The sequence below is a fragment of the Arvicola amphibius genome, chromosome 9 (genome assembly GCF_903992535.2).
Source record: "Arvicola amphibius chromosome 9, mArvAmp1.2, whole genome shotgun sequence".
Classification (NCBI taxonomy): domain Eukaryota; kingdom Metazoa; phylum Chordata; class Mammalia; order Rodentia; family Cricetidae; genus Arvicola; species Arvicola amphibius.
Genome location: NC_052055.2, coordinates 118,826,683 through 118,941,786, shown reverse-complemented (window position 1 = coordinate 118,941,786; position 115,104 = coordinate 118,826,683). Strand labels below are relative to the sequence as shown.

Here is a 115,104-nt window from a genome sequence, read left to right as displayed (position 1 = left end):
CTGGAAGAGGATCTTACTAAGTAAGCACCCAGAGGCCCTCGGAATGCTTAAGCAGGGCCACGGGAGAGGGGCCTGACAGGCAGGACTGGGGACCTTCCATGAGAGAGCTGAGTTCCTTACACACGAGGGATGCCAAATTCCCTTGGTTCAAATAAGAGCGCTCAGAAAGCAGAGTGGAAACTGTAGGGCAGCTGGGAGAAAGAGGGGACAAGGCTCGCGGAGGCTGAGCCACACAGGGCATAGCCCACCAGTTCTAGTGGCTCCAGATTCCTGCCAACCCCTGATGAGCATTCACACACGGAGAAGCAAGATGAGCTCTGCCCAGCTGTTTGTGATCATGGGAGTGGGAGACGGAAAGAGGAGAGGGGGCTCATAGATGCTCATTAACAAAAGAAAGGGAAAGGGGGTGTCACTTCTCTACGTGTGGTATGTGTTGGGGGCCTTACACAAGAGGGAAATGAATAGACAACCAGGAGACGCTGGGAACACAGCTTAATGAAAAGAGCCCACTAAGACTGGGTGTTCATACACGTCAAACGCTGGCCACACTAGATCCACACCCAAACCAAATGCTGCGGCATCGTGGCACACAGGAGGAGGAGGACATGGAGACATGAGCGGGAAGCCTTCCATGCTTCTGCCAGGCTGTGTTTTGCCAAAGAAAATATTCAGGTTGAACCCCAATATCTGTCTCTGGGATTTTATTATTCATGCTACGAGGAAATTCTTCAGAGACCAGTGCAAGCTAGTCCCCCGGTGGGGCTGCCCAGAGAGTCATCTCTGCATGGGTAACTGGCTCCTGCTTTACAAGTCTATCTTCTTTTGAGAAGCTGGAGAGGGGTCCCTGAGCTTCTGTGTTTTCCCTGAGTGACTGAAGCTAATCTTGCAGGGACAGCAGGCATGTGCTCCATTCCTCCATAGTAGTGTCACCTCCATGTCCCTTCCAATGGAAGACGATAGCAGACTTACTGAGTAAAAACCCTGCTTTTAATACGGCTCTGGGACATGGAGGAGAGTGCAGGACTGATCACCCATGGTCAGGGAATCTGCGCCAATATCTCACCAGCTCTGGGGCTGAGTTTTCCTATCTGTAAAATACAGTGGTCAGGCCCCAAGACTCTCATGCGTTGCTGGTAGAGATGTAGCCCACCATTGCCAGTACAAAAATACCATGAAAGGAAGCTCAAGACCCCGGAAATACAATCAACCACCCACTTTGAGGTGTGTGTCCAAAGGAACGTATGTGAAGAGACACCGCACGCTGTGTCCTTCACAGCTCTGGGTGCTCATGGGTGCAGTCAAGCAACCGTCAGCTGATGAGTGGGTAAGGGATGGACAGCACACAGGTACGATGGGCTATCACTCTGCCATAGAGAAGAGCCTGTGACGACCCTTATTCACTCTGGTCCAGCCACTAAAGACATCAGTCAGTACAGGGACCAGAGACATGGCTTAGTGGTTAAGATCATTTGCTGCTTTTCCAGAGGACCTGAGTTCAGTTCCCAGCACCCACCTACCTGTAACTCCAGCTCCAAGGGATCCAGTGCCCTCTTATAGTCTCTGAAAGCACCATGCACACACATGGTGCACAGACATATGTGTAAACAAAGCACGCATACACACAAAAAAAAATTTTTAAAATTTTAAAAATCAGTGTGGAATTTCCTCAAAACACTAAAGACAGAAGCAGCATATGGCCTAGCTGTTCTACTCCTGCATGGGCACCCAAGTGACCTGAAGTCACGTCACAGAGACACCAACACATCTGCATTTAGTGAAGCACTAGAAATAGCCACATCCCAGGATCAACCATGGTGTCTAGCAACAGACAAGTATATGAAAACTTAATGTCACATGCTCAATAGGATTTATGTAGCCATAAAAAAGAATGATCTTTGTCACCTGCACGAAAATAAAGGAGACTTGAGATCAATGTGAGCAAGACGCCAGGCTCAGGAGATTCATGTGTTTCTCCTATTTGCTAGATTTTATGCATATATGTCAAATCACATATATGTGATAGGTAATATGTATATAAAACATGTAACATTGGGGGAAGAAGGAACTCGGGTAGAAGAGGAAAAGAGGGGTGAACCCAGACTAATACAGCACACAGCTGCATTAGAACGTCTGTGGAACCATAATTATTTAACTATAAATAAATACGCGCCAACTCAAAAATGTCTCCTATCATCTGTGGAATGGGTATGAAGTAGGAGGACACTATGTTCATAGAATGAGCCGGGCACAGACGGACAAACACTGCAGGCTCTCGTTCACATGTAGAAGCTGAACGGTTGATCTCACTGTGGCAACTACAGGCACAGGGGCTGGCTGGGGTGTCAGGAGGGAGGGTTGGGGAGGGTGAGTGAAGGGCATGGGGCGCAGTTAGAGGGTAGATCCATTGCTAGTGTTCTTAGACACACACAGTAGGATAGCCGTGGCCGATAACAGTTGAGTGGACTCTAGTGTTGCTGGCATAGAAAGATAATGGTGTCGGGGGTCAGATATGCCAGTGGCCTCCATCTCTTCATCCCGCACGGCTCCCGTACTGAAACATCACACTGCACCCTGTAAACATGTAAAATTACCTTGTCAATTTAAAACAAAGCTAGGTGCCAGGGGTGAGGGCCCGGTTGGTAGAGTATACACTGCGTAAACATAAGGACCTGGGTTTGGTTCTCCAGCACCTATATAAGCAGCCAAGTGCGGCAGAGCATGCCGGTAACCCCACCACCAGGAAGCTGGAGATAGGTGGACCCCAGGCCGTTCTGGCAGCCAACTTAGCTTAATTAGCAAGCTCCAGGTTCTATGAGATCCTGACTGAAAAAATAAGGCAGAGAAAGAGACCTGATGTTGACCTCTGGCCTGACACACCTGCATAGACGAGAACACCCACCCCATACCTACACATAAATACACGAACAAAATAAAATTTAAAAACAAACAAAAAAAGCCCTCTGCTGCCGGGCCCTGTGCCACAGCAGGTCTGCTTGCTCTGCAAGCTGGGAGATCTTGCTGCCTGTGGGAGCAACTCCCCTGTGGCTTCCACATAACTCAGCTGGATTGATGGTGTCCCTGCCCCGGAGGTGCTCCGGGCCCTCTCCTGGATAGGCACCTGGGATGGGGGTGCCAGTTCCTTCCATGCGTCCTGGTATCTCCACTCAATTGCACCTAGCATTGTGCACACCCAGGCCCAGCCTTCCGCTTGCCCTGGCTGCTTGCATGGCTCTGGCAGGAGAGGGGCGGGAGGAAGTGAGTTCAGAGTACTTCTGTCTTCACCACCATGGTATCTGGGTGGATCCAACCTTCTGAGGACTACATCCCTGGGCAGGCCATCCTGACTTTTCTGAGTTGCCAGGCTTAGGAGCCCAAAGGGACTTGCTGGGTCTTCCTTCCTCCTCACAGGAATGGGGAGGCTGTCTCATGTCCTATCAGGCCTCAGGATAACAGAGAAATTGCCAGTGAAAATGAGCCTCCCCCACACACCGCATACACACATCGAGGTGCTGGGGAATCTGAGGGACCAAGCAGCCCCTAGTCAGGGATGCTGAGAACCTGCTGAACTTAGCACAGAGCTTCAGAATCTTCCTCCAGCCAAACCGGGAATGAATGAGCAGTAAAGTGGGAGAGGGGTGCCAAGAACAGCTGGTTTCTGGCAACAAAAGGATGACAAGGACTGGGGTCCACTGGCTTCTTCTGAGAGACTTCTGCAAGCTTCCTGGAAGAAGGAAGAAACAGCTCCAAGAAGGTCCCCAAGAACAAGGCAAATCGTCGGCAAGGGGTCACAGGCAGGACAGCCATGGGCAGGCAGACTGGGGCCGGGGAGGCTGCAGGCCACTGGCTGCCTGAGCTACACACCATGAATATACATCATATCCAGTTCACTCGGCCCAAGGTCTCAACTTTGGTGAGGAGGACGTGAAACTGGGAGTCACAGGATGGGGTGTTAGAGCCTAAGCTTAGGTTCACACCCTGGAAACCCCCCTGCCCCAGCCTGAAGTGGAGCAGCCTTCATCTATGGAAGTCTCCAGATGACACCATGAAGCAGTCTTGTTGTGCTCCATGAAATGAGTCAGGTGAGGACAGACACACAGACACTGCACGCTCTCACAGATCCCCGAAATATCACAGATCCTTGGAGTGGCCAAAGGCTGGACTCTGGAGCACAGTGTAGAATGGTGGTTCTGAGGGCCGGGAGGGCGTGCGGAATTGAGGCCGTGCTGGTCAAAGCAGGAGAACCCTAAGCTGAAGAGATCGTTGGAGCAGTGCCAATGATAAAATTAGCATGGGAAATTCTGAGAGTGGATTTTGACTATTCTTACATCAAAACCTAAGTCCGTCTGCCGATACGTATGTTCAATGACTTGGCGTGGGCCAGTGGGATGGTTCCAGTGGGTAGAGGGGTCTGCCACCAAGCCCGAGGACCTCAGCTTCAGCTCCGGAACCCACATGCTAGAAGGAGAGAAATGACTCCGGCAAGTTGTCTTCCGACCTCACACGGGCACCATGGCGCACGAGCAGCCCGGCAAAAATATAAATACATGTATAAAAGAGCAATTTGGCTTACTTGTCTGATAGGGTACACGTTTGTTTTGTGTGTGTTTGAGGTAGCAGTGTGGAGGGCACGAGGTTTTTGTGTGCACAGGCGAGTGCTAGGGAAGCCAGGAATGTTAAACAGGCAGGCTTGTCTCTTCAGCAGAAGGGATAATGTACTGTTTTCCAGCTGGAGAGCCGGCATTGGATGTAGTTAAAAGCCTGGTGACCCTGTGTTATCTGTAGCGCCAGGCCTCACCTGATTCCCAAGAACTATTATGTTGTTGATCCCTGACTCTTCCTGCCCAGGCCTTTATCCTGAGCATTGCCTCTCCATCAGTAGAAGGTCCTCCATATGGAAGAGGTCAAATATACTTTGCCAAAGACTTATCCTGTGCAAGGAGTTTTGATGTAGTCAAAGCCTTACATTTTATTATGGCAATTGTTCCTGGGAAAGCTTCAAAGTTATACTGTGTTTAAATATGTCAAAAATAAACTCTCCAGGGTCAGACTCTAAACCTTTGAAACAACACCAGCTAACTAATTCGGACAGAACTGGATTGTCTTCTTGCCTCACAGGGACCATTCATTACTCTGCTGGCTCCGGGGTTTGCCGAGACCCACACACAGCAGGGCCTGCGCGTGGAGCCACACTGACCTTGAACTTGTGGTCCTTGTGACTTGTTCTCCCTGGTGCTGGGATGACTGCCAGGTCTAGCTGTACACAGGTATTTTGAAATATTGTATTAGATATCATAAATGTATATAATTTTAATTCCTGTATTTTAAAATTAGTAAACAAACTAAGATTTATCTATTTAAAAAGAAATGACTTAGGAAGGGGCCCATGACGGCTTTCTGAAGTCTTGAGGCTCCAGGCAGATTTGATGTGGGGTCCCAAGTTCATCAGCTAGAATGGGGGCTGGGTTCCTGAGAAAGAACCCTAGAGCAGTGGTTCTCATCCTGTGGGTCGTGACCCCCTTTGAGGGTCAAGCGAGCCCCTCACAGAGGTTGACTAAGACCATCCCAAAACAAAGATATTAATATTATGATTCATAACAGTAGCAAAATTGCACTTATGAAGTAGCAACAAAAATAATGTTATGGTTGGGGGTCAGCACAACATGAGGAACTGTAAGGTTGAGAACCACTGCCCTAGAGGGAGGCTGCCGGCCATTTGCTGGCGTCTGCGCTATGCTGAAGCCTTAACCACCAGCAGCTGACACAACACCCTCATTTGAAAACAGGTCTTTACAGGTAATGGAGTTCAGGTGGAGGCATAGGTGACTCTGAATGTTTCCCCATAAAACAAGAAACCTGGACACAGACCCATCCTGGGACTTTGTGGCGGAAGCCCAAAACCAGTGTGATCTGGATCCTAGTGAAGAAAATCGTGCCGCCCTTCTGAGACCACCAGCGTTCCATCCAGAACTCTCCCCCCAACCCCCCAGAGCGGCTGTGGACCGGAGCTGACCCTGGTCTCCCCGTGCGGGCAGTGAGGTCCCGTGCCCTCCTGCATTGGAACCCTCACTTGCAGATCTTGGAGGATTATCATCATACATGGAGACTCATCATACTACTGTGTTACATCCAAAGGAACTAACAGGTCACTGAGGTTTAAAACAACCCGAGAGGAAAGGAGAAGACTCAGCACAGGTGTTAGCCGTCAGGATGAGAGAAGGAAGGTCTATGGCCCTCTCTGGATTCCGCTTCCCTAGTAGCTGGAAGTGAATGATTGACTGTGGTGGCAGAAAAGGCAGTATTTTATAATGAAATTCAACAATTTGCTCTCCCCAAATCAAAAGGAGAGAAGCTACCTTCCTCTCCTGGCAGCTGAGTCAGAAGGTAAGATACAGGGCTAGTGTTTGACTTTGGGGGGTTCCTTGGGCCCACACCCCGCTGATGTGCTTGCATGGCAGCCATTTCCGCACACCTTCCCTGAAGTCAAACACAGGCCTGAGGTGAGTGGTGAGCTCCTGTAATCTTTCAGATATCAAGTGCGGGCGAGTAGAGCCACCCAGTCCTGCCCCGTGAGTCCTCCTTGCCCCACCCCATAAATCCCAGAGCCTCACTCCACCTGGACCAATGAGGGGACAGAAGATATCTAGGCCTACCAGCCGTAAAATGGGGACCTCTAAACCAGATTCAATGACAGCGCTTGTCTTTAGGGAATGGGGAAGAGAGGGACAGAAAAAGACACTTGACATCAATTCCTAGAAAGGAAAAAAGATGGCCACCCTGTTGAACTCTGCCTAGAGCCAGCCCATGTTTTGGGGAAGACCAAGTCTTTTCCCAGAGCAGAGGTTCTCAGCCTTCCTAATGCTGCGACCCTCATCAGTTCCTCATGCTGTGGTGATTCCCCAACCAAAAAATTATTTTTGTTGCTACTTTATAACTAATTTTGCTACCATTATGAACTGTAGTATAAATATCTGACATGCACAGGGGTCACAACCCACAGGTCAAGAACCACTACTCTGTTACAAAAGTAACAGCTCCGTGGTTCTCAACCTATGGTCCACTGCCCTGGAGGAAGGTGAAGTCAGTCAGGACCTGGGATCCCAGGTGTCTCTCATGACTTTGAATGGGTAGCAAAATGTCAAAGTGTCTGGTTCCCTGTTGCTTTCATTGCTGCTGGTATGATGAGCCATTCTGAGGCCACACATTGCTGGACCAATGTGTGGTCATGGGAAAGTGCTTCTGCTCTCGGACCCTAGACTCCCCCCTAGACTCCCCGTCACAGAAGAGGGATCCCAGTGGTCCTGTCGTTTAGTATCCCTGGATGAACATCTGGGCATCTCACTTGAGAGCCAATATTTGGGAGACAAGAGCTGGTGGGATGCAATCAGGTTTACTCAAGGATCACCACCGCAACAAACAGATAAAGTTATCCTCAGAGGTCTGCTTTGGTGAAGACAGGGATGTAGCTGATGTTTAAAAGGAGAAGGAGAGAAGCAGAAAGGCTGCCTCCCAATGCGGTCTTGGCATCAACTGTTTCCTTCTGGCCTGAGCACTGCAGTGGAGTTCATGCTCCTGGGAGGAGTCCTGCGCTCCCTTCTGAAGGACAGGGTGCTATTCTGTGAGCCAAACCTCACAGAAATTCTCAAGCTTCTTGTGAAAGATTATGGAAAGCTATATGAAGACGGCTAGATGGTCTAGATTCTGTACATCTAAAGAAATATGATTTAGCAGTTACCATATTGATCCTTTAGGCAGGTTTCTTCTTTAGAACTTTGAGTGCCAGGCAAAAGGGAAGGGACCTAAGGCTTGAAGGAGGTTGGGGGAGGGGGGAAAGCAGGCCTTGCAGTGGGGCAGGTTTGGGGAGGGAAGCAGGCCTGGAGAGGGGCAAGAGGAGGGAAGCAAAGGTGACTCTGCCGAGAATGGCTCCCAGGGAGCAGCCAGATGTCACAGTAGAAATCCAGTGACAAAAGGTAAGCACATTGAAACACGCAGGGCGTGAGCCAGACACCCAGTCTGTGCTGGTCAGCTGGGTGCTGTCTTACTATCCAGGACCAGAGTCTGTAAGCACCGAAGGATGAGGTCACAGCAGGCTGGAAACGTTCTTCCGCCAACCTCACAGTCCAGACGGCTCAAGTGAGGTGGCCACTTAGGAAAACTCCTCATTCCACGGCTTGAATATGTCACGTGGAAACTGGCAGCATTCTTGAAGAGAATTTGGCAAAACCCACCCAAAATGAAAACGTCCTCAGCACTTACCTAAGGTTTCTCTTCCCAGAGTTTCAGTTACAAGTCAATTGTTTGTAACCCAAAGATATTAAATGAAAAAATTCCAGAAATAAACTCCTGGTAAGTCTTTGGTTACACACTGTTCTGAGGAGTATGAGGAGGTCTCGTGCCTTTCCACTCTATCCCCCCCTCCCCCAGGACATAAATCACGCCTTGGCCCAGTGTGTCCACACCGTATACGCTACCCACCCACTCGTCAGTCTGTAGTTACTTCGTTTATTGGGTGGAGTCTTGGTAGAGCAATGCTTATATTCAAATGTCCCTTCCTTTACTTCATAACTGTTACAGGTATAAAAAAAAAGACAGTACAAGATTGCTCCTGGGAGCTGAGGCAAATTACCCTTCTGAGGAGGCTTGCTAAGATAGTCAAGGCAGGGTTCTGAAGGGACAGGGCCTCCAGTTTCAGAGATCAGAGGGAGTTTCTGGCTCCTAAAGGTTGCAGGGGGCAGGGTTTCATACCACCCTGGTGACCTAGCCCGAGTTTAGGAATCCGGCAAGAAGTTTTTAGGTGGGAGGGTGAGGTTGTAGCATGGGAAGCCTGTGGCTGCCTCTGGCTGCAAGGAGGAGAGAGAGACGCAAGTAGACCTCACCTGTCTGCTCTCTACCTGGAGGGAAAGGCTGTAAAGGACATGGCTTGACCTACCCATGGTTGCGTTGTCTGCTTTCTTTATTATCCTGGCTAGTTAATGTCAACCTGACACAAGCCAGAGTCATCAGAGAGGACGGAGCCTCAACTGAGAAAATGCCTCCATAAGATCTGGCTGTAAGGGATTTTCTTAATGAGTGGTTGATTGGGGTGGACTCAGCTCATTGTGGGTGGTGCCACTCCTGGGTTCATGTTCCTGGGTTCTATAAGAGAGCAGGCTGAGCAAGCCATGAGGAGCAAGCCAGGAAACAGTGTGCTAACTCTCCTACCCCACCTATCTCATGGCCTCTGCATCAGCTCCTGCCTTCAGGTTCCTACCCTGCTTGAGTTCTTGCCTTCACTGCCTTTGATAATGAACTTTTATATGGAACGGCGAATGAAATAAACCCTCCCCAAGATGCTTTTGGCCATGGTGTTCCACCCAGCAATAGTATCCCTAAATAAGACGTCTATTTTTTAAGATCTATTTTATGTTTATTTATGTGTATGTATGTATGTCTCTGTAAGTATGTATATGCACATGTGTGTCTTGAAGGGCAAAAGAGGGTGTCAAGTACCCTGGAACTGAAGTTCTAGGCAGTTGTGAGCTGGGAACAGCACTCGGTCCCCTGCAAGAGTAGCCAGTGCTGCTCTTAACTGCTGAGCCGTCTATGCAGCCCCGACATCTGGTTTGTTGGAGCCACAGCACGTAAGGGCTGCCATTGATGATAAAGACCTCCAAATACAAAACACAGTATGGTGTCGTCTACAGCTGGGGCAAAGCAGAGGAAAGCCCCCATACCACCTCACTGAAGAGTGGTGGGATATTCAGGAGGCAGGAAGTCACTTGCACTCAGTATTGATCGCCATACGTTTTTATGACTGCTGTGATGTATTATTAGCTATGATTGTTCATCTCTTCCCGTGACTGATAAGTCAACTACACTACAGGGGTGTGTGCACAGGGAAAAAAGCATCAGTATAGGGCTTAGAGTTACCCGAAGACCCCAGGCACTCACAGTAGGTCTTGGGGTATTTATTCTATTCACGGAAATCTGAGTAGTGGCTCTGATCTAGACAGGGTTAAGTCCAAGCACAAGGGCTGTGTGGCAGTTTGTTTCGGTGATGCCCCCCCAGCACACCCCCACTCACTCTCTCTCTCTCTCTCTCTCTCTCTTTCTCTCTCTCTCTCTCTCTCTCACACACACACACACACACACACACATACACACACACACATACACACAGCACATTTATTTTCTGTTGCAGCCACAAAGCAACTGATTCATATTCTTCTGAAGACTTAATCTATGATAAGCTCAAATGACCAATGGCTACTTGCCATGTAACTCTCTCTGTTAACTAGGTAATATGGGGGCCATTGGATTGTGGGCCACGCAGGAGAGGCCCAGACGCTGTCAACTATGGTACATTAGCAGAGTGTGTGGAGGGATGGGGCAGCCCCAATGACTTAGGACCTTCTATTCGAATTGCTTTTGGTGTCCTCTGGTCTTGTCTTCTCCCAGACCTGTGTCACTTACTCTATGGTGCGATAAGGGATCCTTCTAATGTACTGAGAAACCTGTTCTAACAGGAAAATGCAAACTCCTGACACGTGCAGGGTGGGCTTTCGACGTGAGCCCATGATTTCGATTTCTGTGAGCCGTCACAACTCATTCACTCAAAGCCCAAGGACAAGTCGTGCTGAGAGAAGGGGCACCTTCCAGAAGCAAGGGCTGGTAACTCATCAAGCACCAAACACTGTAAGAAAATAGTGGGGCAAACACGTAGGCTGAGTCATTCACAAGCTAAGTTGCCCACCTCCTAAAACGGGCTGTTGGGTTGAGAACTGGCGCCCAGGGATAGAACCAATAGGTGACTCCATCTGCAACAATCTGCACCAGCGGTTCCTGACCTCATATCTGCACCAACTGGTGTCAATGGTTTTGCATAAGAGGTTGTTTGTGTTGGCAGCAGCTCCGAGGGGGAAATCTAGGAGGATGGCGGGGAAAGGCGCTGCTAACGTTCAAGAATGGGGGTGCTTTTGTCGCTGTGAAGCACAGAAAGTTCTAAGGTCATTTCATCCCACACCCCAAGGGCCAGAGGCTTTAGCAACAGGCAGCTCCGGGTATCAAGGGTAGGAAGGATGCTCTTCCTGCTGCCTCTGCCTCCGTGCAGTGGGCAGAGCACTAAATGCTGGTACTCGCATCCACCATGCCCACACAGGAGTCCAGGGAAGGCTTGGGCTGCGTCCACCCTCGGGAGCTCAGGTGCTGGTTTGTTCCCCATTCTTCAAGTCTTCAGGTCTCTCTGAAAGTAAAAACAGAAGTCACCATTTTCCCCCCTGCAAGCCATGCCTTGGATGCTGTGACTCCGTGGGCACCTAAATTTTCCATTAAATGTTATCAATGGTCACTGGGGGGCAGGGGGACTGGGTCTCTGAGGGAGGACGCTGCTGGCTCTGGATGGTTCCCATCTCTGCCTAAGATAGTCCCCAAACTGTTAGGAGATTGTCCCCAGACTGCTAGGTCTCAGCTGCATGCTCCTAAAGCCTAACATAAAACAGAACAATTTTGTTTTGCCCTTACTGGATAGGGAAACGTGAAGGGTTGAACGAAGATGATGGAGTGGGGACTTCTAGGGCCGACAGGTGGGACAGTGTGCAGGGGTGGGAGGACTCCTGGGAGAGCCTCCAGGGAGACAAATCAAACCTGGAAATCCTCCTGCAGAAGGGAGGGGCTTCTGGCTCTTCCTTGAGCCATTTAGAAAGAGATTGAAAAATAGGTGTGTCTGCAGGTCCTCAGTGGTCAGAGGCAGCTGATGGTTAAGATGCCCCGAGCAACCCTCAGAAACCCTAGCCAGCCACCATAGCGAAACCCCTCTGAGAACAGACCCTTCCAGAAACTGCCAGGCCCTTTTCTGATTGCCAGGGACTCTTGGTATAACAGCCTTCCTAAAATGATGTTCAAAACATGAAGATCACCTGGTTCCCTACCCCAGATCCCCAGCGAGACTGACTGGGAGAGGGTCCCGGGGGTCTTCAGTTTTAGCAAACAGCCAAGGAAGTTTACTCTCTGTTTGTCCCTCTGGGCAGAGTCAGGCCGAGGTCCTGGTCTGCATTTGACTGCATTCCTAGGCAGCGTCCTTACTAACTTGGGAGCCCTCACTTGTCCAAGATTCCCACCTATCATGAGGAAGATTGTAGGACCCATCACAATGCAGAGAGCATACTGGCTAGGACCGCATCCCTGCCATGGCTTCCCAGTCTGAGCCCCTGGCTGCCCCACCTTCCTCAACAATGTGAAGCGCCAGGGAAGCAGCTTCTTTGTACCCTCTGGTGGTTTAGACTTCCAGGAGAGGCTCGGTCGCATGGAACCTGTGTTCCAGGAGCAGCCGCAGGAAGGCACACTTGCTTTCTGAGGTTCCTCCATCGCTTGCCACCCCTCCCATGTATACATGGCCCGTCCTAGTCTCGTCCCACGGTATCAGTGGCCTCTGCGCCAAAATCGGCTACACAAATGCCCATTTCCATAGCTAGCGAAGGGAAGAGACGTGTTGGCTATGCTCTCTACTGAATAAGCAGAGCCTGTGGTACTAACTGGGCAGTGCCAGCAGACTGTAGGCTGGTGGATTCCTGCTGGCCTGTGACCAGCAAGCCAGGCCTGCACTGGGCCAGCCCCATGGGCTCCATCATGCACAGAAGATGGAAGTGAGGCTGCGGGAATGACGAATGATGCTGAGACCTGAACAAGACCAGGCCACACCTGCCACGATCTCACCCCACCCACGGGACCCGTACTCAGTGTCCTGCCTCATTTAAGGCTGAAATTCGAATGCAGAAGCAGAGGGCTGGGGTATAACTCAATGGTAGAGACCCACTTAGTGCACACAAGACCTGGAGTTCAGTTCTCAGTACTGAAAAGAAAAAGAAAGTCAGGTGGTGGAGTCGCACACCTTTAGTCCCAGCACTCAGGAGGCAGAGGCAGGTGGATCTCTGTGAGTTCAAGGCCAGCCTGGTCTACAAAATGAATTCCAGGACAGCTAGGGCTACACAGAAAAACCTTGTCTCAAAAACCAAAAAGGAAAAAAAAAAAGAAGAAAGAAAGGAATGAGGGAGAGAGAGAGAACCTTGAGTTAAACCAATAATAAAGAAATAGTAATTAGGGCTGGAGAGGTTAAGAGCACTGGCTGCTCTTGTAGAGGACCTGGCTTTGATTTGCAGCACCCACATCGGCAGTTTGCAACAGTTCCAGGGGAATCTGACTTCCTCTTCTGACTTTTGAAGTCACTGTACTCAGATACACAAACACAAACACAAACACACACACACAGATACACCATCAAAAAAATTAAATAAGATCTTTAGTTAAGTAAATAATAATCTTTGTAACGTCTGTAGTGCAGCTCAGTGGTAGAGTACCTACCTAACATGCATGAGGCCCTGGGGTTTGAATCCCAGAATCCCATTTAACCAAGTATGTTGGTACACGCCTGATATTCCAACATTTGGGAGGTAGAGGCAGGAGAACCAGAAATTCAAGGTCATCCTCAGCTACACAATGATTTAGAGGCCAATCTGGGTTTCATGAGACCCTGTGTCAAATACCACCCACACACACACACACACACACACACACACACACACACACACCACAGTACAACCTTTATAAAGGTTTTGGAAGCCCACAGCTGAGTGCTGGAGACCAGAGGGCAGGAAGGGACTTGGCTTTCCCTTGGGATGATAGGAAGGTCTTGGGAACTGAACAGATTTGGTGGCTGCACATATTAGTGCGTCAAATGCCATGGGAGTGTTGTCTTTTGAAAGTTTGTCTGTTACATCATTTCACCCCTATTAAGTCAGGAGAAAAATGTCTTTGACACTGGGATGGGGATGGCGTGAGGAATCTGTGATCAAGTTATTAAATATTTGCTTAGTGTTTGGTCCCTAGCTGGGCCTAGCCTTCCTGCAGCCCTTTCCCACTCGGAGGAAGAGGGGCTGTGGACATCTGGGGCTCATCACAGCAAGGCCTGTGTCTATCATGGTGGACATCTCATTGCCTGGTGCCCAGCAGCCTCAGTTCCCTAGCGGCTCAGGGTTCCCCTGTCTTCCTCTTGCTGACCAGGATCCCCTGTAGGCCTGTCCTGCTTCCCTCTCCCTGAAGCAAAGCTACTCAGACCCCTCTTGCTTGAGAACTCTGTTCCATAGCCAGGTGGTGGTAGCACACACCTTTAGTCCCAGCAGCTGGGAGGCAGAGGCAGGCGGATCTCTGTGAGTTCGAGACCAGCCTGGTCTACAGAGTGAGTTCCAGGACAGGCTCCAAAGCTACAGAGGAAAAACCAAAAGAAAGAAAAGGAACTCTGTTCCACTCTGGCTCTCAGCAAAGCATCAATTCCACCGGGACAATTGGAGAGGGGGCTTACCTTGTCTAGATGCAACCCACCTATGCTCTCCTCCCTGCACACATAGCACCCTAAACATACCCCCATTCCAAGGGGACACCTCATCCACTGGTCAGTTTCTCCCCTTCTGAGTCAAGCAGGTTCATGCTTCCTGTCCCTCCCCTGTGTGCCTGGATAACACCCATGGGATTAGCTGTGCTCTAGGACTGATACCCAGAGTCACTGCATCAATGCAGAATCAACATCCTTTCCATCCCCCTCCCTGGCTCCCCGTGGCAGAGCTGTGGTTACACTGGGTGCAGGGAACACGTGACCTGGAGAGTCACTCCACCCACCTCCCTCTGGGGCACCACACCCACCTCCAGCTGCTCATGAATCCAATCCAGGAAGGCAGTGATGCGGGTGTAGACCCCAGGCTTGTTCACCTCAGCACACCCAATGCCAAAGCTTGTGGCACCCACCAGCTTCCACAGTCTCCTCTCCTGGCACACCAGGGGGCCCCCACTGTCTCCCTGGAGAGCAGAAGGAGGCAAAAGGCTAGGCGACTGAGCAGCTATGCTGTGCTGGTGACAGACTTCCCTTTCCAATTGCCAGTGGGTGACACCATGTGCACACCTCTCCCCGAACACTTCTAGAATGGATTCTGCTATTCTCAAGAGGTGGCTCCTTGCCTGTGTGGGAAGGTGTCCCTCCAGTTGTGTCTCCCTCCGGGTCCCAAACACTAAACTGGGAAGGTCAAGCGTGGCCTGTGTAGCTCACAGAGCTGGAAGAGGAAAGGTCTGGATGAGAGGGAACTAAAATTCTGTGGCCACGGGTGGCACTGAGTCTCACCCCCTATGGCTTTTGGAAACCCGGACCCATCAGCTCACACCGGCTTGCTGCTCTGGTTGGCCCCCTACACCCTGAGTCTGGAGAGGATTAGGGAAGACAACACCCCATTCCCTGGAAGACTGGGAGCCTGGGTAAACACAGGCCGGGCCACCAGGAAAGTCACGGGTATCTTAAGCAAATCTCTTCCTTGTGCCATGTAAATTTGATTTTTGTCCAGTCACAGGGAAGCTGGCAGTGGCCTGTCCCATGGGCTGGGTCACTATACTGGGCCCCTGCCCGCTGTCCCAGCCCCCGGGGTAACTGGCAGTCCTTTACCTGGCAGCTGTCCACACCGCCCTTCAGGTAGCCTGCACAGAGCATGGTCGGGGAGATGATGCCGCCGTACACGTCCCTGTGGTTGCAGATCTTGTTGGAAATTAACGGGACAGCCGCGTGGTTCAGGACAGGGGAGGCGTCACCTGCCTCAAAGCAGTGAAGAAACGTGTAGTGAAGACTCCGACTTAGAAAGCAGGGAGACAGAGACAGGAGAAGGTAGCGGGGACAAGGGACATGCCACCTGACAGTCTGTAGCTGAACAGTGGACTGTCGTGGAGCAGATGGGGCCCGGAGATCCCCTACTGAGTGGGCTGTGTATTCTCACCTCCGTGTCAGGGCTCCTTACTCCCCTAAGAGACTCAAAGTGGAAGAAGTAGAGAGACGTTTCTTCCCATAGCCAGCCAAGCCCTTGACCCACCCTCGCCAATCCCCATTACAAAAGGGAAACTGAGGCTCCTGAAGGCCACACATATCCGGACAGAGATGTATGTGGTCAGCAGAAATGCGCCCCTCCAAATATAGGTATGAGCCCTGGACCTGTAGACATGCCATTAGCCAGGGAGGCGTTCAAGGTTGTGAGACAGCCTTGGTGATGTGGGCAGACTCCTAAGAACTACAGGGCTTAGCAGAGACTCAGAGAGGGCAACACCAGAGGAGCAGGGCATAGCAACAGATCAGTGTAATGGCCTTGAAGCTGAGGATGAGGCCACCAGCCCAGAAGTGTAGAAGCAGAAGTCAGGGGGCAGCTGTCATCAGAGCCACCTGAGGAACCAGCCTGCCAGCCCCAGCGACCCCTGAGGCTGGTTGGTAACGTCAGAGCTGTAACTGGAAGGTCACAAACACAAGCTGAGCACTGAATCCCAGAGTTTGAGAGGCTGAGGTAGGAGGGTAGCTGTGAAGCCCATGGCTAGCCTGGGCTACATAGTGAGTTCCTGGACAGCCTGGGCTGCAGTGAGACCCTGAATGAAAATGTCTCCCAGGGGAAACACTGACTTCCTGCATGGGTTAATTACAACCCTCTTCTTATTTGTCTGACTATAACCAAGACACATGACCCTCTTTGGACCAGCCTCTGCAGAGGCTGCTGAAGTACAATCTTGAGACTAGGTCAGCTCGCATGTAGGGCAGGCTCTAAATCCAACAACTGATGTCATGGAGACAGGGATCAAGGAACTGATGAAATGGGTCAGTCAATAAAGTGATTGGTTCAATACCCAGAACCAGAACCCACACTGGGGAGGGGGAGAAAACTCAGCCATCTAAACATTGGAACTGAAGGGACACATCAGCCAGCCAAGGAACCTGAGAATGGCTAGAGCCACCAGCCGCTGGGGAGATGCCGGGACTGACCCCACCTCGGGCCTGCGGACACCTCCATCTCAGGCTTTAGAACTGAGAGGACTTGCCTCTGCACTTTTGAGCTTTTGGAGTCATCCAGGTCACGGTAGTTTGCTACAGTTTCTAGTGAAAGCAGGCTGGCCTGAGCCTAGAAAATGCACGAAGGAAAGCCCTTGCTGGGAACCCTGAGCCTTGAGACCAAGTCTGCACTGTCTCCTGACGCAAGGGACACAGACTTCTCTGCTAGGTCTGTACCACGGCTGACAGTACTACCATTACCAGTGCCGTCGAGGCTCCTGGGTAGCAGCTTCTATTCCGTGCTCCCAGGAGAGAACAGCTCACCCTGCCCTGCCAGCTCTCACAGACATCAGTTCTTTACCCTGCTCCCCACATGCTGGATAAAGCTTGGGGGTCATCAAGGTCTACTTCATACACTTGCTTTGCAGCTTAAAAGGAGGCAAGAAGGGGGGTGGCTGGAGGCCTCTCTGTGGACCAGTATCCACACTTTCCCCTCACAACCCGTTTCTCTCCAGAGAAGCCCCACAGCGTCACGCCGTCCGAAGATAGGCAACACCACAGTGGCCCACGGTTACCCAGTAGACTGTTGTTGTGAACACTTGGTCTGCGCTAACCCTGGGCTGGGACCTCCAAGCATCCTGAGGGGACATCACAGCAGGACACTGGAGGGTCCCTACCAGCCTCTGGCTCCAGACCACTGACCTCCATCCTCCGTGGCCCCCCATCCTGACGTCCAGCACAGTTTCCCATCAGGAAAGTTCTCTTCCGAGTTAGGCAGACAGACAGGCTGGATGGTCTCTGTTAGAATGGGAACAATGATGTGAAGTTGTTGAAGCCACCGTCCCAGAATTCAGCTGACTTTGGGTTCAGGTCTCCTAACCCTTGGCCATTGAGGAAAGCTGGCTGAGAGCTGAGGCCCCACCTACTCATCCCCCAGAGTCTATAAAACTCGAGTGTAGTGCTAGACTGTGGTGTGAGCCCAGAGCCCAACCGCAAACGCTGGCTGTAAAAACCCAGACAGTAGATGGTTCAGGCTTATGGGCTATGTGATCACATGTCATCACTGTTGCTGGAACCATAGGAGATGTAAACAAAGGGGCTGGTGGATTTATGACAAGATTTTACTGCTCAAATGTGCATTGAATCACACTTGGCCTTTGGCTCTAGTTGGCCACTCCTGGTCCAGACTTTGAATGTATATATAGAACATCACTCTGGGGATCTTCCTGCTGCCCCTGGTGTTTGTAGTGACAGCAGGCTGGCCTATACCTAGGCTGTGCCACTGAGGCCCTAGCAAAGCCAAGTGACTACATGTGCCCAGGGCTTTCATGTGAGCAGCCCTTGAGATGCCCCTCCCCCAGCCCACATGGTGATAACAGAAAAGTGGGGAGGGGATGGGCGGTGGTGGCGCACGCCTTTCATCCCAGCACTTGGGAGGCAGAGGCAGACGGATATCTGTGAGTTTGAGGACAGTCTGGTCTACAGAGTGAGTTCCAGGACAGACAGCCAGGACTACTACACAAAGAAAGAGAAACCCTGTCTTGAAAATCAAAAGAACAAAAAGGAAGGAAGGAAAGGGAAGGGGAGCCTAGAACCTTCCAGATGCTGGAGGAAGAGGTAGACTCCTGCCACACCTTCAAGCTTCCCCAGGCTGGGACCCAGCAAGCTCTTTCCACTGGAGGTGCCCTACAAGAGATTCCATGTAGCAAACAGCAGGACAGGAACAGGAATGTGCTGTCTGCTTGCTCTGGTCCCTAAGGGCAGGTGACTCTCTTCCACCACCTAGAGGCACCAGCTGGCCTGGCCTGGAGAAGCTCTTACAAAGGGGGCACCAGACCCAGAGACCAGAGTAGAATCAGGAAGGCTATCAAGGCACAAAACTTGGACTGGGAAGACGGCTCAGTTGACAAAGTGCTTGCCTTGAAGGCCTGAGTTTGATCTCTGAAACCCATGTGTAAAGCCAGATGTAAAGACATTGAGCCTGTTACCCAGTGCTAGGGAGGCAGAGACAGAAAGGTCCCTGGGGCTCATGGGCCAGTCAGCCTCCTAGGTGACTCTAGACCAGTGAGAGACCTTACTCCCCCCACTCCCCTTCAAAAGCAAGATGGAAGATTCCTGAGGAACAGCAGTCAGGTCATTGTTAGTGTTTGCCTATGGCCTTCATGTGCATGCACACACATGTTCACACATGCATACACACACACACACACACACACACACACACACACACACACATACACAACTCCAATGAGCAAAGACAATGCACTGATGTCAGCACCCAGCTGAATCAAACATTGGGATTTTCTGGCAAGGATAGTAAAGCAGCCATTGTAATGATGCTTCAACAAGCGTCAACCAATTCTATCGAAACAAATGAAAAGCAAGCGTCTGGCATGGAAGCCAAGACATACCACAGAAGCCTAGACATACCACAGAAGCCTAGACATACCACAGAAGCCTAGACATACCACAGAAGCCTAGACATACCACAGAAGCCTAGACATACCACAGAAGCCTAGACATACCACAGAAGCCTAGACATACCACAGAAGCCTAGACATACCACAGAAGCCTAGACATACCACAGAAGCCTAGACATACCACAGAAGCCTAGACATACCACAGAAGCCTAGACATACCACAGAAGCCTAGACATACCACAGAAGCCTAGACATACCACAGAAGCCTAGACATACCACAGAAGCCTAGACATACCAGAGAAGCCTAGGCATACCACAGAAGCCTAGACATACCATAGAAGCCTAGATATATCATAGAAGCCTAGACATACCATAGAAGCCTAGACATGCCTCAGAAGCCTAGACATGCCTCAGAAGCCTAGACATGCCTCAGAAGCCTAGACATACCATAGAAGCCCAGACATACCATAGAAGCCCAGACATACCATAGAAGCCCAGACATACCATAGAAGCCCAGACATACCATAGAAGCCCAGACATACCGTAGAAGCCCAGACATACCGCAGAAGCCCAGACATACCGCAGAAGCCCAGACATACCATCACATGTGAGAGGCTCAGCCAGTTTCATGAGGGCGATGTCATTGCCTAGCCGTTTCGGCTTGTATTTGCTGTGGTAGATGATCTTCTCCACCAGATGGGAGGGCACGGGGCTATCCGTCAGGGACACAAGACCCACCTGGACGGTCCAGGACTTGGGGTGGTACAGGCTGAAATGCACAAACCGAGAGGTGGAGCTCAGGGCACACCCAGTCATGCTGAGCTCTAGTGTCCCAAGAGCCCAGGGAGATGGCGAGAGATGTCACCAGGTGGGAGATGGCCCAGTATCCTGTACATCTATGCCCCACATTGGCCACATTCCCAAGTCCTGCAGGAGCCCGGAACACACCCCATGTACACCCCAGACAAGCCATTCTCTCCACACCACCCAAGAGATATGCATTTGAGAGCTGGGCTCAGCTTTGCTCCCGGCAGAGGCTATCCTGGCCTTTCTCCACTGTCCAGTAACCAAAACAGGAGATAAAAATAATAGAGAATCAGTCACCGGGTCTGGGATGCTTTCTGTGACTTCCTTGCCATCTGAACACCTGCCAGACCCAGCGCAGTGTTCTCTGGGTGCCCTGCACTTCCACCCCATGGTACCCTGCTGTGCCATTAACACAGATGACAATAATGAGCTACAGGAAGGCCTGGGAGGCTTAAGGTTTCTTTGTGCCCCATCTTCCTCCTTTTCTACCCAGCTCATGTCACTCCCACAGAGAGAGGTCCACTGTGAGGACTGGCATTCACGCCAATATGTGGCTCTATGGTGTCTGGCTTCTTGCTTTTCTGTCTGCCTTCAGGCCCAGACCACCCCATCTCTATCTGACCCAAGACTAGATAAGGCCCTGGGAAGAGCAGAACCCACAATAGCAGGCCCAAGCACTCACTCGTAAACACAGTGTGCAGCGGTGACGATCCACAGAGGGGTGATGACGGAGCCCCCACACAGGTGGTACCCCTGGAACTGGAGGCTGACCTGCCAGGGCCACTGGGCAAGCGAGGACATGTTTCCACCCACAATGCGAGGGCTGTAGCCGGTTCTCAGGCCACAGGCTACAGAAGGAGAACAAGGGCTCATGGGTAATGCCGTCAGCACCCTGAACCCCCTACCTGGCACTATTCCAATTCCCTGCCCTCCAGAAGGTCAGGCACACATGGGGTCAGGCACACAAAGGACTCAGAGGTATGTAGGGTTTGTGGGAGGCCTTGGGAAGGGCTGTTGCAGAGAGCAGGCGTGCTCACCCTGCCCATCAATGACCTCTGGGTGCCCAGCCCCACACTGGCATCTAGGGGATGGGGTCTTGAGTTGTCCCCGAAGGGAGGCCATGACTCCACAAAGCCAGGCTTCCATGTGGCTCCCCACCTATTTAGACACTTACCTGAGCACTTCAAGGTGACCACGCGTCCCGAGGCACAGCCTTCCCTGCAGTGGAAAGAACAGTTCGTGGACAGCAAACAAGTGGCTGTTGGCAGAGCAGGGGTCACACCTGCCAGACTAGGGGCCTGGGTGTCCAGAGGAAAGCCTGGCTGAAGGGCACCTGCCACATTTTCTCCCTGTGTCAGCCTGGGCTCCAGTTGAGATGTCTCAGGTCTGGGTACCTGACTGTTGCTAAGGGAACCTGGTTTTTTATCAGAGTTTTGGGGTTATAGGGTTATGGGGTGGCGGGGAGGGGGGTAACTGGTAAATGTGAAAGCACTTCTTCTTCCCTTCCCTGCTTGCTTACATACATGCACACACATGTGCACACACAAACACAGGCACACACACACAAATATACACACACGCACATGCATGTACACACAAACATATACGCACACACAAGCACACATGTGCACACACATACATGAACACACATACACACATGCACACACACAAACACATGCACACACATGTGCACACACATGCATATACACATTCCCCGCTGTGAGGCAGGCCCAGAACTGGCCTGATGACATGCCTGCCTGTCACTGGGCATCACTGTTGCTTTTACTGCACTTCTTCCCCCCCCCACCACACACACAGAACCTTGCTTTCCAGGGTTGGGGGTTCACCCCTGCACTCCAGCTTATGCACCACCATTCTAACCATAGCAGTGAGCTCCACCCTTCCCCTCATGGAGCGCTGCGACTCAGCACCCATGCACGCAGCTGTAGCAGCTACCTCACCGCTTACCTCATGTACACAGAGTGGTGCAACGTGGTCACCTTGTCATCTGGCAAGAGGTGATTGATGGACACGAAGTCACCCTGGAACTGCTCCTCAAGTGCGTCCACTCTGAGGTGGTCCGAGCTTACATAGCTGCAGGCACATCGGAAACCCAGACCCTGTAGTCACGGCGACTCCAAAATATCAGTCACCCCACACACGCTCACACGGTTACCAGCATCACACTTGGGAGACCTTACTTGGTTACCCCCAAAACCATCAAAGGCTGCATGTTGCTGAGGAAATGCATACACCTTAGCCCAACATTCCAGGCTGGCTGTGGCCTGGGGGCTAGCTTGCTGTCCCACAGCCCACCAGCCTGGCTGGCCCACCCACCCAGCTCCAGTCACAAAGAAAGACCACTTCCTGCCACGGTTAGGAAGTCCCCACCCACCCCTCTCTGGTGCACTTGGTTTGGCTGGAGTCAAGGCTCAGGGGAGGCAGCTAGATGTCTAGCTCCTGGGGACCAGGAGTTAGGGGAGTATGAGCGCCTGTCCCACCTTGTCTAGCCCTGTCGTGGAAGGCAGTGACTGGAGGGCCCTGGGAGCAGCAAATGGGCTCAGTGTCAGGAGACAGGCGTATATGCATCCATGGTGCAGAAGAGAAATATGAGGAGACCAGAACAGGGTAGAATAGCTCAGCATATACCCAGAAATAGAAAAGGAAAAAAAAGCAGCATTGGAGGAGTCCCCAAGGAAGGTGGGGGGGACAAAGCATTCTGCAGGTGGCTGACTCCTCACTAACCCGGCAGTTTGTCACACAGGATGCCGCTCAATTGCTGTTAAGTGCCTCAGCCACTCGTGTAAGTACAGTGCAATGTTCAGCCAAGCATGGGTTTGAAGAAAAATGCCGTCAAGATGTTTTCCAGGCATTGCCTCTCAGGGGAGGCTGCAGCAGGCCGCCTTGGTGTGAAAGAGCCGGCTTTTGCTGGGATGTCAGGTGATGGGGAAGGTGGGCGGGGTGATGAGCGGGGTCTTGTGAAATGCAGAAGGTACCTAAGTGTCACAGGTGGAGCCTACAGATCGCCTCAGAGCAACAGTCACCCCCATCACAGCCATGATCACTCCTACTCCCTAGTGACCGCTGAGCTCCCTCAGCCTTTTAAGGCGGGTGCTGACATTGTTCATTCTTAGGGAGGAGACTGGGCAAATTTCATAAGACTGCCTGGAATCAGCACCAATCTTCTAGCCAACTAGCTTGACTGTCTGATTTTGGTTTGGGTTTGTTGGTTTGTTGGTTTTCATATCTGGTTGCTATTCCAGATATGAGAGACAGATGTAGCAGAAGAGAGGGAGCTGCTAAGGAGAGAGGAGGGAGGAATAAGCAAGAGTGTAGAATAGTCGGAGAGGCCGGGGCAAGGGGCTGGTGCTGCTCTCATGGTCTGGGAGAAAGGGTACGGGGACAACTTGAGTCCTACCATACTCTCAGGGGAGAAATGGAGGCTAGGGCGGGATTTAGAACCAGGAGCTGTTTGCCCTGTCAAGTGGCTCCTTCATGCTTGAAGACCTGAAGTTCCTATCCAGGGCCCACAAGGGGCAGAGAGGACTTGAGCAGGGTGTGTCCAGGCACTATGGCAAAGACCTGGGATTGGGGAAGGGAAAATATTCCTGAGAGAAGAAAGGGACTGAGAAAGAGGAAAACAGAGATACCTGATGGGGAAACTGGGGCTGTTTGGTGGTGTGTGTGTGTGTGTGTGTGTGTGTGTGTATCTCTGTGTGTGTGTGGCATATGTGTGTGCATGTTTTGTTTGGCTGTTTTTTGTTTGTTTGATTGATTGATTGATTCATTCATTCATTGGTTTTGTTGTTGCTGTTGTTGATGTTGGACAGAAGCTTACTATTCAGCTCAAGCCAGTCCCAAACTCTCCATGTAGCCCAGGCTTGCCTAGAATGCACATCGTTCCTGCCTCTGCCTCCCCAGTTGCAGGGATTGCATGTGTGCCACCGTGCCTGGTTGTTGCGTGCTGGAACGGAACCCATGGCTTTGTTTATACTAAGTCACGCACTCTACCAGCTGAGCCCAGGCCCAAGGAAGTCCATTGCTTTTGCATCTAAACTCCTGGCCTAACCCTGAGAAGTCCTTCACACACATTGTTCTGTGTGACTCGGAGTCACCTGGCTGCTCGGGCTTTGGTCTTGCTCCCTGTGAGGAAGACAGGGCCAAGTGCCACAAGGTTACCATAAGAGTTAAGTGTGGCGTGTGAAGCCTCTAGAGAGTGCTTGACTGTCCAGTAGCAGTCCTGTCCTCAATCTGTCCTCCTTGCCCTTTGACCTTGACTCACCTGGGAAACCCCAGCTGGGCACAGGCAACCTTGGCGTAGTGGTTTTTTCCAGTCATCAGAGCACATGGTCCCTCCAGGCAGCGGCCGTGAACACCTGGAGCGCGGCTCTCTGGCCACTCACCCGCACTGGCCAGAACATGGGGAGATGGCAGTGAGGACCAGGCAGCGGCTGAGGCCGGGCAGAGACTGATGACAGCCCCACGTACCCCACGCACCCCCCTCTTCCAATCTGACTGGCTCCTCCCAGATCCTCCCCTGACAAGATGCTGCAGTTCCCACGGCCTGCCACCCTGAGACAGAACCTGTTCTAGTCCCCAAGTGAGTGCAAACACACAGAGTAGTCCTCCCGGGACCTAGCTAGGCACATCCCAGCTGAGGAGGGGCAGGGCAATGGCTACACCTTGGATCCATCTCAGAGACGGGAAGGCCAAGCTGGTCTGTGGTCACTCTCTGTGACTTCCATCAGTGATCCGGCGCAACTCACCGCATCGGTACTTCATCCTCCCCGTCCTGCAGTCAGGGACCCCGTTCGCACCCGAGCTGTCAGTTCGATGCACTTGAAAGACGAATGGCACCTGTACTTCCCAGAGCAATCGAAGTGGACCTGGGGAGAAAGGAAAGTGTGACCACTAACAAGCGGCCCCTTGGCATGCGGCACTGATATCTGGGCACCTGCCACGTGGCCTTGAGCTTGCCTGTCAGTAGTGAGACCTGCATTGAAACTGCAGCCCTGTTTCCTTCAGCCTGTTTTCTGGCCTGAACTCCGAGGGGTGGGACTGTTGCATCATGGTATTACTACACTCCAGGAAGCACAAATCAGGTGCTTTCAGACTCTAAGGGTTCAAAGTCAGGAGCGAAACTGCATGGCGGTGGCCACACACACGGAGCCAGCCCAGCAAGAGCCCCAGCTGACACATTTCAAGCACCTCTGCTTCTTTCACTCTGAGCCTGAAGCCAATCAACTGTGGAACACACGGCTGAGCAGGAGGCAGTTTATGCTGCCCTGCGCTGCCGTTACTTGAAGGAGAAAATGAGAAACTATATACTCAAAGAGAGCCCCTTCCCTCCCTATGACCCACTTTTTTCAAAAGCCCCGCATACCTCCTTACAAAAAATAGCCAAGGACCGTGGTATGACTTGAATGGAAGTCTTTGTCCGTTCCACCCCCATGCTCCCCCTTCCCATCCCAGAGTCCTGTTTTCTCATCAGCTCCTTTGAGTAATTCTAACTGTGCAGGTACCCTAGTGGCAGAGCCCAGAGCACAGCCAGCAGCCCTTCCTGTCCCCACACTGGCTTGACATTCACGCAGGCAGACCAATCCCATAGCCATCAAATCAAAAGGACATCAGCCACCAGTAATTAAGGCCGGGCAACAGCAAGTCCAGACCTGGGGGGGGGGGGGGGGGTGGCGGGACTCATGCAAGTTTAAATGCCAGAGCGGGTATTCGAGCGCCTACTAAATAATGGACGGTACTCACTGCCCAGGCCGATGGCCAGCGCCAGTATCAAGGCAATGATCCCAATGACAATGATCGGAAAAAAACTTCAAGGGCATGCAGGGAACAAGATCTGCGCAGCCCACCGCGTCTTGCATCTGAACGAGAGGAGTTGGAGAGGTGGGAGCCGAGGAGCGCCGACTTTGAGTGGCATAGAACTTAGAGCTAGCCATGTGTCCCCTGTCCCCTCTGTGCAGAGAAAGTGCCAGCCCAAAGACAGCTCTTCATTAGATGAACGGCCATGTTGTCTAGGTCAGTCTCACCCTCCCAGCTACGGCCTAGCTCTCCGTTCCAGCTTAGGAGACATTGTTGTGGGTTGAAAGGTATCCTCCAAAGGAGCCTAATCCCCGCCAGCCAAGAATGGGAGCTTACTTGGCGGTCACAGAGGGCATAAGTGAAGATGAAGTCCTTAGAACAGGCACTAATCTTCTACGAGTGGTGTCCTCGGGAAGGGGGAAATTCCAGCACAAATATGGACATACATAGAAGAGAGACGACAAGAAGAGATGAGGAACAGGTGTCCACGTGAAGATGAAGGCCGAGGATAGAGTGACATATGTCCACAATTCAAGGAGCCCCAAAGGCTGTTGGCCAAAGGTCACTATCTACACAAGGCCTGGAGGGTCCTGTCTACATCCATGGGAACAAGGCCTTACTGACATGGGGGTTTTCATGCTTCCAGCCCCTACAAAGGAGGCAAGGAGACTCTGTTGACTGAGCCACCTAGTTGTGACATTTTGTCCCAACAACCCTAGGAGGATAGTTGAAGGAAGTCTCAGGTCCCGAGGATGTGTCCAGAGAGGGTAGTGTGACTTGTAGATTTTACACCATATGCTTGAAGCAAGAAGGGCACTGGGCTCTCTTAAATTATCCCAAGCTGGCCTTTTCCCGGAAATAAACAAAAAATAAACCTGAATTCATCCTGACATCACAATGGCTTTGCTGGTACCGCACCCATGGGTGCTCACAGTGGAAGGGGCCACAGGCTTCTCACACGGTCCAGGGGTGGAACACATCCACTTCACAATTATATGAGATGGGACCTGTATCTACACAGCTTAAAAAAGACGTAGTTTTTGACCCAATAATGTCACTTCTAGGAATGTATCCTAAATGCTGTCATGGTGTATGCAGATGTCTGTCTCCACACACCCTGTGGACGGTGCCGTTCCTGAAGCTGGCAAACAGGAAGCAGCCTGAGCAGCCGATGAAGGGCAGCAGGAAATCCACAGCCTCGCTGTGGTACATGTGAGATGGACCTCCTAGGGGTCTTTTCCAATTTCACAAACCCACTCCTCCCTCCCTGCCCTTCATACTCTATAATCATTCAGATGGCTTAAAGGAATCCTTAGGGGCTCCTGGATGCCAGTTGTTCAGAGCTACAGCCAGAACTGTCCTTCCCTCCCCCTGCCCCAGCCCCAGGGATCGTCACCCTCCTTCCTCCTGAGCTGGACTCTCCAGACCAGCAAGCCACAGAAGGCTCTCAGCACAAAGACCACCATAGAAACAGGCATCAGGGGGGAAAATGCCTTACCTAGTAGGCATGTGATTTGAGGAACCAATGTTCCTTCTTTGGTGGCTACAGCACTCATTTTAACCAGGGCACTTAACTGTTGGTGACGTATACCTTGCCTGAGTTGTCTGCAGGGCTGTGGCCACTGTTTCTAAGGACTTCCTGGAGGGCTAGAGTTTTCCTAGCCAGCATTTGCCCTCCTCTGAATGACTCAGAGCCAATGTAAAGCTTGGGTCTTTGAAAACCTCCAAGAAGGGAAAAAAAAAACAAAACAAACAAACAACAAAAAAACACTGTCTCCAGGGACTTAGCAAGCGCCGGGTTAACAAAGGGGCTCCTCCTGAGTGCCCTCCAGTTCTTGTGGTTTTGCAAGATCAGGAGTGTTGGGCTCCTAACGCGAAAATACCCAGGGCAGGTGGGAGACAGCAAAGTCACAGAGTGCAGCCCATCTAGTGTGTGTAAGACCTGGTTCAACCTCCAGTACATAAGAGAGAGAAGGAGAAGGGAAGAGGAAAAAGACCAGAGAGGGAGGTGGGAGAGAGAGAAAGAAAGAGTGAGAGAGTGTACAAGGAGCTTCCCGCTCTCCCCACTCCCCCTCAACACACACACAGGCACACAGGGACCCTTGACCACATACACCACTTCTGCACAAGGCCCGCATTGCCAAGCCACCTACCTGGTGCCACGGGACTTATTTTCAAGTCATCCAAGCCAAAGAGCGATCTGAAGGAGAAGGGGGCTTCGGCGGCCGGAGGATCATTCTCCCCCATGGTGACTATCTCAGGGCCTCTGGTGCTGGCTTCCGGCTCCACCTCCACCTGCTTAGCCAGGGGTAAGCGAGATTGGTCCCTGGAGGAAGTGTGGGCACCACGGGTGCCTCTGTCCCATTTGAAATCCTTTCAGTCAGACACGAAGCCCACTCCCTGGGGCTTTGACCCAAACACTGGTCTACTGAGAACACAACTTTCCCTGGGCTGCGGTCAATAGCAGAGTGGCTTCTAGAGTTGATAAAAGGGCGGATTTTGATTCCTCTCCAGTAACAACGATGGCGCCCTCTGCGTAGCCAGTCTTAAACCAATCAAGTGACACTTTTAAGATAAGCCCCTTGGCCAGACAGAAGCACTCGGTCATTCTTCTTAGAAGACCGTAACTATCCGAGCAATTTCTAAGGCCGTTCTCCTCTGTTCTCTAACATTTTGATTTTCTTTCTAGCCATAGGATTTACCTGTCATAGACAAGATGGTCAGAGACTCAATTGTGTAGGTAACACGAGAGGAAAGGGCACGATCGCACTGTGAATAGCTTCCCACAAACACAAATTCCTCTCCTGGCTCATGCAGGCATGACCTGATTGAAAACGAAGTATCCGAGCCCTGGGGACTTGGGCCCACCCAGCCAAGCAAGGAGTGGCTGGGAGCCTCTGCCTCAGGCCAAACCCACACAGGGCTCTGGTTCCTACAGTAGAGACTTTTCCAGAGAGGGTTGAACAAGCACAGATATGTAGGGTGGCCCAGGTGAGTCCCCGGCCCAGTCCTCCTGAGTGCACAGCCAGGGTTGTGTAGGAATCTGCTTCCATCAAGGCTGAGGTCGACAGAAGCCCCGGGAAGGCTGGGGAGCTCCAATAAGGAATCTATGTCATCACCTTCCTGGCTAACCTGTTGTGTTTGTCCGTATCCCAATGGAGCTCCACAGCATTAAAAACTAACCTTGTTTCTCACAACATTTGTAAACTCTAAGCTTTCTGGAAAATCGGCCCTGGGGGTGCATCCCCTCCCAAGCAGGCCTTGGTTGGAAGGTCCCACATAGGAAAGCTGAGAAGTAGCTCAGAGCACATCCTGGAAGTGTCCTCTCCCCTGGGCCCCCTCACTTACTATTTCTGGAGCCGCCATCATTTGAAGCAGTAATAATTTCCTTTCTCATTATATAACATGAGCAGGAAGGTAAGCAGCTGACAGAGGGGAGTCCAGCAGGAAAATATTCCCACCGAGTCACTCAGCCTTGTCGACTCTGTCGTGGAGGCCAGCGGCATCTCCGTGGCGCCTCTGTAACTCGATCTGGAGGTGGCGATCAGGTAGCCCTGGTGGTATGGCCCACAGGGATGGAGAGAACAGCTTGCAACTGAGCAGAGCCAGAACTACAGGGGTGTTGCAGAAGAACGGAGGGCCAAGGACACTCCTCTTGTTAAGATGACCAAGGGGCCACTCCCCAGTGCCAAGCAGACAGCCCCATGGAAGGGCAGGTCAGCACTCAGCTGGGCAGTGCCACCCACCCAGGTGACTGAGCCTCAGGTGTAGTCCTCAGTGTTCTGAGGACAAATGACCAGAGACTAAACCATTTGCCTGTAAATTTCTTGATGTCATTGTTTTTAACAGCGAGTAATATCCCACTGGTAAACGTACCACAATTTCCTTTATTCATTTTTCCAGTGAGAGACATCTCGGTTGTTTCCAGTTCTGGCTATTATGAAATAAAGACAGCTATGATAAACCATGTTTGGTTGATATCCATGGGAGGCCTGCCCTCCCTCTGAATAGAAATGGAGGAGGGGTGGTGATGGGGGTTGGTGCAAGGAGAGGATGGGGGGGATCTGAGTGAGAGGAAGTGGGGGAAACAGTGGTCAGTTTGTAAAATAAGTAAATAAAGGATGAATAACTAAAAAAGACAGGGACTGCTGATGTGGCGGCACATGTTTTTAGTCCCAACATGCAGGAGGTAGGAAACGGGGATCTCTGTGAGTTTGAGGCCAGCCTGGTGCAGAGTGAGTTCCAGGACAGCCAGGGCTACAAGAGAAAACCTGTCTTGAAAAACCAAAAAAAGAAAGAAAGAATGCGAGAAAGAAAGATTAGATAGGTAGAAAGAAGAAAGAAAGAAAGAAAGAAAGAAGAAAGAAGAAAAGAAAGAAAGAAAAGAAAAAGAAAGAAAGAGAAGAAAGAAAAAAGAAAGAAGAAAGAATAAAGAAAAGAGAAGAAAGAAAGAAGAAAGAAAGAAAAAGAAAGAAAGAAAGAAAGAAAGAAAGAAAAGAAAGAAGAAAGAAAGGAAGAGGAAGGAAGGAAGAAAGCAAGGAAGGAAGGAAGGAAGCAAGCAATAAAAGAAAAGAAAGAAAAGTCAGAGACTAAAGTCCTCCATGCTTTCGGGTCCTTCCTTACCTCAGACTACATTTCTGATATCCATTATTGAGATGATGACAGGAGACTTGGCTCTTAAAGCTTTCTTTCTTTCTCCTAATGAGCATCTCTAGACAGTTTTCTAGCACGTTCTGTCATAACCCCCACAGTGACAGGGTCATGAAGGGCTGATTGTGAACCTAAATGGTTGGACAGGGCCAGAGCAGACCACAGATAATCAAAAGCCAACAGGCGGCAGGCAGAGGTCAAACCGGTCTCCCGGCATCTCAGCACCGCTCACACCAAGCGAGTGAGATCTCTTTTGGCCAAGTGTTGGAGAACTATCCTCAGGAGGGCTTCCTCCCTCGTCTGGCTGACTGAAAGACAAATTTTTAAGGTATATGAGGAAAGCGATTAAGCAAGCTAGAGGATTTCCCTGGCTGACAAGAATGAGCTTCCTCCTCCCTCTTCTCCTCTCCTTCCTCTCTTTCTTCCTCCCTCCTCCCTCTCTCCCCTCCTTCCTTTGTTTTGTTCTTGTTTGCTTGATCCTTTTGTTTTCCAAGTCAAGGTCTCATTGTGTAGCCCAGGTAGCCTCGAATTCTGCTGCCCTAGCCTCAAGTTCTGGGATTACAGAGAAATGCGTAGGAACATTACATAGTTTAATATATTATAGATAAAAGATAATTGCTAAAAATTATTATTTGGAGAGGAAAAAATCATATTTGAATAGGGTCTATTATCAGACCCCTGTTTACTTTTTTTTCTCCCTCTGAGTAATGTGGAATGAAGCCCTGGCACACAACACCACACAAAGCCTCACCGTGTTGACGATTTTATAGACTGACTAGAAACCTTATGGGGTGCGGTTGGTGTGTGCGTGCGTACATGTGTGTGTGTGTGTGTGTGTATGTGTGTCTGTGTGTCTGCGTGGTCTATGTTGGAATGTTTGCAGGTCTAAACCCAAATTGTCTGAGCTATCTTCTAATCCCGTATGGTACATTTATCACACACCTCTTTGTTGGACCTGAAGTTCTTCAGGCTAACAAATAAAGCCCTTTGGAGTGTATCCGCTTAGCAGACCACTGGCTTCTACCAACCCTAAAGCTAATGAACGCCCGTAGCTAGCATCTGAGACATAGGGTGGAGCAATGTGTCCGCTTCCTGTTATCCCATCGTCTGCTGTCCCTGGCGAGGTGTTGTCTGGAAAATGCCTTCCTTTAGACTGCCTTTTGTTCTGTAACTATAAAAGTTCGTGGAATGTTCCACAGTGAAGCGTTGCCATTCAGGGCAACTCGAACTCACGAACCCACGAGACTCCCCGATAAATCACAATTGAACTATCTCTTAGTTCCCCTTTGGAGCCAGAGGTGAGCTCGGCCTTGATGGCAGCAAACTTTGTCTATTCTAACCCCCAAATTAAGATAAGGAAATCGATTGAGAAATTCCTCTTGAGTCCCTCAGGGGAAAAGAATGAGTGGAGGCCTGGAGGTCTCTGTGGCAAAGGAAACAGGACAGGGGAGATGTGGGGTATGCAAAGGAAAGAATGTAGCAGAGAACAAAATGGTGGTTGTGGGGTCAGGGTGGAGTGAGAAGAAGTGCACAGATGTAAATCGAAACATGGAGATTTAGATATGTAGAACGGGCCAGAGTCGGGTGTGACCTAACAGAGACAGTGTAGCACTGAATGCTGGGAAATCTGGAAATTGATTTCAAATGGCACTTGCTGCTCCTGCAGAGGATGGAGTTTGGTTCCCAGCACCCATGCTGGAAGGCTCATAACTACCTGTAACGCCAGCTCCAGGGCATCCCCAACACCTTCTGGTACATTCACACATATATACACACAAATAAGATTTTCAAATTTTTAAATTTATTTATATTTTTATGTATGAGTGCTCTGTATGTGCACGGGCATGACAGAAGAGGGCATCAGATCCTTTTAGAGATGGTTGTGAGCTACCATGTAGTTGCTGGGAATTGAACTCAGGACCTCTGGAAGAATGTCCAGGGCTCTTAACTGCTGAGCCCTCTCCCAAGCCCCCAAATAAAAATTTTTAATTAAAAATAAAGAATGAGACTATTTAAGAAGTCATACATATAATAAATATACACATATATATGTGTGTCAATATATGTATATATAGAGAGAGAAATTTCTAATTAAATAAAAGTTTATAGATATAGAAAAATAGAATAAACTCATTTTTTGTTTGTTTGTTTGTTTTTCGAGACAGGGTTTCTCTGTAACTTTGGAGCCTGTCCTGGAACTCGCTCTTGTACACCAGGCTGGCCTGGAACTCACAGAGATCCACCTGTCTCTGCCTCCTAAGTGCTGGGATTAAAGGCATGCACCACCACTGCCCAGCTTAAACTCACATTTTTAAGGAGAAACATTGAAGTCTCTCCTCTTCAGCAGAGAGTGCTATGGAGGTGTTATCACATAGATTTAGCATCTTGTTTGGGGTTTGACATAGTATAATGTTAGGTAGAGAGACAGAGGAAGAAGAAGATTGGAAAGGAAGGGGATAGATGAGATAAAAGGAAGGAAAGATAAAAAGAAACCTTGTAAGAACCGGTGAGCAATAAGGACACGAAGCTGAGTGTGGTGGCACACGCCTTTAATCCCAGTGCTCAAGAGGCAGAGACTCCATGAGTTCAAGGCCGCCTGAATTACACAGCAAGTTCCGGGCTAGGGAGAGCTACGTGGTGAGACCATATCTCAAAATAAAATAAGAATTTTAAAATAATAAAATATCATCATCACTCCCAGATGATATCTAGAATTCTAAAGATAAATTATTAGAATCAATAAATAAATCTAGCAAACTTTTGAATATAAAGCCCATAGGAAACAGTACAAATGTGGTAACAATTTACCATCAACAAAGCATGGCCATGGATATCTTAAAAAGATATAATTTATAGGGGCACCAAGGTTTGCCCATTACCTAAGGATAGTGCAATATATACCGCATACCTCTATCCAGAAACACTTGCAGCAGAAGTGGAAAGAGATAAAGACTAGCAAGCCTGTGTCAGGAAAGTTATTAAATTAAAGTTATCAAAAAATTTTTGAGAAACAATTTAAAAAAATAGGTTAAATAAATTAATCCATACATTAAAACTTGCCAACAAAGAAACTTCAAGGCCCAGGACATTTCACTGATGAATCTGTACAATTTATTTTAAAATTTATTTATGTATGCAGTGTTCTGCCTGCATGTCTACCTGCAGGCCAGAAGAGGGCACCAAATCTCATTACAGATGGTTGTGAGCTACCATGCCGTTGCTGGGAATTGAACTCTGGTGCTCTTAACACCTGAGCCATTTTTCCAGCCCTCATACAAATATTTTTTAAAAGAAATTATATGGTGATTAGAAAAAATCAGATAACTGAGAGAAAGGGTGATACCTCTTAGCACGTTCTTTATGCTATGCCGAAGATTGGTCCTGATCTGCAGGGGTGCAGACTTTCAAAACTTACACCTGGTAGACCACCAGGTGTGGATCACCTGATGCAGAGAAAAGTAAGCCAGATGCTGGCGGCGCACGCCTTTAATCCCAGCACTCAGGAGGCAAAGACAGTGGATCTTGTGAGTTGGAGGCCGACCTGGTCAACAGAGTGAGTTCCAGGACAGCCAAAACTGTTACAAAGAGAAGCCCTGGTCTGGTTTCAGGCCTCTGGTTTCTACTATGCCATCAATGCTGGGCCCTCATTGAGACTCTTTTTGGATATCCTGCTGTTGCCCTGTGCTGTGAGATCCTGCAGCTTGGGGTCTTTGCAACAATCACAGGCAAGTAAAGGGATTTACTGCGTGACTTACTGGGTCATGCGGCAACTTCCATGACGAGATTTTTAATTTTTTTTCCTCTTAAATTTTGTTTTATTTGAGGGGTGGTTGCGGGTAGCAGGGGCAGCGGGTGGATGGGAAGGGACAGAGAAATGAACGGGACCAAGATGCATGATGTGAAAGACACATTGACTAAATAAAAAGAAGGGGAGAAAAAGAGAACCCCTGTCTTGGAAAAAAAAGTATCTAGTCAAGCCAGTTCACAAACACTGATACAGAGTCCCTTAATCGAGTGTTAGCACTCTGAATCCACCAATAGTAAAATGCATAAATGCACATGTGCATATAGTATCTATGTTTATAGAAAAGTGTGTTAGGACCCGAAGATGAACCTTAGGAAACAAGATTGACTTAGCCCTGAGAAGCCTATTTTTGCCTTCACTGGAAATAATATGTCAGATTAAGGTATAGTATAATCATATACAGCCCGATTATCAGAACAATTCGAAAGGAAGAGGAAAGCCGCTGGTATTTGGAGATCAGGTCATACTATGTCCGTAGAAAATGCAGAAGGATCTCTGGGGTTCTAGGAGCGATAAGTAAACTCAGCAAGATCTTTGAATGTGGGTTCCTCATACAAAAACCAGTTGTGCCTCTCTACCGCTGCCATACATAATGTTTTAAAGTATCATTTACAGGGGGCTGGAGAGACGGCTCTGTGGTTAAGAGCACTGCCTGTTCTTCCAGAGGACCCCGGTTCAGTTCCCAAAACCCTACATTATCATGGCAGCTCACAACTGATTGTTATTCCACTTTCAGGGGATCTGATGCCCTCTTCTGGCCTCCATGGACACCAGACATGCATACGGTGCACATACATACATGCAGGCAAAAATAACCATACATATAAAGATTATATATTTACCATTTATGTATCATTTAAAACCAGTCACAGTGGTACACTCCTAAACTCCACAAATTTGGGAGGTAGAAGGAGAAGGATCAGGAGTTCAAGGTCACGCTTAACTGTATAATGAGTTTAATGCCAACCTGAGCTATATAAAAGCCTATATCAAATATACACCTATATAGGCTATATAGATAATTTATAATAGCATCAAAAACATAAATGAAGGGGCCAGGAGATGGCTCGGTGGGTAAAGTACTTGTCACTTGACCCTTATAACCTGACTCTGATCTCCAGAACCTACACAAAGATGGAGAGGAAGAAGCAACTCTACCACATGTCTGGCCTCCACACAAAGCCATGGCATGCGCGCACTCACAGGTAGACAACAGACATGTCCACACACAAAAAAAATTATGAAATATTTTAATTAAGAAAAGAAACTGAAAATTACGAACACTACTGGGAGAAATTAAGTAGAGAGATATACTCTATTCGGGGAATCGGAGACATAATGCTATGGAAAAGTCAGTTCTCTCTCAAATGATCTGCAGATTCGATCTAACCTCAAAGATTGTTTCTGGCAAGAAAAAAAAATAATGCATTTGTTTTTGTTGTCTTTAGCATTCCTTTCATTTATTTATTTTTCTTAAAATCAGTTTTATTGAAATATACCCATTCTAAATACCGGATTTTGTAGTCCTGCAAAAAACGACACTTGTACAGATACGGCTCAGTCAGGTCTCTCAGGCCATAACTCACCCCCACCCTACCTCAGGCAACCACTAATCGCTCTCTGAAACTGTAGCTATCGTATCTCGCCTAAAATGGCATCTAAATAGACCCAGGCAGGCAGTGTGATGGTGCCTGCCTCTGGCACTCGCCACAGTGGGCTCCTCTGTGTCGGTTAGGTTGTGATGCAGGAAGCAGGGCTGTGGTTCTTCCTGCGGATGAGCACCGCTCCCTGAACTCACACCTCCGCACGTCTGTTCTCGGATGGATCTCGCTTGGACTATTTGGATCTTTTCCCTTTAGGGACTATGATGAATAAAGCCACCAAGGACATTTAAAGATGGGTTTTTGTGTGGACACACATTTTCACTTTTCCCTGGTAAAATCTCAGATCAGAAAAGGTCACGCAGTCAATGTAAGCTGGTTGGCCTTTATAAGACACTGTGTCAACGTGTTTTCCGAAGGGGCTGGACAAATCACGACCTCAGTAGCGGGCTGTTTTAAGAGTTCCCTTGCCTTGTTGAAGGTTGACCTTGTTGGTCCTTTTGACATGAGCTCCAAATCTAGCTGGCGCTGGGGAAATGTGCTGCGGTCTTTATTTTCATCTTTCGGTTGTGAATGAGGCTGGATCCCTCTCACAGCAGCTCCCTTGTCTTCATCAGGCGTCATTTAGATAGTTTCCCAATTTTAAACTTGCTTATTGGTGCTCTCATTAGCTGTCAGAACGCACACTTCACACACACACACTGTATATTCTGGGTCTCAGACCAAGAGTGTAGGCGGGGAACATTTTCTCCCACGCTGTGGCTTACCTTTTCTTTCATTTTCTTTATCATACTTTTCAAACAGTAGACGTTTACGACTTTGGTGAAGCCCAATGTGGAACAAGAAAAGATCATGGATTAAGCTTGTTATGGCCTAAGAAAGTTCTATATAACCTAAAACACAACATACGTTTTTCTTCTAGGCTTTCTTTGGAGGGGGTTGAAGTTTCGGGTTTTACACTTAAGCCCGTCCTCCATTTTGAATTAGCTCTATACAAGCTGTGCAGTCCCTGAGCATTGCTAGTGGAAGGACAGTCCTTCCCAGGGAATCACAGTGCCCAATTAGTGAGAGCTGGCTGACGTAAATGAGAGGCATCTGCACCCTCTGTGATATACCTGCAGCCTGCTCTCTGAATTTATATTTAAAAAGCTAAGAATGAAGAACAGTCTCACAGACACAAAACCAGAGCCCTCCAACACCATAGCGACTAAAGAAGAGACAAGAGAACACGTCAGAGCTAGAAGCAAACTACATCCATCAATCAGTCATGTGGCGACAATCCCACTGCCATGTCCTGGTCTTGTCAACAGGAAAACAGAGACCCGTCAGCCCTCACACCATACACAAAATGGTCTCTAACCGACACTGAGCTAAACAGGAATGGCAGCTCCAGCAAACCTAGGACAGAGAGGAAGACAGCATGTTCACTGATGCAGCGAACACAACGGTTTCTGAAACGGGGTGTAGAAGACGCCAACCAGAGTTTCCACAGAGTGATTAAAAGAAATCAAAATAAAACAAAACTGGTAACCCAAGGAGGAAAATTAGCAGAGAGATCCAAGTAGACTCTTCCCCGGAGAGGCCAATCCATGGCCAGCTGGTCTGTAAAGCAGCTCTAGTATCATGGGCCTTCGATGAAATGCAAATTACAACCACGGTGCACAGTGAGATGCCTGCTTCTGTACACAGAGCAGAGGGCTGAAAAGGCCAGGCCGCCCATCCTCCGCTGGCCAGAGGGCAGCCAGTCGCCTCTGCCTGTGTGTGCATCAGCAAAGAAAGAGACGGAAGAAGAAGATGCTGTTTGGTAGGATGCTACTCAGCAACGGCAATGCACAAACTACAGAGCATGCAAGAGCATGGATACTTCCCAGAGACATGATTTGGAGCAAGGAATCAGGACGTGAGCTAGAGGAGAGCATTTGCCCAGTATGGATAGGACCCGGAGTCCAATCCCTGACACCACAAAAATAGAGAGAAGAAAAGAAAAAAAAATGAACAAAAGGAAAGGAAGGAAGAAAAGAAAAGAAAGGAAAGAAGGCAAGAACACATCATACCGTGACATAGCACGAGTTCCAGTGTTCTAGTAGCATGAGACTTGAAGTTAAAGTAAAGGCAATTTGTGGGGGAGGGGGAGACCCACCAGAAGAGGCAGAGTGGGGCAGATCCTCTAAGGGAACGGAAAGTTCTGGAACAGGGTTTTGTAACCTGCGTGCTGTACAGACTGTCCCGGGTTCTGTGGCAGCTGTGGTTGAAATCCACTAACTGCCACCATGTCCCCAGCCCTTTCAGAGTTTTGACAACCACAGATGTCTCCAGACACGGCCACTGTCTCTTTAGAGAGGGGGTGCAAAACTTAAATGCCCTAGGTCTTCCGTCATTGTTTCATTGGTCCTGGGGGACAGAGAATGGGTTCACTCTGTAGAAATTCCTCGTGCTGCATACATAGCGCTGGACTTTAAAAGCTCTTACTTCAAAAAAAAAAAAAAAAAAAAAAAAAAAAAAAAAAAAAAAACAAAACAATAAAAGCTTAAAAAAAGTTTTTCTAAGTTTTTTTAGAGCAAGCAGAGACAGGGCATACAGTAAACTTTAGTATCTTGTTGCAGACAATCTTGTTCAGCATCTTGTTGCTAAGATCCTGGGGTGGCTCAGGGTGGGTGCCAAGCAGAATCCACGAGAGAAGCCTGTTCCAGACTTCTGCTCCCTTGACCTTCTCAGCTATCCCTTCTCCCAGATGCTTCCCACGAACACAGCAGACCCCAAAGACGTACTTCACGGCCGACCCCGCTGTGGAAAACAGGTGGGTTTGGAAGACGCCACTGTGGACCCGCAGGGAGAACTCAAGCCCAATCATTGTGCAAACAGGATATTCGCTTGTGTCAGAAAGATCAAAAAAGACTTGAGGTTTTTCTTCTCAGCCTCAGCCTGCCTCCTTCTCCGCTCTCACTTTATCTGTTCCTTGCAGCGAGCAGGCGCCTCTTGCCCAGCAAGCAGGAAGACATGGCTGCGGGGGAGACGCAGCTGTATGCCAAGGTCTTCAACAAGCTCAAGGGCCGCAACACCTCCTCGCTCCTGGACCCCCTCCTGGCCATGGGCTTCCCCACACATACCGCGTGAGTACCTGCAACTGCCAAGGCCGGACAGCCTGGCTTCCCTGCCTGGGGTAGATCTCTCTGTTCCCCCTGCCATACCACTGGATAAGCAAGTGTTGCTGACTTCCTGCTAACGTGGTCACCTTATCGTTTGAGATGGTGGCTCCAAAGAGGGCCCCCTTCCTCCTGTTTATACATGAAATGATCTTGACCCTTGGAAGATTAACTCCTCCCCTTGACTGATAGAGACCCTGAAACATGTGCACTTTAGGAACCATGTGGGTCTCCGGCTGCCCACTTGTGGGGTTTGGAGGAGAGCGCGGGAAGATCTAACTCTCCTGCGGATTACTGACTCCGAAGGAGACAGACAGTTCAAGGAATCTGATATGAGCCTCCATGGCTGGGACCCCCTGAGAGAACTTCCATTTGAGTTTCTAAGCAGCTGAGGGAAAGCCATTTGACTCTAGGGAAAGTGTCTGGAATGTCCAGCGACCAAAGAGAATGAGGGAGCAATTCCAGGGACAGCAGGCTCAGCACCACCTCGCTCGTCCAAGTCCCCAGGCTCAGAGAGGGCAGAGATGCTGCTGACTGTGGTCACATCATACACTGCACACCTGCTTCTTAGCTGTAGTCCTTATTTCCAGGGAGACACACATAGGAAGTGTGCTTCAGGGAGCCCAGGGCTCAGGGGTGAGCCAAGCGCTCCTTCAATGCGATAAAAAAAAAGACCCTGGCCACTGTGGAGGACGTGGTATTGAAGCTAGTCTCTTCTGCTCCCAATATCAGGAGGGCTTTGTTGCCACTAAATGGGAAACGGGACCCAGCCCGTCAGGGAGCCATCAGTCACATGTTCACCATCCCACTGCAGACGAGATCACCAAGGTCTAAAGAATAGCCTGTGGCCAGCCTAGATCAGGAGCCGGCTCCCAACGCCTCCCAGGCCCACTCTGATTTACTGCTCAAAATCCCTGCTAGCTCAAACAATAGACACCTGTGTCTTAGAGTGCTTAGTCGGGCTCAGAGTAGGGCTCACGGCATGGCCTCTCTGGCATGGTCCCTCCGGGTGGCTACATCCTCGCTGTTCTTCACACAAATAGCTGGAGTGCTGGGCAGCACTGCGTGGGGCTCCAGTGGGGACCACTGTGTCAGCCAATGATTGCGGGATCTGTGGCCCACGCTGGTCTGTTTGGCCCAGCTCAGCCAAATGCAAGTCGACGTATTTACATCCCAGGTCCCAGAATGAATAAGACACATGGAGCCATGAGGAAAACAGCACTGAGCATTTGAGAGTGGGGGACCCAGGAGAGGGATGTGGACCAGTCTGCCCAGTGGTTGGGTAAGGGATACTTCCTGCTGAGACATTGGGGTGGGGCTGCCTGTGTCCCGGGAAGCACAGCCTGTCTCCGCTGACTTAGCAGGCACAAGAAGATAGGATTGGTCTTATTGCAGAATAGTGGGGTGCAGAGAGAGGGCAGAGGTCAGGTTTTGAGTGCTAGGACTCCAAGGGCCCAGGAAGAAGAGGTCAAGCCATGGGAGGAGAGTGAGTGGGGGTTGTGGCACGAGTCACAGAGTCTCCTGGGTACCTGTCGGGAAGTCCAGCAGCTTGGCCCTGGTAGGACACAGCGTGGACGAGCAGCCACTGCACTACTGGGGCTCACCCCTTCCAAGGAAAAAAAAAAAACAACTGGGCCTTGACCAGCCTGTGTTCACGATCCACAGGCTGAAAGCGCTAGCAGCGACAGGGAGGAAGACGGCAGAGGAGGCGGCAGACTGGTGAGTGGGATGGGAGCTGCAGGCCTAGGGGAAGGGGGGAGGTTGGGGTGGGGTGGCACCACCTGGACTCTATTGCCCGGGTGGATCCTCTGAGGACGATGTGGTGTCTGTTGAAGTGAAGCAAAATGATGTCCACTCCCACGCAGCCCACTCTGAGCCCAGGGAGGAAATATAATCCTTCTTAAGAGAGAACCTAGAGATTTTCTCACATAAAAGACAGATTTAGGACTCTAGAAGGATCCTGCCCAACATGGGTTCCACTCCCTAGTGCAGAAGCACGCACACACACACACACACACACACACACACACACACACCCACAAACAAAAAAAAGAAAGAAAGAAACTGATTTAATCCAAATCTGGTTTTTAAAAAGTTCTTGTTTATGATACATGTTAAATAAATAGGAAGGTGTCATTTTTGTTGACATAGAATTCACCATGCTCTCAGGCCACTAAAGATGGAGGGAGAATTTAAACAGTTGAGAATCCCCAAGGTATCTCAGGATACACCCAGAAGAGGGGAGTAGGGAAACATGACCTTCCATAAGACCCACTCCAGCTACCTACCATCACTGTCAGCCCCCTGCCTGGGGAATGTGGGGTGAATCCTTGTTCTTAGGAGCTCCTCCCAGCCTTGGTGTAACTTGATGCCATCCTCCCACCCAGCTGGGAAGTCCCTCCTGCTTTTATCTGAAGCAGCTACGGTGCCAATCAAACAGTAAAAAGCAGATCCTGGCCTTAGCTGTGGCTCCATGCTATGGGCTTGCCCTGAGAGCACGCATGAAGACCTGGGTTCTACGTTTAGTCTCCTTTACTGTTGCTGAGATCAAATGTCTGACAAAGGCCACTTAAAGAAGGAACAGCTAATTTGGGAGTGTTTGGGCGTGCACCCCACCATGGCGGGAAAGCCGTGCAAGTGTGAGCCTGAGGCAGCTATACTACTCTCTCCTATCCACGGCGAGAAAGCTGAGAGAAATTTGAGTGTTGGAGCATACAGCACGCTCAGAGGTGCTAGCCCCCCACACTGCTGGTGCTCAGCTCACTCTCTCCGTTTTGCTCAGCCCTGTTCCCTTGCCCATGGGATGGTGCCACTCATTCAGGTTGCGTCTTCCTTCCTCAGTTGACCCAGCCTAGAGGTTCCCTCATAGACGAGCCTGGCAGTTGGTCTTTAGGATTGATTCTAGAGTCTAACAAATGAACAATCAATATTTACCATCCCAGGTTCCATTCCCAGACCTACCAAAACAAAACAAAAATTCTTCCAGCCCTGTGTAGAAGCCTATGAATGGGTTTCAGGCAGAGGGCATAATGGCAGTGCCTTCACCAGATAGGGGAATGCCCAGAGTCCTGGCAGTCTGACTGCAGACTGACGGTGGATAGGGAGGGCCTCTACAAGATGTGGGGAATGCCCAGAGTACAGGCAATCTGGCCTCAGTGCCAGCCTCCAGATTCAAACTATACACTATAAGTAAAGCTCAGTGCTGGGACCTGGATGTCACCTGCCCGTAACTGCCTAGCCAATGAGACTCATCAAGGAAGGAGTATGAAGGCAGGTCCCCTATACTTAGCTGAGAGTAGTCCTGACATCTTACAGGAACCAGGGAAGCACAGATTAAGACACCATTAAGCCAAAAAGTAAATCAAAGGATGCTGTTGGGAGGGGGAAGAGGTGGGAGCCGCTCGTTGTAGGAGAGACACTGTGTTCAGTGTCTCTCAGCCCTGTGAACATGGGACACTGACCACCTAACTCCACGCAGTTTCACCCTCTATGTAGAGATCTTAAAAAAAAATCAGATACACACGGAGATCTTGATCCCTGTACTAGAAGTTTTGGAAAAATGAAAGAAATTAGAAACTGTCCCCAGATTTGGAAGTGGGTGGAAACAATGTTCCATATGTGTAAGGTGGATCATGAGGCAGCCTTGGAAAGACTCACACTGTCAGTGTACACAGATGTCTATTCTCCATGTGAAAGAGCTGAGGATTTAGACACGTACACAGTGCTCTATGGACCTGTGGCAAGTGTACCACCGGAGTGAATTCAGGAAAGGGGTCCACAGGGAGTCAAGAGGTGCAGGCCCCATCCCTTTGCACATCACCATCATGGGAACTGGTTACGCACAAGCTGTCGGCCCAGTGACAACACACACTTCCTAGCCCTAATGTGACATCACAGGCAAGCGGCAGTCACCGGGAGTTCTCCAAAGCTGTAATGGCAACGGGTGTTAAGGAAGCTAACAACTGCTAAGCTATGTATTGCCTTACAGAGATTTTTCCATGAAAATCTTGGCCTGTGCTTCCTGCTCTTCCCCGGGGGACAAATGTCATGGAGTAGAATTATTAATTTAAGACACTGAGCGTTTTCCTCTGCACATGCTGGCAGGTCGCTCTAAGTAATAGTTGCACAGCTGAAGCCTGTGGTCTTGCTGCACTTTTGAGACAATGGGAAAGGCCTCGACCCTCTGAAGTAGACGCCTGTGCTAACGTGACCAGTGAGAGAAACTGTGTCTCTTCCATTTTCATCCGTGCTGTAGTCAACTTGTACTTGGTGTTTGGTGCAGTCTTTCTTTTACGTAGAATGCCTGTAACCCCGGCAACAAGGAGGCTGAGGCAAGCAGAATCACCATCAGGCCTCCGTGGTGTGTAGACAGAGCTGTCTCAATAAATAATAAATAAACACTTTTTTACTCTAAATAAATAAATATTTCTTGAGTCAAAAGAAAACTGTGGTTTTCACCGAAATTTTGTCTAATGTTTTGTGGTTTTAATTTTTCCATTTAATTTGAAATCGGCAGTGAAGTTAAAATGCGAAAAATTTCCCTGCATTTTAATAGCACAAAAGTTCCTGTACCAGGCCTCTCCTGAAGACTGGGGTGTGAGTCCCTCTGTCTTTGACTGTATTGGCAGACTCTAATGGGACTGAGAGCATGTGTGCACTGGTCTAGCCTGGAGCCACACAGCCCACCACTGGGCACCACTTGCAGGGTTGGCCACAGCCCTGCGGTGTTTGTGTGAGATCAGCAGGCCCCTGACTTTGGGCTGGTGTCACTGCTGCTGCACACCCTCCATGGAGACAGCTCCAATTGACATAACAGTGTTTTCTGTTGCAGGCTGCATGGCCACTGCAATGACCCTTCTCTGGATGACCCCATCCCTCAGGAGTACGCTCTCTTCCTCTGCCCTACGGGGCCCTTGCTGGAAGACCTCCAAGAGTTCTGGAGGGAGAGCAAGCGTCAGTGTGCAAAGAACAGGGCTCATGAGGTCTTCCCTCATGTGACACTCTGCGACTTTTTCACGGTGAGTCCACCCAGAGGCCTTTCGTGCTCACCACTGCAGCTGATGTCAGTCTCTGGTAACTAGGCAACAACAGAACACAACTGATTTATTTTAATCAAGACATTAGCATGAGCTGGCTCCTTTGTGGGGATCTTTTCCCTCCTCTGGATGACTTCTATTCGTCCTTCAGGACCCAATTCATTTGAGAGCCTTCAGCCCCCAGGCAGAAGGAGGTACAACCCCAGGCTCTCCGCATCTTTCTGTCAGTTTCTCTAGGAGCACATTTGGGTGCTGTGAAGGTGATAGGCCCCTCTAGGAAGACAGATGCTGTCCTGGTCCTTGTCTACCCAGAGACTAGCAAAGTCCTCAACAGAACAAGAGCCCTCTGTGTGATGTGAATATTGAAGAGTGCTGGTTTGGGCTGGACACAATCAGGGTTTCCCCTATGTCAGCGCCTGGCCCGCTGAGAAAAACCAAAAAAAAAAAAAAAAGAAAAAGAAAAGAAAAACAAACAAACAAAACATGGTGAAATCAACAGCCTCCTCGGTGAGCACTGACAAGGCAAGAGAATGCAGAGATTGTTGGACCAAGAGAAGAAGGCCTAAGGCCAAAGAGGAGACGCCAAAGCCGTTTCCTCTCTACCTCTGCCTGATGAGCTTGAGAAGGGCCCACCTGCCCCTGTAAGCCTGAGACTGAGAGGTCTCTGGGGACAGAACTAAACCGTTGCTTTCTGGAGGTCTGAGCTGGGATCCCGTGGGACACCGTGAGCTTCCTCAGAGTTGACTGGGGCTAATTTCCATAACACGTTCAAACTGAGGCAAGCAAGGAACACGGAAGGAAGAGGACTGCCTCGGGAGGAGACAGGGGACAGTGACAGGGGAGTCCCAACCAAGCACATAAAGGGGATCCTATTCCAGAAAGACTCATACCCAAGATGCCTCAAATAACCGAGCAGAAAATATGGGGGTTGACTCTTTATTCCGTAGCTGTAGGGGCTGCATTGGGAGTATCCCAGAGCCTTGGATAGAGAACAGCCCATAGGGATTAAGCCTTGATTCTCAACAGGTGAATTAATTCAACAGCTCTGAGGACACGCATTCTCTGCTTCTCTTCCCTTAGTGTGAGGACCAGAAGGTGGAGTATTTGTATGAGGCTCTGCGGCGTGCAGGGAGCAGGATCCTGAACTCCTTCCCTGCCCTGGTTCCTCTTGTTCTCCATTCCTCCATCAGCTACCTCGGCTTCTTCATCAACGACAGCCCTGCTGACGTCATCAGAGAATTTGCCATGGCCTTTGCCTCAGAGGCGTCAGTCTTGGCAGGTAGGAGGCCCCAGCTGTGGGCAGACACACTGTACCCTCTGGGTCCCAGCAGAGCCATATCTACGGCCTTGATGGATTAGCTCCTGTCCACGGTGACAGCTCTTTAATGTCTGTCCTCTGAGGGATAGTTTAGTTCGAGTCTGGAAACGGCACGCCAGTCACTCACAGCCTATGTCCCCAGAGGGGTCTTCTAGGCCTTGCCTTAAAAGGGAGAAGGAAATTCTAGGGGTGTGTCTCAGTTGGTAAGAGTACTTGGCAGGGTATGAGGGTTGATCCTCAGTGCTACATATCCCAGGCATGAGGTTCATTACCTGTAATTCAGAAAGGGGAGACAAGGGGAGCTGAAGTTCAAGGACATCCTTCACTACATAGCAAGCGAGTCATACCTTCATTACATGAGATTCTATCTCAGAATGGAAGGAAGAAGAAGGGAGGGAGAGAGGGAGGGACGGAAGGAGGAAGGAAGGAAGGAAGGAAGGAAGGAAGGAAGGAAGGAAGGAAGGAAGGAAGGAAGGATGGAAGGAAGGAACAAGCAAACAAAGGGAAAGAAGGATGAGGAAACTATACTGCCCGGGAAGAATCCTGTCCAGCATCCCCTGTACTAAGTTACACAAGGTCCCCTGCCACCAGGAACTTCAGAATGGGACCTTATTTAACAGTGGGCTCTTTAAAGATGCAATTAGTTGAGATAAGGTCACGTTGGAGGAAATTGACTCCGCGCCCCCCCCCAAAAAACCTCATTTCCTGAAAACGATACATTGAGATACTAAGGAGACCACTTAGGCAGAGATGGACAGGATAGGGCCACAGCCAAGGGATGCCTGGGGCCACTAGGAGCTGGAGGACACCAAAGGACCCACCCCGAGGGCCTTCAGAAGGAATATGGCTCTGCCCACACCTGGATTTTGAACTTCTGGCCTAGATTTCTAAGACAATACACTCCTGTTGTCTTACGCAGCCCAGTTTGGCGATCCTGTTGCAGCAGGGAGTTGAGTGCCACACTCACCCATCCTGGTGGTCTGGAACTGAGCATTTGGCCTCACTGAACGCTACCAAGGCTCTGATTGATAGGCCCCACTTCCCGGAGAACTGGCCCTGACCTCTCATCTATTTCCTGGCCCTGAGCTTGTCCTTCCTGCCTTCCCAGGTCATGCCTCAGGCTGACCTGAGAGGCTATGAGTCCCTCCTGGGATGACAGCTCAGGAGTGTCCCGAGTCCCTCCCTGCCCACACTAGCTCTTGCGGTGAAACAGAACCCAGGTACACAGGGCAACAGAGGAAAAACAAAAGCCTGTTCAGAAGTCAGAATGACTCAGCCTTGGGTCTCTGGGGAAGCCAGACCAGGTCTTTTCCAGACCCTGCTGACTCACAAGGGGAGCCCACCCTCTCCAACTGCTAAAAAGTGTCACAAAAGGAAAAGGAATTTCCCATCACCTACACACACCTTCGTGCCACCTCTCCTGGCTGCCTTCCCAGAAGCTTCGGGCTCAGGGACCTGGCCAGGGTCTAGCTGGTGCTAAAGGTTCCCCATGTGAAGAATTCTGTGGCATACCTAGCATCATGTTGCCTTCCAGAACTTTCATTGGAGAATAACAAGCTCTGTTTGCTTCCTGCCCTGAATAAAGAGGTGGCAGACAGTTTTAGGGCACTGAGAGTCCCCCGTGGACTCCAGAGTCCCAGAACCAGCTATCTTTGTCCTAAGTCCTAGCTGTCATAAAGGAAACTAAGTCAGAGCATGGCACTCAGTCAAAGCCCCTTGGTAACAAGGACAAAAGAGCCTTGAAGTCAGGTCCCCCACAGTAAAGCCTATGTCATTCTTATGAAGACACTGGACTGTCTCCTAAGAGTCTGAAATTCTTTATGATCCAGCTGACACCAGACCTCGGTGTTCCCATGATGCCAAGGGGTCCTCAAGGTCAGAGGCCATCGCAAAGCCCTGGGCCTTAGCACTACCAGGGCCTCCGGGGAGGAAAGTCAAATGAACATTAGACGTGCTGCGGGTTTTACAGGCCATCACTCAAGAAATTTTCCTCCTGAGACTCTTCTTCAAGCAAAAGGCATTGATCTGGAGTGAGGATGTAACTCAGTGGGTGGAAGGTTTGCCTAGCAACGATGAGGCCCTAGGTTCAGTCCCTAGCAACACATAAACCAGGTATGGGAGTGCACACTTATGATCCTGGCACTCAGGAGATAGAGGCAAGAGGATCAGAAGTTCAAGGTCATCCTCAGCTACGTGGCAAGGTCAAAGCAATCTCTAGGACACATGAGATTCTGTCTCAAACCGAGACCTAGACCTAGCATGTAGGCCCTGCTGTATATGCAGCTGAGAATGAAGGGGTCATTGCTGCATTTCTATCATCCAAACTAGCTTGCAGACTAATCTCTGAAGACTTGGAGCCACATCTCCGTGCCTACCTTTTGTTTTTCTTCAAAAACTCTGCAAGCATCCAACCACATCCTTCCTAACAGGGAGAGCCCAGTCCTTGCCTTGTCAAGAAAGCGCCAACACTAAGGAGCTTGCATGGTAGAAGAGAGGCATGACCAGAAAGGGTTTCTGCCTGTTCCAGGCAGGCAGGGCTGATTCAGGAACCGGTTCTGAGTACCCCCAATCTCACCCGACATCCAGAATGGGTCCCCAACACCCTATGTTCATTTGACATTCAGCATCTTACATTTCCTTGACTCCACAGACTGCACCGTCAAGCCCTGCACCAAGCAACTGCACCTGACCTTGGCCCACAAGTTCTACCCTCACCATCAGAGGACCCTGGAGCAGCTGGCCAGAGCTATCCAACCCAATCACCCCTGCCAGTGGACAGCTGCCCTGTACTCCCGGGACATGCGTTTTGTGCACTACCAGGTGAGAGGACCTGGCCTGGCTGGTGGGCTGGCCCAGTCTTCCTTGCTGGTAGGAGGTGAACAAAAGAACACTAATTGGCTGGCACTCACCTCTATACCCCTCCTTGAAGGGGAGAGGGGGCTACCCTCTGCTGGATTCCTCTTTGTGTGCAGTTTAGAAGTAGCATTCCTTTCTAGATGAGTCATTTGAAAAGACAAAGAAAGCTCTTCCGTGGTTTTAGAAAGGCCCATTGTCAAGATGGGTCAATCCCATCTTGCTTATTCATTCACCCTGTGTGATGATTTTGGTGGGTTTCATTCCAAGGCTTCCTTTCCTAAGAGCTGATTAGTCGAGGAGGAAAGTAAGCCACACAGGGAATAAGTATGAGGGAGTCTCCAAATTCCTTGTCGTGAGAGAGGTAGTGAATCGCTTCACACCAAGGAAGGTGGATATACACATTTGGTCACGCTGTAAGGTCTTTCCTATAAGAGAAGCAGATGTGTGTGTGTGTGTGTGTGTGTGTGTGTGTGTGTAGATAGATAGATAGATAGATAGATAGATAGATAGATAGATAGATAGATAGATAGATGAATGAGTGGATAGATGGGTAGGTGGGTGGTGGACAGGTGAATAAGTGGATGGATGGATGGATGGATGGATGGGTAGATAGATGGATGGATGAAGGAAGAATAGGTGGGTGGGCGGTGAATGAATGAATGACAGATGGGTAGGCAGGTAGATGGATGAGTAGGTAAGTGGACAGATGGCTGACTGAATAGATGAATGAATGGAAAAATGAGTGGGCAGATTGATGGACAGACTGATGAATGAAAACGTGGATGGAGGGATAGATGGATAGGTGGCTGAATGGATGAGTGGGAAATGGGTATGTGAGTGGATGGGCAGATGAATGCATGGGTGGATGGGTGGCTGGTGGGCTAAAGGATGAACAAACACATCAGCGGGCAGATAAATGAATGGGCAAGTGGGCTGGCAGATGAGTAGGCAGATGGGTGCATGAAAGGACAGGCGGAAGACAGACAATGAACTGTATTGGCATTTGGCACTGTTCTACACTGTTCCACACTGGTTCCACACTGTGTGTCATAGGCAAAGACACGCTGGGGCTTTGGAGGCATAAGACCCATCAGAGGAACCAGAAGGCTAGGCAGAAAGTGATCTGGCTTCCTACTGCTACTGCTTCCCAGCCAAACCCTCACTAAGACCTGGGTCCACTGCCTCCCTTCTAGACCCTGAAGGTGCTGTTCCAGTACAAACCCCAGAACGCGGATGAGCTAGTCCTCAGTCCTGGTGAATACATCTTCGTGGACCCCACTCAGCAGGAGGAAGCCAGTGAGGGCTGGGCCATCGGGATTTCACATCGGACTGGCTGCCGGGGCTTCCTGCCAGAGAACTACACGGAGCGAGCCAGTGAGGCTGACACCTGGGTTAAGCACAGGTGAGAACGTCCTCCCTCTGTCAGTTATCACCTGAAACAGTGAGCTTCCAGATGGTTCTGTCCTTAGGAAAACAGTCCCCATACTGGCCACATTATACTGGTGCACGGTAGGCGTATGATCTATTTATGGTTTCTGCTGATAACCCTCCGGAAATCAGATTGCTTCAATTACTCTCCTGAGATAGCACTGTGAAATACTTCCTTTTTATGAGCACCAGACAGTGCACACAGAGGTCAGAACTGGGCCTCCTAGTGTTCTAAGGAGGGCTCACAATTTTCTAGTGTTCTATAACAAAATGACACAGATTTAACTGGGTCCTCTGCTCAGGGTCCTACAGGGCTGTAATCCAGGCATGGCTGGCACTGGGGTCTCAGCTGAGGCTCGGGGTCCTTCCCTGAGCTCATGTGGTTGTTGGTAAAATGTATTTCCCAGAAGCCGGCATACACTTGATGGTTTGTTTCTTCTAGCTCGGCTGTCCGATCTCTATTTCAGCAGCTAGCACTATCTGTCAATCTAAGGATTTTCAAAGTGATCAGCATTAGGGTGGTGGTGGTGTTGGAAATGTATTGGCTCCTCCCCCACGGCACCTGTCTTCTCTCCCATTTTACTATGAGCAAAAAGGAGAAACTTGGTGATAGCTTTGACCCTGTGCTTAGAGTTAACCTGAGCTACTTAACCAACTCCATTCTTTCCCAGTTCTGTTCCCCACGAACAATGTTGCTAAGCATTTTTCTGCAACACGGGGATCTTTCCCCAGCTTCCTATGTCTGTGTCTCAATCCTGTGGGCATCCCTGGCGGAGTAGCAGTGGCCTTCACACTGTGCACTCTGCCAGTAATAACCATGACTTTTTATTTGCTTTTTCCCTGTGTGTGTGGTTACAAGCACACAAGCATGTTGTACCTGTGTGCATTTTGCATGTTTGCTGGACATTGTGGACAGATTTCTAACCTCTCTGTATCCAGGGAGCTTTTTCCTGTCTCTCTTTCTGTCAAAGCTGGCTCACAAGGCAAAAATGTGGAAACCCTACAAAAACCATGTTTTATTTATGTGCCTATTAGAATCCGGATAAAGAGTGTGGTAAAAGTTCTGGTAGCTAAAACCTCTGTTTAGAATAAGTTAAGAAGCCACGTACTTTGAATATTCGAAGCAAATGATTGATTTTAGTCATTTTTACCAAGGCATATTTTTAAAATGTAGCTGTGCCTGGCAGAGGCGTGGGGAAAATGACTTGGCAAGAAGTTGTTATTTTTTTAAATGGAGGTCTTTTTAAAGTATTAAGTGAGATCAGATGAGTTCTATGCTACTGTTTCTTCCTGTTAATTAAGCTTACATTTGGGTTGCATAACAAACCAGGGACAGCATTTGTGCCCTTAGGCCACCAAATGCAGTTGACAACAGAGTAGGTCCCCCACCACCGCTACCCAGGCAGGATCTCATGTAACCCAGGCTGCCCTGGGACGCACTAAGTTGCTATATAGCCAAGGATGACCTTGAAATTCTGATCCTCCTGCCTCCATCTCCAGAGTACTGGTATTACAGTCCTGTGCCATCACATGGATTTCATGTATGCTAAGCAACTGAGATAACCATGGATTCTTATATGCATTTATGAATCTGTTATATACTCTGATATAAAATGCATGGATTCAGCCAGTTCTGCAATGGGCCATTCCATGTCATCTTAGCCTCATATGCTAATTCATAAGAGCTAAGGAGCACAGCTATAAACTCGGGAAGGAAAACTCAGCCATGATTCCAAGGCTTTTATATCAATTGTCAGTTCATGAGCCACAGTCACATGGGCCCGTAGAGAGAGCTGAACACACCTTCCTGTGAAAGCTGAGCTCCCAGCTTGGGTGGTGAAGGGGAGGCCAATGTCACAAACTCAAGGAAGCTTTTACTTCCTACAGTGCCACGCAATCAATTAGCTGCTTTAGAAACAGCAAAACATAGGACCAGAGATGTTGGCATCAGGCTCCAGGAGGCTGGGGGTCCTTTAGTGCCCCCCCCCATCCTTCTCTCCTTGCTAGGGCGGAAAATCTCACTGTGGCAGAGAAACCATCAGGCAAGGAACAGTCTGGATTCTGCAGCTGCTGTGACTAGCAACAGTCCCACTTCCCTTTCCATGTGTCACCTGCAGAAGGGTCTCACTTTGTGACTCTGACCTTCCTGCAAGACCAGCTTCTATAAGGAACCAGTGTATATTCCAAATAATTGCAAGAAAAAGCAAGATCTGGCTGAATGCTATGGTGTAGTTGATGGGGTCCCCCCGAATCAGAATCACCTCTTTCTCACAGGATAGCATCAAGCCCCCAAGCTGACTGAGAGGTGACTGTAGGCTGGGTTGGCTATGGTTTCTTTTCTTTCTTTTTTTTTTAGATTTATTTATATTATGTATTCAGTGTTCTGCCTGCATGTATCCTGCAGGTCAGAAGAAGGCACCAAATCTATTACAGATGGTTGTGAGCACATGTGGTTGCTGGGAATTGAACTCGGGACCTTTGGAAGAGCAGGCAAAGCTCTTAACCACTGAATCATCTCTCCAGCCCTGGCTATGGTTTCTAGAGCTGCTAAACATTCTTTTAAACATTTAAAGAGGTTTAAAATTGGGCATCGTGACGCTCAGCTTTAACCCAGTACTTAGGAGGCAGGCAGACTTCCGAGTTCCAAGGCAACCAGGGCTACACAATGAGACCCTGTCTCAACAGAGGTTCCGGCATATCTGAATATGTCATAAAAGTGTTATCACTGGGGAATGCAGTCAGGCAAACTGTGTGCACAGATAGTTGACCTGTGGCAGACAGCTTGTTGTGTAGACATTGACATGTATCTTTCAAGGCACAGGGCTTACACAAGGCTTGCTTGATACAAACAGCAAGAATCACTGGTAAGCCACCGCCCAGGGAAAGATCTGCAAACCACGTGGAAAGAGGCCCTTCCAGAGCAGAGGACACTTCCCAGCCCTGAAGGTGGCTGCCATGTGAACACATTGTAACCCACCAGCACCCGTGTAATCTTTCAGGTGGCTACAGGATTCTGAGGACCCAGGAGTCCTGACCCAGGGCCCACCTATTACTTAGTATCACCTGTTATGGAAGGTGGCTGCGGAGGAGGGGCACACTCCTGAGCTACCTCAGCTCAGGCGTCTTCACAGGCTGTGTATACAGCCTAGCTAGAGATCACAGAGGCAAGAGCTAATAACTAGAGCCCAGGAGGACCTGAAGTGTCTTCCGACCATGTGAGGGCATCCCATCACAGAAGATATCAAACCCCACGAAGCAAGCTCGTGGCAGGAGGACTCCTACATAGCAAGAGCACCATTTCTGAATGAGAGGTAGCCCTCCAAACATGCATATGCTGAAGTCCAGGGGGCTTTTAAAAGAAAGAAGAAAAAAAAGAAAGAAAGAAAAGAAGAAAGAAGAAAGAAGAAAGAAGAAAAAAAAAAAGAAAGAAAGAAAAAAAAGAAAGAAAAAAAAAAAAAAAAAAAAAAAAAAAAAAAGAAGAAAAAAAGAAAAAAAAAAAAAGAAAGAAAAAAAAAAAAAAAAGAAAGAAAAAAAAAAAAGAAAGAAAGAAAGAAAGACAGACAGACTTTTAAATTAAGGTAAAAACAAGATCTTACTGTGATCCCTTACCCAATCTTATACTTTGTTCAGAAGGGCAATCATTGAGGACACAGGGGGAAGATGCCATCTTATCTTCAAGCCCAGGACAGAGTCCCCAGGATGAATCACAAGCCCCTTGACCTTAGACATCCCAGTCTCCAGGGCAGTGAGAAAATAAAACCTGTTCTGTAATCGAAGCCCCAATCTGTGTGACAGTAACCCTGGGACACTAATGTGGTTGACTTTGTCTTTGAAATGACTCACACCAAGGTGACCCCCTTCTAGGAACAAAGGGGAATGGAAACCTCAATTTCTACAGCACAAGTTAACCACTAAGTGGCTCTCTTAAGTCCAAGAGAAAAACAAAAATGACAAAAATGTCACATGCCCGCCCTCTCTCCCTTCCCCAGCAATGCTTGCCTTTTTAATGGAAAGACAAGCGGAGACTTCCTCTCTGACTGTAAAGTTCACAGATGTCACTCAGAGATAACAGTGGCTTTACTGTCTGAGTCGTGAGCCCCAGTTACACAGGTGTCCCTGCCTTGCCCTCAGGAAGAAGAAAGCCACCAGCACTTCCTGTGTCGGGATGCTTCCGCTGTACCTGCTCTGTGTGACGAGCTTGTTGAAGAGGGGCAGTCAGTGGCTCTAGTGTGTGTCACTCTCCATCTTCGGGACCCGCTCACGCCTGCATTTCAACCCACTGGTGACTGCAGTGTGAGAACGCATGACGAAAAGTCCGTGTCTTTCGGGCTACGTGCCCAGCCTTTAATGATTGAGCCATCTCTCCAGTCTGAGACCATCTGGAAGAGTCCATAAAAGGTTACAAATCAAGACAGGACAGGACACAGGACAGGCACAGAGGACTATAATGTGTGGGTAACCAAAAAATACATGATAAGACTAGATAGATAGCTTAGCAGTGAAGAGCACTGGCTGCCCTTTCAGAGGACCTGGGTTCAATTCCCGGCACCCACTCTAGGGCTCACAGCTGTCTATAACTCCAGGTCCAAGGGATCTGATGCCCTCTTCAGCCTCCATGGATATCAGGCATATGCATGACAGACAGTGAAATTACCTGGCGCAAGTGAGCAGGAAACACGGAACATGCAGCAAACCCACTTAGGAGTTTATTGGTTGGGCGGGGGGGTGTACAGACCTGGTGAAGTTGGTGTGCAGAGAGAGAGGGCAGAAGATGGCGCGTCCAGCTTTTAAGGGCTGCCTAGCAAGTGCACACAGGGGGTTGATATGGTTACATCATACGCAGATGACAGAGATCACGCATGCCTGCAAGGGCTCACGCGGCTGTGTCATACGTAGGTGATACAACCATGTCACATTTGGGTCACACCTGAGGGCTTGTCTGTGCATGTGTGGCCCTGGAACCCAGAAGTGTCAGCCATATTGTGGCTGAAATCATAACATTCCACCCTTTTGTTTATTATAAAAATTTGGAGAGTTTGGGATCTTTAACGGGTGGGAATGGGACAAAAATTTGGGGAGTTTGGAGTCTTTAATGGGTGGGAATGGAGCATTGTAAGGTCTCTAGTGACTGCTTCCTGATGATTTCATGGGCATCGGAGAGTTGAGATGCTTGACCACGTCCTGGGGTAGCTGATTACTTTTGTGTTTTTTTCTGGGCTCTGTGGAACTGGCTGGCTGGCTTGGACCTTGCAAGATGCTGGAAAAGCAGAAAATTTTGTCTGGAAAAAATTTTAGATCCTGGTGATTAAGGGAGGAGAGTCCCAAGACAGAAGATAGAGGGGGGTTTGGGGGAAATGGAGGAGGGAATTCTCAGGGGTTCCCAAGACCAGGAATGATAAGGGAAGAATTAAATGATATTTATTCTGGATGAGTCTGGTCCGTTTAGATAGGTCCAGTTGGCTCCCTGGAGCTTATGAAAAAAATGTTTGAAAAGAAATAAATTTGAGACATATTAAAAGCTTATGATTACAATAGTAATAGTGTTGCAATAGAAGATATTGGGGAGGAGGGAGGAAAAGAAGGGGAAATTATTAGAAAGGGGAATTATTAGACCCTTTGATGTTTTACTGAAGCAAATTTTAAGGCACTTGTTCTCTTTAGCATCATGGTATTAACTTAACATCCAGGAGACACTGCTGCAGTCAGTGATAAACCTGTTACATTAAAGTCTGTTTTGTGAGATTTTGGAGTCTGGGGCTGTGAACGTCCCCAAACTCATTATTGTTTCTTACCACCTGGGCTTTTGGCAGTCCTTGTACCTCCAGCTCTATGTTTAATGTTGGTCCCTGTAATAACAACTGAGTAGTTAACTGGAAATTTAAGTATGACATTGGAGATATAGAGAGGTTGGTAAAGCAGGTAGGAGAAAGAGGAAGAGGGAGAGTATATGGAGTTTTTGGCATAGGAAGATTGAGTATGGTGATGAAACTTTTATTATTCTAGAACTGGAGAAACAGTGGCTGATCTTGGTATCCTCTGGAACTTAAGGGAGCAGGGCCCTGTTTGAGTTACCGTATACGAGGGTGTATCTTGAGCTGGAAGAGTAAAAGGTTTAAGGTGAGACAGGTGAATCCAATGAGAAAGTCCCTTGAGTTTGGCAGTTGTAGGAGTTACAAGAATTATTTTAAAGGGGCCCTGCCATTTAGGGGAAAGGGGTGAGGGGCGTTGGTCTGGGGGAGAGAATAATACCTGATCTCCTATTTTAATCTGCGGTGGGCGTGAATTGGCACATGGTTGAGGTAATGAGTAGTCGGTAAAATCCCATAATAGGGAGAGTAGATGGGATAACAGCAGAGTAAGCAGATGACCAGGAAGGGGAGAGGTTTTAGGTGAGAGGCCGGGGGTTAAAACCGGCTGCCCATACATGAGTTCAAAAGGCAAGATGGAAAGGGGGCTTTCATGGAGAGCCATAAGCCTAAGAAGGGCCAGAGGCAAAAGTTTTATTCAGTCAAGGTGAAGCTTCTGTGACATCTTAACAAGAACATTTTTTAAGGAGCAGTTAGTTCGCCTGCCTTCCATGAAGACTGAGGATGATATGGGATATGAAAATGCCAGGGAAGGTTAAGAGCCTTAGATAAAGTTTGAGAAATCTGGGAGGTAAACTCTGGGCCATTATCCGACTGAAGAGAGTTTGGGATTCCAAACCAGGGTTATAATTTCTCAGAGAAGAACATCAGAAACTGTCTCAGCTCTCTTGCTAGTGGTGGGAAACACTTCAATCCACCATGACATGGTGTCCCCAAAACCAGGAGATATTTAACTTCTCTGACTGTGGGCATATGAGTAAAATCAAGCTGCCAGTCAGTTCCTGGAAGGGAGCCCCTGGCCTCGTAGATGGGAAAAGGGAAGCTACAATATTTGATCTTGGGATCTGACTTTTGACAGATTTTACAAGAGGATAGCTTTTAAGAACTCTAAGTCCTCGGGGGTGTGTTGGAGGTGAGCCTTGACAAAATGAAAGAGAGCTTTGCTATTAGGATGAAAGAGCTAATGTAAGTAGGACAGAATTTTCCGGGTGCCAGTGGGTGTCTGTGAGAATATGAGCTGTACTGTATGAACCCCCTGAGGTGACTGAGGTAGGTTTGGGCTCTGGAATGCTGCTGTTCTAGCTGCTTGGTCAGCCCGGTTATTTCCCTTGGAAATAATGGAACTGTTAGTCTGATGAGACCGACAGTGAATAATTCTGATAGCTTTTGGAAGATGGGAGGCTTTTAACAAGTCCATAATGTAACCTGAGTTAGTTATGGATCCTCCTTTTATTGTAAGAAGCCCATGCTCCTTCCAGACAGCTTCGTAGGACAGGAGGATAGGAAAGGCATGTTTAGAGTCTGTGTAAACATTTAAAGATTGTCCCTTCGCTAACTGGAAGGCATGGGTAAGGTCTATTAATTCAGCTTGCTGTTAGTGGTATGGGCAGGGAGTGCCTGTGCCTCCACCACCCCAGTATCTGACACTATGGCATAGCCTACTCTACAGGTCCCTTCACATAAAAAGGAGCTGCCATCTGTGTATCAAGTATGAGTGGCCTGGGACAGTTTGTCCTCCTGTATATGTTGAGGGGTGGAGTGGTCGATCCTCTAAGGTTTCTATGCAGGAATAAGTGTTAGGTTGAGGTAGGAGATTTGAGATATTAAGGGGTGGTCAGTATTGAAAATTGAGTGTGGCATATTCTACTATGGCGGGAAAGAACTCAGAAAGGGGGTAAGGTTTGTAAGCCTTTGTAAGTTAAGAGATGGGAAAGATTGTGGTGGGAGAAGACAGTGGTGGGTGACCCACAGGTTAGTTTCTTGAACTCACGAGTTAGAAGCTCAGCGGCCACTAAAGCACATATGCAGGGTGCCCAGCCCTAAGTGGTGAGGTCCAGCTTCTTTGACAGGTATGCTACAGGTGCAAAGGAAGGTCTCAGCTAATGTCCTAGGACCACAAGTGCATATTCCTGCTTCTCTGTTACATAGAGGGAGAAAGGACGAGATAAATCTGGGAGATGAAGAGCTGGAGTCTGGATAAGGGCTTGCTGGAATCTCTAGAAGGGTTTAGTAACAGGATGGAGAAGGGGCTCATGCAAGAGCCCAGAGCTGGATGGTATAATGGGCAGGCGAGGAGAGGAGAGGTAGGTCCCCAGAATTCACTCAGTACCAAGGATGTGGCTCCGTTGTCCAAGAGAAAAGAGATGGGCAATCCTGATACCACGATGTTTACCCATGGCTCCCTGTTACAGATAACGGTTGTAGTTGGGTCACTGCCCCAGTGAAATTACCTGGCACGAGTGAGAAGGAACACGGAACACAAAACAAACCTGCTTAGGAGTTTATGGCCAAGGGGGACTTCACAGACACCCCATCTCATTAAAGAGCAATTCGTCCTTTGTTATCGCTCAGCTGGAAATCGTAGAGCAGAGTTTGCCTACATGTCAGTGGTAAATCCCTTGTCTAATGAGTGAGGCCCAGGTGTGGTCCCTAACACTGCTGAGAGAGGATGTGGGGGAGAGGATGATGGTGGAGGAGGAGGGGAAGGGAAAGGGGGAAGAGAAGAGGAAGAAGAGACATCTGGTGTGGAATTCTCCCCATCGCCCATTGTCCAGGCTCTGTATCCAGTTTATCAAGAGTTGCTGTTCACATAGTCACCAAATCTAACTGTGCCTTACGCTCCGAGCCCAAACCTCATGCGAACCTGTAGTATCTGGGTACCGCACCCACGATCGCTGCCTCTCCTCCCTTGGCTCATTCTTCTCCAGCCACACTGGCCTCTGCTGCTCCTCAAACCCTCGAGAAAGTTGAGCCCTTGCACATCTGCTTCCTTGTTCTGCCCCTTGCATCCCCACCTCCATCCCCATCCACCCACCTGCTGTGTCACCCACAGCCCTGAGGGGCTTGGGAGAGTTGTTCCCACCCCTATATACCCAGAAGCTCACTCAGCCAGGCCACGTCTACCTTATCGCAGCCCATAATACTCTACCTTTTGTGACTCAACTATGCAATCTGCCGTTCCTGAAGAAGTGGGTCGGAGTCTAAACATGGGTGGATGTGGAGAAGATGAAGCAGTGGCTGGCGGGATCGCGGGTGCCTCTTCTTTTTCCGTGTGCTACAACAATTTTTCCGTGTTTCCAGTAACGAACTCTTCCTTGTGCCTAAAGAAATTGGAGCGTAGCCCTGCTGGGTTGACAGAAAGTGAGGGCAAAGTTTCCCAGACACGGAGGGTGGCAGGCAGGATCTCTCACAGAATCTGCAACCCAGAGGAGCCCAGAAAGGCTGTCTAAGAACTGCATTAGCAATTAGCTGTCACTGGGGCTGGGAGTTATTTTTGAATCATCTACAGAAACTTTTCCTTGTCTGAAATGGCTTCTGCCTGAGGAAAATACTCCTTTTCCTGTTCCAAGGAGAAATCACATGACCATTGCTCTACATTCACCCTCCTCCCTCTCGCCACCCACCTGTTTCTTCCAGACAGGAAGGAACCCTGTGAGTGCAACACCCCTTCCTGTTTCATATCTTGGGGTTCTCACTCCACTTCACTTTGGCTCTCCCCTGCCCCACGTGTCCCAAGAGCTCCAAAATACCTATCCACCTCATGGCACTTTAAATGAGTCTCAGTTTCCTGGTTACCTGGCAAGTCCTCAGCTGCCATCAGTGCCTACTACCCACAGAACGCACCCCATGCTCCTACAGAACACTCCCCCATGCTCCCACAGAACGCAGCCTCACACTCCCACAGAACACACCCCCATGCTCCCACAGAACACACCCCCATGCTCCCACAGAACACACCCCCATGCTCCCACAGAACGCAGCCTCACACTCCCACAGAACACACCCCCATGCTCCCACAGAACATACCCCCATGCTCCCACAGAACATACCTCCATGCTCCCACAGAACATACCCCCATGCTCCCACAGAACATACCCCCATGCTCCCACAGAACATACCCCCATGCTCCCACAGAACGCAGCCTCACACTCCCACAGAACACACCCCCATGCTCCCACAGAACGCATCCCCACACTCCCACAGAATGCATCCCTAAGCTCCCACAGCTTCTGAGGATATCTGGCAACCATTCCAGTATCCCAACTACTTCCACCTGAACAGATGGTAAACCGGAAGATAGTGTATAAGAGAAAAAGAATTGACATTCGCCAGAGACACAGAACCAGTAGGATGTAGAGATGGGGGTGGGTGCAGACAGAGGGATCTGCTAAAGTTTTGATTGGCAGATCCGAAGTCTTCAGGGCAGCCCAACAGGTGGGGCCCAGAAAAGACCCAAGGGCTACAGCTTAAATCTGAAGGTAGCCTAGAGACAGAATCTGCTCTTCCATGGAAACCTCCATCTATCCTGTTGTAAGAGTCTCCCCCTACCCTACACATGTGGGGTCTATTTTATTCATGGTCCGCTGGCCTCACCACTAGCGTCATCTAAAAGATGCCTTCTTGGCACTGTTGAAGGCATTAGAGTTTGACACAGTGGCGCAGATCTGCAGTCCCAGCTACTTGGAAGGTTGAGGCACAAGGCTGTCCTTCAGCCAAGAGTTCATCGTCAGCCTCACCAACATGGAGAAACTGCCATCTCTGCAATAACATAACATTTGGACAACACCTGGGCACGGTGTTGGGGCATCGTGGTGGCGCTAGAGCGATGTGCCAACCACAGGCTTCACGTGTCCTAAGCACTCTGCAGACTTGACTTTATTTCATGGTCTTGATCCTCACTGTAGAGGTTGATGCAGATATTCCCAGGAACATCCATGATCAGATACCATGGTGACGACATGTTATGTCTCTATTAACTGTCTCTCCTCTTCCCCCAAAGGACATACACGTTTAGTCTAGCCATGGACCTGAACTCCAGGAAGGACGGTGACGCCAGCAGCAGAAGAAATGGGGATTTCCACCCTCCGACAATGTCAGGGAACATTAGCAGCATACAGGCTCTGCAGGTAACAGGACCCTGGGGTTTTGCTTGTTTGTTTGTTTGTTGTTCTGTTTTTGTCATTAAACTGTGCTTGCTGGTTTAGCATCCTGGTAGACATAACTGCCAGAGTTTGGCTTTTCTCCCAAGTGAGGATGGACCCACACACATAGGAGCCCCTCCTGAAGAATGATACCCACGGCTAAGGCCCCTCAGGCTACTCTGCAAAGCACAGGACTCCCCAAGAGCGCAGTAGACCTGTGCCCTGTGACTGTGTAGTGCAAAGGACAACCCAGAAAGGAAGGCATAGACAGTGCCAGGCAAAGAATTCAAACGAAATAAAATATGGCCTCTGTACCCCATTGATTCAACCAAGTGAGGGTGGAAAACATTATAGAAGACTGCCTCTTGTCTTCATCAGCTTCCCAGTATTGCAACAGAATACCTAAAATGGCCAGCTTCACAAAATGAAAGGTTTGTCTCGGTTTGTTTGTTATGGTCTCAGAGTCTTCAGTCCATCCTCATTGGGTCCTGTTGCTTTGGGCCTGTGGTAGTACAACTTACCACGATGGATGCAGACAGTAGGAGGGACTTGGTTATCTGATAGAGGCTAGAAAGCAAAGAGAGGAAAGGCCTGGGTCCCGATAGCTCTTCAAAGTCTCAAGTCCAGTGCCCTGCTTCTTAAAGGTCCCTGTCTTGGTGGTACCATAGGCTGGTAAGCAAGCCTTCTACATGCAAGCCTTTGAGTAGCATTCAAGATCCAAACTAACTGTTGTGACATATATATAATCCCAGTACTTGAGAGGTAGAGGCAGGAGGATAGCTGTGAGTCTGAGACCATCCTGGGGTACATAGAACATTCCAGGGCAGCCTGGGCTACAGTGTCAGAACATGTCTCAAAAGAAAAACAAGGAAGGAAGAAAGGAAGGAAAGAGGGAAGGAGGAAGGGAGGGAGGGAGGGAGGGAGGGAAGGAGGGAGGAAGGGAGAGAGGAAGGAAGGGAGAGAGGAAGGAAGGGAGGTAGGAGGAAGAGAGGGAGGGAGGAAGGAAGACAGACAGTGGTTACACCAGTACTGAACACATACAGACTTTCCCTGCCATTGTTCTCTAACAATACAGTGTAGCTATTGTTCACAGAGCATTAAATGGCATTAGGTGTTTAAGTTGCCTGCAGATGAGCTAGAACACACGGGGGATGTGTCTATGTTCGGTGCAAATATCATGTCATTTTATACAACGGACTTGAGCATCTCTGAATTTTGGTACCTGCGGGGTCCTCAGCCCACCTCAGGTGCACTTCAGGATGGCTGTCCTACTCACTAAGACCACTTGGGCAGGCAGAAACTGGCCAGCTAGAGGAAAGCAATGAGGAAGAAGAGCAAGGCTTCTTGCCTGAGCGCTCAGAGGCAAAACACACACCTGGGCACTACGAGAAAGCTGTCCTGGGATGGATTCAAACATAGGTAGTCCTGGAATGCTCCTCAGAGGGGGAAGAGCAGCAGTAAATGAGGAAACTATCAATAGATTAATATATGAGAGGGGAGAGGGGAGAGGGGGGGGGGGGAAGAGAGGAAATAGCAAGAAAAGAAAGAGGGAAAAGGAAGAGAGGAAGAGAAAGAGGTAGGAAGGGAGAGAAGAAAGAAGGAGGGAGGAATAAAGGAAGAAGATAGATAGATAGATAGATAGATAGATAGATAGATAGATAGATAGATAGATAGATAGATAGATACTTGGAAGAGACAAAAAAGTTGAAAAGTACATGTCTGTGATGGGGTGAGTCCTCTTTTCATCTCCTTTATGATGTCATGATACCCAGGAAATTAAACTTAGGGAGAAATGGAAGCAATCCCCCAACCTCATCACTGTGAAGGCTGGCGGCCTGACTCTAGCTGCCGAACATCTTGTGAGAGACTCTGTCTCTAGGCAACGACTGGTGGATACTGTAGAGGGAGTCTGACTAACGACTCTGTGTCCCATTGTTTGCACCCCAGGCTACCATCATGAGGAGAGGGGTGCTGGTGATACGCCATGGGGAGAGAGTGGACCAGGTCTTTGGGAAGTCGTGGCTACAGCAGTGCACCACCACCGATGGTAGGTTGAGCCCAGATGACTCTAGACAGCCTATGTGTCCTTGAGGAACCCTAAATCCCAACAGTCTGTCCTGTAGAGCCACCGTGGCAGAGCTGCTGTGGGAAATGGCAGTGCCCCAAGAATTTGGTGTCGCTTGTATGCATATGAAAACCCACCCACATACACATTGGTCACGTGTTTGAGCCAGGCCCTTGGCATCAGTTCAGTGACATGTGACAATTCTGGCTTCCCCCTTTCTCTGATGAGAGAGGTTAAACCATTTGTTTCTGGTCCCACAGCTTAGAGCTAAAGGTCAGAATTTCCAACAGGTTGACAGATTTTAAAGATCACTGTCAAATTCAAGGAGACCAGGGTGTCATGCAGCCCATATTCTGGCCCTGCATTCAAACACCTGAGTGAAGAGTTCCCAAGATGGGGCACCTCCAGCCAAGTGTGTACTGTCCTAGCAGCAGCAATACACACCAGAGGCTTCACACTGCACAGTTAACCGATACCCACTCAGAAGCCTGTCCTGGAGAGACGCGTTTCCTCCCCGTGTGTGAGTGATAAGTGCTGAGAGGACAAAGTGGGCTCCTGGTCCCTGGGCTCGAACCTATGTGCTCTGCATTTGAGAATATGTCACAGGCCTGAAAAGCAATATTTGCTCCATGAGTTGAGTTCACATCACAGAAAAGATTCTAGAAACAACACTGGCAAGGCTTAGACAATAACCTTCCCATGTGGATCTCGGCTTGGGGGTCTTGAGAGACAAATGGATCTCACTCAATGGTCCCAGATGTCTTCTACTTGTTTCTTCCTTAGGAAAATACTACAGGCCAGACCTGAACTTCCCCCGCAGCCTGCCCAGGAGGAGCAGTGGCATCAAAGACTTTGAAAACGATCCGCCCTTATCATCCTGTGGAATTTTCCAGGCCAGACTTGCTGGTATGTTTAAGAGCGTTCCTACCAGAGAGTAACAGTGATAATAATGATCATAGCTGTACACACTGAGCCCCTGCCATGCATCTTTTGACATCAGTACCGGCAACTTCCATACTCTGCCCTTCCGGGAACACAGAGATTGTCTTAGTTACTGTTCTATTGCTATGAAGATATGTAACCAAGGCAATTAATAAAAGGAACATTTACTTGAGGGCTTGTTTATAGTTTCAGAGGGTTAGTTCATGAACATCATGGCAGGGAGCATGCTGATAGACAGGCAGGCATGGACTGGAATGGTAGTTAAGAGCTTCCATCTGATCCACAGGCAGGAAGCAGAAGGATCCTGGGCCTGACTTAAGTTTTTTAAACCTCAATTTCCTCCCCCAGTGACACACCTCCTCCATCAAGGCCACACCTCCTAATCCTTCCCAGACAATTCCACTAACTGGGGACCAAATATTCAAATATATGATCCCAGGGTGGGGGGCATTCTCATTCAAACCACAGAGATGTCAGTGATTTTATCCAGGGTCACACAGCTAGGGACCAAAAGTGCAGCAATCTGATCTAGTAACGGATGGTTGGTGATGGAAGCAATAAAACATAGGGAGGGGAGACTTTAGGGAGTGGAAAATCAATGAACACTACAAATACCAAGAGCATCACTTACAAAATTAAAACTGAGCTGAGGAGATGGCACAGTCAGCCAAGGGTTTGCTGTGCAAGCACAAGTTTGATCCTCAGAACCTACATGAAAAAGTTGGATATGATGGCATACCCTCATATTCCCCATGCTAGACACACAGAGAGAGGTTGCTCCCCAGGGTTCGCTGGCCAGCCAGCTCCTAGGCCAGCCAGCCTAGCCTACACAGTGAGTTCCAGGACAGTGACAAATGCTGTCTTAAAGAGGTGAAGAGCGTTCCTAAGGATGGCTTTGGAGACTGACCTCTGAGCTCCATATACTTGCACACACACACACATACACACACACACACACACACACACACACACACACACACACTGTAAAGGCACACCCCTTCATTCACAGGTTATATTGCACTGTCCCTCAGAGCTTTGAAAACCCATTCACTCCTTCCACGAGATCTAATTTGAGGAGCTGTGGAGATTGCTGAACTCATCTGGTTCACATCTTATAAATGAGCCTAAGAGAACAAATGGACAGCCCAGTCCCTGGTTGGTTAGCTAAAGAAACCCAGAAGAACCAGCTCTCGGGCTTCTCACCCTGTGTGAGTACACGTTGTTTCTCTGTCAGCTTTCTCGATGAACATGCCACGTTCATTCTGTGACTGTTTCAGGTTCCCAGTGAGGCAACAGTTGGTTCTGGGGTTGGGACACACAAGCTACACACAGCTGAACAAGATCCATTCTCTCTTAGGGCAATGTGGCCGATGAACACATGTGCATGCATGTGTCATGTGTGTGTCCCCAAGAAGTCCTGTCTTCATGCCTAAACACTTATGGAAATGTTTGAACAGTTCTCAGTGTGTGTGTCTTGTATGGGTGGCAAGCATTCTGAGCACTTGTATTAGTGCCAAAGCCTGGGTGTATTAAACATCATTAGTCACCTGACAATGCTAAGGTTGAAGTCCCCAAGGTCATTGTACCAGCAGATGGCTCCTTCTGAGGCTATAAGGAAGACCTGTCCCTCCCTGTGGCTCCATGGGATCTTTGTTCCATGCCTTCCCATTATCCCTCTGTATCTGTGTCTCTACCCAGCCTTCTCCTTTACAGAAGACAAGTTGGTATAGAGTCCAGCCTTATTTTAACTTGTTCTCTGTTGCCCCATGGGATGCTGGGGGGATAGGTTCCAGGATCCTCCATGGTCATAGTCAATGGGTACTCAAATCCTTTATATTTAAAAAAAAAAAAACATAAAATTTGCATGAAATCTGCATAGTCAGCACAGACATGTTTTCTGATCATTTTGATTCCTATCAGTTCTTGGATACAGATCACAGATGAGGAGGGCTGACTAAGGTCCCATCCTTGGGCACCAGGGGTCACTACTCCAGCTTGTATATCAATGACAATCCCTAAGCCTCCTGGCTTTCATGCCAGATCCCTCTTGTGCCATAGAGCTTCCTTTGCCACCAGCTGGGCTTCTGATGTCACAATAAAAAACATGATTGGATTACAGCTTGTCATTCTACAAGCCCTGGCTAGCCTTGAAGTGACCAACTAAAAGACCGTGACTATATAAAGCAATGTTCACGCTAAGCCTACAGCGCAGACCTGACTTAAGCAGGGCATGGTGGGTTCTCAGCCCACAGAGTCACTTCTATCTGGAGCCTAGGCCTCCTTCTAGACTCACCCAGGCTGTGAGCAGAACTCAGGTCCTTAGGGATGCAGCACTGGGACCTTCACTGGGTGATATTGGCCATCTCTGCTTCTGAGGCCACACCCATGCCTTGTAACATGGGCCCCTCCATCTTTCAACACAGCTAAGGAATATGGGTCATATGCCAAGTACATCCCCCTTTGGTTTCCTCTCATTCCTGATCTGTGGCCAGCTAGGAGGAACCTCCACTACCCATGGGTTCACTGCCCCCTGGACAGCCCTCTCCACCAAACAATACAATATAGTCACAAGAACGATTGCTGGTCACAGTTGCAATTTCTCCCCTAACCTGGTGGGGGATCCCGCAGATGTGGACAGCCGTGGCTAAGAGCCCACCACCATGGCAAGCCCTCATCCTGGGCTGATGCACTAAGGGTGTTTCCTACTTCCTGTTTTCCAGGAGAGGCTCTGCTGGACAGCGGCATCAGAGTCACTGCCGTCTATGTGTCACCGGCCCTGCGCTGTGTGCAGACAGCCAAGCACATCCTGGAAGGTGGGTTGTTGATCTTGAGGCCACTCTCCATGGGGAGCAAGGAGGGGGTGGGGTGAACTAGAGGATGGGCAGGGAACGGCCACATCTAAGCCAATAGACAGTTAGAAACCACCTTCTAAAGGCTGCTTGGAAGAAATGAGCCACTAACATCCTAGAACGCTAGGGTTGTAGGACCCATGGGAACTGGTGTCACAGAGTCAACATCAGTCATCATACTTTGCTCCTCTGGCTCCTTTCCACCAGGTGTCTCAGTATTTAGAAAGGAACATGCACTAGCCTAGAGAGTTGGGGCTGCTTGTGGACCCTTCTAGATCTAACATGCATGACATCCAGGAGCAGGGTTGATGCTCAAAGGGAGCTGTCCAACGTCACCTGGCTGTCAGGGACCCATTAGCGGATCCCCTCAGTCATGCAATGTGATATAGCCACGTGGAGAGCTGGGGGTCACACGGGTTCTGCCCACACTTAGGGGGTCACAAAAGTGTACACAGCAGGGGATGGAGGCCCTCCTTGTTCACTGCAGAACAACGTTTCCCATCCAAGGTCAGCAGTAGGAAGCAGGGTCCCTGCCCCAGTTGGAGCCCCTCTCCATTACAATTTTATCCCAGACAGCCTTACTTGGTGGGCTTTCGTCAGATAGAAATGCTTGGGGAGGGTGAGCTGTGAGGAGGAATCGGAATGTTCCAGGTGTTTCTCTCCAACTCTTTACCTCTTGCCACCAGGGCTCCCTGTTGTATCACCGTATCATTCTATCAAGGCTGTGGCATGGGTTGAGTGAGCTGTATCTGGAGTTAGAGTCACACCCTATGGTGGGCCTGCCTATGCTGTCCCCTAGCAAAGCAGTGTAGTCCCTGCCTGGCGGTTTGGGTCTCAGAGACAGCAGTGCTATGCTTACATCCCAGGATGCCATTTGCCAGGCAAGAGACATCGTTTGGTGAAGGGTGTGTTCCCTGGGCTCATGTACAGGTTGGTGCCCTAGTTTGTTTTCCATTACTGTGATAAAACTCTAACCAAAACCAACGGGGGAAGGAAGAGGCGTATTTGACTTATACTTCCATGACAACACCCCTACCAGTCAGAGAAGCTTTAATCAGAACTCAAGCAGGAGAACCTGGAGGCAGGTGCTGAAGGCCATGGAGGAGCACTGCTAACTCCTGGCCTGCCCCTGCTACAACCCAGGCTTGCTCAGACTGCTTTCTTATAGCGCCCCTAAATTGCCTGTCTAAGCCCACGGCACACCCACAGTGCTTTTGGCCCTCCCACACCAGTAATTGATCAAGGAAAACAGGCATAGTGGTGCACACCTTCAGTCTCAGCACCTGGGATACAGAGGCAGTCAAGTCTCTGAGTTCAAGGACTCTACATAGCGAATTTCAGGACAGCTAGGGACTCGCCCTGCAGACCAATCTCAAGGAGGCATTTTTCTCAATGGTGGTTCTCTTCCCAGATGTCTGCCTTGTTCGAGCTGACAAAACCACTAACTAGCATGGTGGGGTCTAGCTATGAAGAAACTTCTTTAGGTAACATCCTTGCTTGCTTTCCGCTAACCCCAGAACTCAAACTTGAGAAGAAGCTGAAGATAAGAATTGAGCCTGGAGTCTTCGAATGGATGAAGTGGGAAGCCAGCAAGGCCACTCCAACCTTCCTGACCTTGGAGGAGCTGAAAGAGGCGAACTTCAACGTTGACCCTGATTACAGGTAGGTACCTTCCCATTCTCTACTACTCACGCTTCTCTAGGTCTTCTTAAAGAAAATCTAGTTACTAGGTGGGGCTCTGCAGGGAGAGTGAGAATGAGCTGTGGATATAGCATGAGCAGCGGGAAGGCCATAGGAAATGGCTTGAGGGTTGTGGTCCTGCTCGGCTAAACCAACAATACTCCTGGTGACGGCAGCTACAGCTACACACATCACCTGGAGGCGATGGAGGCTGGGGAACCTGACCGTATGTGGGAGATGGGGTGCTCCTGCTAAAATCGGCCCTGTAAGGATGGACACAGATGGACCTCATCCAGAAAGGGGTCCCAGTGAAGAGGAGTGTCTTTGTCCTTTTCTGGGTAGACTAGGAGGTACAGTTTTCTGTGGCTCAGTGAGCATCCATGCTGGGGGTAGCACAGTCCTCTGCTGGTACGGAGCACACCTGGGAAGCCCCTGCTGGCCATGCAACTCATGAGCCCTGCCTGGCAGGCCATCTGGAGGATCGTGGTCCCTCTTAGCCGCTCCAGCACACACACACTCGGTCACCAGAAGGCTCTAGGACAGCAGCCATGTCTCTCTGCATCCTCCTTTCAGGCCTGCCTACCCCCCGCTGCTCCCTCATGCCAGCCGAGAGCTATGACCAGTACGTGGAAAGATTTGCCGTGAGCATGGGGACAGATCATCAGCACGTGCCCCCAGGACAGTGAGTGTCCCACTGATTTGAGGACCCTCGGGTTCCTGGGATAGGATGGCTGATTCTGAGCTGTTAATGTCCTGCTCCACCCCCCAAGTTACTGGCCAGGATAATATCTCCTCTCCACCATGGCAGGAGTAGATTCAGCCACAACACCCCGTGTCACTCAGGCCTGCGCACTCTGGTGCTGAGCACTGATGGGCCCTAAAGGACATCAGGATATTCAGTGACTGTCCATGTCCAAAGACTAGATTAATTTGAAGGGAACAACAGAAACCCAGAAGGACAGAAAGATGGAGCAGCCGATGTGTAAGAAGAGTGAGGCTAAGTCACAGTTCACCTGCCCTAACCACCAGCCATGGTCCCGGCTCCCCTAGCTTCACCTTGTCCAGCACAAAGACATACAGAGGTGCTGGGTCCCACACCATTCTCCAGCTGTCTGGAACCCATCATGTCACCTGAGGAGGCTCCTGAGCCCATGGACACTGTAAATCCTTATCTAATGCAGGCATCATCTCAGGCTCCCAGTGATAAGCCAGCTAAAGATTGGATTGGGTCTGGGTGGCAGCCATCACATACCCCTCCTGTGATTGACAGGACCTAGGCAGCCAGCCACAAGAGAAGAATGGCTCAGATCCCCTTTGTGCCATCTCTAAAGCTGGCACACAGGCACTGCACCCTATCCCCAGGCCCTAGGTGGGATGGCAAGGGCACTCCGAATCATGGACAAATGTCTGAGTCTACCCACCAACACTGCTTCCCTGTCCACCCACCTCACACGGGCATGGTAGCTGGACCTGCAAGACTCCGAGGAGCCCTCTGTCTTGCAAAGTGCTCTCTGTGCCTGCCTCTGACCTTGGGGTGTCTTGTCTACAGTGGGTGTCACCCTCATCGTGAGCCACAGCTCAGTCACTCGACTCCTGCACTAGCCACTCCTCAGGCCTCCACCCAGAGAATGTGGAGACTTTGCCCAGCTGGTAAGAAAGGTATGTTGGCCTCTTATGCCTCCTTTACTGCCGAGTATAGCAAGCACAGGTTGCGGCAACTCTTTATAGGAGGAAAACCAAGTATCCAGCTGAAACCGGCCTGGTAGCACCGTGGCAATGTGCCCACCTGCTCCCGTGGAGGGCATGTATGCAGGAACCGTGGGATGGGCCCCCATCATTCTGTCACTGCATGGCAGTCCTCAGATTCCTCCATGCATCTTGGGATTTTTGCAAATCTTGGCTGACCTAAGAATTCTTAGATATTAAAAAGTGGGGTGAGGTGAGGTGGGATAGGTAAGGCATGTGGACAGGAAGGCCTTCAACACAAGGATCCCCCTGCCAGATCCCCTCACAGATGAAGGCATGGGGCCTACCGGGTTCACTTTGTTCTTTATTCTGTGGTCTGAAACCTCAGTCCTGAGCCTGCAGTGGAGGCAGGAATATAGGTACTTTGTAGCTGGTTGGCAGAGTCCCTGCCCCATAGGCTTGTGGACCTGGTAATTCTGTAGGAAAAGAGGACCTGGCCCATGCCTCCCAGAATGCTTAGCAGCCCTACTCCAAGTTATGACCAATCTCACCCTAGTCCCATTGTTGGGACGGCCGATCATCCCCAGTCGGAAGTAACATGATAGAGGCTGGCATTGGTTCCATGGCACCCTGGAAGCCTGGCACCAATCTGGTCCCCTCCATACGTAGAAGCATTATCAGTGGGCTTAAGAAGCACCCCCGATGTTGACTGACAGTGTAACAGAACACGATAAACACTTTAACCCTCTCCAGATCCCATCTCTGGGGTATGTGCTTCTGTGAGAAGACAAAGAAGAAGGGACATATGGTGAGCTGGTGAACCCGCCAGTGAGACACTGACTCACGGGGCCAACTCGGCCTTTAACTGGAAGAACTTGGATCTCGAGCAACTGAGCCAACCCCAGCTTGTCAGCAAGAGGTGACTGCGCCAAGCCAAGGCATGAGGGGTCCGTGATACAATTACAGAGGCATCCTAGCCCCTCATCTGCCATGACTTGGAGAAGCACAAGGTACATTTGATATTCAGGGGTTATTGCCATGGCTCCTACCTTGGTTAGCTGCCAGCTGTGGATCTGCTGCCCTGCAAGCCTGACTTGGGAAGTCAGAACGGAAGTCTGGATTAGCACACCCACATTGCAACATGCATGCTGGGCTGAAAGAGAACAGAGGAACCGCCTTCCTTCCAGGAACTAAAGGACTCCCTACCCCCACCACTTGAAGATGCCACCCTTCTATTTTGTGTGCTCCCAGGAGCCCTCCTTCCTTCTGTGGCCCATCACTCTTTAGCCAGGGCCATACCAGTTGAAAGAGGAACGGTAGTCAATAAAAGAAATGGCCCCACCCAGATCAAAACCAGGAAAGCCACCCGCATCAGCATGTGTGTATTGGCTCCTGCTGGGACACATTGCTGCCAGCATGGTTGTGATCTGTGATCATAGCAGCACAAAATTCCTAATGCAGATGGACAGTATGTGGCTTGGAGGTCAGTGTGGGCTATGTTTCTCCATGGAAAATAGAGACCCTTCCCCAGCTTGTTTCCAGAATCCAGAGGCATCTGTTACTTCCCGCTATCATATTTATAATGTTCTATTGCAAATCAATCAATTTGGGGAAGCTCTAAGGCATGGTTACACAGCTCCTGCCTCCTCCTCACAAAGACCCTAGGACAAAATTGTGCTCAGTAACCTAGAATCTTCTCCCACCTCAAGATCCTGGACAACCATGCCTTCAGTGTCCCTTAGCCCCAGACAGAGGTCACAGAATTAGGACATGTGTGTCTTTGGAGGCTGTTCTCCAAATCCCGCCTCAGCCTCTGTCCGTCCAAGCACATTGTGGCTATTGTTCAGGGTCTAGACATAAGATCTGAGCCAATACGCACACTTTGTGTGGGTCATTTTTGGCTTCTCTTCTCCACAAGCAGGGGGGTTTGGGGCTTTATGAGCGGAAGGAGTGTGACCCCTGCCTTTGCCAGAACATGGGGGATGTCTGTTTCTGAGTGGCTCTGGCTTGGGAAAATCTTGGTCCAGCGGTAAGTGGGGATTCTCTGTGTAGTGTCCTTCTACCTCACACTGCAGAGGCCATCCCATCCCCAGAGCCCACACACAAATGTCTTACACTGCTGTCATCCCCCACACCAGGATGCTTTTTTTTTTTTAAATGGGGTCTTTCTTCTTCACCAGCCTTGATTGCAAAATTCTGATTACTTTTCACTGTTGCACTCTGGGCTATGGCTGAAGGCAGGAAGGATCTGGAAGGAAGGGCATGCCGAGAAGAAGAAACGGAGAGAGTAAGAAAGGAGATTTCTTGGTGCTCTTTTACTTCTTCTCCCGGGGGCGGGGCCCTTGATGTTTCTGAGCTCATCTGACCCCTGCTGGCCACATCTGGGAAGGACACCTTCCCGGGACCACTCTGCGGTGGCCCGCCTTCCAATCCACATTCTTTGACTTTTTCATTTCAGAGCCAACTTGAGTTTTTAAAAATAGGACTCCTATTGATGTGTGTCATTGGGCATAGCTGCATTCTTTCCTCCTGAGTTCAGCCAGTAGGCAGTTCTGCAGGGTTCAGAGGTGAAACCAAGAAAATGACCACTATCTGTGGGCAGCTCAAAGGCTCAAGACACTCCCCTACTCCTGGAAGAAGGCTGGGGGGAGCAACTAACTTGTGCACTGGGCCACCTGAAGAGGCTGTGAGTCTCACTGCTGCTGCTGTTGCTGCAGGCAGAATCGATTATTAGTCACACAGAAGTTCTGATCCCTGCTGCTGTGGAGACTGTATTGACTGTATTTGGAGACTGTAGTGTGTGTGAGTGTGTGTGTGTGTGAGTGATGTGGTGTGTGTGCTGTGGTGTGTGTGTGTGAGAGAGAGAGAGAGAGAGAGGAGAGAGAGACTGATGAGAGTTGAGGAGAGAAGAGAGAGAGCGAGAGAGAGACGGAGCTAGAGAGAGAGAGAAATGTGTAAGCAACTGTGGTATGCCAGGCTACAGAGAATATATGGATGTCTAGCAAGCACTTTGTGGAATTTGGTTTTTTTATCCGCCTTTATAGTGTCTTCATTACATTTCTGTTGCTATGACAAAACACTGTGACCAAGGCAATTTAGAAAGCATTTAATTGGACTTACAGCTTCTGAGAGTTAGAGTCCAGGGTGGCAGAGCAAAGCAGGCACAGCTGAGAGCTCCCATCTTGATCCACAAGCACGATATGGACAGTGTGCCCACCAGAAGTGGCACAAGGCTTCTGAAAGCCCACCCCCCCCCCAGAGACATACCACCTCCAACTTCCTAATCCTTCCCGGATAGTTCCACCAAGAGTGGACCAAGTATGCAAACATGAACTGTGGTAGCTACTCTCATCCAAACCAGTAGGTTCTGGGGATTGAAGTCAGGTGCCCAACCTTGAGCAGCAAACATCTTTACCTCCTCAACCATTTGCTGACCTGGAGACAGAATCTTGAAAAAGACATCTGAGGTGAATGACGTCATCAGGATGGGCCCAAACCAATCTCACTGTCCTTCTAAGAAAAGGAACTCAAGCTACAAACACAGACACACTGTGGCAGTTGAATAAGAACGGGTCCCATGGGCTCACATATTTGTGTGCTTGGTTATCAGGGAGTGCCACAACTTGAGAAGGATTAGGAGGAGTGGCCTCGTTGGAGGACGTGTGACCCTAGAAGTGGAGTTTAGGGTTTCAGAAGCCTGAGCCAGGCCCAGTGGCTTTCTCTCTTCCTGCTGCCTTCATATCCAGATGCAGAACTCAGCTACCATATCTGCCTGTGCACCACCTCGCTCCCCGTGATAGACTAAACCTCTGAAACTATAAGCCAACTCCAACCAAATGCTTTCTTTTTATAAGTTATCATGGTCGTGGTGTTTCTTCGCAGCAATAGAACATTGATTAAAACACACATACAGATGGGTAAGCCCGTGAAAACATGGTAGGAGACACTTTCTGCAAGCCAAGGAAGGAGGCCTCAGAAGGAGGCAGACTGTGACATCTTGGTACTGGATTTCCTTTGGATTAAGCAGTCAAGTCTATGTACATTGTATGAGAGTCACAAATAACTACTGCACTGCATGAAGATTATTGCCAAGAGCACCAAAACTGTACCGGCCAGGAACTGGACACTGGGCAGGCTATGCATTTATACGGAGTATATAATAAACAGTGATATCAACCGGAACTGTCTACAGGGCGTGTGTGTTGCATTAAGCATCATAAACAATGTAGAAATGATCTGTGTTGCATGGAGGATGTGTGCTGTGTGCAAAGACAGCCCCTTTCTACATAAAGATCCTGTGCATCCCAGGATCTTGGTATCTACAAGGATCCAGGAGCCTATCCACAGCAAATACCAGGAAGTGACTACAGAAAGCACAAACCAGACACTGGAGTCGGGGAAACCGGTCCAGCTACTGACTAGAGCAAAGGCTATTCTGAGAACAGGAAGTGGTCATATCTGACCACACGGTCTTCCACTGTCCCTAAGAATAGGTATGTCAACATCAAAAAGCTCTGCCCAGAACCTGGCCTCACCTATACTTGTTGAGCCTCTGTGTTCCACTTCCTCATCTGTGAAAAGGGCAAACATCAGAAGCTTCTCAGTGGGTTGTTGCAGAATGGCGATCAGCCAACTGGGAGATGGAACCGTCTTCTCTAGCTGCAGTAACAGCTCTGTTGCTGTTCATGTGGCAGCTGGATTACTCAGAACTTTCTAGAGTGCCTCTCTGCCCCGTGGACAGGTGCCTCAAGTCTAGTGTGACCAAATGCCAGCAAGCAGCATCAGTTGTGCAGAGGGAGAAGGCTGTACCACCTGGGTGTTTAAGAAAATTGACTAAGATACATTTTTCTATATCCTGGAATGAAAAAAAAATCATATACCAAAAAAGCAAAATAGCAATTTTGTTGAAGTCAAAAATTCAGGGTAAGGAAAGGAAAGGGGAAAAAAATCCAGAAATGGCTCTCGAAAAGAGGCAGACACCAAGAACGGTTTTCACAGACCCTGCTTTCCTGGTGTCGTTTTTCTCCTCTCATTTCATACTTTTAACTCCTCAGGAACTGAGAGCAGCAAGCTGTGCCTCAGTCACACTGCTGGAATGGCTGGTGACAAGGACAGCTTACGCCAAACCTATCCTGGACGGTGAAAAGAGAAAGAAACAGGTCTAATATCCATAGAATGGGACCACAAGAGACAGATGGGATGATGTGGCTGTGTGTCAAAAGAGAGGAAAGGGGGGCTACTGGGAATAGAAGGGAATGGGGGCAGGGGTAGTGGGGGGGGGAGGACGGAGGAGGTGGAATAAACACAGGTTATCCTTGAAAATGCTGTCATGGATCCCACTTTTGCATGCCAATTAAAAATATGAGTGACAGAGGTAGAGAGATGACTCGGTCAGGAGAGCATGTGCTACAGAAGCGTGAGGGCCTGAGTTTCACGCAGAACCCATGCCTGCGAGACAAGAGGATCTCAGGTACCCGCTGGCCTCGTTAGAAAATCAGTGAGCTCCAGGTCCAAAATATAAGGCAGGCAGCAGTTCACGAAGACACCTCTGGAGTCCACATGTACATGCACACACACACACACACACACAAATGGTAATTTAAAAATAATTTAAATAATATCAATAAGGAAATAACAGTACTGTTAGAAGGAAAAAGAAGTAGGAACTAGTATCAAAAGAGGATGAATGCTCCCAGCAGAGACAAGCAGATCTCTGTGACTTCGAGGCCAACCTGGTCTACAAGAGCTAGGTCCAGGACAGCCAGGGCTACACAGAGGAATCCTGTCTTGGGGGAAAAAAAGGATGAATGACTTGGTGATTGACATAAGCTATTATCTTAGGAGCAAATCATCCTGAAGTTAAATGTACTTTAAACCTGCTGAACAGATGAAGGCAAACATGTACATACATGCATCAAACTTTAAGTATAGGAAAAACAACAAGCCTCTACGCTTTTCAAAGTGATACAATGTGACACGGGAGTATCACATCAGCAACAGTACGCAGAGGCTTTAGCTCTGGGACATGGAGGGTCTACAGGGACAGGCTCTCCTCTCCTCCCAGGAAAGGATAGAATACAAGTCCCCCGTAATGCACAGGCACACCTCAGGCTGTTACCGGCTCACTCTCACGCCGCCGCCACCATAAAGCAAATGTTGCATTACCCGTGAGCCACACAGAATTCTGGTCGCCCTCTGTACACCAAAGTTACGCCATACTGTTCTCTATTAAGAGTCTGATAGCAGGGTGTTTTAAAAGACAGTGGATATCCCTTAATTTAAAATATTTCTGACAAAGAAACAGTAACAGCCATCTGAGCTGTAGGGGAAACCGTGTCAGTAGATCTCAATGAATTTGTGTGTTGTGAAATTGTCACAAACCCTGAAGGGGCGGGGGCATAAAGAGAAACCCGCCGCAATGTTCTGCAGGCAGCAATAATGCAAATAAAACAAGACCTGCTCCTGTGGTAGTTACTTTTCTGTGGCTATGAGAAAACACTCTAACCCCTGGTGTTTTGAATTCTGAAATATTTATCTATATCTCCCCTTTGTTCACATTTCTCCCGTCTACTACAGATACTTAACATTTTTGGATCCTCACATTTCCAAGCCCATGTCCCTCCCACTCTTCTGTGATCTGGTATGGAAACCTGCCACACCAGGGAAGGCTTGACTCTGGGATGTGCCCCCACAGGGTGTCTGAACACTTGGTAGCTCCTCCTTGTTGGACTTACACTTCCAGGTCACACAGCCCGCCACTGGGAAAGTCGGGAAAGGAAAGCACACTGCTTGCTGATTCAATCTCAGGCTCACACTTGACTTTCTTTTCTTTTTTTCTTTTTTTATTGATTTTATTGAGCTATACATTTTTCTCTGCTCCCCTCCCTTCCTCTCCCCTCCCCTTCAACCACCTCCCATGGTCCCCATGCTCCCAATTTACCCAATTTTCTACAAAAAGACAAGATTAGATCCATGTATGTCTCTCTTAGGGTCCTCATTGTTGTCTAGGTTCTCTGGGATTGTGATTTGTGGGCTGGTTTTCTTTGCTTTATGTTTAAAAACCACTTATGACACTTGACTTTCTTATACAGCCCAGGAGCACCTGCCTGGGATGCTACCAGCCATGATGGGCGGGCCCTCTTTATCAATTAGCAATCAAAACAATCTCCACCCAGACAGGCCCACAGACCAACCCAGTAAAGTCAGTTACTCAGCCAAGACTCCTCTGTCAGGTGACTCGGGGCTGTGCCCAGTTGACAGTTAATGCTAAGTGGGGCATTCATCACGGTCTTCAAGAAATGCACAACAGGCAATAGAAGGCACTAAACCCTGTAGGCGCCGGTAGAAAAATCTACAGTTATTTTTCATGGGTTTTAATATCTCTCAGAAGTCACTAAAAACAGAAGGAAAGAAAATCAATAAACACATAAAAGACCCAACAGCACTACCAATCAACTTGTCCTAATCAATACTTGCGGAGAACGTCCCCACCCAGCAGTATAATTCATTTCATTTTCAAGTACAGCTTGGCCTATTTGCCAAAATGACCACATCCTAGGCTATAAAGCAAATTGTAATAAATGCAAAAGCATTTGAATTGTGGGATAATATACATTTCCTGTCCACGAAAGAACTAGATTAGAAACGATGACAGAAAACTTAAAAAGAAAATCCACATATTTGTAAACTAATAATATACCTCTAACTAATTCCTGGGTCAGAGGGGCAAATGGGATGGGTAAAATGGATCAGCCATCAGAAGTGTTTGCCAACAGGCCTAATAACATGTGTTTGATCCTTAGGACCCACCTAGTGGAAGTGGAGAACCAACTCCCAAAAGCTGTTCTGTGGCCTCTGCAGGCATGTCATGGTGTGAACACACACATTTGCACTGTCCTGTGGCCTCTGCAGGCATGCCATGGTGTGAACACACACATGTGCACTCACACACTCTAAATAAAACTTTTTGTTTAATCTGGGGACATTTCGAACGGATCAAGAATAGGAATACAACCTATCAAAATCTGTGGGATGTCATTGCAACAGGATTATAAAAAGAATTAGTACCACATTAAAAGTAATTATTGGAAAAGAAACCTAAAATATTTGGTCTCACTACCCTAACTAGAAATAACGAGCAAAATATAGTAATTTGATGTGAGCAAAAGAAATGGCAAATATCAATGCAATAGAAAATAGAAAAAAAGATTAAAACTAAACAACACAAAAGCTAGGGCTTCAAAAAGATCAAGAAAACTCGTAGACCCCAGCCGGGCTAATCAGCACTAAAGAAAGACAGCCCAGATCATCAGAAAGGGGAGGGGCATCACCACTGAGGCCACAGATGTGAAAATATAACGCCAAACTTATGCCAACAAACCAGGCTCTTGAGACAGGCAGTCCCCTAAGGACACAGCTAACCACATCCACAGAGGAAAATAATGAGGGCAGGTGTGGGCCATAGACCTGCCAATCAGAGCTTAGGAAAAAGAGGCCAAAGGGCAGCTACAGCTCAATCCAGGCTGCTCTACACAGGGAGTTCCAGGTCTGCCCGGCTGCACAGTGAGTCTGTCACCAAAAAGGAAAGACAGGAAGGGAGGGAGGAAGGGAGAGAGGGAGCAAGAGAGGGGGAGAGAGAAAAGAATGGGAGGGGACAAGAGGAGAGGGGAGAGAGGGGAGGAGAAGGGGAGGGGAGGGGAGGGGAAGGGACCGGAGGGAAGGGAAGGGAAAAAAATCTAAGTGGCTTGGTGGTAGAGCACTTTCCCAGCGTGCCCAAGGCCATGGGTTCTACCTCAGCTCTGGAAAAGTATATTGAAACACCCGACATCTGTTAGCAGAAAGCGTACCGCACAGAATGACAGGCCTGCATGATTTCATTCATAAATTTTGCCCTGCAAACTGCTCCTGGAAGGCAGATGTACTTTATCGTTTATAAAAAATATACTTCGGGATGCTGAGGTCCCCTTATCTGCCATGTCAGTGTCTGTGAGTTTAGTGGCACCCTTTCGAGCCTAAAGATTCACTACAGTACAAGATGCTGAAGGAGGTGGGGTGTTGCAATGCACCTGAAATAATGCTGGGATTGTTCTGCGTTTTGGGGAGCTATTGTTAAACCCATTGCACGTAATTTTTAAGACCAACTTCGTTGTAGACGTGTGTGTTAGAGATAGCACTGTGTAGGCACGCCTCCACCGGGCTCTTGAGAGATAGCATTATGGGATGGGGGGTTAGTGCAATGCCTCTATGAAACCGAGTACCTGAAGGGAAGGACAGGTCTCCCTGTGGGCCCAGCAGAGGGCAGCGTTTAGCATGATCCATGCCTCCCACTTGGAGAAGCACAGAAAGGTTCTTTCCATGGTCCCATGCCCAACAGCGGTGGTGGAGCCCCCTGGGTGTGTCCATGACTGCCACAGTATTTGAATGACCGCCTGCTTCTGAGCTATTTGGAGAAGCAGCTGGGAGACCTACATGGGATTCCTACACAGGAGCAAGGTTCTGCCATGGCACCAGAAGTACAGGGCCGTTGTTCCATGAGTTCCAGGTGAGTCATCCCCTCTCTTCCAGGGCTTGTCAATAACACCTGGGTCCCCACTCCGACTCTTCTCCCATCCTTCTACCACTTTTTCCTTTACTCGGAGCTTATTATTATTGACACACACAGAGATACAGAGCCACAGGCTCAGGGTGACACACACACACACAGAGCCACAGGCTCAGGGTGACACACACAGAGCCACAGGCTCAGGATGACACACACAGAAAGAGCCTCAGGCTCAGGGTGACACACACACACACAGAGTTACCGGCTCAGGGTGACACACACAGAGCCACAGGCTCAGGGTGACACACACAGAGAGAGCCTCAGGCTCAGGGTCACACACACACACACAGAGTCACAGGCTCAGGATGCCCCATGCCGACCATGTATCTTCTGCCCTCTACCCCAGCTCCAAACACTGCCTTTTGCTGACAGCCCGATTCATAACTGTGCTCACAGAATAAGCAAATAAGTATAACCCCTGAGTATAATTGCACATTGTGTGGTCTCAGCTGCTGTTTTTAACATGGTAATGAAATTACCATAACCCGGTTACAACATGCTTTATGATATTAATGCAGCCTGCAATTTGTGAAGTCCAAACTTCAAAAGAAGTGAACCTTCTTGCACTTATAAAAAAAACATTTCGTCTTAAGATCTCCTGAGTAAATTGGGAGCATGGGGACTATGGGAGAGGGTTGAAGGGGAGGGCAGTGGCAGGGAGGGGAGCAGAGAAAAATGTAGAGCTCAATAAAATCAAAGAAAAAGAAGAAAATACAGTTGAAATGCCACTACAGAGAGGGCCATGATCTAGCCCCAGCAAGCAGCAGAACTCAGCAGTTTTGGCCATGTGGTTCTGGCTTTACAGTCAAGGATAGAAGAAAGAAATTATGGAATCTCTCTGTGTGACTAAGAAAAGCCTCTGAGGCCAGGTATATGTCAGAGGTGGCTCTGCATGGAGGTCCCAAGGGTGAAGCCTGAATTGCCATGGAGACCACAAATGTCACAGATCCCAGAGCCATTGGATACCTGCTGAGGAGGGCACTAACAGGGAGTGGAAATCAGTTCAAGAGAAAGGAGTGTGTTGCAGTCACCAAGGTTGAAAGAATTTGGAGATCTGAAAAGCATTCTGACATCAGACATGGAGATGCAGAATCTGGAGTTTTCCCAGCTGGCTTTTAGTCTTATTTTGGTCCAGTATTTCCTGACTATCCCCCTTTTCTCCATCTTGGAATAGTAATGTTTGTCCTGCACTATTATATTAGGGTCTACAGTTAAGAAGTGATTGTATGAATCTCAAAAGAGACTTTGGGACTCTTAAACATTGTTGAGACTGTGATAGACTATGGGGACTTTTGAAGTTAGACTAAATGCTTTTTACATTATGCTATGGTTACAAGTCTGTGGGGGCCAGGGAGTGGAATGTAGTGGTTTGAATAAAAATGGCCCTCATGGGGAAAAAAAAACATTTCATCTTGCATTTTTCATAAGGCTCATAGAATCCAGCAATTTGTGTAATCTGTTTTTATATACTCTTAAGAGCCCGAATTGTAGAAAATTCCTCTCTGATAAATCTTTTACTCAGAGATGCCCTGTGTGGATCACTGTGAGGCATTTGACAGAGTCACAGGGTGTCAATAAATCTCCACATCTGTGTACACGCAGTGTTGTGAGTACTACACCTGCATTGCCTCACACAGCTTCTGAGCATCACAAGGAAAAAATTACACAATACAGAAACACACACACACACACACACAGCTGGCTTCCTACACAGTGGGAACCTGAATCTGCATTCTGAACCGTCTCAGTCTTTGGATTAGACCACAGCATCCTATGGAAAGAGACCTAGTGACCTCCCACCCAGTGTGGCCTATGACCCAGAAACCTCTGCACCCCTGAGAACCTGAACAAATGCACAGTCGGGTTTCCCCCAGACTTGCTGAATCACAGACTTGGAGGTTTCCAGCAGTCTGTGTTTCCTCTCGAGGTGAGTTTCCCACATGTGGAGGGAGCAAGAGCTTCCCATCAGCATGCCACAGTGTCTCCATCCCTCGATCCCTCCATCCCTCCGCTGTTCCTGGCAGCTGCCCTGGCGGCTGCCCATTGTCTGCCCATTGTCGGGGAGGTCAAAGCACTGGCGGTCACAGCTGCAGCATACGGATTAGAGATTATGCAGAGTACGGAGGTTGGGTGGAGTGACTTTAGGGGCTGAGAGCCTGAACACCTAGGGCTATACTACTCTGACATGGCATCCTCTCCTGGGACTTAAGACTTACTGTGTGACGCAAATATTGAGAGAAACACACAACCATCGTTCATTTTGCTAACTGAGGCCAGAGCAGTTAGCAGTAAGGATGAGTCAGCCCTATTGAAACCAAAATGCTTCAAAGGTCTGCTGCAGTGTCTCCAGGAAATGAGAGATGGGACAATGGATGGGTTGTTTGCAGCAGACACTTTCACTCCCTAGCACCCTGTCCCCCAGAGTCGAGGGAACAAGGAGAAGAAATGCACTGGGCAGTACTGGGGAGCTCTGGTGGAACTGACCGCCTCTGCCTCAAGAGGAGATGAAACTGTGTGGGATGGGGCTTCGGGGCTTCTGCTTTAGCCCCCAGGAACAATGCTGGGGAAAGGGAGCGGCTCAAGGGAGAGAAGGGAGACACCAGCTGTGAGTCACGAGGCGGGAAACTGCAGTTGCCAAGGAACCTGAAGGGGGCGCTCACTACCAACGTCTGTGCTCAGCCTGTATCAGGGACCGTGCTGGGAGACGAAAGCCCAAGGAGAGGGCGGAGAAAGCGGAGAAAGCGCGCAGAAGGCCTTCTTACAGAGCCTGGGGCACACCAGAACTCCACAATCCTTCACCCTCTCCACGAAATGATGCCCACAAGCAGCTGGAAACCAATCCACAGAAGCTGTGGCGGAGGCTCCTTCACAAACACTAAACACTGGGAGATTTATTTCCAACTGCAAAACAACTCAACTGAGAGAAAAAGATTGATGGCTGGTTGGCGCCAGCCCCAGCTGCCCGGAGTTAACTGAGGCCTGGCTGGTGTGCCCGGTTCCTCCACCTCCTCCGTCTTATTCCTGGAGGTCTGACTGCTCTTCATCAAAGTTTGCATTTCCTGGGAAGGAAAGAAAACGCAAGATAAACATAAAAGTTAATGATAAAAATGATTACAGGTATTTAAGTATTTACCCCTGTTTTCTGCAGGCATTCAGGGTCCCTGGGCTAAGGGAGGCTGCCTTTTAAAGGTGCGTTATTACAACGTTCACATTAGTTATTGCTGAAAAAGTCTAAGTCCGTGTGTGTATTCTCACCAGATACGTAGAAAACCAGTTTTGCCTGATTTTGTTGTTTCTGATATATTTTTTTAAAGAATGGGAAATATATTCACTCTTAATTTACAGCCAAAATCAAATCAAAAGGAGCGCTGTAGTGGTTTGAATGAAAATACCCCCCAGAGGCTCATAGGGAGTGGCGCTATTGGCGGTACAGCGCTGTGGGAGGAGAGTGTGTCACCAGGGGTGGGTTTTGAGGCTTCAGAAGCTCCAGCCTGGCCCAGTGGCTCACTCCTCTTCCTGCCTGGCCATTTGGATGTAGAACTCAGCTCCTACTCCAGCACCATGTCTGCCTGTTCACCACCATGCTTCCCACCATGGTGACCACAGACTAAACCTCGGAACTGTAAAGCACCCCTAATTAAATGCTGAGGTCATGGCATCTCTAACTAAGACAGGTCCTTATCCCACGCTGCTACCTTTAGCCAAGGGAGCAGGCAACCTCGGGTGCACAGGCTGTCCCTAAGCCCTCTCCTAAGAACAAGATCAGATTTACCCTAGGAGACAAGAACCCCACCTGATTAAATCAAAGGAGCCCCGGTGGGGAAAGATTTTTCAAAGACTCCAGAAACCCCAGGTGGGATCCCCTCTCGGTGAACTGCAGAGGTGGAAATTTCCAGGTTGTCTCTCTAAACCACTGTGACAGAACTGCTCCCCACCACGTCTAGTTCTGAGGGAGAGCGTTGAGAACCAGTCACACCAGGCCAGCTCCTGCCCCGGTCAGGCTCAACTGGCAGACAAGCTGGACTTGAGCTGAACTTAGGCTGGTCTCAGGCTGGTCTCTCCAGGCTCATTCAGGTCCCTCAGTCTGAGGAGCGCACAGTGGAGGAAGGAGAAGCCTGCCCCTCCTGCGGTGTGTGGCTAGCCTCATGCAGGCTCTGTCCACTCCACGGGGCATGTGTTCTTACCCTGGTCCATGTCGTAACCGTTCTCTTGACTCTCCTGCCTGAACGTGTCCATGTCTTCCTCGCCCGTCCGCATATCCATCTCGCCCTCAAAGCCTTCCGGCAGACCCTGGGTTTCATCTGAGGCATCACCCGTACCTGGGGTGAAGACAGCAATGGATGACAGGATGGGGCCGCCAGGGAACATGAGCGCAGGCATGTGTGTCAAGTGGGTCCCCTGGTCTGCTCAGCAAGGGCTCCTGCTCCTGACCACAGGACCTCCTTTCCCGGCCCCAAGCTCCAGCCCAGCCCTGGCCATCAGATCACCCTGCCCCATCTCCCAATTTTCTCCACAAGACCACTGTACAATGGACACAGAGAAATGCTGCCTCATCCTTCTCCCAACAGGGATATGTGACCCCATTTGCTATCAGCTGCCCAACCCCAGTCATGCCCACAGAGAGGCTCTGCCAAGGGAACTCTGGTTACTGGGGAATCCCCCAAGGTTGCTGAGGCCTTACGTCATAGCTGGACATTCCTTCCAACCAGCTGGTCTGCACGCTTCCCCTTTATTCCCTGGGAGACTCCCATCCCAAACACTTGCCCTTATAGCATCCTGCACCCAAACTGACCCAGAGGCAATTTTCCAGAGACACCAGCTGCACCAGGTCTGAGGACAGGTGTGTATGTCCCTAACAACCCCGGGTCTCTTGCCCTGCAACCTGGCCCTGACAAGCGCAGGGTGCTTGCCCTGACAACCCCAGGGTGACTGCCCTGACAACCCTGGGATATTCTGTACCTGCAGCTCCCAGTGCTTCTTCCTGGCCTGGTCCCTCAGCGGGAGGCTGCTCCTCAGAGAGGGTAGGAGTCCAGAGGGCCAATTCTGTGATTTTGAGAGCTTTCCATTTTGGAATGATACTCACTAATGTCTCCTCTTCCTCCTCCTCTTCTCCTCTTTCCTATTTTAAGTGCAAAAATACGAAGTCATCAACATTTGGTCTGGAATATTAAATGACCCCAGGGAAAAGGTGGGCTCTGAACTGGGACTTGAGGCTTTCGGCAACACCATGCCTGACCAGAGCATTTGTGACTGCCGGTGGCATCACCTAAGGACCGAAGACAGATCTTGTATGAGCCAGACAAGACAGGAATCCACAGAGCACAACCAGGACACTGTGAGGGGCTCTCGGGCTTAGCACGTACCTCAACGGTTGAGGATAACCGAGGAGACATGTAGTGAGGGGCTGCGGGCAGGCCTGCTTTTCATCCTGCCCGGCTCCCGGCCACCTGCTAGCTTATGCCCCGAAATAACAACACAGAAATTGTATTCGTTTAAATACTGCCTGGCCCATTATTTCCAGCCTCTTACTCACATCTTAACTAACCCATATCTAATAATCTTTGTAACACCACGAATGGTGTCTTACCGGGAAAGATTCAGCACATCTGACCTGGTGGCTGGCTTCATCGCATCTGGCATCTCTCTGAGGAGAGGCACGGCGGTCTGACTAACTTAGGAGATGCGTGGCATCTGACTGAGCCATCTACCTCACTTCCTTCTTCCTGTTCTGTCTACTCCACCTACCTAAGGGCTGGCCAATCAAATGGGCCAGGCAGTTTCTTTATTAGCCAATGGGAGTCCTCCATCAGAGACAAGCTTTTCAAACCTTGCTTCGCTCCAGTCCCGGGCTCTTCTATGTAAACCATAAAGCAACACCCACTTAAGAAAGCCCTAAGAAGCCCAAGATGTCCACATGGTGGCAGGGAAATGCACACACACACACAGGGGCACACACAAAGGGCACACACAGAGGGACACACACACAGGGTACACTCACAGGGCACATACACAGGGCTCTCCTGGCGTGGGTACAGAGACCAAAGTCAACAAAAGTGGACTGGGAGGTCAACATTCATAAACGGGTAATTCCTCCAGAGATTGGAGCTAACATGTCATTTTTTTTTTCAAACATATCTGTCAACTTCTCGTTTCTGTAGTTTTCTTAAAAGTTCCAGAGATTGGAACAGTGACCTAATGAGTCTACAAAATCTCATGGCCACAGGTGGGGACAGCTGTAGCTGTAGGCGGAACCCCAAACATCTGCTCGCTCACTCTGAAATACTTTCCAGTCAGCAGGACGAAACAAGCATTCAGGGACCGTGGTGTCCAAGCCCGCCCTGCCTCGGAGTCCCCCAAAAGGCTCTGAAACACACATGCTGGCCCCACCCACACTGCTTCTAACTCAACCAGTCAGGCTTGGCACCTAATAATTTGCATAGGTTCCCAAAGGACCCTTGAGGTTGCTAAGCCGAGGACCAAACTCTGAGAACATGGTCAAAGAACACCTATGCTCTGGCAATAGCTGAACCTTCCCCAAGTGGCAGATGTCTCTGCAGTTGCCAGCATAACTGATGGCTCATAACTTGAGTCCCTCCCAAGGAACTGATCTCCTCCCATCGGGAAAGCCACGGAGCCCTAGACTCATAGCACACCCTTCCCCAAACAGCCCACACCTGCTGCCTGGTTCTGGTTCAGGCCCGTCCTAGCTTCAGGGCTGTCCCAGCACAGGTCACCTTCTGTTTCCCTCCAATCCTGCTTCCTTCACAGTTGATCCTAAGGCACCCTCAATAAACCATGCATGCACGCCTCAGAGTGTTGAAGTTGGCTCTCTCTGTGTTGTGAAATGAACTGTGTGCGACCCTCTGACAGTGTGATATTGTCCTAGCCCCCAGGACCTAAGAACATGACCTATTTGAAGATTAGGTAATTCCAGTAAAAATGAGGTCATTAACATGGGCAGGATTTTCGTTCCTTTTGCATAGTTGTGTCAAAATACCTGAGAGAAGGACTTCGAAGAGGGAAGGAGTATTTGGACTCATGGGTTCAGAGGTTCAGACTGTCACAGTGGGACAGTTTACAGCACGATCCACAGGAAATGGGGATGGGAACAAACAGGAAGGGGCCACGGGGAGACCTAGCACCCTGAGACATAACCCCCCTGTGATGTGTTTCCTCCAACTGTGTCCCACCTCCTAAAGTGTCCAGAATTTCCCCAAATAGCCCCACCGTCTGGGATCAGCATGCATTCATGGGGGCAGGGGGCATTTCTCATTTAACCCAGAGCAGCTGATAACGTGGATATTCCAGGGAGAGGCCCCTAAAGTGCTTCCGTTAAATGAAAAGCAAAAATGCTGAGTCAAGAAAGGAGAGACCTTATACTGAGTGTGCTCTTCCTCTAAAGCCCCACTTGCCACGGTGGACCCCTGTGCCAGCCCAGCTCGCACAACACCCCCCACCTTCCCTCCATTCTGCTCTTCCAGACTGCTGCTGAGGCTTACAGCTTGATGTCCCTCGAGGCGGTTTTCTTTTAAACTCTATAATTAAGTTGTCCTTAATCATAAAAAAAAAAAAAATTCCAAACTTCTTACAGCAGGAATAAATAAGTCCAAGACCCCAAACTAGTACTAAGACCAGGAAATTTTACTAACCCTCCAGCTATCTCCAGGCATAGTCAGACATTAATACACACAGAGACACACACACACACGCACACATACACACACACCTGTGCCTGAGTGTCCACATCAGGAGCTCACACAGACACCCCTTACAACCTCACACACAGACACCCTCACACACACACACACACACACACACACACCTGTGCCTGAGTGTCCACATCAGGAGCTCACACAGACACCCCTCACACACACCTGTGCCAAGTGCCTAAGCACGAGGATACTGACACCGGTCAGAGAATGCCAATCTGGTGTTGACATCTGTGTCAAATGCAGCAGAGGAACGTGTTCGCTAACTAGGCTTTAGGAGCCGTCGCCCACAGAATGTGAAGAGCCACCTGACATTGCTGACGATTCCAGCACTCAGATGCCATTCTGGGACTGACACCTGCCGGAACTCAAGGTTAGCCAGTTCCTAGCCACAAAATCTAGCTCTGACTCCCGCAGCCATCGTGAAGTGACGTCGATCACTTCGGCAGCTGAGCTCCTCGGAGCATGCTCAGAGCCAAGCCCCTTTTACCTAGTGGGATCAAGGGGACTGGGCAGACATCAATTCTTCAACTTACCACATCTGTTAGGCGATATTCGCCGTGCTGCTCACATCCGATGTCAAACACGTACTTTCCAGGACCAACAGGCTATGGGGAGAAAGGATCTCAATGCACTTTATGGTCAACTCCGTGGTCGACATCAAACAGAAAGTACAAAACACTTCCTATGCCAGGACCAGAGAGCCACCCCGAATGACTACACTGTGCCAAGTCGGAGAGGGGTTACAGATGCTGTGTCAACTGACGGCTAATGGAGCAGTTGGAGGGTTTGTTTCTGAAGGTCTCAACCATGTTTTACTGCATTTAAAAAGAATAAGAAACATCTCCTCTGTAGAACCTGCAATAAATCGATGTCTGGGGGGCAGATTAGCTGGAGAGAGGCTGGCTTCCCATGCTTTGATCTGTTTGTTGTAACACTGGATTTAGTGCAAAGCATTTGTAAATTATTTATTTACTCGGTGATGGGGGTGGGGTGCACGTGTCTCAGCATGTGTGTGGCAGTCAGGGGACCACCTGCCGGAGTCGGTGCTTTCCTGCCACTGTGTGGGACCTGGGTATCAAATTCAAGTTGTCAGACTTGACAGCAGGTACCTTTACTCACTGATTCATCTCGCCTCACCAGCCGCCCCCCATGAGATTCTTACGACAAAAACCTGGTCACAAAGACACGCACCGTCACCGCTTTGACTTAGAAACCGAGTGTGAGCCACTCCCCAGATTTACAAGTGTTTCCCACGCCACCTGCTGTCAACCTAACATTTGGCTTCACCTTGAACCACGAATTATGATGTGCCTTCCTTGTTTACCCACGTTCACCGTTGCTATGCCGACACTGTTGATTGTACAGGCAGTGGTGTGAGCGTGATGTTTTGCTGTGTTTTGACACTACGTCTCATTTCGTAGCTCAGGCTGGCTCAAAGTCTCGTCACTGTAGCCGTACACCACCACGCTGGGTTGTCAGTTTCCGAGTCATTATGCTCCTCCTTATGAAACTAAATCCCTGTTTCCTTGGTGAGTCAATTTTCTCATTTCTGCATTCGTAGATAGTCACCTATTTTGATCAGTTTCATTCACGGTGACATTTAAATATTCCTTCCGGAAAATACCTTTCTCTATTTGCTGAAGGACAAACTAATTTTCCTGTTCCCTATCCCCTTTATAAAGTGGTAAAGCAACTGAGACTTTTAAAAATACAACCGTGAGCGGTTCCCTTAGCCATCAGTTGACAGCAGCGTCTGTCACCTTCCCAGACTTTGCCTGGTGATGTGATTCAGAGGGGCATATCTATTCCTTGGCCCGTCCATTGCCCCTCATTTCTTCATTAACCGCCAGCAGGGTCCTGACTAAGCGGTTAAGGTCTTGCCCTCCCACTAGTCTGCCTCCCATCTCCATCCCTCCTTGTCAGCTAGGACAGGGACAGGAGAAGTTCAGAAACACAAACAAGTGCTTAGAGAATGAACAATGTCTGACCTGGCTCATAACCAGGGAAACACACAATTTAGAAAGAAAAAAAATGTTTGTATATCAGATTTGGGGGAGGGAACAAAAGCAAAGGATGTAGCGGATAAATCCGATGTCATGAGGACCCGTGATGGGGACTCAGGTTCTGTTGGCGAGGGAGTAAATTCATGCAGCTTTTCAAGACCACGCACGATGTTCGTGGTGTTTCAGAACATTGGCTCTTTACATTCAGCAATCCCAGGATCTAATTGTGCGGGTGCATCCTATTGTCCACTCGACATGCCTGTGAAGGAGGAGCCTCCAGTACAGAAGGGCCTACGTCAGACTGGCCTGTGGGGCACGTCCGTGGGGCACTTTAACTGTTAACTGATGTAAGAGGACACAGTCCACGGTGGACAGCACCATGCCCAGACAGGTGAGCCAGAGCTGACTAAGAAAGGTGGTAAACATGGCCTGTGAGCAAGGCAGTAAGCAGTGTTCCAGGTCTCTGTTTAGAGCTCCGGCCCTGCTGGATTCCCGCCCTCATCTAGTTCCTGCCCTGGCTTCCCTCAGTGATGGACTATGACCTGTGAGATGAAACAGACCCTCTCCTTCCTAAGCTGCACTCGGTCATGGTGTTTATCACAATAGAAAGGTGACTAGGACTCTAATCTATTTAAATGCATTTATCAGAATGACAGCCAAGTCTACTGGCCTTCATTCCAGGGTCAGGCACCACCTCTGCCTAGAAATGGAGCATGCTTTCAGATGAAGTGAGCAGGGCTTTCTAACAGGAGAGCTAACAAAAGCAGACACACGGAACTGAATGTAGATTAGGATGTTTCAAAGTCCCTTTCCCTTTAAGGGTCAGAGCAGAGGGGATGCCCTCGCCCCACACCTGAAAAACCTGCTAGGGCTTTGGTGTCTGGATCAGATGGCTTGCTTGCGTTAAGGAACAGAATGGCAGCGCGGAGGGAGGGCATTCATGGCATGGCCTGCTGAGCCAAGGCAGGCCCTCTGTCTGGACCACGGGACCTCCAGCGTGTTTTATCTCACATGCCCAGATGTGCAAGATGATAGCAGGAGCGCCTTTGTGTCCTCGTGCCTCATGAACGCTCAGAACTGATTCTGCATAAGCTGATGTGCGTGTGTGATGTGTGCGTGTGTGTGTGTGTGTGTGTGTGTGCGTGTGCGTGTGCGTGTGCGTGTGCGTGTGTGTGTGCATAGTATACAGGGGCCCTGAGAGAGGAGCAGGGAGAGGGACAGCAGGGACGGGAATGCTAACGTAAGACATTTTACGATTTTTTTGTTGTTGTCTCTTTCCCTTATTGGTTTTTCAATGCAGGGTTTCTCTGTAGCTTTAGGGCCTGTCCTGGAACTCATGCTGTAGACTAGACTGGCCTCGAACTCACTGAGATCCACCTGTCTCTAAGTGCTGGGATTAAAGGCGTGTGCCGCCACTGCCCAGCCAATTTGGGTATTCTTGAGTGGTTTGTATAACTGTAAGCTTTTTACTAACAGACGGAGCAAAGCCTCCAGGTCTGTTCTCCCTTTTTAGACTGGCTAGTCTAGCCTATTGATTTCCCCAACAGTTGAGGTTCAAGTTACATGTAAATGAAACAGGGCACCCGGAGAATCTGAAGAGGAGTGATGAAGGAAGCTGACCATACCCCGTGTCAACTTCCGTATCAGTGTGCTCAGCAAACTCTCTCTTTGGGGAGTCTCCCTCCAGCCCTGAGCAATGCTTTCATTGATGCCTGGGTATAAGGCTTGCAATTACTGAGTCTTCCTCACTTTGCAGAAGACAGTCACCAAAGCTAGAGGCCCACCGAACAGCAGCCAGTGAGCGTGCAGAGGTCTCCAGACCCAAGGCAAGCTCTCTGGGCCCTTAAAACCCTCCCAACCAAGAGTGGCAGACTGGCCTCTGGCATGAGGGGAGCTCTGGGATCCGCCTCCCATTAGACATGGTTTGCTGGAGGGCAAGAGGCCACACAGCCAGCAGAAGATACCTTGGTACCAAGGGCACTGGCCTTAGTACAGATACAAAGCACTCCTGGGGCCCAGGGAAGTGGGGCCAGCTTTCTGCCTCCACACCAGTTAACTCCGTGCTCTGTGGACATTAGAAGAGCTTGGAGTGGTGCCGCTGTCCTCATCTGGTGGGCTGGAGGGGACCCTGAAAGTTTAGTGTTGACACACAGCGCGCTCACTTACATTTTTGTTCATGAACTTGCCCTGGTACCTGTGGTTCAGGTGGATGAGCTCGGCAGCACCCTCCTGCTGCCCGTTCACCCAGCTACCGACGTACTTACTGCCAGTTTCTGCATAGAAGTAGGTGCCTTGCCCATGCCTGGTGAGGACAAAACAAGGGCACTTGGTCACTGTCCGATACAGGGCACTGACTCTAAGACTGAGGGGGGACCTAAGCCAGCTCGCAGGCAGCTTGTTTCCAATATCCGTGTCCATACGTGGGACATTAACACTAGCTTGGGACCAGCAACACCTAGGGCGTAGAGTTTAACTGCCTGCACACGAACCCATTTCTCTGGGCAGAGGCAGGGAGAGTTGTTTGACCTCTCTCCACTAGACTAGCCCTCTGTGTCTTCACTTCCTGGGGCTGTGGATGGAGGACCCATGTGCCCTGACCCACTCTGAGGAGACGGTAGTCCCTCCTCTGCTCCTCTTGGCGGCACCTCCCCTACACACCTGACCTGCAGCATGACTGCCTTAAGTGGGCGTCATCCTGTTATTCTACCACGAGTGGACCCCCGAGACTATAAACAGAAGCCAAACCTTTGATGATTGAACCAATCCCCCGTGTAGGTGTCATTATTGATGTAGTAGTATACGCCATGGCCGTGCCTCTGGTCGTCTGCCCACTCCCCTGCAGAGGACAATACACAGACACAAAGCCAGATGAGAAGAACAGACTGATACCGTGGCCCCCGCTAGCCCAGTGGGATTCAAGCAATGCATTCTGCAAAAGAGAGAGCTTTGTAAACTTTGTAACCTCAAAGCTAAGCCTGCTGCCTCTCTCCTGATGTCCCTCCACCCACACCCACCCCCTTCCTCTTGTGCCAGCTTCAGGGAGCGCTAGCTAAGGAGGGCTGAGTTAGGAACCCCGGGGACTCAGATCTGGAGGGTGTACGTATGTGCTGTGAGCCCCAGCTGCTTTCACCCTTTCACAAGTTGGTGGGCAAACGGTCAGGAATCAGACCAGCTTGTCTGACCACTGCCAGTCATCTCCGCCACGCTCCATCAGCCTTGCAGGTGCTTGGCCACTCAGCGGCATCTCCAAGGCTTGATGGTCTAGCCTCATTCTGTGCCCCACCCGAACACCTGGTCCCAAGGCTGCCTTCCTCACACATTCCCTTTCCTGGCCTCCATGGCCTGCCCACTCCCCTCTGTGTGGGTGGGTCCTGCTAATTTCTCATGCACTTGACAGAAGACCCTAACACTGGAAAAACAGCAGGAAGTTTGGAACGCTTGGATTGACAGCAAGATCAGCAACAAGCTGTGTTGTCCCCAAAGGGGATTTGAAGTCAGTCTCTCAAAAACTCCTCAACTCTTGCAGCTCACACAGGAAAGAAACCAGCCAGGGAATTCTCACGGTGGACTTTACCTAAAACCTCACATATGACCAACAGCAAATCAGCACCCAGATAGAGCTTTCTAGAATGCTACTTACTAGCATACTACCCGGACGGAACTTAGAATGGAACTATGAAGAATGTAAAACTAACTAAGGTCAGTTTGTTTAAAGAGAAAAGGATGATCCCATCTTCTATTCTCACTACTGAGAACAAGGCAAACTGCTTTCTTCTGGAGAGGATGTTGGCTAGCCAGAGCAGAGGATGCCCACTTGGGGGGGAGGGGAGGGGAGGCTGGATTCAACCCCAGGGCTAAAGAAAAGCCAAGACAGTGGTAGAAGAAAGCTACTTGAGGACGAGATGGGGCTATCTGCCATTAATTAAAACATGCCCCAGGGTGCCTGCTTAAATTCTGGGATGTTTATGATAGTTAATTTCTTTAATTTAAGAATGTTTAATTTATTTCCATTTCCCAATACAATATTCCCAATATTATGGATACAATATTCTGTCTGTGTGTATTTCTGCAAGCCAGAAGAGGGCACCAGACCTTATTACAGATGGTTGTGAGCCACCATGTGGTTGCTGGGAGTTGAACTCAGGACCTTTGGAAGAGCAGGCAATGCTCTTAACCTCTGAGCCATCTCTCCAGCCCATAAAGATTCATTTTTATAGCAACTTTATATCCTTTTCCTTAAAGAGGACCCTAGGATGTGTGTGAACTTCTGGCTTACACAAACGCTAGAGACATTTCCACGTACACTGTAAGAAAGCACACGATGCTAACAAAATGTTAGTTATCCAAACTGTCTGTTCCCGTGAACAAACCCCAAAGTTTATCCAAAACTGGGAATTCTATAGAATTTTCCACACTTCTTCAACATTTACTTAACAAAACATTCCGGCCGCCTTGTGAGCTAGGAGAACAGCTGCAAAAATGGGCAGCACATGGCCCCCCACGAGCTTACACCTGGTGAAGACAGAAGCCAATGACGGTGTGATCAGCAACCTGGGGCAGAGGCAAGAGCAGGGCCTCAAAGACCAACGGTGGACCGGCACAGAGCAGCCTTGCCAGGCATACACAGAGAGATGAGGTGCCAACTGCCACAGGCTCAAGAAGGGGACAAGGTACCACAATAAGATGTGAGAAGGGACAGGAGCAAGAGAGATGGGGACTCCAAAGATTAAGATAATTCACTAAAATAGACATTTGGTGCCAGATCTGTAGTGACTGTGGGACGGTGGTGCACAGTGTGGCCAAAGATCTGGGGGTTGTCCTGGCTCTTCAGTGGCAGTACTACTGTATCTGCGCCTGCAGCGTCCGCCAGTTTCTACGGTGGCATATTCCCACTGAGGCCAATTTGGAGCTGTTTATGGAGCTGCAAAGAAGAGCAAAATTGGTTTCCACAGCTACTCAGAGCTGCTCCAGCACACCCTGGGGCAAAGCGGCCACAGCTGGAACCGTTGCTTCAGGCGGTTTCCCTCCCAAAAAAAAGACCATAACAAAAGGAATCCATCTCCTCCAGCCCTTGGGAGCCAGGCTCCAGACCGGCATGACAAGAAAAGCGTGTGTTTTGCAGAAATGTTTCAAAAATGAAAGAGGACACTTAAACTGCGAACATGCTAGATTTCATGTGGGTGAGGCCCCAGGAGCCCGTGCAACACCACTTGCCAGGGAAACCCTGTGCCAGGTGAGTGGGACTTCTCAGAGGAAGGAGGCCTGCACCTGCTGTAGGCATGGATGTCGGGGAGTCAGGGCTCCTGAGTGGCTTTTAGAAACCTATTGTTCGCCGGGCGGTGGTGGCGCACGCCTTTAATCCCAGCACTCGGGAGGCAGAGGCAGGCGGATCTCTGTGAGTTCGAGGCCAGCCTGGTCTACAAGAGCTAGTTCCAGGACAGGCTCTAAAAAAAAAAAGCTGCAGAGAAACCCTGTCTCGAAAAACCAAAAAAAAAAAAAAAAAAAAAAAAGAAACCTATTGTTCCTGCTTTAAATTTGCATTTTACTTTTTCTGAATTTTAAAAACCATTCCCTTCCTACTCTCTCTCATCATTCTTGGTCTTCTCACCAGACCTGGGATATGTGGGCGGGGGTGGGGGGGCTTCCAATGAAGCCCTTAAGACCATGTGAACAGTGAGATTTGATGAGACTTGGGGTTGCAGAAGGCATGTGTATGCCAGCATGGCTGTGCTCACCAACTTCACCAGAACAGAGGCTTACACTGGACCCTTCTAGAACTCACACTACATACCCGTTCATCTGACTGTCAGTATTATTTGTGGTTTCCTTTATAATAAACAATTAACAGTACCTCTGTGAGCTCCACATGCCCTAAGGGAAGACTACCAGACAGGAGACAGGGTTAGGGGAGCACCTAGTTAGCAATGAGCTGGGCAGAAGTGTGACCAGCCAGGGAACTTCTAGCATGACTTAGCCTTGGGAGCATAAGCCGGCCCTGAGGCTGTGGTAGCTGGAGCCACAATGGGACCGACTCCTTGGAGAGGCGTTGTCTACAGACAACAGAGGGCTACTTGGTGTGAACACCCAGGCTTGAGCTCATGAGTCTTGTGTGCAGATTTTTCTCTTCAGCTGCTTCATCTCCATGTTAAGAATTCCTGATGCCTCTCCCTTCGGTAGGGAGGCGCTGTACCCACACTTGGGTAGGATCATCATGCCTAAGTCTATATTAAAAGATCTTTAATAAAATCCCCAGCTCTGCCTCAAAGAAAGACTTCCTTAGCCCCTCCCTCCCCTTTTAATGTACTTTATATGTAACCCAAATTGTATTAACGTCTACACTAAGATCAAAAGTGACAACAAGATTAGGCTCCTAGGGATCTGGGAAGAATTAAATTAAGCCCTGAATCAAATTGTTCAAAGCTCATTAAAAAGCAGATGGTGCTTTTGGTCAACCAAGCCTGCTAAGGTTTGGGAACAAAATAATTTAAGTCCCATGTCTAATGCAGAGGCACAAATGCCTCTGCTCCATCTCGGAGTTTGGAATAACCCCCTTTCTTTGCTATCCGTTATTTTTAGTTTTGTCTGGAAGCAGGGTGGGTGACTGTTGTGGTTTGGAAAGGTGTCCCCAAAAGGCTTGGTCCCCAACTATAGTATTGTTGGGAGATGTGGAACCTCGGAGAGACAGCACCTAGTGGAAGAAGCCAGGTCATGGGTGACATGCCCATCCCCCCTCCTGTTTCCTGGCCACTGTAGGGTGAGTAGCCGGGGCTGCGGAAGACTCCCACCATGATGCTCTGCCTTGCCACAGGCTCACATGTCTGTGGACTAAAATCAGGGGCTGGAGAGACGGTTTAGTGGTTAAGAGCACTTGCTGCTCTTGCAGAGGAGCCAATTCATTTCCCAGAGCCCACAGGTTCACAACCATCTATAACTCCAGTACCAGAAGCTTCGATACCCTCTTCTGGCCTCTGCGGACAACTTATGCACATATTTCATTGGCATGCATGCAGGTAGAACAACCATGCATGTAAAACACCCATGCACATAGAATAAAAACAACCCAACTGCAAAACCTCTAGAAGTCAAAATAAGCCTTCCTTTCCCTGAAGATGAATATCTCAGGCATTAGTGGTGGGAATACAGCCTGCATTTTAAGGATGTGTCACCTCATTTGAAAATGATGCTGCTACACAGAGTTCATCATGTTCTTTCCAACAAACTCTTCCCTCCAGGCAGGGATATGGGCATCACACAGATACCAATCTATTCCATCTGCATGCTACAGATAAGAAAGCTCAGGCGAGAAGAGGTGACACAAGAGTCATACCTACTGCCCCCACACTCAAAGCTGAAGGCACAGATCTTTTTGGAAATCGGATGGAAACTAGAAAACCCTTTCTGGGCACAGGAGGAGCAGAGAGTAGAAAAAAATACAGACATACAAATCAGCATACACTTTCTGAAGGTCCACAGCCTACTTCCTGCCTTCTCCCACCCTGACTCTGGGATTAGTCTTGTACCCACCAGGGGACACTAGTACATAGGGACCAGAGGTTCTCAGAAATAAGCTAAGAGTCTTCTCGAGGCATGGCCTTAGCATTTAAGCAATTGGCGACTAGGAAAGACACCATACTAAGGCAAAATGCCTGGATAAAGGACTCCAAGGTCTAAAAAGAAGCATGACTGTCAGAAGATGAATTGGGCAAAAATAGAAAACAACAAAGACAGTTTCAGAGGGAAGATGTCATAGGCTGTCATGGGTCTAGGTCACACCCAGAGTCTGTGCTCACCCAGGAATCTCTTTCATTTACTCTAGATCTCTGGCTTCCAGGAGGGCACGTGCTGCCACAGGACCAGCCATACGGATAGATGTTAGTTACTTAAAGACTTCTAGCCTCTATGAGATCCAGTGAACTCCCTTCTACACTTTATTTTTTTTAAAGATTTATTTATTATGTATACAATATTCTGCCTCCATGTATGCCCACATGCCAGAGGAGGGCGCCAGATCTCATTACAGATGGTTGTGAGCCACCATGTGGTTGCTGGGAATTGAACTCAGGACCTCTGGAAGAGCAGCCAGTGCTCTTAACCCACTGAGCCATCTCACCAGCCCCCCCTTCTACACTTTAGTATCTACAGACAGTCTCGAGGGCAGAAGCAGCCTGCACAGCAGGAACAAGATTCTCCGTCATGGTGATGCATGGTACCTTCGTATCTGGATCCATCTGGATAGATAAAGGTGCCTTGACCGTGCTTTTTATTTTTAACATATTCTCCGATGTACCGGGCACCGTTCTTAAATTTGTAGACCCCCTGAAACACACGGATGATACAGTTCCTATCAGTCCTGAGTCCCACACGCACCAAGACAATATTTAATAGAGAAAAACAGCTTCCTAAGCCACCAGTTCTGACCTGCCCATTTCTTTTTCCAAACTCATAGTGTCCTTCATATGTGTCTCCATTGGGCAATCGCGCTTTCCCGTTTCCGTGCCGTTCTCCCAGTTCATTTCGCTCCCCCTCATATTCCTGGGCAAAAGAAAAGAAGGTAATTGTGGCTGCTGTTCAGTAGTGCCAAGCACAAGCCGAGCACACGCCAAGCACACGCCAAGCACAAGCCAAGTGTTTCAGAGCTGTCGCATCACTGAAGCCTCCCGACCGTGGGCACTGTCACATTGCCCTGGTGAGGCAGGTAGCCAAGCCTGGTGGGCAGAGCCCTGGTCCAAGGTCTCACAATCAGTGCAAGTGTCCATGATGGGAGCCTCACTCCCACCTCCAGCAGCTAAGCCTGTGATTAATTATGCCAATCCTGACATTGTTAACATGAACCAATGCATGGAGAATGCTAGGTGCAGTATGCTATCACAGGAAAATACTTAAGGAACACATGCAGGTGGGACAGGTCCCCAGCCTTCAAAGACACCTCCCTCTTTACTTTCTCCAGTCATTCAGTACTTAAAGAAATGCCCTAAGAGAATGGCTCTTCCTTGATGGGCTTCCTGGAGAGCCTGTGGACTGCAGAGGTCTGTGTCCTGCTGGGAAGTTACGCTGTGAGGGAGAGGGGAAGAAGTTGTGGAGATTCCAGTAATCTTATTTTCAAACTCCCTATCAAAGGACTTACAGTTCAAACACTTTTGACCCTGGAACTGGAGAGATGGCTCAGCAGTTAAGAGCACTAGCTGCTTCCGCAGAAGACCTGGGTTCAGTTCCCAGCACCCACATGGTGGCTCACAATCATATGTAACTACAGTTCCAAAGGATCCAATGCCCTCTCCTAGCCTCCTCAGATACTGCACGCATGTGATACACAGATATGCAGAAAAAACACCCATACACACAAAATAAAATATTTTTTTAAAAAAAGGAAAAAAGAAACAACTTCTAACCCAATCTGAAATAGCTACTAATCTATCTTGTCAGTAGATCAGATTGGGGTGGAGCTCAGTGGTAGTGGGACTGCCTAGCATGTACAAGACCCTGGGTTTCACCCCTTATACACACACACACACACACACACACACACACACACGAGAGAGAGAGAGAGAGAGAGAAACATATACACATAGACACAGACACATACATTCACAGACACACAGAGAAAAACACAAACACACACACACGAGAGAGAGAGAAACACATACACACAAACAGAGAGACACACACATTCACAGACACACAGAGAGAGAAATACACAAACACACAAGAGAAACACAAATACACACAGACACAGAAGCACACACATTCACAGACACACACACACATAGAGAGACACACAAACACACAAGAGAAAGAGAAACACACATATACACACAGATACAGAGAGAAACATACACACACAAACACACATACACAAAGATGTGTGCAAGCAGTACCACTTGTAAGGGCTGAGGCAGGAGGATCACAGGATCACTTGAGCCATCAAGTTAGAGGCCAAACCTGAGCCACAGCAGACCTCTGCCCCAACTCCAAAAACAAGTAAATAAAAAAAAAAAAATGTAGTACAAGCATGTAATTCTCCTGCTTCACCTTACTTTATAAAAGAAATGTTCTCTGGCTCATAAACAAGGATGTGTAGTGCATATATTATGTAATGTAATGGCCATAATGGTGCAACGTGGCCAGCTTAATACATCACGCTACATACTTTAAACATACTCAATTACATACTCATTTAAACATTTTAGAACATAATATATGGCCTTGGATCTGTGTCTACTACAGGCATAGGACTTCAAATGGAAGACTTTAGAAGCGAACAGGTAGGTATTTCTTGCCTTCTTCTAGCCCCTTTTAACCCAGAAATTCCTGCTGGAATATAAGCGTTGTGACCTTCCAGATTGCTTTCAGGGGTGTTCCAAGCCGCAGTGTGGTGGTTTGAATAAGAATGTCCCCAGCAGCTCAGCTATCTGAACACTGATTCCCCTCTTGGTGGCACCTTGGGGAGGCAGTGGAACCTTCAGGAGGTAAAGCCTTGCTGGAGGAAGAATGTCACGAGGGACAGACTTTTGAGTGTTGATAGTCTCCCCCGACTTTTGCAGTCTGCTTTGTGCTAACATCTGAAGAGGGGCACTCTCAGCTTCCTGATCCTGCTAGCATGTCTTCCCCTGTGCCTGTGGTTTATTGCTAAGCCTTCCCCACCATGATGTACTCCTATCCCTCTGGAATTGTAAGTCCAAATAAACTCTTTCTTCCATATGTCACGGAGTTTTATCACAGCAACAGAAACGAACTAACACACGCAATGTGCAGAGTCCCTGCTCCCATCCTAGAGGCCTCCCGGGATGGCCAATGCTGAGCCACAGGGGTGGATTCCTGCTCCCATCCCAGGGACCTCCCAGTCTGCCCACCCCTGACTGAGAAATCCTTTAAGCTGATCAAGGGGTGGTCTGCCATCATACCTGCATGCTTAAACATGTTACAGATCAGTAGGACCAGGTAGGGGACAAATGAGAGATTTTGATAGCCAGGGCTGGAAATTGGATGTGAGCAGAAGCAGACCATAAATTAGTGACCTCTGTGCATGTGTGTGTGGTATGTGCGATAAGGTGAATATGTACACGTCCCAGCAGTTATTCGTTCGTGTGCACGTTCATACCCATCTGTAGGGGCCAGAAATTGGCAGGCACTGTCTTCCGCAATCCTCTCTACTTTAAATTTTAAGATAGGATCTTTTCGCTGAAGCTGGAGCCCACCCACGTAGCTAGGCTGACCAGTGAGCTCCAGGATCTTCCTGTGCCCAGCTTTTTACATGGTAGCGGGATCTAAACTCAGGTCCTCATGCTTCGCGTCTTAAGCACTTTACGGACTGAGCCATAGCCCTGGGGACTGACTGGTCACCCTCTGATTTAAGGAGGAACAGCTGGCCAGCCGCAAGGCTCTCAAGAAAGAGCTCATCGCGGTCTTGCGAGTCTCTCGCCTCCCCTCTAAGGTCAGCACTAGAAAAGTGATTCCAGTGGCTTGCGACAGTTCAGAGAAACTGATTCAGACCTACGTGGTGAAATCTTCAAAGTCCTGGACACTCCAACACCGTGCAGGAGTTGCCAGGAAGCAGCCTTCTCCATGCCTTTTCTCATGCCCTCTGCCTAGAAATCTTCGCCTTTAATGGGAGGCGGAATGGGAGCGGGGAGGGGGGTGGAAACAAGACGTCACGGCGTTTCACCTTTCACAGCGACTTCCTGGACGCACCGCCGCTCGTGTGGCCGGCGTGGTCCTGTCCCCGGCCTCTCGGCCCTCTCCCTAAGCCTCCCGCTCCGGAGCTGCAGCGCACCCCAGAAGTCCCTCCCTGGCCAGGAGCTCTCACCCCAAGATCGTTCTCTCCTTCCTCCTCTAACTCCTCGGAGCCCAGGTCCGACATGATCTGGTCTCAGCCAGGATCTCTGGAGTAGCGTCTGTATCAAGCAGGTACCAGCCACCCCACCCGCGTCCCGCGTCGCCATGGAGACGCTGCCCGGCCCGCTAGGCTCTCAGCCTAAAAGGGTGGCGGGAAAGGGCGGGACGAGAGGCGTGGGAGGAGCTAAGGTCTGGGATAGTGTCCTAGCAACTGGAAGGGCACCTCTGCCAATCGCCGCCTGGAAATGGGAGGAGCGGGGGGGGGGGGGGAGTGCGGGGGGAACACTTGGCGACTTGGTACTCACGCAGATCTGGCCCTCTAACCTAGGCAGTGTCACTGGCCTCTGGAATGTCCTCAGTGATCTGGTTTATAGACGCCACAAGGAGCCACCTAAAATGCGGACCCCCCAGAAGGACGAGAGGCGCGGTTCAACTCTGAGCCCCGCCTCTCGGTCCCTTGGGTCCTCCGGGGATGCTGCAGAACCTTTCTAGGTTTTACGGTTGAGATGTTTGTGGTCTCCAAAGGCGTGAACACTCGAGTCTTTTCTGTTTTTCGTCAACACGTCCACACCGGAGCGATGAGCTCTGTCCTCTTAAGCGGATGCTCACTGCCTGGGGCCAGGGTTTCAGTATCTTAACAAACCTCTGTTCAGGTGACTCCTGGTCTCTCCCTTGCCAGTGACCCACATTCGTTCTGCTCTGTCCTCAGGTGCCTCCTCTAGTGCCTCTGGCTTCCTCTCAAACGCCCAACCTGCCTTGCCGCACACACAGTCCCACTCATTCACATGGACTCTCCTTGGCTTCTCCTCCCGGGAGGGGGTGTCCCTCCAGTACCGTAGTCCACCGTGCAAGACCCCACTGGATCCCCTTCCCACTCCCATGCTCATGCTCAGACCTTCTTACTCCTCCGCTAAGCCAGACTTTCTGCAATAGTGTCTGGCCTCCTAACATCCCACAGCTTCCTCTGTTCAGAAACCCAAGTGCACACAGGCTCCCTTGTATGTTCCCAAGCTCCCCCACCCTGCACTAATGACACCGCAAACAAATCAAACTACCCAATCCTGGTTCCCTGCGTCTGGCTTCGGCCTGGGTCAGCCTAACTGACTCCCTGGGATACTTGCTTCCCCACACTGGGAAGCACAGCAGTACACCTTTCTTCAAAGACTAGCTAAGGGGCTGTCTTCCCAATCAACTTCGGATAAAGATATTCTGGGATGGGAGATAGTGTTGGGGTCCTTTCCCCAGGCTCCATCCATTGCGATGGCGAGCGTGTGATAAAATGTGAACCTTAACTTGAAGGCAGTATGCAGTGTGCTGATTGGCACACATACACATTGGGTGCCGGTCTCTACAGACACGGCCTACAAACCCCCACTGTAACCGCCCGTGTGTGCGACACTTAGGATCTGCTCTGCGTGCCTCATGTGAACTGTCCTTGTCGTTGTGATGGCTAGTTCGGGTGGTCAAGCTGACACACTCAGGAAGAAGGACTCTCAGTTGAGGAATTGCAAAGTATTTTCTCGCTTGCTAATTGGCTGAGCAGGGTCCAGCCTGCCGGGGGGTGGTGCCATCTCTAGGTAGGTGGGTCTGGCCTGTAGTCACCATGCTGTGTGGGGTTTTATACCCCAGCCTCTGTACCCTTTGACTGGCATCCTTGTGAGTTTGACCCATTACATCCCACAGTGCTGGGGTTTAAATACCTCCTGCAGAATGCAGGTGTTGTTGATATATGCTGGTGACTTTTCCATCACTGTGACAAAATATCCAACCTTAGCACATGGTGACCGTGGTTTTAGTCCATGGGTAACTGGCTCTACCACTTTGAGGCCTCCGTCAGCATTCTTTGTCGGTGGATTTTTTCAGTCCCGCCAGCCAGTTCCCAAATAACTGCACAGATACTTAATATTAATTAATTATAAGTGCTGGGTCGATAGTTGAGGCTTGTTTTTAGCTAGCTCTTAGAACTTATCAACCCATTTCTAGTAATCTATGTGATGCCAAAGGCTCGTTCACCTCATGTATGTACTTCCTATCCTGCTCACCCTGTGTCTCGTGGCATCGCCAACTCCACCCTTCTTCTCCCCAGCATTCTCTTGGCCTTGAAAATCCTGCCTAGCCATCCTCCAATCAACTTTTTATTAACAATGAGAGCAGCGCATCTTCACAGTGTACAGAAGGATTATCCCACAGCAATGACCGCAACCCTGGTCATAAGGTCTGCCTCTGGGTGTGAACATTTGTTTGGATTAAGAGGAAAAATGTAGAGTATCTACAGAGAAATAGGGAAATGAATTAATTCACGTTTTTATCCTGAACCATGGAGAGAGAAATTCTCAGTTTCTCTGCATCGGTCCGATAATCGTGTTACCATGTACAGAAAAGATAAGGGAATCTGAGCATGTAGATCAGCCCTGGGTCCATGTTACTAGAACTGAAAGGTGAGGCTTTATCCAGAGAGAGTCCCAGCTCTGACACCAGGACTCCAGAGCACGGCCTGTCCTCACCTGGCATAGGATCTGCTGAAGATATTCGAACCATCACGGCCCTCTCTGTTACATCTGCATGTCATGTCACGGTGGGAACAAGCTGCAGAGGAAACCAATCATGACACAGGAGCCCCCTTTTAGAGCATGCCCCAGTGATCCGACTGCCTCCAGCTAGGCCCATCATTTTAAAGGTTCTACCACCCCATACCAACACCGTAGGCTGGAGACCAAGCTTCAGCATATGAGCTCTTATCAACAGCATCCAGGCTGTTACACAGGAAGTTCCTGAAGCACAGGAAATATCATTTATCCCTTGCCCTTGCATCTTTCTGTAAATACATAGCAAGGAGACCATCCTGGGAAGGCCTCTGGATCCGTGATGAGATAGAAACAGGGTAGGATTTGAGTCTTTGAGTTTCACTTCAGAATATATATTGTTATGAGAAACTTAAGCCACCACAACTAGGACAAGCAAAAGCTATTTTGAGTCTGCTGAGGCAAAGGAGCCAGTGGCCATCGCCTGCATGTCAGAGAGAACAAGGGCACAGAGGAGGATGGCCACAGAAGAAATGGCTTGACCTCGGGCTCCTGGAGCCTGTGGTTAGATATTGGCCACGGTGCGTATTTGGCCTTCTTGGTTGGTCCTAGTTTAAAATGGGGATAAACATTAGGAGAGTTGTCTGCTATTAATCAAGTCTTGACCATTTTGGTTGTTACACCTGTTATTTGTTTGACTTCCTGGGTTTTTGGAGAGAGAGCAGATAATGTCCTCCAAGCCTGGCTTAGAGACAGGAGCTGATTCGTCAATGGCGGATGTTGTTGGTTTTGTTTGTGTTTGAGACAGGAGGACCCAGCTGACCAAAAGCTTGCTCTGTAGTTATCCTGGAACTCCCCATCTTTCTGCTTCCACTCTCCAAGTTCTGATTGCTGTCTTCTACCACCATGCCTGGCTCGGTGTTCTGTTTGGATACACGGTCTGGCCATTGCCCATTTCTGTATCCAGCCTCTTGCGTGGCTTTGCAAATTAGAATTCGTATTAACTTAAAATATTTTATAGTGCTCTTTGTTGCTTTGGGGATGTAGTACTTTAAACAATGATAACACAATCATCTTATCCTATTAATCTAAGTTCACCTAGAAGTTTGGTCTAAATGGGAAGAAAGAAGATTGTGAAGTAAGCCTCATTTGATGGAAACGTTAACTCCTGAAGCTACGTTAGACTCTGGGCTCCCATTGCTGGTTTTACTTTGAAGCATTTTACTTTGAAGCACCCTTAGGTAACCCCCCTCTGCCCTCCAGCCTTAGTTTCCCGGAACTCTGTAAACCAGAGCTAATAAGCCTTTGGGGGTGACAGATGATGCCTGACTAGTGTGTTATTGTTATAACAGCCAGGTGATGTAAGCAAGGAGGACATACAAGAATTCTCACAGCTCCACTGCCTCTCTCACTCTGTGCTGCCAGGCTGCATGACCACCCGTGTGGACAATCATCCATAGCCTTCCGGAACACACTCTGCAGACCCTTCCATCAACCAGGGTCTCCTCCAGAAAGCTGAACTCAGCCGAACCCGCAGGCACAAGCACTGGATGAATAGACAAACCACAAGCAATTAACATACAAGGCCCTAAAATTATAGTTTCTTAGTTCCAAAGATGAGAAGATTATCAACACATGTTAGCAGCCTCTCCAGGGAGGAAAGAGCTGGGTTTGTGAGCACCACTGCATCTGTATTTGTTGGCAATTTCCACATCTGTTTCAACTATGTCTTATTTCGATAGTGAAAAGCGTTTTAAATGTCAGAAACCTGGAATGGCAACATAATCAAGTATGTGAAAGCAAACGTTAGCTTTTTGGACCATCCAAGAGGCAGAAACTCAGGTTTCCTATCGGCGCTAACGAGGACAGGAGCAAACACGTGCTAAGTTCCGAGGCTCGGTTGGCTCCGTATAAGCGCTGCTCATGCATTGTCTTAGAAGCCCTGGCTGCCACTTCACCATTGTACAGATAAGTACGAAGTCAACGAGAGCTGGGATCACTGTCGAAGACCGAGCAGCCGCTAGATTTAGACTTAGCTGTCTGCTTCAAGAGGGGCTTCCACTAAACCCCTGATCTCTGACTAAAGGTGGCTAGGATTCGTTTCGACCGACCTTCATCTGTCTCCCAAGCAGGCACCCACTGGCTCCGAGAGTCTCCCACTGAAACTGTTGAGAGTGACTTAAGCAAACCACGGGTTAACAGTCTTAAGCCATGGCTGCTCTGTCAAGTCCTGCGCAGCGGGTACCAGCTGTGTGACAGGGCCCTAAAGCGTGCTGTTTTATTTTACCCGTAGAAATAAGTCGTCTTCTCAAAGTTTTCAGGCAGGTTACAGAAATTTTACCCAACTGCATGGATAGCAATTATCCACATAATTGATAGAAATGATAGGGACGAAGGCGCCCTGCCCCCCTGGAAATCTGAGACTCTTGATCCTCAGGCCCCTGGAGAGAATTTCCAACATGCACCAGCAGGGGGCGCCCGTTGTGCCGTGTGAAAGGCTTCCCATCAAGTTCCATGGGCCCTTGCTGTGTCATTATCCCCCGCCAGAAGTATTGCAAGTGCAGCAGCCCTCACCCCCAAGGATATGCCCAGATGGCCAGTCATGTGATGAGAGAGGAGGGGCTCCCACTGCTCCACTTCCCCAATTGAAATCTCTTGACTCTTTGCCTGCCTCCCTTTTCACTGGAAAAAGAAAAAAAAAAAGAAAAAAGGAAAGGAAAGAGAAACATACCGACTGACCAAGCTGGTGTGTGTGTGTGTGTGTGTGTGTGTGTGTGTGTGTGCGCGCGCGCGCACGCGAGTAAGAGTACCTTGCCTTTCTGAATGAGATTGCCAAGGAAACTGGCCATGAAGTCACCTACTAGGGCTCTACTTCGGTCTTTCCCACAGCCTTTCAGGCCCACCTCTCAGCAGGAAGCTCTGTCTGCCTGTCGGTTGCCATAGTGACTGACCAAGACCTGAATTACCCCTTCTGGGCTCTCCTGTGGAGAAAAGGCCTTTAGAACCCAGGGGGTCAGAAAAAAGTAACTGCTTAAACAAAAAGCAGGTTTTCAGCAAAATCAATTCCGATCTGCTTTAAGGTTGGACGTTGTGTTTTTGTAAACTCAGCAATGTGCATAGCTATATGCCTTATTGGCTAAACATGAAGTGACAGAAAATTCTATTGTAAAAAGTGGTTTTTTATAGCACCACACATTTGGCCTGTGGCAGGAATTCAATCCAGGGTTGGGTCTCCCTGCAGTCTGTTTAGGAAATGGTAAAATGAGAACGGTGGTGTCACGGCCCCCCAGGCTGCCACAAAGCCTAAGACACTTGTAGTGAGCTCAGCACTGTGATGGGCACAAGCCAACCTGGCATAGATGGCACCGGCTATTAATGATGCTCATGTTACTGGCTGCATTCAGTACTTTTCTGCTGTTTTGATTAAAAAAAAAAAAAAAATACTCCAACCAAGGCAACTCAGAGAAGGAGGAGCTTGTTTGGCTGCCCGTTCCAGAGGCTAAGAGCCCATCACGACAGGGAGCCTGGTGACCAGTGGCAGGCTTGGTGGCTGGAGCAAGAAGCTGAGCATCACATTTCAACCCCTAACACAAGGCAGAGAAAGGAAACCGGCAGTGCCTGGAGGCTTTTCATCTCAAAGCGGCTTTCAGTGACCACCTACCCTTCCCCAAACTGCAACACTAACTTCCACTGCCCAAGACTATGGGGGACATTTCTCATTCAAAACACCGCACTGATTTTCTATGGGTTTTGTTTTAGTCCTCACCCATGCTAAGTTAGCACCCTCCCACAGGGCTGCACCCAGTGCAACTGTTGTCTCCCTAACAGTGGGCTGAGGACCTTTGGTTTGTCAAGAGGTCCCTGGAGAACTTTCAATGCCTTTATTGTTTCGGCTAGGTTTCTTTTATGCCGAAGATCATCGGACTCGGGTGCTGTGACAGTCAGAGGCTAGACTGTCATCCCTGCCCCTGCGCACTGGCACCGAGATTCACAAGGGTGGGAGGTCGAAGTTCCTAGAAAGCATGGACATGTACATTTTAGCTGTTTGGCGTTAGACTTCTTAAGATTGGAAACAATGTTTAGCATATGGAAACAATGGAGCAATAACCAAATCTCACCCCCTTCTCTCTCTCTCTCTCTCTCTCTCTCTCTCTCTCTCTCTCTCTCTCTCTCTCTCTCTCTCTCTCTCTCTCTCCCCCTCCTGAGGCATATGGTTTAATGACATTAAAGCACAGCTGTCAAGAGAGAAAGACAAATTCTCTTCTACCCAGGAAGTGAGATTGTACGGTAATGCCAAAACCAGCGGCAGGAGCAGCTCGGCAGCAGTCAGCCAGGGTAGAGACAGGAGACATCAGGTACCCTTGAATTCCACTCCAGGCAACAGCTTGGCTACATGCCATATGGCAGGTGCCTGGCATTTAGGAACTAACTAATCAGCTCTCATTTGTCAAGCAGAATTTTAGATTTTTAAGACAAAACTAAACCTAATGCAGCCCTTTTGAAAAGAGACAGAGCAGAGCAGATCAAGGTTTCCCAGCTTGCGATCTTGTTTTCTCGTGTCGGGCTCATTTCCAGGAGCTTGCTCGGTTACTTAACTGCAGCAGAGTGTCTGTTGCCTCCTAGACCAGAGATAAGAGGGAATGAGAAAGAAACTAGAGAGCCATGTGGCAATCTCTGCAGTGATTCACACCCTGAAAGTGCTACCAAACGCCATGCTTATGAGTGTGTGTTAGTCCTTCACTTTTTAATGAGCGTACCACTTACTAACTGGATAGTGGTTCTGCTTTTGATGTTGGTGGGAGGAGGCACAGTGAGAGAGAGAGAGAGAGAGAGAGAGAGAGAGAGAGAGAGAGAGAGAGAGAGAGAGAGTTGCTGAACACAGAACTCAAGCAGCCTTCCACTGAGCCACACCCCCAGCCCCAGTTCTGATACCACATATAAATAACCTTCCTGCAGTCCATGGTGGTGGTGCAGTCATGTGTACATATGGCTGACTCCACCAGAGCCTAAGAATAGACTGGGTTCCCTGACAGAGGGCCAGAAAAGGAAGCACCAAATGAAGAGGCTAGTTTACTATTTGCCCAGAATAGCTCCCCTCCCCAGGCCTCAGGAAGGTTGTGAGGATTGGAGAGATAACAAGGATCTAAATGACCCAGAGTTTCTACAGAAACTTAATGGGTTTCTATAGAAATGAGGCATTTAAGTCCTTAAGTGCTTGAGTTATGTGCTATTTGATATAGAGAAAGATCAGGGAGAATTCAGGTTGGTCTTGACCAGGAAGCTTCTCCCCCACTAGCTAGCTTTCAACATACTGAATGCAGGTTGCTGGGGTAAGGGGTTAGACTGCCATCAATAGTCTTACGGCTGTGAACCCTGTGGACTGTGGTAATGACCAATGCGCAAGATATGCCCACGGGTGCATTAGTGACATGATAGTGGATTTCTGATTGGGTTGAGGCCCATGCTACCACTCCACAGGAGGAAAGGAGTGCCCAGTACTATAAATCTGACCAAGAATCCATGGGTAGAGAGATCCCAGGCCCCAGGGGTGAACTATTACTATTATTCTGCTAAATGGAAATTTAACTTAGACTGTGGGAGGGAAAAAGAAGTTCATGTATGCCAATGATCCAGCATGCAATGAATGCAAAGATGTTCTCGTATGCCAATGATCCAGCAACGCAGAATGCAGTAGGCACTTGTGAACCCGGTGTCCCAGTAGATGAGCTAGTGTGTGAGTTCGTGGGAGTGTGTGAATACACGAATCTTGTCTTCATCTCAAGAATCCAATCTTAGCCAGGTGGGGATGGCACAGGCCTTTAATCCCAGCACTCAGGAGGCAGAGGCAGGCAGATCTCGGTGAGTTCGAGGCCAGCCTGGTCTACAAGAGCTAGTTCCAGGGCAGGTTCCAAAGCTACTGAGAAACCCTGTCTCGAAAAAACAAACAAACAAACAAACAAAGAATCTAATTTTAGAGAACTGAGCCTCAAAGGGCCAGAGGTGGAGAATCTTTATGGCTTGTTAGTTACTGCTCTGTGAGGAAACATCTGACCCAAGCCATTGGACGGAAGGAGTTTCTGGCTGTGGATTAGCAAAGGAGGAATCTCTCATGGGAGAAAAGCATGGCAGTGGAAGCATGAGGGGCTGGGGTCACGTGTCTGCAGTGACATGCTCAGCCGGCCTTTCCCTCCTTTCTTCTGTCTGGGACCCCAGACCACCCACATTCCCCACATTCAGGCCGGGTCCTCTCTCCTTGTCTAATTCTGTCTGGAAACACCCACACAGCCTAGAGGCGTGTCTCCTAGATGATTTCAAACCCAGTCAAGACGATGAAGATGAACTATCAGGGGATCTAAAAACCGTCACTACACTGGCCCCTGGGATGGCAGAGCCCATCCCCCCCCTCCCATCACAGGGCATGACTCACTGCTCTCTGGCTTCCTAGAGGTCATGTTCCTTTTTTGCTGGTCTAAAAGGTAAGAAAGCATCTCATGGTGATTGTAATTTGTATCTTAGTTACTTTTCTGTTGTCATGACAAAAAATAATTTTTAAAAAAATGGCCAAGCATGTAATGGGGGGGGGGGGGAATCACGGTTCCAGAGGATTAAAGTCTATGATCATCACGGCAGGGAGCATGGAACAGTAGCAGAAACCTTACATCTGATCCTTAGGCAGAAGGTGAAGAGAGTTAACTGAGAATGGTAAGGGTTAAAAAATGTTCCCAGTGTGTCATACTCAGTAACGGCTGATGTGGGCACAGCAGTGATGTTGTGGTGGGCGGTGAATGTAGGTGCTGGCCTGGCTCAGTGTGGATATGCCCCAATAGAACATCGCTTTGTGAGGTTTGGATTTATTGGTTTTGTTGTTGTTGTTGTTGGTGGTGGTGGTGGTGGTGGTGGTGGTGTTATTGTTGTTTTGGTTTGCTTTTTTGGTTTTTTTTTGAGGCAAGGTCCCACATTGTACCCACACTGACCTCAAACCCAGGGCAGTTTTCCTGCCTTAGATCTCCTGATTGCTGGTATTATAGATGTGACTCCCTCGAACAGACGTTCATTTATTCGTCCCGGAAGGCTGGCTAAGAAATGATGCATTGTAACTGTGCAAAAGAACCAAACTTTATTGAACAGCACTTATTGAAGGTGGTGGTGGGAGGTTCAACCCCCCGTTTCCTGGAAATGCCAACAAAAGAAGCTGATGAAAGAGACTATGGAGTTCCCCTCCCCCACACCATCTCCGCAAGTCACGTGTGTCCTCTTCACACATACCTGTTTCCCAGTCATGAGCATGGCCATAAGCATTCAACGCTGATCCACCATTCCCATAGAAACGTTGCCGTGTTCAATCAATAGCTTCTAGAGTGTGCCGAGCACAAAGCTAGGCGAGGATTCGCAGATGGATAGAAGAAGCAGGAAACTGTCTTCCAACGCCCCCCTTCATCCGTCTGCACTACAGCCCCACAAGCACGGAGCAAAGTGGCCTCCTCGGGGTCCCGGGAAGTTTGGAGTCAAGGTTTGAGTTGGAAACCCAGATCCCAAATCCTGTGCCTCCTCTGCTGGAGCCACCACACCCTGGAGTCATAAAGGAGGGTTCAGAAAGGATGACCTTGGGTGACGGTAAAATGATTGCATTGGTCACGGACTTATACAAGGCTGTTCTTAGAGAGGGGTTCAGCTTTAAAAGGCTTAAAAAAGGAAGGCTCTCGGTTGCAGAAGTTGAAGCAATAGGCAAAGTGGGAAGGAACAGTTGCGCAGACAAGCGAGCGAGCCCAGGGCCCAAACCTTCCCATGACCACCACAGTGAATGCAGAGGATGACATGTGGGCTAGTGAAACCGGGGATAGCCACCCGCTACGGAGGAGGGTTGGTTCGGCAGGTGGAACACGGGGCTTCCTCTGAAATCTCCTTTTCCCGTACTCCTCTTAGGCTGGAAGCTCTAGTGAGACCACTTGGGTCTGAGACAGAGGATATGAGTCACTGCGCTGTCCCACCAAGGTATTAGCAAACTGTGTGCAGTAAATGGACTCACTTCGCATAAATCATCACACAGAGCCCCAGAGGGAACTTTCAAAGCTTAACCTCTTGATTTGAGCCACATGGTTTACCAAACTACAGTTGAAGGCTATTGATCCTTTTGGGGACATCTTGTAAAAACTGCCCAATTTGCTTGTCACATTTGTCTGCACACGCTCTGTGGCAGGAGTGACTCCGTAGGGGTCAGTTTTCTGCTCCCATGTGTCTGGCCTCATTCTAACAGTAAGATTTAAAATGCAGGGAGCTGCAGCAACAGGCTGGCCCTGAGGAAAGCTCGGCTGCAGAGGAGACTGCCACCAAGAGCTGTGACATTTCAGGCCCCCAAACTTGATTCCAGACTTCAGATAAGCCCCATTCCATTTAGGTTCCAGAGTCCCCTGAACCCCCTCCCTCTGTGACCACCCCCCATACCCTACAGATAGGAGAAAAATATTAAAGATATTCTGTTGGAAGGCATTGTCAGGGGATCTTAGAAGCAAGAACACTTGTCCAATCTGTCTTCTACAGACCACTTAACAAAACGACAGTTTTTGTTTTGGGGGGTGCTTTTTGTGACAGGATTTCTCTGTGTAGTCTTGGCTCTCCAGGAACTTGCTTTGTAGACCAGGCTGGCCTCAAACTCTTAAGAGATTTGCCTGGCACTGCCTCCCAGTAATGGGACAAAGCCACTCATTTAAATGTATAATTGAAGCCAAGAGTGGTGGCAGATGCCTTTAATCCCCAAATCTCTGGGAGTTCGAGGCTACAAAGAGAGTTCCAAGACAGCCAGGGCTGGTACACAGAAGAAACCCTATCTCAGGAAAATAGATAATGATAGATAGATAGATAGATAGATAGATAGATAGATAGATAGATAGATAGCTATAGGATAGATGATAGATAGATAGATAGATAGATAGGTAGATAGATAGATAGACAGATAGATAGGATAGACAGGTGCATGGCTGAATATCAATTATGTCAAGACCCTTGCAGAGCCCTTCTCTCTAAACTACATCCCTAATAGTATTAGTGCCTACAGTGCCGTCACTTAAAAGCCACTGCCTAGGGCAAACACAAACTCCTTTATTTCCTTCCTTTTCTCTGTCTTCTCATTACTGTTTGCTTTTAATTAGATTTAAAAATGACTCCTACCGCTGGGTGTAGCTCAGTGGTAGAGCATGCACCTTCCATGTGCAAGGCTCTGAGCTTTAGGGGGAGGAGGGAGCAGGGGGAGGCAGTCATAGTGGGGTACACCTGCAACCCCAGCACTCAGGAGGCCTAGGGAAGCTGACCATGAATCACATATCAGTCTTACTTCATGGTGGGGACATGCAATCCTTTATCATAGTGTCCAGCATAAAACCTGCCATCCTTGTGGCCACAATCTCAAATTTCCATTTCAAAATATAGATTTATTTTGAAGTTTTACACACACATCTCTTTTCACTACATTTGAGTGTTTCTTATAATCATATAAAATATATATTATGAAACATTAACAGTCTTCTAAGATTGACATTTTCAGCAAATATTCTACATAGGCCACCAGACTCCCTCCGGTTGACCCCAATATCTGTGCAAAGATTGTCATTTTTTGTTGACCGAAGTTTCTGTCCCACCCAGTCCTGGAGCCGTTGATCCCAGAGAAATACACAGAGGTCTACTACATTAATTATAACTGGTTGACCTATTAGCTCAGGCTTCTTATTAACTAATTCTTACACCTTAAATTGGCCCATTATTCTTGTCTATGTTAGCCCCCGCAGCTTGGTGCCTTTATCAGTGAGGTGTTCTCATCTTGCTTCCTCTGCATCTGGATGACGACTGCAGGCTGAGCTTTCCTCTTCCCAGAATTCTTCTGTTCTCATTGCCCCACCTCTATTTCCAGCCCGGTTGCTCTGCCTATACTTCCTGCCTGACTACTGGCCAATCAGCCTTTTATTAAAATACAAGTGACAAATCTTTACAAAGTACAAGACCATTGTCCCACAGCATTTTTTTCCCCTTTGGTGAGAAAAACAAATATCTATGATGGTCACTCTTGAGTCTTAGAGATGCTTTCTGAGCTAGGACTCCCTCCTGTGCCTCCTGGAGGCAGATGTAGACTGGTATCACTAGGACATGGGCATTTTATACAGAACCCCCAAATCCAGCGACGTATTAGAAACAACAATCCCCAAAGTCCGAGCTCACTCAAGAGCCCTGGACTCAGGAAAGACAAATCCCAACACACTGGTGTGAAAAGTCATGTTCTTGGGAACTGAAAAACTACCTGGAAGCTTTGGCATGAGGCTCTTTAACTGTGCCAAGGCCTCAGGGTCCTATCTCTACCTCCTCAGGAGCTGTTGTTCTTTGTTGCTGTGGTGAGCCCTCTAAAGGTTGGCAACAAATTGCTGACATTTTGTTTGGGAGGGGGGAGTTTGATGCAGCTACAAAGATGGAAAACGGGCAGAAGAGCAGGGGACTCTTATACAAACATGATGATAGAAGCCTTGAGGAGACGATTTGAGACGATGTAGGGGCCCTCTTGAGTTGTTACCGTGCTCACAAGGAATGAGAGGGAGAGAAGAGGAGACATCTAGCCCAAGGGCAGGGATAGGCCAGCCAGAGTGCCCTGGCCACTTCCCATATGAAGTGTGGGACAGCAAGGTACAGCTGACTCAAACAGCAAGGCAACTTTGATTCAAGGGTACAAACACTTCTCAAAAGCCCATAGCTAGAGAATGGCTTGGCCCTACCCAACTCGGCAAACTCAGGGGCTCCAGGGGTAAAGCTGTAGGCTTTCTTCACCCCAGCCAGCCTGAAGAGGGCGCTGCAGGGTGTTGGGCTGGGGACCAAGCTCTGTCCAGACAAGGTTTTACCCGGATGCCTGGCTGTTGCTGAGAAGTTGGTTTCCTGCCTGGTTTTGCCGTTCCAGGCAGGTGCTGTTCTGAGAAAGGGGGCTGAGCAGGAGGGCTGGTCTTGGATGCCAGGCCTGGCTGTCAGTGAGAGGTATGAGGCAGGTGCTCTTTGGAAATAAGCAGGCCCTCCCTGACTTCCAGGGTCAATTCTTGGCTGGAGGTGAGGGGTTTGGAAAATAATTATCCGGGACTAAAAAGGAAGCTATGTACTTGGGCACCTCCTCATGACCCGGATGCTGCCCTTCTGGGCCTAACCATACAAGCCGTTTGTCAGTGGCATAGATGCGGTACCAGCATGTTCCATTTGCAGCATGCCAGTGTTTTTGATTCTGACACTTGACCAAATGTGGTGGGCCGAGAAAGGCCATCTTCAGTCCAGGGCTCTTAGGGAGCAAATCTTTAGCCCAGAACTTGTCCATTTTGCTGGCATTATTAAGGTCCACCTTGGGGACAAAAGCCTGGTAGTGCTGAAGGTCCCTAGGAGCCAGCAGTTGGCTGCTGGGCATCATGCCAGTAAGGGCCCAGCGCCCTGAGGGACCTGGGAGGGCATGAGAGGCAGGTGTGGGGACCCAGGGACAACTAGAGGATGCCCCAGCCGAGTAT

At 49.2% G+C, this 115,104-nt stretch overlaps 3 protein-coding genes across 4 annotated transcripts; 1 reads left to right on the top strand and 2 right to left on the bottom strand.

Moving 5' to 3' along the window:
• Positions 1 to 11,200: 11,200 nt before the first annotated feature.
• Positions 11,201 to 29,217, bottom strand: Tmprss3 (transmembrane serine protease 3). The gene is given in 17 exon segments (XM_038343551.1): positions 11,201 to 11,218; positions 14,668 to 14,820; positions 15,455 to 15,597; positions 17,513 to 17,608; positions 19,830 to 19,999; positions 20,720 to 20,885; positions 21,212 to 21,255; positions 22,006 to 22,131; positions 24,320 to 24,366; positions 24,368 to 24,388; positions 24,390 to 24,445; positions 24,804 to 24,852; positions 24,855 to 24,922; positions 25,798 to 25,906; positions 27,621 to 27,625; positions 28,005 to 28,146; positions 29,200 to 29,217. Coding segments are annotated over 17 exon segments (1,431 nt in total).
• Positions 29,218 to 38,904: 9,687 nt separating this feature from the next.
• Ubash3a (ubiquitin associated and SH3 domain containing A) lies at positions 38,905 to 68,218 on the top strand. The gene is made up of 11 exons (XM_038343457.1): positions 38,905 to 39,017; positions 40,716 to 40,769; positions 43,882 to 44,068; positions 45,167 to 45,365; positions 48,055 to 48,224; positions 49,454 to 49,662; positions 60,555 to 60,681; positions 62,644 to 62,743; positions 63,545 to 63,667; positions 66,424 to 66,516; positions 68,070 to 68,218. Exons 1-11 carry the CDS (start codon positions 38,905 to 38,907, stop codon positions 68,216 to 68,218), a joined length of 1,524 nt encoding a protein of 507 aa, XP_038199385.1.
• A 14,316-nt stretch (positions 68,219 to 82,534) lies between these two features.
• On the bottom strand, positions 82,535 to 101,149 carry Rsph1 (radial spoke head component 1). Of its 2 annotated transcripts, XM_038343692.1 has the most exons (9): positions 101,038 to 101,149; positions 97,653 to 97,766; positions 97,445 to 97,550; positions 91,980 to 92,070; positions 91,401 to 91,536; positions 87,765 to 87,836; positions 84,479 to 84,638; positions 83,704 to 83,838; positions 82,535 to 82,578 (listed from the first exon to the last, which is right to left on the bottom strand). In XM_038343692.1, the coding sequence occupies exons 1-9, from the start codon at positions 101,089 to 101,091 to the stop codon at positions 82,535 to 82,537; spliced, it is 912 nt and encodes a 303-aa protein (XP_038199620.1). In that variant the 5' UTR covers positions 101,092 to 101,149. The 2 variants fall into 2 exon arrangements, with proteins under 2 accessions (XP_038199620.1, XP_038199621.1); XM_038343693.1 differs by lacking the exon at positions 97,653 to 97,766 and having other exon boundaries at positions 101,038 to 101,091.
• Between the last annotated feature and the right edge of the window lie 13,955 nt (positions 101,150 to 115,104).

Excerpts from the sequence above, each read along its gene's own strand:
- Ubash3a (XM_038343457.1), top strand. The coding sequence starts at position 38,905 with ATGGCTGCGGGGGAGACGCAGCTGTATGCCAAGGTCTTCAACAAGCTC. Across the intron at positions 39,018-40,715 it reads GGCTTCCCCACACATACCGC|GCTGAAAGCGCTAGCAGCGA; the intron begins GTGAGTACCTGC and ends CACGATCCACAG. Across the intron at positions 45,366-48,054 it reads AGAGGCGTCAGTCTTGGCAG|ACTGCACCGTCAAGCCCTGC; the intron begins GTAGGAGGCCCC and ends TTGACTCCACAG.
- Rsph1 (XM_038343692.1), bottom strand. The coding sequence starts at position 101,091 with ATGTCGGACCTGGGCTCCGAGGAGTTAGAGGAGGAAGGAGAGAACGAT. Across the intron at positions 92,071-97,444 it reads AGATGGATCCAGATACGAAG|GGGAGTGGGCAGACGACCAG; the intron begins GTACCATGCATC and ends TGTCCTCTGCAG. Across the intron at positions 87,837-91,400 it reads GCAAGTTCATGAACAAAAAT|CCTGTTGGTCCTGGAAAGTA; the intron begins GTAAGTGAGCGC and ends TTCTCCCCATAG.